A 107,769-nucleotide genomic window follows, 5' to 3' on the forward strand; every position below is an offset into this window, starting at 1 on the left:
GTGACTGTTTGCTGAAGAGGGCGGAAGGAGGCACCACCATCTCTCAGGCTCCCTGTTGTGAAAGGGGAAGCATTAAGGTCACCTGCAATGAGCACCTTTAGTAGTGCATATAAATGTGTCTAACATGTCACGCAGGGTTCATGGCAAAGTCTTCAAAAGGAGACAGGAGCGTCAGTGCTGGGTCTTAAGAGAGTAAAGGGAGCAGGGAGAGGACCAAACAAGGATAAGACTGTCTCAGGAGGCGCCAGAGTATTAGCAGGGACTTTTTCACGACTCCCTCACCTCCCAATCCCTATGCACCCCCCTCCCCCGCATGGGAATCTGCAGCCAACAGAGTTTCCCCTTTTACGGCAGAGGAGAAAAAACAAACTGGTGCAGCAAGTTGTTTGGAAGGAACAGTTGCTTTCTGTTTTTTAATAAAATGTACAAAGTAATAAAGTCTTACATGAGGCGATACAACAGAGCTGTTACAGAGATGACTCTGAGCTTCCCGAGGGGCCTCACAACACAAGACGGAGGCAACCATGTCTGACCAGCATTGAGTGGAAACAGATGAACATTGACACAACACACAGACCCACCTTGCCCCTACCCACGATCCCTCCCCACAACCCACCCTCCCCGCCCCCACACCGATTCCTTCTGAATAACCTGCCTAGCTAGTTCGTTCATGTCACTGTCATCCCAGCTTTCTCCGCCCCCTCCTTACAATGCAGCATCACACAAGCACTCAACACGTATATTACAGACTCTTAACTTAGTGACCTGTCAGATTTGCATGCATGTAAAAATGAAAGAAAAAAATTAAGGCTATGCATAAACAGAAACCAAAGCAATATTTTTAAAGCTAGGTAGCAAATAGCGTTTGTGAAACATAAGGCTTGAGGCTTATTGATTCTTCAGCTCTTAACGGTTTTTAATTGCTTTTCCTTCTTAAATACCAATGTACCATTTTCCCCCTTGAATATTGGTGTTTCCTTCCCTGCTTAGGTGCTTAACTCAGGGAGGTTATATTGGAGCGGCCTCCAGGGGGCGCTACAATGCGCTTGCTGGCTGAACGAACACCTTCGTCGACCTGGGTACCTGAAATTAGGACATGACCACAAACAAAGGGAGGGGAGAAAGGGAAATTAGACAGTTGTGGCTCACAGGCCAACCAGTCAGGAGGTCTGTGGTCTCTGAGAAGGTCCCTACATGCCTCACTGGAAGCAGATTGTTCTTAAGAGACCTACCCTGCTGCTTCTTCACTTCCCTGTTCCTCCTTTCAGTCCAATAGTACCTCAGTGCCCTCAGGCAGCCAGCAGCTGCAAAGACCTCCCTGTGGAGCCTCCCCACTGGAGCTGCGCTGTCAGGAGTGAGGGACTAGGAGGCAGTAGCAGGTCTCTGGCATTTAATCCCCTTTTAAGTCTGCACGGGAAAAGGGGCTCGGGCAAGCTCCAGCCATCCCCCATCTAGAGGCCCCTCTGTGCAGCAAGCCCCACAGACTGGCAGGGTCAGCTCTCCCCAAGTCATCACCACAACTGTTTGTATGAAATCTAACCCCAGTCCCACCCTGTGCCCAGCACTCTGGGACCTGGTATCACTGGGTTCTTCAGTCCATGAGTACGCAGCACTTTGCTGTGCAGAGGCGGCTCCCACTCACCTGACAGGCTGAATCCAGACTGATGGAGATTCCTGACGGGAGGCGTCTGCCGGGTAGGGGATCCCCTGGTGGAGCCTGCAGGGGTTCCGCCTTTAGGCGTGGCTGTCAAATCGAACACGGGCCCATCATACATGCCTCTGGGCACGGCATGCATCTCGGCCATCTGTTGTGAGAGAGAGAGAGGGCAGGGGAAGCAATGACGCTGCTTCTCTTAGTTACTGAGAGCACTGGCACTGGGAAACCGGGATTCCCTGAACAGCACAGGAAGCCCCTCGATCTTCCACAGCCCTCATCTGATTCAAGGCCACCATGCCTACTGCTGAGGTCTGCAGTGCTCTCCCCCACCTCACAGGGCTTGCCGTGCACCAGACCTCCCCAGCACAGATGCCCACATTCCTGCTCCCTCACACTTCCTGTGTGACCTTGGACAAATCCCTTAGCCTCATTTCCCACCTGTAAAAGAGCCCTAGGTCCAGTGCAACAGGCAAATCCTTCACTGTGGATTACTGCCCCCCTTGATGGGGAGAAAGGTGTTTGCCCACTCCCCAGCCTCGTAGCCTTCACTTTCTTCAGTTCCCTCCAAACTGGCCTTCCCACCATGTACAGCAACTTACGAGCTGCTGTGCAAACAGCCCAACATGCTACCTCTGCTGGTTGCATATACCAAACATGCAGGTCTACACCCTTCGATGAGGCACCAGGGCCCAGCTCCTCCCCCATTGATTTCTGGTTTGAAATACACTAACCGGGCAGCACTCAAGGGGCACAGTGACCAAAGCAGGAGAGTCCACTACTGGGGAAGAGGGCGACTCAGGCATGCAGCCTCATTGGCGGTACCATTACAACGATGGGAGTACAGCACGTGCACACACTATGCCCCTAAGGAAGTTGCAGTGTTTTCCCACACCTACGGGACTCATTCTCCTAGCCGGGTCTCCTCAACGCCTTACCTTCCTCCTGGCTTTAATGCGCTTGTAGACATAGTCTGCAAAAGGACTGCAGGGAATGAAGCGCCCAGCTCCCTGTGTCACATGAAGGTTGCCATCCTCCAGCATGATCTTCCCCTGGCATATGACAACCAGCGGAGCCCCACGCAACTCCATTCCTTCAAAGATGTTGTATTCAGCTGCCTGAAGCACACGGGGAAGGGCAACAGGAGCATGAACCCAGGCATTCTGCACCAGAGCCTGGCCAATTGAGATGATGTCCAGACTCTGTCACTAACCAATACTCACACTGTGTACGGCCAGAGACTGGAATAGCCAGGGGTGTGAACAAGGACTGTGGCTAAGGACTAGAGCTCCAAACTGGCATCTTCCCCTGCTATTCAGGTGAGCATAGAGGTCCACCAGTAGAGCCCTGCGGTGAGCCCAGGCCTGGAATACTAACTAGGGGAGTTACAGGTCAGGACAGAGGGGTGTTCGATGCTGTATTCAGGCTCAGAACTAAAAGAGCAAGAGGTGCTGCCACTCAGCATTCAGGAGAAGCATGCCCATCTCCTAGAGCCAGGGGCTGAGTGGTCTAACTCTGCAATCCAGGACCGAGTTACTGTCTTACATCCAAGTCTCCTACCTGGCAGTAACAGAGCAGATAACCTTATCATGCTGGCCAGTTACGCCAACCACCTCCCAACACTCCCCAGGCCAGCAGCTGACTTACCGACTGGTGGCTTTTGGCTGAGACAATCTTCACTGCATCAGGATCCCATATGACCAGGTCACTGTCCGACCCCACTGCTATTCTCCCTTTCCGTGGATACATGTTGAAGATCTTGGCAGCATTGGTGCTCGTCACTGCCACAAACTGGTTTTCGTCCATCTTCCCTGTGGCCTGTTCAGATATAAAATGGGCGGGTCCTCAATCTAATTGCATTCATAGCTCCACAGTTCAGTAGGATCATGGGGAGGGAGAGGATGGTATCCAGGGAAACAGTATGCCCCTTGTGTGAACTGTGAGAACAGAAATTTAACGAGTCCAGACTAAAATGTCCACCTCCCTTTAAAGCTGGTAGGATCGACTAAAGGTCAGCCACTGAAGCTGAAGGGGAAAACCCACTCACTGGAATTTGTTTAGAAAGGAATATCCCTGCATTAAAAATTACCTGGCTTTTGAAAACTGATATAAGGGGAACAAACAAGCTAGGTGAAACCTGGAGTCTAGCATGCCTTGGGTATATTTCCCTTACACAGATAACAGTAATACCCAGCTCTTATACAGAGCTTTTTATCAGACACTCTCAAAGCCCTTTACAAAGGAGGTCAGTAGCATTATCTCCATTTTACAGATGGGGAAACTGAGGTGCAGTGCCTTGCCCAAAGTCAGCCAGCAGTCCACTGACCAAGACAGGACTAGAACCCAGCTCTCCTTGATCCCAGTCCAGTGCTCTATCCATTAGGTCACACTACCTCTCAGCACCACTGCATGGTTCACAGGTCCTGGCTCCTCACCCTCAATAGGGTGCAGTGGGGGCAAAAGACATATCTGGCTTCAAGACTAAGCTTGATAAGTTTATGGAGGAGATGGTATGATGGGATAGCCTAATTTTGGCAATTAATTGATCTTTGACTACTAGCAGTAAATATGCCCAATGGCCTGTGATGGGATGTTAGATGGGGTGGGATCTGAGTTACTACAGAGAATTCTTTCCTGGGTGTCTGGCTGGTAAGTCTTGCCCACATGCTCAGGGTTTAGCGGATCACTATATTTGGGGTCGGGAAGGAATTTTCCTCCAGGGCAGATTGGCAGAGGCCCTGGGAGTTTTCTGCCTTCTTCTGCAGCATGGGGCCCGGGTCACTTGCTGGAGGATTCTCTTGAAGTCTTTAAGCCACGATTTGAGGACTTCAATAGCTCAGACATAGGTTAGGGGTTTGTTACAGGAGTGGGTGGGAGAGATACTGTGGCCTGCGTTGTGCAGGAGGTCAGACTAGACGATCATAATGGTCCCTTCTGATCGTAAAGTCTATGAATGTGCTCCACTCCCCCCACAATTCGCTCTCTCATTCCTGCCTCCTTGGCTTATGTAAACCTGCCATTGAGAAAGATGTCACCATGCTCAGGACCATGCCCCCCTCCTCTGGGGGGGCCTGGATGAGTTACCCTCCCCTGACCCCAATCCATTTCTTACCACTGCCTTGTCCCAGATGACGGACATCCGCTCCTCGATGCCATTGGTCCCTTCTGGGATTGCTGTGAAGTTGTCCTTCCCAATTGCTTTCTGTGCGGTGCTGAATGTGCAGTGAGCACTCCCCGAAAGCTGCAGATCGCCACTGGTCGAGTGGGGACAAAAGGGTTAATGTAAGACGTTTTGTTGGCCTCAGGCACGATGTGCTCCAGTGTAAATGGAGAAGAGGGTTAGGGGTGACCTCTATGCATGGGAAGACCCTGATTTTGTCTGTTTCCTTTCCCCAAGTCCTGTATCTATGGCCTTTCTACTTTGGGGATATCCCTGTATTTTCCTATGTAGCCACAGCCAAAGCCACTCAATGGACCAGCCTTTGGTGCAGTGCAGAGTCTTGTGGCCCGAGCACACCCGCTGCAGAGGGTGGAAGCCACGCTGGGTGGCTTGTAACAGACAGGATGGAAAACTGAGCTCAGACATTGCAATTAACCCAAAATGTGGCCAGGACACTGAGGTTAGTAGCCCAGCCCATGGGGAAAGTGCCATGGGATCTTTAATATCCACAAGTGGCCAGGAGCTTAGTTTTATGGTACATCTGAAAGAGCCAACCCTGAAAGATGCTCACCCCCTTCGTGGATCATCAGCACTATACTGGGGCACAGACCTCACTGGAAGAGTCAAGTCTGACTGCCTGCCGAAAACAGCCTCATCCTAGGCCTTACCCCCTTGTCTCTGGCGTCTCGGGCAGCAGGCACAAAAGCGCCCTCCTCTTGGACATGCCAAGATTATTTCCATTCTTGTAAATGTGCCGTATCGCTGCACATGTGACATCTCCAGCAAAAGTAAGCAAGCCAGGAGGCTTGCTTCAAGCCCATTTCATCTCAGCTGTTCACAGAAGCTTCATTATTATTAGATTCCAGGTCCCTAAGCCTGTTTAAAAAGCACCCCCAAAGAGCTTGCAGGGAATGAGCTGCGTGCTCTAGTCTGGTATATTTGTGTGTAAAGACACCAGAGGGCAGCAGCAAGCACCTCTAGTGACCGAACCAGCAACTGCATATAGTTCTCTGGAAACTTCCTGTCTGCTGGGTATTCAGGGAGTGGAGAGGATGCAGGATAATAATGAAGTCATCCTAGTGGGGTGGGGGACAAGGTGGAAGGAAACAATCCTCAAAGCCATGTCTAATGATTAGGAGGAAAAGTACAGGGATTGCTGGGTTTCCAGATGGACTGGCCGTGAATCTGAAAAGCACAGAGACACAAATACGCTGAGCCTTGTGCCCTTGGTCTGGGCCTAGGAACCTCAGTTCTAATCCACTGATAATCTCTATCTCCCCTTCACAATTTCTGCCATATGTCTGACCTACTGCCCACACAGAAACCCAACCAGACGACAAAACATGCTTCCTAATTGCCACCAGCTTTGTACCAGGAGAAGAAAACAAGCCAAAGAGCCCAGCTGGGATGGGAGTAGAGATTCCTTTCATCTCTGGTTGAAGAATCCTACAGAAGAATATAAGGGGCTGCACACAGAGGAAATCAGTGCAGTTTGGGACAGGCACATGTGGGTCCCAAGGCTCTTCATACAGTTTTCCTTTTGGTCAGAGGCAGGTAAATGCAGTGCTCTTGTGAAGGGAGCGGTTGATAAGTCTATACAATGGGCTCTGCACACTTTTTCACAACCCACTCAGCAAATGCACCTTAAATCTTGATCTGCAGCTATTTCATTTCTGGGACCTCAACACAGCTCTGCCAGTGCACCTCAGTGCTGACCTTGGGCACATGCTGCTAACCCAGTCTTGGAGCTGCCCAGGCATCACGAAGTAGCCACTTCCACTCCTGAACTGCAGCAGCACCCCATTATTTCAGACATGCCCCTCCATACAATGCTAGCAATGGAACTCAATCCTGGCCTGCAGTCTCCTGTTAACCCAGTTTTGTGCCAATACACAACTCTATCTACACACCTCATTCCTGTTCTGCAGCCCTGCTTATCCAGTCCAAGGTTTTTCTTCAGTTAACACAGGAATCAATACCATTGCTTTGAATGGTAAATATCCTCCACTGGCTAACAAGGACCAGCCACCATGTATATAGTTAAATATACGAACACTGGGGTAAAGCCTTTAACTTCCTACATGATGGACAGATCTGGGTAGCAAATGCCCAGTGTCCGTGTACACTGTGTGTTGTAGCAGCAGCAGTCACTCCAAGTTGATAATTTTGGCACCATCCTTCATGTAAAGCGTTCTTTTCAACGGGGCCCATGTGAAAACAAGGGGACTCGGATTGTTATTATTTGCTCAGTATTTTCAACATGGCAGAACAGGAGTTGGAGAATCCAGCAGTTCATTCTGCATCCTACAAAGCCTCTCCCTTTTACTTTTAGAACTGTTAATCCCCTGGATCCAGATACCCCAGAACTTTGGGGCATTTCGAATATCAACCCCAGTTTTGCAACTTACAACTCAACAAATAGTCCAGTGCTTCCACTCTTCCTGCTGTGCCTCGCTGCTGAGTCCACAGCCCCCTCAGTCACTGGCCCATTCAGAGTCAAAGTCCCCCTAAACAACCCCAGACCCACAGCAGTCTCAGGTTCCTGGGATGGAACTTCACTGGCACAGCCCCAGCAATTTCTTCAGTGCAATTCTTGTGGGGAAAAGGGAGAGGTTTTCTCCCACTGCAAATCACCCACCTGGCCAGTAAGGAGTTGATGTAGTCGGGGGTTGTTGGGTCTGGACTCAAAGGTGGAGAGGTCACAAATGCAGCAGCCTTGGCCCAATTCTTGCTCCAATAGTGTGTCCCATCTGTGCCAAGACTGGCTGTGATAGGCTCACCAAACACCACATTCCCTGTAGAGAAGAGAAGAGGATTATGAAATTGGACCTTTAATGGACAGATCACTTGGTTCATCTATTTTGATTTAGGATATTGGCCTGTGTGGATCAGACTGGGAGTGACCCCAAGTGGGAATGTACGGGGGCAGGGAGAGCAAGCAGTATCTACTCTTTGCCTGTGGCACAGGTGCCAGGCATGATCCTGGTCCTGCCACTCAAGGACCTGGGGTCTCAAGTTGCTGGGGTGAAACCCCTGTGGGGTCAGTGACGGGAAAGGAAAGAACTTTGGGGACAGGCGATGCCGGGAACACCCACTGAGACAGCAGAAATCATGCTACTCAGGTTTATTGAGTCCCAACTTCGTCTGCGTATTTTCAGCTCTTTGGTACAGAGGCCGCATTTTCCCTTCATTTGTACTCAACACACTGGCGCCACTCAGCGACCAACAGCATAAGTGTAGGAATCCTGTTAGCTGGCTGCATACCCTTTGTGCCTGTTGCCTTCATATCTAGCCCCAAGAACAACAGCCACACAGCTACCAGAGTGATTGGCACCCTAGAAATACCTGACAGGAGTCAGGAATCCCAGTGGACGGCAGCAGGGTGCTCTATCCAGAACAGATCTTGCAATGCAAGCTTCCAACCTGAGTCAGGTACACACAGTGCAGCTTGACACACCAGGCGAAGGGTCAGACCTCTCAGGGTCTGTTCAGTTTCATCTGCCTCATGTTCTCTCTCCCCCACTCCTCCCTCTCTGCACATTTCAGACAGGTAAATATTTACCAAACACCATCAAAGTTCTGGCCACCTCTGCACTCCACAGATCCAGTTTCGTCACACTGATAACAAGCCGGAGTGGGGGCAGCCAAAGTTTTCTTCTCTTCCCAACCTCTCTAGACCTGTGTAAAGGCCCCAGACAGCTCAGACACATGGAGATCTGCCTGCTAGTGTGAGGGGTTGGCTCAAGCGAGCCAAGCTTTTCAAGTGTGTGTGTGTCTGTGTCTCTCTCTCTACTCCCTGTCAAAGACAGTGCTGAGGAAGGTGAGATGTGGGTGCCAAACTTGGACAGACAAAAGGACAATGGATACAGATATTGTATTTAGCATCTCTAGGGAAGGAGTTTTCCTCCAGGGCAGATTGGAAGAGGCCCTGGAGGTTTTTCGCCTTCCTCTGTAGCATGGGGCACGGGTCACTTGCTGGAGGATTTTCTGCTCCTTGAAGTCTTTAAACCACGATTTGAGGACTTCAATATCTCAGACATAGGTGAGAGGTTTTTCACAGGAGTGGGTGGGTGAAATTCTGTGGCCTGCGTTGTGCAGGAGGTCAGACTAGAAGATCATAATGGTCCCTTCTGACCTTAGTATCTATGAATCTATGAAAACAAGGGAATGGTGAGATTACTAATGCACGTGTGTGTACACCCCTCTGTGGGGTGGGGGAGTCACCTCTATTTGCCAGGAGCATCCAGCCTGCCAGACGGGGCTCCCCACACATCTAAAAGGCCTGATACCTGAATACAGACACCCACTGAAAGCGCCAGCACATCAAAAGGCAGCCAGGGGATATTTTTAGCAACGCAAATCACTTGCACATGGACGATACGCCTCTGCTTGGCAGAGAGAGCATTTTATGGTCGGAGATAAACTCTGGTATTTAAACCAAACCCTCCAGCCCTGATGTGCTAGCAGCTGGCACGCAACCAGAGTCAGCTCCAGCTGGGCCTGGTACAGAGGGGCATGCATCAAACTAGCCCCATATTAGCCAGAAAACCGTGCAAGCCAGAGATTCATCCCATGATGGATTTCAAGTTCTGAGTCAAACTTGGTCTCTCACTCATATGCACACTCTAGAGCAGCAGCTGGCCAGCTAAGTGCACAGAGACCATGGTGAGGGGCCCAGTTCCAGACCACGGGCAGGCTGGATGTAAGTAAGCAGGGATGCAGTCGATTTTTTTCTACCCCAATTGTTTCCTGCTAAACCCAGTTTCACGCAAGGGGCATGAGGACTCCAGGATACCCCCACTTAAAAAGTCATGAAAAACCTCACAGTGGCTGGGTGACACTTGGGGAAGCAGGAGGCATTAATTTAAATTAACTCAAGGGTTGTGTCTCCTTGCTAGCAACAAACATAGGCCCTCTGCAGAAGGTGTTCCAGCTACACACACTCGGGGCAAGGAGGGTGATCTGAGACAGCAGCCACTCACCTTTCTTCCTGGCTTGCGAGATGAGGTCAGCAGCACTCTTGCTCATCACTTTGGTCACATACAGAGGGCAGTTGGTCTGGCTAGCAATGGTGATGGCGCGGAAGACGGCTTCTGCCTCCAGCTGGAACATAGCAGCGACACAAAGGTTGCAAACAACATATAGGGAGGAGTCGTCACCAACCACCCCACGATGTGGTGAATCCCACCATGCTGTGTCATTTCACTGGTCACGGGTGCCCTCTCTCTTAACCTCACCATAAGATCACCCTCTCCCATCAGGTTTCAACAGGAAATTCCAAGGTCTCCATATAATGGGGACAAGTGCCTATGAAGATGACCAATTCTGTCTCTTGTTTCCTTGTGCTCCCTGGCTGGTCACTCTGTATCCACCTTCTGTCTCTTATCTCATACTCAGAATGTAAGATCTTTGGGACAGTGATTGTCTTTTTGTTCTGTGTTTGTACCGCACCTAACACAATGGGGCCCTGGTCCACAACGTGCTCCTACTACCACAGTGCAAATGATAAACAACAAGACGATCAGAATGAGATCATCTGAGGCTGAAGTCTTGTAAAAAAAGCTTGATAGATCTGAGTGCTACAGAATCGATGCCCAGCCCTGAGTCACAAACCCCAGCTTGCGTTTAATCTAGATCCAGATATTTTGCTGCTCTCCATCCAAATTCACCAGCTTCTCAGCCCATCTGAGCTTTTAATAATATTTTCAAGCAGGCTTTTAATAATATTTTGCACTTATTATGGTATTTCTTATCCATACAACTGAAAGAGATTCCTATAGGGAGTATGCATCATTATCCTCATTTTACAAAAGTGGAAACAGAAGCAGAGACAGGTTAGCTGACTTGCTCAAGGTCATAGAGCAAATCAGCAGCAGGATCATGATTCCTGGCTTCCAGTCCAGTTCCCTCTCCACAGGACTGAGTTGCTACCACAGGCTTCATCATGCATTTATTTTAATATTAAAGCTTGGTTGTCTGTGTGGGCAATTCGCAGCTGGTTATTTTGCAGGTAGTTCTGCTCCTGTCTGAGTCTATTTGTGCTGTTACTCTGCTATTGGCTACTTCAGCCTCCAAGATTATCAGCCCTGGACTTTTATATCTTGTTTGCTGTTGTAACGGTGAATTTTCAGTATTTCAGCATGAGGGATATCTTTAAAGAATTACATCATCCCCCTTTCAGCCCGACTTCATTCCAAAAAGCCTTCCAAGATCTTGGTCAACAGTTTGGCTTAAGGCTTCAGTATTAAAAAAAAAAAAATTATGGAAAAGAAAAAGAAACCCCAAACCTTAAAAAGGCAAGGGTACCAATAAGCATATAATACAAATTCCCCTGGGGAACTAGAGGTTGCCTTCTGCAGACAGCACTTCTTGCTGAATCACCCATTTATGCAAACCTGATTTCTCCCACAACTGGAAAACTGAGCAATGCACACAAACCCATTACGCTATTGTCCTTATGGTTACTGGATTCAACAAAAATGTTTCATATGGGTGGTAAAATGGTCCTTGGGGGCATAGAATGAAAAATGTGAGGAAGAAAATATAATACAGTATACAAACTTCTAAGTGTGTGTAAGTCCTTATGCAGAGATGGGTCAACCTCAGCCATTAAAAAATATTCTTACCCACTGGATATTGCAAACCACTGGGATGACATTTTGGAGCAGTTCACTGTGCAGTATCAAATGATCACTGACATGACACCCTTACATTTCAACCCTCTTCCCCTCACTGGTGATTATGGTGAACATTCCACACACACAGCTTGTCGCACTCTAGATTGACCTTTCAAACTGCAATGATACAGGACAAGCAACAACAAGCTCCAAGGAGTCCCCTGGTTAACTATTCCTAGGAGCAATGGTTCCAGAACAGTAGGATGCCTTCACAAACCACAGCCACAAACAATGGGTCTAGAGCACTTTAAGTGTGTATTATGGGTCAGGCGGCAAGGGATATTTGTTCCGAGAACCCTTGTGTCTATTTTTATTTCCAGCCTAACAAATGCTTACTAGCTTGTCATGAGGTTGTACTTCTGCATGTAACATGTTTGCACGTGCTAAATGGAGCTCTAAGAGCAGAGATACCTGAAACCCTGTCACAGAGGAGCTGTGCTTGCAAACAAGTATAACTTGGTCTGTGTATATATTTTCTAGGTACACAATCAGCTTCATCACCTACTCCCTCTTCCCCTCCATCTTGCAAAATGATACTAAGGGTGCTACTTCTGCTCCTATATCATCTGGCTATAAGATCAGATGTGTCCTGAACATCCATTTGCTTATGCTAACCTCAGCCAAATACTCAACCCTTTCCCAGTGGGTCTGGATGCATGAACTATTTCTGAGCATTGGTTCCCATGATGAAGGCAGCAAGGGAAAGACCTTGAGAACTAAACCTTCAAAGCAGCGAGGAGAGGAATATTTAGCTTCATGAGTCCCATTTAGGTCAAGGGGAGCCATGCAGTTAAACCCCGGCACAACAGATACTCATTGGTATTGGGGGCTTTTTAAATGACTTACTTAGTTCTAACTGTATCCCTCATTCTCCAGATTTTTGCAGGGTTCTATAGCGTTAACCACCCCACTCAATTCCTAAAAGCCACAAAGTGGCACATCTGTAATATGGCTGCAAACTTTAAGGACCAGACGGGCTATGCTGAGTGAGTTCAGGCCACACGTGCCATCTGGACTCATGGTGAGGAGACCATGTTGGTGGTTGGTGTGTAATCCCAGCAGACAGCTCTGTGACAGAAAGGATGAGATTGTCTGTGTGGCTCTGTGTCACTGAAACAGCGGAGGCACCTGAGAGACACAGATCACGTGGACATTGGAGAGTATGCAGCCTGGGCTTCCAAACTTTGTGGATTTGGGGGGTGGAAATAGAAAGCATAGGAAGTATACAACAATATGATTTTCAGCTGATAGTGGCAGTTAGGTCACAGGGAATAGAAGAGAACTTCCTCCAAACAACTGGGAGACACGTTAGCGTTTAGAATTCTGTGGCCAATCTTTCCCTCCCATTTAAGGTGTAATTATAGTAATTAAAGCGATGATGTACAATGGCAGCTCATTACTCAACATCTCTGCTCCCTGCAGGGATTCAAATCTCACGTGAAAAGGGAGTTTTCACTCGTTAGAGCTGCACACCTCATACAGCTGTGCTGGGGTTACTTGTAGCCGGGGGATTCATTACTGCGTCATGCAGCCCTCCAATTTCCATTCACTCTATGTTCTGACTGGGGAATCTTTGTGCCTGGCAAGGATGGAGGAGGCAGGAAGACCCCAACTGACTTTCAGGTCCCAGGTTGAATTTGATGAGCCAGCAATTTGTTCTGTGTTTGTATAATGCCGAGCACAATGGGGTCATCGTTCAGGACTAGGGCTCTTAGGCCCTATCACAGGACAAATAGTAAATAATAATTAAATAGAAAAAAAGTATGAGTGTGTATTTGCTGAACCAATGAGATCTGGAGCCAGCTGGAGGGAATATGGAGCCTTCCAGTGCTATTTTTAGTCTTATTTCCAGCCAATCACCCTTCAGGAACAAAACATTCCACAGCCCTTAACCAGCCTTGGACAATGAAAACCACAACATTTGCCTTCTGATAACAAAGAACCAGATCCCCAGATGGTGTACATCAGCCTGGCTCCACTGAAGTCAATGCAACCATGTCAATTTTCACCAGCTGAGGATCTGTTCCAGTATAGTTAACATTGGGCCTTTTTTCTGGGGAGACATTTTAATGTCCCACATCTCAAAGTGAATAAACTATACAATATATAAACCTCGTCGGTATACCATTAATTTAAGCAGATTTATTTTATTTCTGATCGTAAGTCTGAAGTACAAATCTTCTTGTCTACTCCCCTCTCCTCCCTGTGACTGCAGCAGATTTCACTTATATTTTCTCTCGCTTGCTTCCATGTGTTGTAGAAAGTTAAAAACAGTTCTGAGCACACCGCTACCGCAATCTGACATTTATAAAATAATCTAAAATTAGACTGAGCTCAGAATAATGGGCAAATAAAAAGAGTAGACATAATCCAGTTAAATGTCTTGACAGTGATTCACAATTGGGAAATCCCCCATTCCGACCACCAGAGGCTTTGTGTGTCTCATTTTAACACATTCTAGACCTTAAGTAGAGATTAGATGAGGGAGAAGCTGGAGGTACAGTCTGCACTATTTTCCTTTACAATATGAATGCACTTTGAGGTCAATGGATGATGCCCTTTTTTAAAGGTACTCTCATTTTCAGTGCACTGATTCTCTGATCTCAGGCTTCTTTCACCACTGGAATCACCTATCAAATGTGAATGCATCAGAAGTAGCACTAACTGCAGCCTGACGGCACTGATTTTCTATGGCTACTGTATTTCAGGAAGACCCATGGACTCCTGTCTATGCTAGGAAACTGAATCATTATTGAACATGCTTTATCACCAAAGGCCCCTTCCCTGAACGGATGAGGAGTATGGTTGAACTGCCAGTATAGATAAAATAGAACTGTTAGACACCAGTATGCTAAGTATGGCTGAAACTCGCGAGGAAAGAGCCTCAGTGTAACAAGAATGGTGCACTGTTTATCTTTTTTTCTTTTGTCATTTACCTCCTCTGGTCTACTCAGCACATGGCCCTCTGGGCCAGTTATTCCCATCTCCAGCATCTTGGTTTGTTCCTAGAAGAATTAAAAGACATGGGGAAGTTCAGAGACTGAATTTGATCTGCCAGTTATGTCAAAAAACAAATGCCACCTTACTCAGCATTTCGTAAGGATTTCGATTATCAAATAGCACAGCAGATCTCTGTGGATTTGCTGCAAGTGGTTCACAAGACTACCAAGACACACAGAGAATACAATGGAAGATACGTAAATACATAGGTTGAGAGTAAAATAATCTTCCTTTGGAAGTGATAATTCAGAATAAACAGGTCTGAAATAATTGTAGAACAGGTGAAAAACAACAAATACAATTCAGGGGAAGACATGTGTCTAATTTTCTCTGCCTTTGCTATTCCCACAAACATCCAAGCACTACTGAGGAAGAGATCAAGAAAATTAAAAGAAATCCATTTTGGGCCAAATTCTCTTCTCAGTCACACCCATGCAGCTCCATTAACATCAATAGAGTTCACTGGCATCAATGAGAGCAGAATCTGGCCCTATATGAGAATGTTTTAAAATGTGTGATTGCTTCTCCCCCCCCCCACGCAATCAGCAACACATTTTACTGCTATAATGAGGGACCACAACCACATACAGTACAATCAGACAGGTATGTACATGAACTTAATGGTATGCCTGATCCTTGGCATTCAGAAATTGTTCAGCTCAGTGGAAGATAATCCTATCTGACATCCTTATCAGTGTGCTATCATCAGCCCACCAGGGGCTTGCAATCCGTTACATGGGGGACACCGAGCTTGGGAGAAGCTTCCCCATACCCTTTACCTGGCTTCCAATCTGTCAGACACCCTCAAAAATTGACCATGTCATGAATGAGTCTGTTACTGCAATGTGCACATCTGCATTTTGAAATATTATCCTGTAAGTGTCTTTCAGCTTTTAAGCTCTTTGGGGCACGGATTGTCCTAATTTTTGTGTGTCTCAGAGCACTGAGCATGCTGTTGGCACTACAAAAAAAAAATCACATCTAGATGAATAGTGAAGGTGGGCTTCCAGCAGTGACAGTTAATATCTGTACAACACTTGAAGAGGTAAATTGCCATATATATAATTGCCACACATTTTCGCCTCCTACACTTACCTTCTCAGCCACAACACAAAGAGCTGACAAAATAATGACTCAACAATGTTCCTTTCATTTCTCAATCTTCACCAACAACAAGGAACATACTCCACATCCCCGTTTCAGTTTCCACGGCTTGGTGCATCCCCCTTATTCTGCTCTATGTACCCCCTCTCCTCTCTCTTATGTGGATCAAACTCATATGAAACACGGGTGACCTTAGGATAGTAAAGAGAAAACAATTCATGACCCGGAATAGAGGGGTTGGGGAAAGTCCCCTAATCTTCCTCCTAGGAACAGAAGCAGGATCACTGACCAGCATCCTCACTTGTACAGCCTAATCTAATCCCATTCTGGATCAGTCACCAGTTTCTGACATTTTGTATCAATTAGTTTGGAAGGCAGAAGTAATTTTCAAGGCTGCACAGCACCAGTAAACCTTGCACACAGCTCTGGAGCTTTTGGTGGTTAGGGTGGGACTGAAGTAGCAAGAACTCCTAGTCAACACTGATTCTTCGATCGTAGGAAAACAGACATTGACTAACTTTGGGGATCTTTAAATCTGTGAAGATAAATTGATTCTTGCAGTCTGCAGGGTACTTCGGAGCTTAGTTTAGAGACTTTCCTCCTAATCCACCCCCTCCAAAGAAAGGGGAAAGAAAAAACTGAGGATGTGCTACTGAGTAAAATTGAGCAAATTTGTCCCTGGTTCTTCAAAATCACAGAGGTACTATTCTCTGTATCCACGACACAAACTACAAGGCACTGTAATAGTTCAATCCATCCATTTAAAATCAAAACAGTATTTTCCCATTCTATACCCCCTCAAATCCCATGAATCCAGCTCCATAAGCTGATTGCTTCCTTGTATTGGGCAGAAATTCCCCCTTCCCCTATGGCTCTGGTATTTTGCGCACCATATTATAACATAACTGGCCTTGCACATTGTGAGGGTCTTTTCCTTTTGCTGCAGCTTTTCAGCATTGGCTGCTGTTAGAGTGAACATACTGGACTCAATGGACTGTTCTGTTCCATTAGGATAATTTCTGATTCACTGCGTATCCATTTCTCTAACAGTGAACGGAAATGTCTTCTACTGACTCCTGGGTTTAGCAAGGAAGATAAATTAGTCTTGTTTCCACATAAGAGTGACATGCACAGGGTACTGTGTACCTTTATTTCTGCTCTTCAACCCAAGAGAAGTCAATATAAAACACGAGAAGCTCATCCAGTTGGAAAATATTAATCTTTTCCCGATAGGGGTTAGCTTTTCTATTGCTGGCCACAGCATGTCTGGAAAAACCAAACAACCTCCACCCAACACTCTAGCACAAAGGAGTCTATAGAGAGGAAAGCAGCTTCCATATAGGAAGAGCCCAGGTAGAAGCCACTTTCCCAGACATGTTTGGTTCCAATGAAGCAGCCATACAATCTAAAAGTGGCAGACTCTGGGAAACATGACCAGCAAATTCCCTTCTCAGTGCCATTCGGCTTTCTTCCTCAGGAGCAAAAGGTACCAAAGCATTTCTGAGAAACTGTCTCACTTCCTCTAATGAGAGGAGGAGGCAGACTATAGTCCAGGGTACCAAATTACACAGAGCAAATGAATAAATTCTCTGCAGCATTAGCCCCAGTACTGCTGAAAATGAAGCTAGGGACTCTGCATCATCCACCACCAGGGTGACAGGCTGGTACCCACTGATAACAAAACTTCAGAGGTAACACTATTTGGAGAACCTTCATGTTACGATACTACTAAGCTTCCTGGGCCTAAATCTGAAGATACGTTTGGAGGCATGGGAGGAATAACATCAGTTAGTCTCTAAGGTGCCACAAATACTCCTTTTCTTTTATCAGTTTCCAAAGTGCATGAAAATAAAAAGTAAAAAAACCCCACAAAAGTACAAAATTGGCTGGTGCCATGGTGTCTTATCAGGAATCACACTGTAATCAGATAGGAATTGCTGTATCAAACCATTAGTCCATTCCTCCTACAGTGACCAACACATACCGTTTCAAGAGAAGATAAAACCCTCCATAATGCACACTGCCAATTGGGCAATTCTATACAGGGGGAACACCCCCCCCCTTCCCCATAGTATAAGATTTCATTATCCCGCCTATCAGTACCTTAATTTACATAGTTGCAAAAGTTTTTAACAGTCAAATAATTAACCAGTCCTCTTTTTAAACCCAGCTTGGTAAATTCCCCTGACTGCAACTCTACATTGCATAAGGAAGCAATTCCTTTAGCTAGTTTTAAAAAGACTGCCCACTAATTTCAACAAGTATTCCAGCCAATGTTTAACCAAAAAGAATTTTTATTCCGAGCATGAAATGCTGCAAAAAATTTTCATAAAAGGGCATCGACAGGCCAAAATTAAAAACAAAACAAAACCCATTTAAAAATAAACAAACAAAAACTTCATCTATTCTAGAAGTTATTGCTTCAGATTAAGTGAAAGAACAATGCAAAATCTCACTTTTCACTGTTTAATTTCATTCAGTTTGAAGAACAAAAATTGATTAGTTAGTTTGTAGGGCTGGACTGCCAACACTGCAGAGAAATGGCTATTTGTTAAGAAAATTATTACCAGGGGAATTTTCATGGAAACACTCTCATTGTTCTTCAGTTTTATAGTACAATGATGGATGGATTTTTTTGATTTTTTTTTTTAAACAAAGCCTAAATGTTCAGCTGTGTCTGACATGGCAGTCTCCCTTAAGTAATATATATATATTCTAGACAGTAATCTTTTTGGGTCATTTAGTATGTATTTGTACAGTTCCTAGCACAATGGGGCCCTAACTTGGTTGGTCTCTAGGAACCAGATTTACGAAGGCATTTAGGAACCCTAAACACTCAAATAGGTATCCAGTGAGATTGACTTCAATGGGAGTTAGGCACCTAACCTGTTTAGGCACTTATGCAAATCCAACTAGGCATCTCTCTGCATCTTTAGATGCCTAAATACTTCTGAAAATCTGGCGCTAGGTGCCATCACAGTATAAAATATTAAATAATAATAATATATTAAGAACATAACATAAGAATGGCCCTACTGGGTCTGACCAAGGGTCCATCTAGCCCAGTACCCTGTCTTCTGACAGTGGCCAGTGCCAGGGCCCCAGAGGGAATGAACAGAACAGGTCATCATCAAGTGATCCATCCCCTGTCACCCATTCCCAGCTTCTGGCAAACAGAGGCTAGGGACACCATTCCTGCCAGAAGATGTCTGCACAGCTTCAATGCAGTATCTTTCCTCTAATGTACAGCATCAAAATCTTTCTGTCTATACCACACTTTTCAGTGGCAGCATAGGTAGAATAGCATTTACCTGTTCAATGATATCCCCATTTTCGGCATGAACTTGAGCTATTGCACCTAGATCTCCCAGGCAGCTAAATATCTCATACAGCTGAAACAGAGTGAAAGAGGAAACATTATTCTACTCAACCATTTTCACTTGGTCTGTGCTTGACCTTTAAAAAGTTCCCACGCTGTATCTTTCAACCGAAAACTAGACAGGCCTTCAGGTAAGAACAATAGAAGGTTGGAGAGAAAGAATTTGGTGTCAGCACTACACTGACCTCATTCACAGTCAGAACAAGGGTTGGTGTGTGAACATCCCATGTCGCCCCTTTCAGAATGTCTCTCTGCCATCCACTGAAGCACTCAAAGATTTCGCCAAACCTTTGGAACTTGTATCTACCACCTCTGCAGGTCCTCCCAGCCACATCATCACACCTTTAAAATGGAAGTGCAGTCTGCAAAGACTATGCACCCCAGCAAGCTGCTGACAGCAAACTGAAACACTGCATTTTGGGATTGATAGAAATAGACTCCAAGGGCCATGCCTCTGGATTAAAACCAAGTGTGGCTGCAAGCTGCACTGTAAAATTTAGCAACTTGAATCATGATCATCCTTGCCCTGCTCTGATCACTCAGTACACTGCTTTGTTTCCAGCTACTGTTCTAGCAAAATAAAAGGGACCCAACAATGATTGCACACAAACAAAGCAGTAATGTAGCTCTTACCTCTGTGTTTGACATCTGGTACAAATCCTTGTAGGCCATGTAAACCATGAAGGCATTAACTCCTAGGTGGAGAAGCGGGAAAAAGAAGAAAGAGTAATGATTCTATTCCAGCTCTCTCCCCCTTATACATTCACAAGGCATGTGATAATTACACAGACCCAATGGAATGGGAGCCTTTGGCAGTAGCTAGAGGTAAAGCAGACAGTTTTCTGGTTTTCTTCTTGTTTGTTTATTTTCAGGGCATTCTAATTCTCCATCTACGGCTACACCGGATCCCAAGAGATGTTAGAAAACAAGGGGACAGCAGAAGGCAGTTCTCCAAAACTATACCTGCCACTCATTTTAACCCCTTTAGCACGGTCTAAAAAGGTCTAATAAAGATGGTGGAGGGAGTGTGCTCAAAGCCACAGCGAACCACTGGTCTGGAAGCACATGTGCAGAATGTGCATGAGACAGCAGACTGACGGGTGCATGCACAGCTGACTTTCCCACTGACTAGCTTAAGCATAAATGCTGTTATTGTACCTTCATGTTAGGAAATTCTGTGCCTAAGTCATTTAAGGGCAAGATTTTCAAAAGCATGTGAGTGTCTCAGGCCCTTTGTGAGACCTACTCAAAAAATCCAATGACTGATGTGTTGTAATGATGAATGGACTGTAATCTGAGAATCTCATGGTGCTTTATAAATATAAGTGAAATAACTCTCATAACTTCCCTCCCCACACGAAGTATTATCTCCCTATTTTACAGATGTGAAAAACTGAGAAACAGAGCCCTGCGTAAACTCAGAGTGAATTGGTTGCAAAGGCCTGGACAGAACCCAGGAGTCCCGAATCTCAGTTCTTTAATCACACTTTATGCTCTTTCCTATGCCACACACACAATGGCCCAGATCCTCAAAGCTAATTTTCATTGACTTCAATGAGCACTAGGTGCTTAAACAATTTTGCAGATCTGGGTCTATGTGCTAACTGAGTCACCAGAGCTGTGGGTGATGGGAACATTCCCTGGAAAAAGGAGATTAATGTAAAGAGACTTGAGGAATAAAGGGCAAAGACCAGGAAGCCCCCCATCTCTCCACAAACCTTTTTCTTTGATGAGCATCTGTACTTCCTGTTTGACACTGTCGTTCCAGTGGGTGATGTCCACATGCAGGGAGTAGTCACAGCAGGTCTTCCCATCGGCCCACTCTCGCCATTTCTCATACGCTTCTGTCAGGCTAGCCTCTGGCTCAGGGATCACATGGTCAACTGGATGTGGACAAGAGAGGCTAGCAGAACTGAGGGTGTGAAAGAAGGGCTCTTCCTCCCCACGCTATGTGCCTACCATCCCATTGGCTCCTCATGTGCTCAGCAACCCAGTGACTGCTGGCTTCTCGCTGCATCCTTTACTGGGTCCTTCTCTTAATCTGCCTCAGGTCTCTGCTACCTTAGCGCCTTACTGCCCTCCCACATCCCAACCAGATGAAATCAAAACACCCTGATGGGTCCAAACTGCTCTCCCCAGCTCCCACAGAGCACCAGGGGAAATGAAAACAGCAAGCAGCTCTTCAGAACTTCCCCCTCCATCATTTTCTCAGATACATCCAAAGTGCATTTACCACAACGGAAATGCACTGAGCCTTGGCTTAATAGCCTTTGGCACTGCACCAAGGGCTTTTACAGGCTTCTGCTGAGAAATCAGCTGGAAGCAGTAGGACCCTCCTCTATCCCCACCCCTACTTCCACCCCATTAAAACTTAGTCTCCTGCTAAGATGCAGTCCTAATGCACCTTTTATTGCCACTGACGTAATCTGCTGCCGCAGTCCATTTTACACAACAGATACTGCGACGAAGACCATTATTCCATTGGGAAGGAGAGCAGAAAGAAAACCCAAACTTTTCCAAATTTTTCTTAAATCTTAAGAAGCTATCCAAAGCACAGACAGCTGTGACCGCTGCAGTAAAAGCCCAAGTTATAAACCAGAGCACATCTCTAGCATCCTCGAGGGCACAAATCACCAATTCTGATTCCTTTTTCATTAGCGCTGTTTATTTCTTTGGACTGCATGGGATACTGGGGTATCATTCTGTCCCTGTGCTTGAGTTCATCTGGGCATGCTGCCCTATTTGTGAAGAATATTGTGTTTGTAGTTGTTCTGTTAAGTTGCCCAGAGGCCCTGGCTGTGGGCACTGGAGCTGTGCAAACTTCATGATGTGGATTTGGATTTCAGTATGTTTAAATGACCCTCACCTGAGTTCTGGGTTCAAATGAATTTACCTCCCTGATGTAAGTGAACCTCAATCAAAACAGCATGAAAACAGGAGTAAGTGCTCATTTCACCTACTGTTGGACTGAAATGATAACCCTACCTATGTCTGCTCCAAGCTGGGCCAGGGATCACTCAGAAGATTCATGCACCATGGTGATCTTTCAAAATCACTTGGCTCAGTTGCAAGATGGTAACAAAACTTCAAAGCAGGAAGTTTCACCTGGTTTGGGGTTTCACCTGCAGTGGGGCACCTAAATATTAACATGGCTAATATGTGACACTTAAGAGCAATCAGGATGAGGGCCAACAAAAATAATACTCAGCATTTAGAATGTGTATTATGGGCCAAATTTTGCTCTCAGCTACACAAATGCACGCTCACTGGCGCTGCATACCTGTAACACAGCAGAATTTAACCCCACATTCTTCAAAGCATTGTACTTTCATCAATCCTCTAGGAGAGTTTGAGGTGCAATATGTTAGGTGCTGTGGTTTATTGGTAATCTAGGGCAGAAGTGTTTCTGTGGCACTCAAGTGAGCCTCTTCTGAGCAAGGTAGGGTTGATGCACTAATAAGCCTCACATTTCAATATCCAAAGGCATATTCTGTCCATTGATCAAGGAAATTTATCTTCACAACACTCCCCAATCAATAGATTAAAAAAATTACTACTGCTAAACTCTATCAAACAGTCTGATGACCCTGTCTGCTGGTAGCAAACGCTAGAGTTCAGGCTTGGTTCCACTTTCCATTCTAAACCCCTTTTTAATTGAAGATGTCAGCAAGACAGGCCGAGAGGTGGGATTGCATGGCAGGAGTCAATTCAGTCGTGGAGAGAGAGCGAGAGATGTGTTTCTCCCTCTGTTAGATAGCAGGTTACTATCTGGCTGCATGGGCATGGATGCTGACAATTTGTTGATCTTAGCTGCTCAGGTGGCAAGTTTTCTGTTAGGATCTCCTAGTCCACCTAGATCCTGCTATGGTTCTCCTTCTATTCAACCATTCTTTCCTATTTTCCTTAGGTCTCCCCCATATCTATTGATGCTCCCCATTACCCCTCTTTGACACCAGTCCTTTTCCCTCAGTTCCTCCTAGGGTCTCCTCCAGCTGCCCAGCTCCTTTCCCCTATGCCCACATAGCTCCCACACATTTCTCCCCAAATCCCATTCCAACAGCTGCCTTCTCCTAATTCATCCCTCACCCTTCTTGCTGCATAACAATACCCCCTTTCCATTCTCTCTCTCGCCAAAGCTTCTTCTGCCAAAAAAACAAAACCTCCAAACCCCAACCACAACACACACCTCTTCTCAGGAACCAAGAGAGCCAAGACAGTAAACAAGCTAGTCTTTGGCAAGTATAGGATGCTGAATGTGGCAGGCCCTTTTTAAAGCCTCTGTGGAGTTAACATGAAAGGAACTACCCAATGGACTTACTGATCATGGTGGTTCCCCCAGCCAGGGCTGCTTTCGTTCCCTGGAAGAAGTCATCCACAGCAGTCATCCCCTTGTATGGCATCTGCAAGTGAGTGTGGACATCGATTCCTCCAGGGATCACCATCTTCCCATTGGCTTCTATGGTTTTAACTCCGCCAGGGACGATTAGATTGTCTCCAATTTGCCTGATGAGATAGTAATCAGGATGGTGAGCCACACACATATGAAACTTGACTAGAACGTACTCTACCAATAACCTACCAAAGTAGGGAAAACCCCATATCAGTACAAGACAGCAGTGGACTTGAGACAATCTGAACACAGAAGACAGCAAAAACCTAAATCATGTGAACAAGCTCTGCAGAAACCACCACACAAGGAGTTAATTCAACAGGACCACTTTACTGTATGAGTGACCGGGAAGGGCTAGAAGGGGTGAATGGTTTCAAAATCCCTAAATGCCAGCCCTGCCCCCAGTAAATATTTACCTCCCCACCCCACCCCTTAAGGCTCAAGTCTGAGGCTTACTTCTTACAAAGAATGAGAACTCTTAAGAGCAATGATACAGTTGCTGGGCCAGCCCTGGGTTTGCAGGGTTTTGCCATTCCACTCACATCATAAGGTCCCTAAAGTAAACAAAGGCCTCTCTCACAGACACCGCTGGCTGCAGCTTTTGTGAACTCAAGTGTGGTTTTCAAGCCCAAGTGTGTTCACCATGCTTCAGTGTAATTAGGGAAGATGCCTTCCCACTCAGGGACATTCCCTTTAGGCCCTGTCCTTCTTGGAGAGGAAGGACACCTTTGCTAACTGCAGTACTGCATTGTGGGCAAGCCAGCTAAAATCCCAGTTCACTAAAAATCCCCTCTAAGACCCTGTGCACCTAAAACCCTCCACTGTATATGTACCTAGAACCTAAAACGCCCCTTCACTTCTAATCCCTACAATCCTGGAACTCCGTATCCTAGATCCACATAACATTCCCCTCCCTAAATGCACCCGAAGTATAAAATCCTCCTCCCCACGGCCACAAAAGACGGGCTGGCCTCATCAGGGAACTTTCAATCTCTTTGGTGTATCTGGAAAGGAAGTAAAATAGAACTATATCCCTGCATTTCAGCGTCAGCCAGCCTAGAACACCTCTCGCACACCAGTACTGAATATTCGGTAAACACTACTTCTTTCTATGACTCCTTCATGGCACCAAATCAGTGGTTAATAGGCTGCCTTTATCTTCAGGCTTAAAACAGACATAAAAAAATGACTCTTAAAAATTATTTTCCTTCTGCAGGTTTTAAAAATACATTTCCATCAAGGGAAGGCTGAATATTTTCTTTGTACCACAGGGCAAGGAATGCTTTTTTTGAAAGTGTTTAAGTTCCCTTGCTATGAACTATCCCAGGGCCTGCAATCCACCAAACTGGGATTTAGTCCCATTTCATATACTTTACACATTAGAACAATTTCAGCCTTTAAACAGTGGAGTCATTATTGCACTCCATAACACACCCAGAAGCCAGATGAAAAGCTGAGATCCACAGTTTTGCCTGAAATCTCTGAGAATTTTAAAGACGTAGCTTCTCAAAAGCATATATCCACCCTCTTTAGCTCTAACAAATGGGATCTTGTATAATTAGGGAAAGTGTCGTTCATGTGACATATAATCCTGCTGGATACTGGACAAAACAGAAACTAAAAGATAATATCTAACTGCAGTGGGAACAGGAATTATCTCAGCATACAATGGATACTGTGTCATAACCTATCAGTTTAACTGAATTCTATTCACTGGAGTTATTGTGTGAACATGTCATGAGATTACACACACACACACACACACACACACACACATATACACGCTCCACCGAAAAAGGGGAAGGAATTCAGTGTCCCACCGGATGGGCAAGCAAACTACAGACTCCACCCAACCTGGACTGGCATACAATAGCCCACAGACCCACAACTCCTGCAGTCAAGAGGTAAAAAGACTCCTGCCTCTAACGAAGAGTAGATAAGATAATATGGGAATCCTGTACATACTTTATGAGACCATCCTCCATGTAAATGTCAGCATAGAACGACTGGTCATCATTGACGATTCTGCCTCCTTTAATAAGAAGACGATCACTCTGTGGATGGAGAAATAAAGCAGTCATGAGTGTTAGAAAATATATACTTGTTACTGCAAGGAGCCTTCTTACTGCAATACAGCTGTGCTTAGCAAATATATTATCTTCTATACACCATATGCAGTGTGAATTAGTTTAGATAATAAATTCTGACTGTTTAGTGATGTGCTGAGGTGAAGTAATGCCAAAGACTCGAAAATTCAGGTTGTATTAAGCTATTTCTGTATAAAACAGGTTTAACAGTGGCAAATAGCTTAATGCAACCTGAATTTTCGAGTCTTTGGCATTACTTCACCTAACATATAGGACAGGGGTTAGCAACCTTTCAGAAGTGGTGTGCCGAGTCTTCATTTATTCACTTTAATTTAAGGTTTCACGTGCCAGTAATACATTTTAATGTTTTTTAGAAGATCTCTCTCCCTATAAAAAAGTCTATTATATAACTAAACTATTGTTGTATTGTAAAATAAACAAGGTTTTCAAAATGTTTAAGAAGCTTCATTTAAAATTAAATTAAAATGTTGATCTTATGCTGCTGGCCTGCTCAGCCCGCTGCTGGTCTGGGGTTTCGTTGGCTGAGCGGGGCCTGCGGCCGGGACCGGCAGTGGGCTTAGCGGCTCAGCCCGCTGCCGCTCAGGGGTTCCATCCGCCGGCTCCTGCCAGCTGGGATCCCGGCTGCTGGACCCGCTCAGCCCGCTGCCGGTCTGGGGTCCCAGCCCTGCCCATATAGAATGGGTACCTACCTTCTCCCTGGTTCTGGCCCATTCTCGTCCTCTCTCTCTGCACTGAGCTGAGGGTGGGAGTGCACTGAGCACAGGACTCGGGGTGAAGGAGCAGGCTGGGGGTTGGGGTATAGGGTCTGGCCAGGAGCTAGAATGAGGGAGGGGGCTCAGGGTTGGGGCAGGAGTGCTTACCTGGGCAGCTCCCATTTGGTGGGAGGGGTGCAGGTGGGAATATGGGGGTGGGTGGGTACAGGAGCTCCCGTTTGGTGCTCAGGGTGGGGGAGGGAATGTGGGGGTACAAGAGTCAGGATGTGGGGGGGCTGGGGATGTGGGGGTTGCAAGAGTCAGGGCAGAGGGCTGAGGGCCTGTGAGGCGGGTGCAGGTGTCAGGGCATGGGGTGTGGGGGGCCTGTGTATGTGTGGGGGTGCCAGAGTCAGGGCTGGGCTTATGGGGGGCTGAAGGAGTCAAGCAGAGGGCTGGGTGTGTGTGAGAGGGGCTCAGGGCTGGGGCCTAGGGGGTGTGCGGGGCTGCAGGGCTCAGGCCTCCTGCTTCTCTGCCTCCACCTGGAGCAGCAAGCACACTGATCCCACCCTCGCAAGGGCCATCAGCTGATCTGCCAGCAGGGAAGACAGAGAGGAGGAGGGGCAGCAACCCAGCACACTGCGGGAAGAGGCAGGGGAGCCAGCAGGACCAAGCTTCTGCCCCTTGCCCCCTGTTCCCACGGGAGGGGGCTGGGGGCAGAGAAGAGTGGGCCGGGCCGGATTTTTAATGGCACGCTGCTGCTGCCCCAGAAGGCAGCAGCGTGCCATTAAAAATGGGCTCGCGTGCTGTCTTTGGCACACGTGCCATAGGTTGCCGACCCCTGATATAGGACATAACAGATGAGTTACACAAAGCACAGGTGTTTTTTCAATAGTTGAGAAAGAACTCAATGCTTCCTAAACATAGTATGCAAATGATAAATATGCCTATACTGTCCATACCACATACCAATATCTAATGTGAATTCAGCAGTAGTGATGAAGTATTGGCCTGATCTAATGCCCAACAAAAATCAATGGGCGTCTTTCCACTGAATTCACTGGGCTTTAGATCAGGCTCTGTGTCAGTAATTGGCATAAAGTTATAAGAAACACATTCCCATTTCTTTGGATATTTGTATATTATTAGACAAAGATTAGAAAGTTACCAAGATTGTGAAATAAACCCCAAAGCTCAAGGATGAAAGATTTCTCTCTCTAGCATAATCAAGCTCACTTTTTTGTCCTTAAGAGTGATATTTTGCACAAGGGGAAAAAATCACCCTTCCAAAAAGTCATACTTTTCTCTAGTTTTTCTTTTTAATATATAAATAAAATTCAGGACTAGTGAAAAGTACAAGATAAGGTAAAGGTAAAAGCTCTAGATGCAGAAGTTCTGCACTATTTACAGTACCTCTATGGGTAGCTCAAGTCTCCATAACCCATTCAGTCCTGGGTTTCTATTAACCCTTCAAGACTGCCAAGAAGCTCCAGCTGTGCTGGTGGTTTTTGTGATGTGAATATGTGTGTCCAGTGGAAATGGGAGTGGGGTCCACCACACCCATTTTATATTCCATATAAGTAGAGTGACCAGACGTCCCGTTTTTAAAGGGACAGTCCCGTATTTAAGCCCTCCTGCTTTTTCTTTAAAATGGGCAAATTGTTCCGTATTTTCTGTCTCTCCCTCCCTCCCCCCAGATAAGGTTGTGGTTGATCCTTATCTCAAATGTCAGAGGTCACCCAGAGTATTAGCTTTTGAGGTTCATGGTCTTGAGAACTACTTGCCCTTCCTGTACGACCCATTAATATTTTGTTTTTTCAACGGTTTTCCCCTTACTACTGTTGTGGACATGCTTCCCCAGAAGAAAAAAACTAACGCTACCAAGCCAAAAGCGACCCTTGTGTAATGTCAGGTCACATGAGCTTGTGTTGCCAGCACGGATAGTATCCTTTCAGGTGCAGATGGAAGTGGAAATGTAGGCCACCAGCTATACAAGCCCCCCTCCCCAGATTTCTGCCAAGGTTCACACCAGAATGTGGCCAGCAGCAGCCTTTCTGCACTGTGCGGGAGGGAAGGGTGGGGGAAAGGGATGACCTGGCCCTTGTCTTTGCAGAGCTCATCTCTTCTCTCCCGCCCCCATGTGTCTGGAAGCAGCTTATCCCTTCTTGCTCGCACAGTGTCGAAAGGCAGCTAACACCTCCAGGCTGCTACTGGCCATAACCCAGCTGCCTCCGGTTACAGCGCAGGCAGGAAAGGGTTAAGCCCTACGGATGATTGTGCACCAGGGCCCAGGGAATCTGACTGCAGGGGCTTTGTGGAACCTGGCCAAAGAGGTGGCTCAGCATGGTAGGGTGCCTAGGGGACGGAGCAACCCCGCGCTCCCTGGGGGTAAGACCCGAGGGGGGAGGTGAAGAGGGTGCTAAGCCCCTGTCCCGGGGGCTGCTGTGGAGCCTGCAGGTTCAGGGCGGGAACAGGCTGGAAATCACTTCCCCCCACTCTTGCCCCCAGAGCTTAGCTGACAGTTGAGTCTAACCAGCCCAGCTCCAGGGACAATCAACATGGACAACTTCTAACGGTCTTTTCTGGGGATGCCATACAAGATTTAGTCTTCTCAAAAGAAGATACATGGGATCTAAGCAGTCCCCTTCAATCATCAGATTTTTTTTAAAAACTAATCTCCGACCCTGGCAATGTTCTTATCTGCCCCATCACTTTTCAAAACCCATCCCTCCTTTACTGTACTCTCAACCACTCAGTACCAACAGCAGCATCTTCCTCTATTTCCACTGGTAGGAAAGTAGCATTTTAGTATCAGACCCCCCCCAGCCAACACTGACTGAAGGTTCCATCCGCACTCACCAGCCAATGTCATTCTCAACTCTCGCTCACAGCCCTTCCTTCTACAGCAAGTTCAGAGTGTCCCCCCTATATCTCCCCACCCCTATCCTCTTCTTCAGTTAGTGAACTCTGGAAAGATCACCTTGCAACTGGCAACCTAGCGTAAAATGAGAGAAATATCCTCCTGGGGGCCTCTTCTGCATGCAACAGCCAAATCACCTGAGAGCTGCTTGTTTGTACATTCTCAATCACATGCAAACAAGACAAAGAAACAGGGTGGGGAAGGGGTTTTAATGAACAACGCTCGGAACTCTGACTGCACCTTGGCTCTGGGTCCTGGAGAGAAAAATCTTGGAAATTAGTCAAGGTTTTACCTTGCAAAGGCTCTCCATTATTGTATTGCCTAAATCCTTGATTACCAGCAGCTGAAATAGCCTCACCCCTCTCTGCACCCTAAATATGTGGCATTAAAATAGGCCTTGAACTCACATCCCACATGGAAAGTCAAACAGACACAGACTGAAGGTGTACCAGCCCCCCGCACCAAAATGGCCTTGCAGCGAGAGGCCTTGCAGCTTCCCCTGCTCCCTTTCATGATTGACTTAAAGTTCAGACAGCAGAACTAGGCATTTTAAAAGGTTCACCTGCTAGAAAAAGTATTTGGGAACTGGGGTGTGTCCACCGGTTATATATCTAGCTGTACAGGTTAGCCCAAGGGGAGTGTCTAAAGGGGCTAAACAAAAGATGGAAATGCAGCAGTACTGAGAGGGCAAGTGACCGACTATGTTACCTCTCTTCAAAAGCAGCAGGAGGTTAAGGCAGTGGTTACAGCACTGGGATGGAGTCAGGAGACCGGCTGTTACTGACTCTCTCTGCAACCTTGAGAAAGTCACAACCTGACTTGGTGTGTCAGTATCTTTATCTGTATAGTAAGGATATTAAAGCTTCCCTCACCTCTGCAAACACTTAGAGATCTCTGGATACACCAACTAAATATTTAGTAACCGACACTGATTTTGGTGAATAGCGTCAGGAAAGCCCAACATGGAGATTACTACTGTTATTATAAACATACATTAACCAAATGTTTATTTCCCATCTCTGCTGAGTCCCGAGTTCCGTGCTGCTGCTCTGCTTATATTGCATTCTGTACAGTCCTAGCAGTTAGTGACTGAGTGTAGTAACTAGTGGGAAAGCAGAACTTCAACCTGATCTAATGGGTTCAGAATTTATACTAAATGTAGAAAAAATGAATGTCTGTCCCTAGGGGCCGCAAGGCTCTGGCAGACACTGACATGGCAAGGAAATTCCCACCAAAAGCTCTGCCTCCTACACTTCAGTCCCCACCAGCTTGTGCCTAGGGATGCACACAATGCAGTGGAAGAGCACACACCAACACACATCCCTGGTACCTTTAGACAGGGAGTTCGGGAAGCCCCAGATACTGCTCAGAATTGCTTGGCTAGAAGTTCAGAGAATCTGGAATAACTGAAGTTATTAAAGAAATAAAATAGTTGTAAAAATTACCTATTTTAATTGCCAAAAAACCAAGCAAAAATAAACCAATCAACTGGAAAAAAAAAATCTGGTCTCCTTCCTCCTGACCCCTCCAGGACAGTTCTCCCCTACTTGCATACACTAGCAGCTTGTCTACACGAACAAGCTAGGGTTGCCAGTTTTGGTTGGACATATTTCTGGAGATTTCATCACATGACAGTCTTTAATTAAAGAAAATTAATCTTTAATTTCTGGAGATTCCAGGACAATCCTGGAGGGTTGACAACCCTTCAGCAAGCTGGGGTGTGAATCTATCCCGTATTAGCCTGTCGTGGACTAACTGTCCATGGGCACCTTCCTGATGCGTGCTAACAGTTTGTTAAAGCACTCTGATCTAGTCCTCTGAAAACAGGACTAGCTCAAAGTGCTCTAACAAACTGTAAACACATGTCAGCACGGTACACACAGAGGGTTAGACCATGGCAGGCTAGTAGAGGGCAGATTCACACCCTTGCCACAAACTAGTCATTTATGTAGATAAGCCCTATGGTTTCTCTCCCTTCACTACCTGTTATGGCCTGTTCCTTTCTTTTAAATGTTCCAAATCTATTCTAGATTGCAGGAACGTTCTTTCTTTACCTGCTTGCCAAGCACACCCATGTACCTACCCAATCAGCAGTGAGCTGTAGCTCACGAAAGCTTATGCTCTAATAAATTTGTTAGGCTCTAAGGTGCCACAAGTACTCCTTTTCTTTCAGCGAATGCTAGTGACTGTTTATACCCTGTCTGAAGCTGAATTTCCTATGAATTTCTCCTGTCCTTGCTAAATGACAGGACAAAATAAAATACTGATTGATCAGCATGTCTCTTCCAGATGCCACCACTTAATACATACACATCACGGTGCTGCTAAGATTTGTTGCAGCTGAGAGTATCACAGCTGTGGTCCTGAACCTGCAGAGTTTTACTTGGACAAAACTCCCATTAAAGCAGAGAGTGGGAGTTTTGCCTGACTCTGATCCACAGGATCAAATCCCGCCCTAAGTGCTGTGACTTGGATGTGAGCACACACAAAGCCTGAGCCCCAGTGAAGTCAATGGGAGTTTTTTGACTGGCTTGTATGGGTTTTGGACCAGTCCCATGAATGGAGAGTGTGCTGAGTGAGGAGAGCACAAGCCTGTGTATTGAACACACATGCTGACCATTGTTCAGATTTGGTAGGGTTTTCTGAAGGATACCGAACCCCCATTTCAACAGCTGCTGTGGGCAAGAAGCTACTCTGTGCTCAGCACAGTATGCCTGGTAGCTCCTCCCTACTGGAGCTGCATAATGTCACTAATATAGGTTAAAAAAAAACTACAGCATGATATGGACCAGCCTTCTCAGGCCTGCAAACCAAATGCAACTTCCATAGTCATCCTAAGGAAACCTCAGCTGTGGGTGGCAGCCAGCTGAACTGATTACAGGCAAGTGAGGAGGGAAGCAAAACACCAGGGCCCAAGGATAATACATTTTGAATCCAGATCCAAACTTTACCAGCATTTTTTCACTATTTGAAAAAATATTAAGTGGTCCCCCTCCGCTATAGGCAGTTCTCTGATGAACTCTCTTCCCTCTTCTATCCCCCATATCCATGCTCAGTTTTGGTGCTTGAGAGACAGGCGGCTATGGAAGAGCAGAGGATTATAATTAAGGCCCTTCATTTCTGGTTTTTACTGAAAAAAATTCCAGGTTTTACAAAAGCTATTATTTGGTTTTAACCAACTTTCATCCCAATTTTGGACCACTCAAGTACATGAAAATCCTGATTATGTAAAGAAAATCCAATTCATTATATCAGGCAGACGAGTTTATATCAATGATAAATCAGTCTAAGTGTAAATGCGAAGCTGCCTACTAAAGGAAGAGAATGTCATGGAAGATACTGACATGCATACACATGCAGGTGTATATGTATACATACTGTTAAGACTCAGTTCGTGAAATAAAGCACAGCATCAAACTGCTTTTACTTTCCAGACTCTTAAAATTCTCTATTTGTTGCTTTTTCTTCTGTCCTCCAATATTAGAAAAATGGTTAAGTTAATTTTTTGCACAAATTTTCACTTGATTATTTTTGTAACAAGCACCAATACATTTCCAGGAAATTTTAAATAAAATAAAAACCAAAAATAAAGAGCCCCAGTAATAATGCAGGGTAAGAAGATGGAGATTAGGTAAGTACATAGCTGCTTAGAAAGAGCTCAAGGGCATCGAGGAATCACCTGTTCTCTATCATTAGCAAGAGGAGGAAAAATCCTTCAACCAAATCCGAAAGGTGGCCAAGCTACAGTCCCCAGAGACAAGGGATCTGGACTTTGGAATGTGTCAGTGGGAAATTCAAAATTGCAGGCAATTGTTCATCATCTATTTGTGGAGGCAGCCCGTTCCAAAGCTGACCTTATACTTTCAAGCTGGCAGCCAGCGTTGGGGATTGTGGCTTTAGGCACATAACCACCAAATTATGCAACATTCTAATTCAGCCCAGCCAGGGTGTGTTTTGAGGGGCTGTGTGCCTGAGCTGTTCTTCAGTTTACACCATGTTTACAGGCATCTGTACAAGATGCAGGGGGATGGTCCCTTTGAGTTAGCAGGTGAAAGGCCAGACTACTTTGCCTTTCGGTTCTAAGCACTTGGAAAGACTTTGCATTTTACATAAAATAAGCCAAACGCCGATGAATTGCTCAACAGGCACAGGCAGAATCTAGGGCTTTCCCTGCTTCTAATGGTTTGGGCTGAAACAATGATTTCCAGGTCTTCCTAGATATTCAATGGCATTAAATACATTCAGCTCATTTTGTTTTGCTGTGTTCGCTCTCTCATTGCCTGTAGTGCTCAAGCTGTGGTCTGAGACCCAGACTGCGAGGCAGGGACCCTGGAGTTTGAATCCAGGCTCTGACACTGGCTCCCTGTGTGGCCTTGGGCAACCTGCTTAACATCACTATGCCTCGCATCTGCACCCTGAGAAATTACAGACTAGGGCCCAAGGGTAATACATTTTGAATCCAGATCCAAACTTTACCAGCATTCAAAGACTGTTTGGATTAGAGGTTTTGAATCATGCTTATCTCTACTTATTTGCCTGTCTAACCAGAGTGTTGTGACGAGGCATTAGTGTTAAGCTCCATATATACATGTACATGTATCAGTGTACCAGCCCAAGCTGCGGTTACTTTGACTTTACTGGAATACATGCCTAATTTTCACCCTCCTCTTCCTTTTTCCTTGAGCTCATCAGATTTCCTTAGCTGTCTGCTTTATCCACACATTCCTTATAGCTAGTCACCTCGATGCTAGCTATGCTAGACAATATCATTAGGCTGTAGGATGCAGCTACTGCTGTTGCCAAGCCCAGAGAAAAAAAATCATCAAATGCTTCTGATCTTGAGGACTTTTTGGTCATCACCTTTCCTCCCCCACATAGTGAATGCAAACACAGGTTAACAGCACACACTCCATTATAAGCAGAGCAGGCCTGGCAGCACCTCATCATACAGAGCTCATGTACAGCAGGTCTTGCAGACTGAAGCCTCTTTAGAATGGATTCTTTAAAAAAAATAAAAATATATTTGACACCACCTGCCCAATGGCACCTTAAATAAATAAGGCATCAATGTTTTATGGGGACAATGACGGTCTGGTCGGGTGATACGTTGCCTAGTGCACTCATCCTATACTGCTGGGTATCAGAGAGAAAATAAGAGAAAGAAGCGAGTGAGACACAACTGAAAAGAGAGAAACCACAACTGGAGAAGTCTTAGGGCAGACAGAAATGGGACACCCCAACAGAGACAGTCGGATCAGTCACAGACACTAAGGGCCAAGTTCTCAAAAGTGCTCCACCCCCAGCAGCACTCACTGTGACACTAAGAGCCAGATTTCCCAGAGAGCTCAGTGGCCAAGGTGCTGAGCTCTCTTTTGAAAGCGTGTCTCCAACTGCGAGTGTTGAGCTCTTGGGACAATCTGACTGTAAGTGCTGTCTCCTGAAAGGCAAGAGGAACATTGGAACAAGGCCAGAGAAGGGGATAAGTCAATGGGTCTACCAAAGAGGTCAGAGGAGATGTGACTCTGTAATGTATGACAGCATTTACACAGCATTGTAATAAATGCAGGTGACAATTTAGAAGAGTCAGCATCAGACACAGTCCCTGTTCCAGAGAACTTGCAGTTGCTAACCTGCTCTGATAATAAGTCTATTACATGAACTTCATAGTCTTAAGTGTATGGTTGCTCTTCTCTCATCCATACCCTTAAAACCAACAATAAAAAATAAAAATAAATACCTCACATGCTGATTAGGGGCATCATCCTAATGAGTCCCCCTCCAGAGGAGAATTTATCATTTAAAACTAACAGATCTGGTCAGTAACAAGACTCAGTTTTGTGGCAAGTAACTTATCAGAGTTTATCCTGTCCAGCTAAAAGGGACTCTGTCCAGATCCTCTGGGGCCAAAGTTTGATCTATATTTAGAATTTGATGGGGAAATATAAATGTCAATTCCCCTGCTAAGAATCTGAATAAAAGCTTCGTGGCCACCATTTGTGTGTGAAATACAAAAATACCATCCCCACCCTGTTACTCCTGCAGCACCAATTCACTAACAACACACGATTAACTGCTCCAGAGCCCATTGACAATGCTCCCAGTGATTTCAGGAGCAGAGTCACTTGTTCTCTTACTCTGAGCAGGTAGTTTATCACTGCAGCACAAATATGCTACATGAACTGATGTGCTTTTTAGACACATTCATCTCAGCAACATTCAAGACGCTGGGAGGTGGAGGGAAGAATCAGCGTTTTCAGAATTGAAGAAGTATGTCCGTTATGGGAAAGGGAGCAGAGTGTTTACTTCTTAGCTTCAGACAGAAGACAGTAAACAAAAAATAAGAACTAAAAAAACTATCTGACAGCATCATTCTCTTGAGCTATTTGGGCTCCAGTTTTGAACATTTGTTACCGTAAAAAAAAAAAAAAAGGAATCCCTACAAAATACAATAACATTAATGGAAACATTTGGCATTATTTGCCAAGAAAGGCAAAAGAAAGGAAACAAAGGTTAAGTGGAAAAAAGGAATTAGAATTTTAAAACTCAGATTTGCAACCTAAGGGTCAGTCCTGTTAACGTTTGCTACCAAACCTACCAAATGTTCACTAATCAGGACCTGGGCTAACGACACAGGAAAGGACATTATTTTAAAAAATCCCAAACATGTGTCCCAATCCTGAAATCACATCCACACAGGTAGACCTATGCGGAACCCCACTGACTTCAAGAGGACTTCATTGCAAGGACATAAGGATAAACCTGCCAAGAGCAGATTGCAGGACTGGATCTGCGATTTTTATCTTAACCACATCCTTATAAATTTAATCTGACTTGTTTTCTCAGCAGGCCCCTGGGATTCATTCCTTCTAGAAAGGGGAGGGACAGTCAATCAGTGACAGCTGAAGACAAGGCAGCTGAGGTGGAAGAAAAATGATTCTACATGCCTTACTCCACTGACTTGAAAATATAAAGAGAGACAAATGACTGTTACTCAAATAAGGAGACGAAAACACTTAAACCATTAAGGGAGGATTTTATTACAATTACTGGATAAAATGATGACATAATCTGGGGAACTCTACATATTTTTTTATTTAAATGGCCATTTTGTTGCAGCTGTGAAGGGCTGCTCATTGCTAATAACTGCTAATGACCCTAATGTCTTTATTTGTATATTATAGAAATTTGTATATTATATTTGTATAGCTTATTATATTATAAGCTAGAGGATGAATGAAGCCTCAATTAAAAGGATATAGCTTTATCTGGGGTTCATCCTGGGCATTGGTGCCAGACACGCTCCCCATATGAATGAGAAAGAGGAAGATCTGCATTAGCTCCTATCCATTAGTTTCAAGAAAAAAATGACCTCATGTCTATGGGCTCTGGAATCTGTTTAGGAGGTGTCCAGATGTAAGGGGACTTGGGGGGAACGGACTGAAACACTTTTGAGGAAATGGGCCTGAGTAATGGCCGGGCTTCTAAAGCATGTTCACTCAGAGCAGCCTCAGATTACAATAAAGACACTGTTCACCCTGCCAAAGCTCATTTGTGCTTTTCCACACCCACCGAGTCTCCTTGCCAGCCAGCGTCAGGCTGCTACATTAGCCATTGTTGGCCAAGGGACATTTATCTGCAACGTGCAGAGAACTGTGGAGAGAGTATGGTCATAGGGTTACATGGAGGAGACCAAGAGTCTGGATTCCTGGGCTCTCTTTCAGGCTCTGCTAGACTTGCCACGTAACCTGGGACAAAAATGCACTTCTCTGCTCTGTAACCTCAGTTTAGTACCCTGTGAAATGGGGATATGGCTAGATCTGTGGAGAGGTGTTGAGAGACTTGCTATTTGTAAGGCACCATTAGATCCTCAGATGGTACGGGCTCTGCAGGTCATGTTGTCAGCCCTCTCGTCACAGATACAACTCTTAGCTGTTGCACATCTCGCTACCTCATTGCGGGCACAAGTATGTGGCCTAATTTTCAGGAGTTGCTGCACACTCATACATCCCAAAGAAAGTCAGCGACAGAATCTCTGAAAACCAATCCTATAACAAGCTTTGCGCAATCAGTTCCAAGTGCATTTCTTTTGCAGGCACAGACTATGTGCCGAAACCCTAGTTGAATCTAAGCTTGGCTCAAAGTTTCCTCCTAGTGCAACTTTGCCAAAATCCTTGGTGAGACAGCAGACATCTCACTCCTCAACTCCTTTATCCTTTTCCTGCATTCTTGACATTAGCATTTTTGATTGAGGGAATACATTTTTTTTAAATAGTTACATTCTATCATGTCCATACTCAGCTCACATCCCAAAATATTGGGTATGATCGTAATGCTTCACAGCATGATGCTTCACAGCATGACCAGAGGCAGCAATTCCAGAAAGGCACGCAACCTCTAGGCAGGGGCAGCGGCGCTCACCCTGTTTACAAGACACAAAAGCATAGGTAAGCATTCCATGGAAGCAGATGTGTGGCTTTAAATTCTCCTCTCATTAAAGGAACAAATGGTCTTGCACCAGTGGTTTGATGTCCCCCTCTCATAGGCGTAAGTCCCAATTTTGTCCCCTCCTACCTATACAAGAGCCCAGTGGGTGCCATGATTTGGAATTGTAGGGGTGGTAAATATCTATCTACCTCTATCTACCTATTTTCTATGGGTCATGGGTGGTGTAGGTTTCAGAGTAGCAGCCATGTTAGTCTGTATCCGCAAAAAGAAAAGGAGGACTTGTGGCACCTTAGAGACTAACAAATTTATTTGAGCATAAGCTTTCATGAGCTACAGCTCACTTCATCGTAGCAGCTGGGGGTCTGCAGAGAGCTGGCTGGTCACATGGTGGTGGCCCTTCTGCTTGTTTCCACCTGCTAAATCACAGTAAAGAGGCTAAACACAGGTTTTCCACATAAGCAATTGCTGTAGTTGCCATAAAAGGTGTTAACGCAATCATGAGTGGGGGGCGGAGGATGAGTGGTACCTGCAGTTGTGAATGGAACAGGACTGGCCACAAGACAAGCTATCTAGTACAACATGGTCCATAGTATGAAAAAGTTTGAGAACCCCAATCTATGCTATCTGGAGAGGAGGATGGATCTAGCCGTCAAAGCACAAGACTGAGAATCATAACATCTGGATTCTATCCATTGCTCTGCCAAATACTTACTGCATGATTTCAGGCGAGTCACTTCACTTCTCTGGGCCTCAGTTTCTCATTATGCAAAATGGGGATAATCATGCTTATCTACCTCCTAATGGGAAGAGGAGTGAATTATCTTTCTTATATCTAAAGATAAATTTGGGGGAAGGAGGTGACCAGGAGCATCTCTGCTCATAGAAATTGAGGGGCTGAAATGACTTTCTCCTGACCTGGGGTCCAAGAATTATTACTGACGTGAACTATTAGTTCCTCATGGCAGGGATCATGTCATTTATTGATTTCTAAAGTGCCCTCAACTTCTATGGCATTGTATAAGCAGCAGCACTTACAGTCCTGAAGAAGGAAGTAATATTTCTGGATGAGCCAAGAATTATCTGATGAACCTCTCCAGCTGCTCAATGTTTGTCCCCACATCCTATAAAACAGACTCTCTGGGCACAACCAAATCAACTGCCCCAGGTCTCCCTCTGGTCCCCCTTCAGAGTTCATCACACTTTAGCCATCTCTAACCTCTCTACAATCCTTTACTATGCTGTCCTTCCAGCCCATGCTGACATGTACTGTATACACACACACTTCACTAACCATCTACCACTCAAATGCTTGGCTCCTCCATTGCACTGGATTCCTTGCCTATCACCAGTAGCCCTTGGAAATAGATTCACGAGGAAAACTCCGGGCCTCCTAGAAACAGTCGCTAACAATAACAAGATGGTCAATCCAAGAGACAGTTTATGCTGCAATTTTGCTGTTTGACATGGGGGAGGAACCAAAGGGCTGAGGAAGAACACGGAGTCCCACAACTAGATCCCTTTGATTTCCAAATGCTTGTAATTCCGAAGCACTGTATATCCTCTAAATCCCAACACATCCTTCTGGAAAAAACCCACTAAACCAAATTTCCTCCTGCCAATTGCTAGTGGCTCATGAGGGAACAGCTGAAGCCACTGCTCTCTTGAGAGTGAGAGATACAGTGTTATGCCCATTATTCTCTCTCTCAACAGACCACATTTCTCATGCGCAAGGCTTCAAGTGAGCTACCTTGGAGCACTGACCAAGAGCTGCCTTTGCCTTCACAGCCACAGCATTCATGTGATCTTAACTGTGATGCAAGAAGGTACTTTGAGATACTTCATTTCCAAATGGTGTTATACACCTCCAAATTCTATTCTGATAAGATGTATAGCTCCACTGGTGACCACTTACCCATAGATGCTGCTATGCGCCCTGGTGGGGACAAAACAGATGCTGGGATGAGACAAATTTGGACTCTTAAAAAAAAAAAAAAAAAGGAACTTGTAAAGTGATTGAAAGATGATATGCAGGGCCACAGCCCTCAACAGCTAACAGAATGACTGAACAGGCTCATTTCTCCCTGGGAACAGAAGCAGTTGAAAGTGGAACTACCAACCAGAGATACAAAATATGCCTACATTCATTCCTTCATTGCTTCCTCTGGAGCTCAAGGAATTTTCCTTGGTACAAGGGCCATCTGAAATCAAGAACTTCAGAAATAGTGCCTCACTCCCCTCCACCCCAATTAAAGCTGGGGCTGGCTTTCAAGAGCGGGCAAAAAAGCAGAGTCCTGGAGAGCAAAAATACTGCAGTAATTATAGAGCTTTAAAAGTGGCCAAGAGGGTTACTAGGAAAAGAAAGTCAAATGGTGCACTCACAATTGACCATAGCCTTTAAAGCTTCAGTAGTTTGATGTCAGGATTTAGTGGAGGGAAAAATGTAGCACTGTGAGATTTATTAATAATGAGTGAGACCCTGCTCTCAGTAGCAAAAATTCCTATTGAATTCAGGAGGAGCAGGCCCATCATTTGTAAAGTACTTTGAGATCCTCATATAAAAGGTTGCAGAAAAGAGCAAAGGGTTGTTTTAAAATAAAGACAAATTCCCTTTGTGCCACTTTTTTTAATCTCATTCAGTCAGGATTTTGTTTGCATTTGGATGTTGAAGAAAATATTTTAGCTCTCAAATGGAATTCTCCTCTTTCATCTTACAGCCAGAATCACTCCCAGGAGGAAAGCAGAGTTATACACAATTCAGGAGGAAAACAAAACATCAACTAGGTAGCCAGCTGTGGAGCCCAGGATCACCTTCACAGGAAGAACATCCACACAGCCTCTCATTTTCCTGTAGTCCAGAAACAAATGAACCCACAACAGAGATAGAGGCTGTGTCCCAAAAAGGAAGTAGCAGGACAGATCAGAACATGAAAAATCCCATAGAAAGCCCGGCATCTGGAAGTGTTGACAGGACTCCCCTGCAGCAGGCTTCCTGTGGCTTCTGAGAAAACATGTCGGTCCAAGCCTCTTTCTCTTTCCTGAGAAGTGGCATGATGAAGGCACTCTGAGAGTAGGTGTGGTCACCCTGTGCTACTGCACAGCGCTTCAGACAGTGAAAGTGCTGCACCTGATGCAGCAGATAAAGGAGCAGTATAGCGAGTAATTTAGTTGATAATGTTTTACATTTAGATAATACCTTGTAGTCTATGGATGAAGAAAAGCCACTGTGACTGTAAAACACACTCTGTTGTTTAAACCTTGCCCGTCTAATATACAGAACCCTTAACTGCATTGATCTTTAAAACCATTTGAAGACAATAAGAATTGGATTACGTACAAAGACATTTACACACACACACCAAAAGTGTTTTAATACATTAAATAATCTAAATTATTCTGTAACACTCAGGAATCATAGCAGTATAGACTACGAGTATCAAACAGACACCATCTCTATATTAAGTCTCCATATCATTATCTCCTGCAGCCCTAGACAGATTTCATAATAGACGACATTTAAAATTATAGAAAGGCTTAATGTGATGAGAGTCTGTCCCTGTGTTTAGAACTGTACCCTTCAGTGAAACTGCTTTGGAGACTATAACACCTTAGTGAAATTGTTGGGTTTCTCCCAGTGAAATTTACAAGCTTGCTCCTTTGAGAGGCTCAAAGGTACTAAAATGTGCTTGCTCACACACCATAGATGTCATTAAAATTTATATACGGACACAAAAATAGATAAAGAAGATGTTTTAAATCCAAGGATCTCTCAGGTAGGCTAACAAAACAAAAGGCTCTGATCAATAAAATGTTCTGAAACAGTGTAATTTATGAACAAATAAAAAGGTAGTTTAAGAATTAATTATCATTTAAACAAGTATATTTAAAGGCCAGGCATCTGCAAAGACTTTTTTTCATCTGCTTATGCTTCCTTTGTCTGCCTTACAAAGATGGAGTAACCTCCCATTTCCCCAATACACCCCCCATACCACAAAGGTTTAATTAAATTCACTGGAGACAAAGCACAGCTGCACTCCTTGCATGCATTTAAACCAGCAACAATAAACCCCAGCCAAGGCCTACTAGAGACCAAGAGAGTACCCTTACCACAATGCATTTCATTGCATAGACAATAAATCAGGGTAGGATATTTAACCACTGGAAAGGCACTGGCAGGGCACAGCAAGAGGGATGCAGCTACTGGGTCTGATGATTACATTTCATTGCATTTTTCCTCCCACCCTGCCCATCTGACACCTACCCCATCTCCCCCAACACAAAAGATTTGTAGTGCATCTGTTTAGTTGCAAAGGAGGGGGGAAATTGCTGCTTTTATTCTTGATCAGTTTGGCGATGTTCCTTATTTTTAAATCATGACTTTCGCTTCTGCAGATGAATCAGTTCCTATTTTCACCTCATTTGCACCAGCAAAGCACATGACGCACCCATATATGCAGTAATGAAAAGAAACTGCAAAAGAGCAAGATAGAAAATCCTGTCTCTGCTCAAGATAAGGAGTGACATAATCACAAAATAGCGATCAAGTTGTTTCCTCACTTAAAAATCCAGCCCGATCTCTGAAGTGAAAGGTCAATCCCCCCCCCCCCCTTCTGTTCCCCTCGTCCAAAAAGACAGCGGCTGTCCAAAGAGGAAGGAAAACACTGCAAAAGCCTCTTGCTGTTATGCAGTGGGTGGGTGAGGAGGGGGACATACACATGTTCCATTAAACTGAACGTCAGTTAATCCACCGCACACAGATGCACAACCAGGCACAAACACACAATCCCTTTTGCTAATCACAGGGGAGTCGACTGCAACACAGTTTGCAAAGCGACCATCGGTTTATGCCATGCCTGACAACAGCATTCAGTCCAACCAACGGGAGGTGGTGGGCACCGCGCACCACAAATGGGTTTCACTCCAAGGAAAATCGGTTGCCCCCGAAAAGAAACTGCAGGATTTAAAATTCTCTCCCCAACCCTTTGCAAGCTGCAAGATTTACTGCCCCCAGGAAAACCCAACAAATAAAGATCACATTTTACACTGGGTTCTTTCGAGCAATACGGGGACAGGGAGGAAGACAGTGGAGAGCTGATACAAAACGTACAAGAGGAGGAATAAGGGAGGCGTAGGGTGGAGAGGGGTAAGGCACTCACTGTTATCCTGGGGATGTTCTTCTTGCCTTGGTAGGACATGGTGATGATCTGCTGCAGGGACAGAGCCGGCTCCTACCCTCCAACCTGAGCCCCTTTTGCAAGCTGGCGTCTGTCTAGACTGGTGCTTTACCCAAGATCAGGTGGAACAAATGATGCTTCGTGCCCCCCCCTTCCCCTCTCTCCCCCTTTCCTTTCTCCTTCTGTCTTTCCCCCCTCCCTCCTGTTTTACACAATAGTCAATCCTCACACACACCCCTTTCCCCCCGTGCCAGCTGGGACCCTGTGAGAGACGAATGGCTGATCAGGCGGCTCCTCCCTCCCTGAGTCTCTCCCTCTATTGATTTTTTCCCTCTCTCTGCTTGTTTCACTTGCCTCACCCACTTTGCGCGGCTGCTGCGGTGGGGCGCGGCGGCCGCCAGGGGGAGCAGCGAGAGGCATGAGCCCTGAGCTGCAAAGGAGGGCGGGGGCAGTCACACAAAATCCCCAGGGATGTAGCTGCAGAGGGCGCGCAGGCGCCGGAAGAAAGAGAACTAGCTCTCTGATCCCTAACAGCAACGCATGGAGTATTAAAGACAGATCAGAGAGCAGCAGTAGCGGCTGGATTCTCATCTGTTATGCTCACCCCTCCCTTTGCAGGGGAAGATGCATCTTTCCCTCTCACCTAGACCTAGCAAAATCCCTCGTGTTCCCATTAGCAGACGGCTGGCTGCACCCTCTCTGCTGGTCCTTGACTCTCCATGCACAGGATTTGAATCCGTTTGCAATGCTAAAATAAAGTATGTGGGGGGAGGGGGGTCATATGTCCTTGATATTAATGCAGCAGGGATTGTTTTGCTCCAATTTGTTAAGAATTCTGTACATCTATACACTGTGTGGGGATAGCTTTCTTTCTCCCTTCCCAGTACCTCTGTCCCTTGAGCATTTAATCCTGTTGTTTAGGCGCCTTCCCAAATATATATTTATTAACTGAACATTAGGGCATGTCTACACGGAATCTGAAAGCGAGCCTCACAGCCTAGTTCTGTGATCTCACCCTATGGGGCTCGCATGCTAGCTGGCTACAAATAGCTGTGTAGACATTGCAGCTCCGGATCTCCAGCCTGAGCAGCAAATTCTACACATCTATTTTTAGTGCAAGCCCCCTTAGCACAAATCTGTGGAGCAATGCTCACTCCCAGCTGTAGTGTAGACTTCAATAGGCTTTGGAACAGGCCTGAAATTTTTCCCCTCTGCTGACAGTCCCTAGCTCTGTGCTCTGAGGGCTGCCCAAGGCAGGGCATTTCCTGTGGAGGGTTCCACCTGTAGAATTTAGGTTCCACCTGTACAGCTTATCATGCCCTAGCCCAGCGGTTCTCAAACTGGGTCCTGACCCCTTTGAGGTCACCAGGGCTGGTTTAGACTTGCTGGGGCCTGAGGCTGAAGCCCAAGCCCCACTGCCAATGGCTGAAGCCAAAGCTCTAGGGCTTAAGCCCTGGGTGGCAGTACTCAGGTTGCAGGCCCCCTACCTGGGCCTGAAGCCCTTGAGCTTCAGCTTTTGCCCCCCTGCCCAGAGCGGTGGGTCTCGGGCTTTGGCCCCCGACCCACCCAGGGCAGTGGGGCTTGGGTGGGCTCAGGCTTTGGTCCCCCCTTCTGTGGTCATGTAGTAATTTTTGTTTGTCAGAAGGGGGTCATGGTGCAATGAAGTTTGAGAACCCCTGCCCTAGCCAGTCACTGGGATGCTTGTTGTGATTGGTTGGATCAGCACAGGGAAAGGCTGTGGGGCTGTTTGTGTTAGCTACTGTAGACAGTTCCATATTGGCAAGCTCTCTGTGGGATGAACTCTACTGACTGCAATGGCAAAGGCTTCGAGGATCAGACCTTTAAAAACTTTGTTGCTCTTCATTTTTCCCTCACGTGCCCAGCCACCATGGGGATGGTAGGGTTACCACCTTTAAAATGCAAAAAAAAAAAAAAAAAAGGGCACCCACCCCCAGCACAAGACAAGCCCACTGCAACCCCAACCACAAGGCAACTACCCGCTCTCTTCAAAAGCCACTTGTAGTATCTAGAAAGATAACACATAGAGATAAGATTGATAACATCGCAGGTCCTCACTCTCATGTGACTCAAACCCTCTCTCACACACACCCATGGTGTGCTTGAGTATTGGTTTTTCAACAGTTTTGATCTGTTATTGCTTAAAGTGTGGAAGTGGGAACACTGCAGCATCTTTAGCTGGACACAGAAACTTTAACATTAGATATCCCAGTGTCTTCTGATAACAATGCAAATCTTTAGACCTACGTAAAAAATCTGGCATATTAAATTATTTTTCTGGCAAATCCATGAAAAAACCAGCCATGCTCGTCAAATACCAGCCAGGTGGTAACCCTAGGGGATGGGCAAGTAAAAACAAATAAAGATTCTATATGCAGTTTCTAAGAAAACAGAGACAGTGAACAACTTGCCTAACCCTATTTACATGATGAGGCATTACTCAAAAGAGAATTTCTATTTGTGAGAGTTAGGACTAATCATGCACAGAAGTATTCAAGGGGTCAGCGTCCTGCATAAATACAGAGACCACATAAATGCAGCTAATCCTGAGATAGAAGAATGGCAATGGACACACATATTGTAGGGTGTCATAAATATAAAGGGAAGGGTAAACCCCTTTGAAATCCCTCCTGGCCAGGGGAAAGCTCCTCTCACCTGTAAAGGGTTAAGAAGCTAAAGGTAACCTCGCTGGCACCTGACCAAAATGACCAATGAGGAGACAAGATACTTTCAAAAGCTGGGAGGAGGGAGAGAAACAAAGGGTCTGTGTCTGTCTGTAGTCCTCTTGGCCAGGGACAGAACAGGAATGGAGTCTTAGAACTTTTAGTAAGTAATCTAGCTAGGTATGTGTTAGATTATGATTTCTTTAAATGGCTGAGAAAAGAATTGTGCTGAATAGAATAACTATTTCTGTCTGTGTATCTTTTTTGTAACTTAAGGTTTTGCCTAGAGGGGTTCTCTATGTTTTTGAATCTAATTACCCTGTAAGATATCTACCATCCTGATTTTACAGGGGGGATTTCTTTATTTCTATTTACTTCTATTTTTTATTAAAAGTCTTCTTGTAAAACACTGAATGCTTTTTCATTGTTCTCAGATCCAAGGGTTTGGGTCTGTGGTCACCTATGCAAATTGGTGAGGCTTTTTATCCAACATTTCCCAGGAAAGGGGGGGTGCAAGTGTTGGGAGGATTGTTCATTGTTCTTAAGATCCAAGGGTCTGGGTCTGTAGTCACCTAGGCAAATTGGTGAGGCTTTTTACCAAACCTTGTCCAGGAAGTGGGGTGCAAGGGTTTGGGAAGTATTTTGGGGGGAAAGACGCGTCCAAACAGCTCTTCCCCAGTAACCAGTATTAGTTTGGTGGTGGTAGCGGCCAGTCCAAGGATAACGGGTGTAATATTTTGTACCTTGGGGAGTTTTTGACCTAAGCTGCTAAAGATAAGCTTAGGAGGTTTTTCATGCAGGTCCCCACATCTGTACCCTAGAGTTCAGAGTGGGGGAGGAACCTTGACATAGGGTATAAAGAGAATTTCCAACCAAGCACACTAAAGGCAAACCAGGCTTCTCCAAAAGATCTACATACACCATGACCAATGAGTACAAAGAGATCAACCAGCCCTCCAGGGTTTAAACTCAGTGTTCTAAGGAGTTTAGGAATTTCAAAACCCACTGCTAAGAGCATCTCCTCCTAGGTATACTATAAACATACATGCACACAACAGGTATTGTCAACTGTAAACATTCAAAAATCATGAGTCAGACCCCTACAAATCATGAGATTGGCTTAAAAATCCCAAGATTTTAAAAAATAATAAATGTGGGTTCTTTTTACTTAAATTCTGTTTTTAGAGCTTCTTGCTCGAGTCTCAGATACCTGGGTTTTTAACCAGACCGATCAGCCTCCTAGCCCCATTCTCACTGTAATCTGTGTGGGCATCAAGAAGCTAGGGTCTAACCCAAATATTTTAATCATATTTTGTTCTTCTATGGGGCCTTTTGTCTGATGCTCGCAGAATGTTTTACTACACACATTAATTAATGACAAGTCAAAACATCCTTCAATGACTTAGAATAAAGGTCAACAGATGACAAAACTATTACAAGATCTGCAGTCCAAGAAAGTTGCAGTTAATCAGTCAATAAAGAAGTATTCAAAAATGTAAACAATTGCTTAGATGGAAACTGATGATCTGAACGCTGTCGACAGTTAAAACAAAAACAAAAATAGCAGGGGGTACCCTGTGTCTCCTTGCCAAATATTGTGGTTGTACAAGCAAGTTTTCATATTTTCAATATTTTTTCTCTCCCTGTTACTATGTGACACCCACACAAACAACAAGCACAAAGTGCTGTAATATGGTGCACAGAGTAAACAATATGAAAAGAATGAAGAGTTTTTTTCCCTGTCATCTCTTTCAGTTACTGTCATCTTTGCTGGTTTCAGAGTAACAGCAGTGTTAGTCTGTATTCGCAGAAAGAAAAGGAGTACTTGTGGCACCTTAGAGACTAACCAATTTATTTGAGCATAAGCTTTCGTGAGCTACAGCTCACTTCATCGGATGCATACTGTGGAAACTGCAGAAGACATTATATACACAGAGACCATGAAACAATACCTCCTCCCACCCCACTCTCCTGCTGGTAATAGCTTATCTAAAGTGATCACTCTCCTTACAATGTGTATGATAATCAAGGTTGGGCCATTTCCAGCACAAATCCAGGTTTTCTCACCCTCCGCCCCCCCCCCCCCCAACTCACTCTCCTGAGTGAGTGAGTTTGTGTGTGTGTGTGTGTTTTGGGGGGGGTGAGAAAACCTGGATTTGTGCTGGAAATGGCCCACCTTGATTTTCATACACATTGTAAGGAGAGTGGTCACTTTGGATGGGCTATTACCAGCAGGAGAGTGAGTTTGGGGGGGGAGGGGGGGAGGGTGAGAAAACCTGGATTTGTGCTGGAAATGACCCAACTTGATTATCATGCACATTGTAAGGAGAGTGATCACTTTAGATAAGCTATTACCAGCAGGAGAGTGGGGTGGGAGGAGGTATTGTTTCATGGTCTCTGTGTATATAATGTCTTCTGCAGTTTCCACAGTATGCATCCGATGAAGTCAGCTGTAGCTCACGAAAGCTTATGCTCAAATAAATTGGTTAGTCTCTAAGGTGCCACAAGTACTCCTTTTCTTTCTGCGAATACAGACTAACACTGCTGTTACTCTAAAACCTGTCACACACACAAACTCACTCTCCTGCTGGCAATAGCTTATCCAAAGTGACCACTCTCCTTACAATGTGTATGAAAATCAAGGTGGGCCATTTCCAGCACAAATCCAGGTTTTCTCTCCCCCCGCCACACAAACTCACTCTCCTGCTGGCAATAGCTCATCCAAACTGACCACTCTCCTTACAATGTGTCTGATAATCAAGGTGGGCCATTTCCAGCATAAATCCAAGTTTAACCAGAACGTCTGGGGGCGGGGGGGGGGGAGGTAGGAAAAAACAAGGGGAAATAGGCTACCTTGCATAATGACTTAGCCACTCCCAGTCTCTATTTAAGCCTAAATTAATAGTATCCAATTTGCAAATGAATTCCAATTCAGCAGTTTCTCGCTGGAGTCTGGATTTGAAGTTTTTTTGTTGTAAGATAGCGACCTTCAAGTCTGTAACTGCGTGACCAGAGAGATTGAAGTGTTCTCCGACTAGCTTATGAATGTTATAATTCTTGAAATCTGATTTGTGTCCATTTATTCTTTTTGTCATCTTTGCTGTTACTTGTACAATTTAATAAATATTCAGGCAGAAGTGTAATTTTAAGTCAACTGTGTCCCTCTAAAGGGATTTCAATAAATACTACGAGATCTTTATAGTTCAAAATTTCTTTTTAAAAATCTAATTCACATTAGACACTCAGAGGACAACCTTTGCTATTGTTAATAGCATGGCAATGCCCAAAGGGCTAATTCAGTACACAGCAAAAGACAGCCTCTGTCCCAAAGAGTTGAAAATCTAAACAAACCCCAACTCTGACCGAGCATTCTTTATGCTCAGAAGCGAGTCACGACCCATTCCAGTGACTGCAGGTATTAGATAGCTAGGTACACTGAGTAGAGATGGGAATTTTTTGATTAAACTTTTTTTGGTTGGAAAATACCGATTCACTGAAACTGATTTTTTTTTCTTTGCTGAAACATACTGGTTTTAATTAAACTTTCCTTCAGTCCAGCATGCAATTTCTGGGCAGCAGGGACAGGGGAGAGAAACCCCCCACCTCCACCCCAGATTAGCCAATAGCCTGGTGAAGGCTCTCACCTGAGATGCAGGAGACCCAAGAGCAGGGATCTGAACCTGGATCTCCGACATCCTAGGGCAGTGTTTCCCAAACTTGGGACGCCGCTTGTTCAGGGAAAGCCCCTGGCGGGCCGGGCCGGTTAGTTTACCTGCTGCGTCTGCAGGTTCGGCCGATCGCGGCTCCCACTGGCCGCAGTTCGCCAATGTTTCCCTGAACAAGCGGCTGTCCTAGGCGAATGCCCTGGGGGTGTCTATCTCTTTCTCTCGTGTTTTTTCACAAAAAAATATTGTAAAGCTTTCCGTGTCATTTCAGATCAGAATGAAAGCGCATTGCAAAACCTCTAAATGTTTTGTGAAATGGAATTTCTGTTTTCTTGCCAGCCCTATTAGAAGCAAGGTCACAGGTGGTCTTGCCTAATGGTCAGAGCAGGTGTCAGGTCTAGTGGTCAGAGCCAATGTCCAGGTCAGAGAACGGAAGCAGGGGACAGAGCCAGAGTCAGCTGGGATTGAGCCAGAGTCAGGAACAGGAACTGAAGCTGAGGATCAGAGTCTGGTTCAGTTCAAATGCCAGAGCCAAGGATTGAGCCAGAGTCAGACATTTTCAGAGTCAGGATTGGTAGCTGATGGTTCAGAAGCAAAGTGAAAGGGCAGGAACCAGAGAGAGGCCAGGATCAGGCACGAGCAGGAACCAGACAGGAGTTAGGAATGAAGAGCACATCAGGAGCACAACAGGAATCAGGAACTCAGTGGAATCAGGATTGCAGGAAGCAGGCAAGAGCAGGGTCCAATGGGGCCACAGTAGATAGTCTGCACAGTTGCTGAGAGAGCCCAGCCAGCTCACTTCCTGGCTTAACGAGTGGGTGTTACAGGTCTTGGGTGCTCCAAGAGAACTTCCTGTGGGGCCAGAGCTTCCAGGTTTAGTGACTTGAGATGCTGCTTTGCCCACATCTTGGTGGTGACAAGGGAGCATCAGAGATCCAGGACCTCCACAGTCGCGGGCTATAGACCCGCATCCTTGAATCCTTACAAACGCTAAGGCACAGGGAACTTAAGCAGTCATAGAGCAAGTCAGTGGGACAGCCACAAACAGAACCCAGAAGTCAGACCTAACTCTCAGCCAACTGCTCTAAACACAGGAGCATACTCCCCATCATTCCTTTTTTGCTGTATGCATATTCTTTAAAATCATTTCCCCCTCTCCTCCAGGAGATATGCTCCCATTGGCAGAGCCCCCTCAATGCCATGCAGTCCTTGGAAGGAGAGCACAGCAAGGGTAAATGCTGCTTCAAGAAGCATGTGTTCCCGATTGGATCTCTGCTGAGATATTCATGGGGTCACTAGAGGTGGTCCCTGGGGAACCACTGGTGCCCAGCTCCCAGCACCTCCAGGAGCCCCAATATCCATAAAGCTCCCACAGAAGAGCTTCTGCGGGGTCCCTTGGAGAAGAGGGTTGATGCCAAAGAACTATGAGGCCCCTTCTTTTGCAGCCTCCAACAGGAATCCACAGGGTCAGGAATTTCTGTGGAATTGCTTGTGGAAGCAGAGGGGACAAGCCAGCCCTAAATGATTAGCACTTCCCACCAATGTTTTTGATCATTTAGGGCCCATTGAAGTCAGCAGCTAACCTCAGATCTCTCTGCTGCCATTTTGAAATGTAGGGCCTGATCCAGACTAAGTGTGTGAGGGGGGAGTGAGGCTATTGTGTCCCACCTTCATAACACAACTGCCTAATGATCAGGCTGGCTTCCACACCATCTCCATAGTACAGGCCATCTCCCAGAGGCAACATAGAGTATGCACAGGCATCACAACCTTTACAAATCAGACTCCAGAGCAAATGCGAATGGGGAGGAACTTGAGATGCAGCCATTCATGCTCGATGCACGTGAACTCCGACAAAAGAAGGAAGGGGGGACAGGAAGGGGGAGAAATGACCCATGTTTTCCTCGGTGGACAGGCTCTGCACAGTTCTCTCCTGACTGGAAAACACTTGTATTTGCTTTGGCAGTGAAAACAAGGAGAAAGAGCAACCAATGTAATACTTTGAGCAAACTCTCCTCGTATGTCGGACTTACTGTTTTAAAGGAAATATCACCCATTTAAAAGCACTAGGGCTTTACCACTGCTAAACTCCAACTCGGTTAATATATTTTTCAGGCCAGGAGATACATGTAGATTTTGCCTGACTGCCCAATTCATTGCTCTGCAATAACTACTCCTGAAGGCATTCTGCGCCAAAAAAATTAAAATTCTGCCCCAAAAAATTAAAATTATGCGCACACTATTTTAAAATTCTGCAAATTTTATTTATCAAATAAATGTGGAGCCTCCAGCATGGCATTGGGGGACACTGGCCACTAGCTGCACAGAGGTGAGAGATCACTGTGCAGCCTTCCCCCCCCCAGGACACAGACTCAGCGGTGAGGCTGCACCCAAACCTGACACAGTGCAAGGACCAGGCCTGCCCCTCCATGCCAGGTGCATCAGGTGTGGGCAGGCAGGCTCAGCAAGGCAGGATCCAAGTGTGGAGGGGCTTAGTGTGGGTGGATCCAGGTGTGGGTTGAGAGGGTTCTGTGTGGGGCAATCTGGGTGTGGAGACTCAGTGGGGGATTCGGGTGTGGAGGGGATCTGGATGCACAGGGGTTTGTTTGGGGGGGTTGGGTGCAATGGTAATGGGACTCTGCAGGGGGCTCCAGATGAAGGTGGTTGGGGCTCAGCAGGAGGGGGGGCATCTGGGTGTGGGGGGGATAGAGTTCAGCAGGGGGTTCTGGGTGTGGGGGACTCAGTGGGGCATTCAGATGCTGGGGGAGTGGGGCTCAGTGGGTTGGGGACCGAGGTGCAACTGGCTGGGGCTCAGTGGGGTGGGGATCTGGGTGCGACTGGCTCATCAGGGTGGTCCAGGTGCAGAGGGGTGGGGTTCATGAGGCGGGGTTCTGAGTATGGGTGGGTGAGGCTCTGGGGAGGGGAGGGTCTGGGTATGAGGGGGTCTGGATGAACGGGGGTTGGATTCCTCCCCCTGCAGCTGAGGAGTAATGGGTGCAGGAAGCAGGGGCGGGGAGTTTGCAGAACTTCCTGCAGCTGGGGGAGAAATCTGTGCCATGCAGGGGAAGAGGAAGTCCTGTCCTCCCCAGCCCAGACTAGCAGCTGAGCCCAGAGCAGGGTAGGAGCCACCAGCCAGGTCTTCCCCAGTCCTGCCTCCTGTCCCATAGTGATTTACCTCTCTGCCGGCTGCCCTGGGCACCCAAAACATACTGCTGGGGAGGGTTGCATGACCGCTCTTGTGGTTTCCCTTGGCTTCCCCATCAGAAAGTCATTTTTCTGCAGGAAAGCAAAGAAATCTGCGGGCGGGGAGGGGGGAGGGGGATATAAATTCTGTGTATGTGCAGTGGCACAGAATTCCCCCAGGAGTAAATAACAGACTTGATAATTGCTAAAAGCAAGGGCTTATCCACAGCTGATTTGGGGTAACTGTCAGGGAGGACAGAGGGACATGGGCGTGAACAGATCCATCAAGAGAAATTTGGGGCTCTGGTACATCATGTTTGCCGGGGCCCCACCCCTGTCCAATTCACTTTATTTATGCAGATTCTACAGATGTTTTGGGGGAGGCCCCTGATAGTGGGGCCCCAGTACAATTGTCACCCTTTCCCCCCCTCTTGTCAGCTCTGAGTGTGAATATCTTTTCCCTGCACCAGAAACAAATGAGAGTGAAACTGAACGTGACAAATGGAACAAGCTTGTGTGTGAATGAGCTAACGCTGCTTAAAGGCTTAATTCACGTAGGGCTCAATCCTACAAGGTGCCAAGTACCCTTGTCTCCTATTGACTTCCCCGGCAGTTGGGAAATGTTCATCATCTCTCTCAGGATTGGGGCTCTGTCACCTCAGGGGCTCTTGCAGGCAGCGGTAGCTGGAAACCTGCCGGTGCAGCAACTTACACAAGTCCGCATTAGGGCTGCGAAAAGCCATTCTCACTGTTCAGTGATACTGTGAATTTCAGTAGCGTCTGGACGAGAAATTTCACCCCTGCTGGCTTTGGAGAATAATCATCATCTCTCTCTCCAGCCCCTCCCTTTAAAAACAAGTTTGCAACAAGGAGAGTGCAGTAGATCTGAACATATGCCTTGATTTTATTAGTGACTATGTATATTAATGATTCCTGCCTTTCCCTCTCCCCGTCAAGCTCCCTGGCTTCCTTTCCCTCCCTCCTCCCCCCCCCAATTCTTTTTTCTATATGCTGTTTGCCTGGCAAGCCTCAGAGAAGGCAATCCAGTTTAAAGATTAAAACCTAGCTGAGGACATCCATCAAAATTCCCAGGGGAGCAGCTTATGGCGAGACACAGCAGATGCTCAGAGGAAGCAGAATTCCCCCTCCTCTCCCAGAGCAGGTGGCCAGCTCATCAGACTTGACACAGCTTCTAATCACAGCGGGAGGCTGACATTAACCTGCAGTTGTGGGGAGCTGCACTAAACCCCTGTTGGAAAGGGCTTGGCTGTGCAGGTGGAGCATGAGCACAACCCAAGACTGGTACAAGAGAACAACGATCACTAATGCATCCTACTAATTAGTACTAGTCATTATTTCTGTAGTGTCACAGCATTCAAATCCCAGCCTCCCTGCAGCAGGTTGGCCCTGTGGGGTGAATTCCATTGAAGAACACTGAGTTCCTCCTGCAAAGACACCCTTCCTGCAGGAGGGTGTTGAGGAGGGATTGGAGAGGTGGCATGGCATACAGGAGTTTGAATGTGATGCGGAAGTGGCTCCAGAGCCAGCACAGGGATTCAGGGGAGGGCAGGAAGCTGGAGGACGCAGTCAGCACGTCAGGCAAAAAATGGAAAAAACTAAGATCGTATATTGACATTTCCTTTAGTTTGAGGGGACCTGCTGTTCCCTCCCCTTCCTGAGAGTCCTCTAGGATCACTCAGTTCTCACACCCTTAATAGCCACCCCACCCCATGTCAAAGCACCACCAGCATTCAGCTGGAGATGTTGATGCATCTGCCGGCAGCTGTCACTAGAGAGCAGAGTGAGAGAACTCCTATCACCCGCTCCCCCAGAGGTTGAGCATGCTGAGAATGCTGCCAACCCTTGTCCCCCACTGCCATGGGATTTGATCTCAGGACCCCCACACAGTGGTGCTGTTAGACAGCCCAGGCTCACTCTTACTACAGGCTTATTTCTGGAATATTCCTATCAGCAGTGACTGGACCTGAATCAGAAAGGAGCTGAACTCACAGTTCCCACTAATAGTTGTGGGATCACAGGCCCTCAGGATCAGGCCCTACATTTTAGATAGCTGGGCTTGAGCATGCACACTATCCCTATACCTTTAAAATTAGACTACCCAGGATGACTCTTGTCCAATCAAAATATAAAGTTGCTATCATATGATCCCTCAATGAAACCACTGCGCTCGTGAATGAGTAAAGACATCACCACAATTCTCCCTCCCCATGCCCCTTGTTCTATTTTAGTCAATAACTAGCAGTTTCCCCAGGCTCAGTCCCCAGGTCCCACCAGAAACCCCAACTGTCTCTCAGTTCCCCTCTCCTCTGTAGTACTCTTCATAGTAAAGAGGAGACAGGACTCACTTATACCTAGGCTTGGAAGGATTAGATTTTTATCAGTAAATGTTGGTAAACATCAATGATGTCACCAGACTCACAAACTGACTGTCACCATGATAGTCGAAATTTACAAATAGGCAAAGTAAGAAACATGCCCCTTGATAACTTATTAGAGTCTAAGTCCCATGACTTAGACTTATGAATTAGGTTTGTTATGAATGGACTAGCAAATGAATAGTAAAAACAGGCATGATTTTTTGATTTAAGGAGATCTATTTTGTATATTTTGACAGGTGATGTTGACAATTTGTGTTTTAATGTTTTATAAAGCTTTAAGTTTTTGAATTGCAACATCTACTGTCATTAAGAAATTCTCAACCTCCCAATGTTATGCAAATGTGAAAATTTAAATAAATAAAAACAAAAAAAAATTCTTAAATAAACATTGTATCTGCCAATTATCAAAAAATAAAAAAATGAATTCTGCCAAACTGACTTATACTGGACACAACAAGGATTTTCCCCATAATACTAGAAAACAAGGAGCCTTAGCTAAACTGAAAGATAATTTCTTTAAAACAGATCAAAAGAAACACTTAAAAAAAGATACAACACATCGTTAACACATGGAACTCACTGCTCCAGGATAATATACAATCATAGCAAATAGCTTACAAAAGACCCAAAGTAAGGAATAAGAACAGAATCAGAAGTGACACTAAGATACAGATTAAATGATACCAGTGCTTCTTCTTGTATCCCAAAGGATTTCCAAAAAATTGGTCTTGTGCCACCTTGCTGGCCTCTCCACAACATACAATGGCAGCTGAAAAGGATGTTGCAAAACCCTCCTGACAACTTTCTTCTGCTTGCTTTCTACCCCAGAAAAATATATTCCAGTTTCATCCTCCTGGCCCCACTCTACTGTGATCCCACTCCCCTACCAATTCTCCAAACACTAGTGTTACCCCAAGGCAGACAAGACAAGACTTTTCAATAAAAAAAACAAATCCCAGGCAAAATAAAAAATTGCTTCTGGGAAAATAAGTCCCCACCTATCACAAAGCAGGGCACAAGCCCGTATTCTTTTCCTTGCACGTCTCCTTTGAATGCAACAAGTTGTATGTAACAACTTGGGCAGTAAATATGTCCTGAGCCAAAGTTTTCATAATGCCTCATTAATTTTGGGTGCTCGATCCAAGATATTCAAGGACCTGATTTTCAAAGGTGCTGAACATCCGTAGCTACCATCTATTTCAGCTGGAGCTGTAGGTGCTCCAGGCTGCTGTAAATTAGGTCCTTAGGGGGCAGATTTTTGGTCCACGGGTCTCCATCAATGGGATCAGGTACCTAACTGCTATTTGTGCCTTTGCAAATCTCACAGGTTTGCTGTGAAGGTGCTTCGCAGTGGGCACCCCAAATTAGTGAGGCACTTGTGAACATTTGGTTGTAAAGTCTTCTAGCCAAAGGACTGCTTCGATTCACAAAAACACCATTTAAAAACTAGAGTTCCTTGCATGTTAAATCATCAGTAGACCAAAATTCTGCCACACGACTAGGAAATTCAATGCCAAATTCAGTTCATCCATTGCTTCCTTAGTGCTTATGTTCAGAGCCAGGCTTTTCACTAGCTCAGCACTCTGAGGAAGATTATGGTTTACATAGATTTCTCATTCGCATCCACTAAAAATTCTCCATTCTGTTTTGGATCATTTCTGAAGGGTTGTTGCACTGCTCGGACTCCCCATGCCTCACACACGCAGCATGCTAGGAGTCAGGCCCCAAAAACCATAAGACTGGTGTAAAAACCTTTGGGATTCTTCTTTGCCTTCCGGTTTCTGAGCCTTTAGGAAACACTCATGTCCTATTTTCAAGCTTTTCTCTAAAAACCCAAGGACTAGAGAATTACTCTTTAAGCTGAAATTCTCAGGTAATCATGTGACTCCATTAGCTGGGGCTTTATGAAAAGTACCAAAGAGCATGAATGATGGCAACACTGGCCTATATGCTAAGCCCAATCCATTAACATGACCTCCAAACACTTCCCCTGTATTGGCATGTGCTGCTTTTAGTTCTTTCTGGGCCTGTTCATACTCCTTTCACCCCCATCCCATTCCAAGCTTTCCATGTATGTCACTAGCACTGAGTTTGTTTGTCTTGTTTCTAACAAATATCACTCCAAGCACTCTCTGTGTTCTCTGCGTCAACTCAACGCTGCTGATGGCTTCTTTCTGTTTGGTGCAGACTCTGACTACGTGCACCTTGCCAGAGGCTCTCCAATTTGGGATAGCTCTCCGGGGACGTCCCTGAAGTCAGCGCTGATTCTTCACTTGCTTGCCGTTTCATTATATTTTTGGCCAGTAATGCTACCTGTCTTCCTTCTCAAGTTAGAGGAAGCTTTCTATTCCTCTAACTTCTACTGTAGTTTTCTACTGTAGAGTACAACAGCCCCCGGTCCTGATAATCCTGTTTTATCTGAGCCATCAGCACAAGATGTGCGGGGACCAGTGTTTCAATGGATGCTTGCTTCCTCCAACCATTCGGGGGGTGGGAGAGGAGACAGATGCCAGAGGTGGGAGGGATGGCAGTAGTGATAATAAGAGCTGTGGGAAGGTTACATGGGATCAGAAGCTAGGGCAGCAGGAGCTGGGCTGGTGATACAGAGGATCAGGAGTTGAGTGTAGGGGACAAGGATCTTGGGGGGATGGGAAGGAGAAAGATTCCACAGATGCAAGACGTGGGTTGTAGTAGGGGAGCAGGAGCACAGCTGAAAGTGAAGGAGTTGGGTTGATGGATGTAGCAGGGCTGGTACAATGGGACAGCAGAAGGTGGGTGTGGGAGGACCAGGATAGTACATGTCCTAAGGGACTCGTGTGTGTGTGTGTGTGCGTATGTGTGCGCACACGCAAGTGTGCTTGTGGACTCTAGAGATTTACAAACTGGCATTATAGTCGGGGGGCGGGAGAGGGATGTATGTCAGGGATGGTGCTGGAAGGAGGTATTTCAATGATTGATTCTGCCCAGAAAGTGGCACCCCTTAGGTATTTCTTGCACTGAGAAGATTGGTAAGCACAGCTCTGCTAATCCAGAGTATGAAAAAGCCTTTCTCAGCTGGAATGGCAGTTCCTGGTATTGTCAACTTTTGTGATTTCATCAGGGTCTCACCATATTTTTTCTTAAAGCCCCAGCTCTTGGAGTCATGTGACTGCATGAGGACCTCCTCAGCATTCATTTAAGAAAGTAACAAACAAGTACATTTCTAGTGTTCACGATTATGAATAAAAACTGGAAAACATGAACCTTAAAAGTTCAGAAACCAGAAGGCAAATAAAAAGAACCCAATATTTATTATTTTTTAAAATCTCATTATTTTTATTCCAATCTCATGATTTTAGGGCCTGACACATGCTCTTTGAATGCTTGGAATTGGCAGTACTGGGTTCCCAATGTTCCAGGGCATAAGCCGACCACCACATTCCCCCACTATGATATCTTTCAGCACATCCAGGTGCATTCTGGAGCTTTTACACCTCTCTCTGCAGCCTTTAGCCATGGGCAAAATTAGAGGCACAATATCAACCTAGATGGACAGGTTGCAAAATACCTTAATGTTCTGGTAAGGCAAGTGGTGCAATAAGGGGCCTGTCAGACCTCAGCTCACTTCTGACTGGTGTCCTGCCAGCTGCTGTGACTAAACAGACTAAACATGGGACTTCAGTCGGCTAATATGGGTGCTTCTGGATTTCCACTACAATAGCTCAACTCCCTCACAGAGCTAAAGGGTGACGCCAAACTGATAAGGCATCTGTCAATTCCCCCTTAATTACATGCACAATGGAGAATGTAAAGAGAGGCTGAGTTTTCTGCTCAGCGTCATGTCTTTTCCCCCTTCAGCTGAATGGAAACACATGTTATTGGATGCAAATCTATCTGTGTAAAAGAATCATGGCTATTTCCCAACTGAAGGATAGGAAAGTCACTGCTGGACACTGACTCACAGCAGCAAGGCAGCCTGGCCTTAAGAGCCAAGCGCTCCAGTTATATTTTCCAGCCTCTCAGTCCCGTCTCCAGGAAGGGAGCCTGGATGTTTGGTTTTTGTTTCTTCCTCCCATTTCCTCCGTTCATCCACAGCAACTGCTCCTTAGCTGAGGAAGTTTAACAAGCTCCATCTCCCATCTCTTAAGCAGGGGTAACAGCGGAGGAACTCTGTCCAGATTCCACAATAGGTCGTCACCCTTAACAAAGCACACTCAGGAGATGCAGGCTGAGAAGTCAGACGGTCAGTGTGTTTCTGAGGCTGCAGAACGGGAACATGGCACTCTGTTAAGAACTAAGCCTTCCTTGTCAGATAGATTCATGCCTTAGACTTTTCACTTCTGGAAACTTAGCTGCAAAACCTTGGCTAGGCCATAAGTGAAATGAGTTTGCCATGTCTTACACCATTCCTATTGTGTGTTTGTGTGCATCACAAAACCCTTTTGTGCTTTGATACAATTCGTAATGATCAGATATTTCTGCTCAAGCAGAGCCCAGGGTGAAACAGCAGAGGTGTGCATTAGCAGAGCAGTTGGGTTGTCAGGCCTGAGTGGCGATGACAAAGTTCTTTTGTGGGCCCTGGATAAGAATAGGAGCAATGCTGCTGGTCAGGATTGAGATGCATTGGCAGAACTATACGTGGGAAGCTTGCAGTGCACCTCCTTGCAGCATTTCTGGCTCTAACCAGCATTTTTAGCTTGCCACAAAAACACCAAACCCACCCATAAAATTAAAAAAGGAATCAGTCAATGCTACTCGGCATCACCCTTTACAGAGCAGATGAAGCACAGTTTAATTTAAAAAAGAAATCTTTTTGCAGATACAGATTAACTCAGCTGCTACTCTGAAACCAGTTTAATTTCAGATTCTCTCAGCTGATACTATCCATTAATGCATTGACTGCTCAGATATGCAGCCCTTTGCCATGCTGACGGGCACATGATAAGACCCTAAAGGGAAATTTGCCAGTCTCCTTCAATATTTCACACCTGTAAGGTCTCCCTTTAGCCCTGTGATACGTGCACTGGGGTCTCTTGTCACTGGTTGGGGAATCTCTTCTCTTATAAACCAACTGCAATGGAGGGCAGACAGGACAACATTTTAACTTAAGCTTGAATAGAGACTGGGAGTGGTTGAGACATTATAAAAAGTAACCTATTTCCCCTTGTTTATCCACCCCCCCCACCCCCCAGACGTTCTTGTTAAACCCTGGATTTGTGCTGGAAATGGCCCACCTTGATTATCATACACATTGTAAGGAGAGTGATCGCTTTAGATAAGCTATTACCAGCAGGAGAGTGGGGGGGGGGCAGGAGAGAAAAACTTTTGTAGTGTTAAACACCCATTTTTTCATGGTGTGTGTGTATAAAAACATCCTCACTTTTTTTTTCATGGTCTGTGTGTATAAAAACATCCTCACTGTATTTTCCACTTTATGCATCCGATGAAGTGAGCTGTAGCTCACGAAAGCTTATGCTCAAATAAATTGGTTAGTCTCTAAGGTGTCAAAAGTACTCCTTTTCTTTTTGCGAATACAGACTAACACGGCTGTTACTCTGAAACCATTTTATCTTCAGACATTCAAAATACATAGTGACACCCCCCGCCCCCCCAGGCATGATTTGATGGAAACACCAATGGGAAAGCTTTTACAGTGTGGTCATGGTGGGTGAGGTGGGTGCATCTGAGGATAAAGTCCAAAGCTCTTAGGAGTGCAGAAAAAAAGTATTTGAAAAGCAATGGCAACTGCAGAAAGGATGATACTATAAATAGGGAATTCTGTTACCATGATGATGTAAAGGCCAAGAGACGACACACAGAACTGCAAGAACTTGGAGACCTTGGAGAAAAATCACCTTTTGTTTCCTTCAAATGTGACCAGACTTTGAGGAGAGTCACTCGTAGCTTCTGTTTGTTGTGGGATTAAATCCATAGTGTGTGCTGAATACCCTCACTGAAATGGTACAATTGGATTATAGCTACCTATTTTGTATTGTTTTTATGTTTTGTAGTCTCTCTGAAATTAGACGTGGGCAAGACCAATTGGGTCACTAGCCCATTCTCCAGCTAGAGAAGGATTGTTCCCTTCACTGTATTCTCAAGTGCTTTGTCTAGTCTGTCCCAGGCAATCAGGTTTGCTCCTCTTTCTTTAGGAGATGATTCCACAGCTCAACTTCATTTTTAAGATATTAACCCTCATATTCAGGGCTTGATTCTTCAACCACTTATACATTGCAACTCCACTGACTTCAGTGGAGTCATTCCTGATTTATAACAAGGAACAGAAGGAGAAAAACAGGCTCCCAGCTCAGACCACATTTTCATGTACTCTGTTTCACTCTGCTACTCTGTTATATCTTCTTGTATCTGCCACGCCTAAACAAATCTTTTCCATCACGCTGATAATTATTCCTTTTTATGGGTCAATTAGCTTCACTCCACCTAATGAGCTGAATTCATGCCTGTTATCACGCCTCTGAAACGTATGGAGTGACATCAGGGATAAATTTGTCCCATTAAATTCTTTTAATCTTTCCTCAGATCAATATCTCTAACCCTTTAATCACATTTGCTGCTCTTCTTGGAATTCTCTGCAATTTGTCAAGATCTCTCTACTACTGAGGCACTCACAACTGAATGCCATACCAAAAGGAAAACCATATCCCCACTTTGGCTTGAAGCCCAAAATCTCACTGGACTTTTTGCACACCATATCACTGCGGAAGGTTGTAAGCAGTTTGCTCTCCACCATCATCCATAAGATTTCCTTGGCATTAGTGTCTTCTACATACACAACATCTGTATTTTGGATTATTTTCCCCTGTTGTCCTTGCATTTTTCCAAGTTGAATCTCATTTTGCTGTTTCTTGCCCATATTTCTTACCTCTCTATATCCCTCTGTATCATTACCCTCCTTCCTTGGTGTTCATAACACATCCCAGTTTACTGTCATCTGCAAATGTAATTAATGTACTATTTATCTCTCTTCCAGCTCATTAATAACAGTTTAAAACAAAACTGCCTCTAGCACTGATGCCTGCAGTTTTCCACTGGACACCTCCCCTAGCTCATTACTTCGTCATGTTGTTATTCTTTTCAGCCAGTTCTCACTGAGCCACGTATCCAAGCCAATGTCACCGTGCTAGTATTCAAGCCAATATGATCCAACTTTTCCAGTAAGATTTCCTGAGGCACTGCACACACCTCTCCTGACCTCCGCTTGAGGTAAATCAAACCACACTACAATTATGTGAAAGACAATGGACAATGGAAATTTAGGATGGCAGTGGGGTTGGAGCAAAGGGCCAGGAGTTTCTCCCAGGAGCTAGGACACCCCATTCAAGTCTAGGCAATGCTGGGGTCGTTCCCTTTTAATGTTTTGGGTTTGTCCCAGTCAAAGGAAAATGTCATGGCAGCATTGTACAGTGGGTAATGCACGGAACTAGACATCAGGAGATTGGGTTCCATTCTGACTCTGCCACTTACTTCCTGTGATTTTGGGGAATTTGCTTAGCCAGCCATGCCTCGGTTTAGCCTTCTGTAAAATGGGCAATAATGGCACCTTTGTACAGTGTTCTGAGATCTAGAAATTATAGGTGCTAACATGTTTTCTCACTCCATGCCCCTTTTGCGTTCTCCTCTTCCCCTAAATTAAACCCCTTCCAACTCTGTTGTATTTCTGAACAGGGTATGTGAGTAGAAACCCCAGCATCACCAATTTTAGATCTGATATGATTGCACAGGGGGATAGCAACTGCCACAAGAACGCTCTGTGGGTTCCCAAGAGGTTTGGGTATATTCAAGATGATTCCCTTGGTGGTGTGGGACTGAAACCAAACAGTAAAGGGGAAACTCCACTAATGGGAAAAACACAGAAGCCAAACCCCAAGGCCAGTTCTCCAGGAAACCAAACCCCACCCCAGATAATCAACTTGGTGGTGTCTCTGTGTGCAACACTGACCTCTACTGGAGGCAGACTGGAGCTGACTTTACAGTTAATGGAGGGCTTGTTCCCTCCCTTCTGTCTTGCTCTTCCTACTTGCCTCTCAGCTCACCTAAGCTGCATGTGATCCTCCAATCAATGCCCCAATCTGTGAATCCTCAGTGCAAGGCCAGGAACCGCTCAGTTCTGCTTCTACAAGGCTGGGTCTGCCCCTGTGACACATCTAATCTGTGCCGTGCCTGCAGTACATGAATCAGTGCAAAGAGGAGAGTGGAATAGTGTTGATCAGAGGCCCTGCAGTTGTGGGAGCTGCGTTGCCTCAATGCAGGCAGCTGTACAGGAACATGGACATTTTGGGGCAGGGAGCATACTCTTACTGTCCCAGAAAACAGGCCAGAACACCACTCCAGACATTGCCTTGCAGGAAGAGACAGACTGAGTGGAGCTGGCATGGGACAGGTAGGAAGGCAGCCATTATAGGACTGGCTCTGCAAGAGGAGAGAAGTGTTGTTAGTCAGTGGGGCAAGGAAGATCCTGAGCAACTAACTAGGGCTCCTCTGTATCTTGTCACAAGGCCTGGCTCTTGACAGATGCTTGCCTGCCGGCAAGACCAAGTGTGCAGAGGGAACTTAAGCCCTCCCCAAGCCCTGATCAGCACTGCCAGACTGTATCAGCTATCCACAAACAGGGGAGTTCCATCTACTAGCTGCATCAGGAGAGCTGCTCAGAAAGCTCAGTAGGTATCCCCCTCTGGGCCGTAAGTGCTATCCCTGATTCTCCATGCAGTTTGACAATCCTGGTGTCTGTCTGAATGGTATTGCACATGCTGCCCAATCTCACCTGGGCACTTGCAGTAACTTCAACTGCAAGCAGTAAGCCCAGCAAGAGAGAGGCCAGGGATGGGCCTAAGGAACTGCCCCTTGTGCATGGGAAAGGTTCCATCGTGGGATTTGCACTGCAGCTTCCTAACACATCCCATCTTCCTCTAGTAAAACAAAATGACAGCGGGCGCAGACAGCTGGTACTTCAGAACCCATCCAGCTCTCTCCTGCTGACAGCTCTCCTCCCACTTGCCTCTTGCTGTTTCTAATGCTCCCTGGTGTTGTGTGATAGATCATTGGACCCTGGGAGGGTCCGATTAATGGGCTCAGTGAGAAACTGTGAGATGTGTGGGATTTCTCCAATTTCTAATTAAAAGCATCCAGGATTGGGAGTCCCAAATGCAGATGTGGAGGGAGTCAGTCTTAGGAAGGGACTCTTCTGTGCATTCCTCAACCATCTGGGCACAATGAAACTGAAATATTGGAGTGGTTTTGCTTAGAGATTGACTGGTTGCCTCAGTGGATGTTTAGCGAAAACGAAGGCCAACGTTGGATGCATCTGCCTTTCTGAAAGATGATCTCATCCCCATCCCACAGACAAGGAATCTTGAACTGGGTGGTAGCTGGCTCCTGAAACAGCTTTGCAGATTTCTGTAAGGTTTCTTCGCTTTCCCAGGCCATAGGTCAAGAAGCACCATTTGCCCATCCTAAACCATTTGCTTCATGTTTAACCTAATGTACACAAGGGACACATCTAGCAACTGGAAATCCATCCATTGGTAGACCATCCCTTTGCACCCATGCCTTTCCTGCCCTCTGTAAAGTGATCACCTCCCTGGGTGTTGAATTTTTTGGGCACGTTTTGGCTTTCATGGAACTTTTTACTGTTCCACAGAATATTTCCCTTGCTGCCTTCTCCTACTTAATTAAAACCATTGTTTTTCTGGGGAAATGTAATTGAAAGAACATGTATTTCTACCTCTTCTTTGGAAGAAAAAAAGAGCCTTCATACTTGTGCTGTTCTAGAACAACTAGGGGAATACAATAAAATCACAGCAGGACCCAAAATAAAGCCTTATATTCAGACACTGATGTACATATAGCCAAAACGTTGTGATGCTTGAAATCCAGCTCCATAGTTTGCACTTGATTCTAATCTCTAAGTCAACAATTGCAGACACTCTTTCTTTGTAACTGCAGGGCAAGGACATAGTCAGTTGCAGGTTTTTTATAGCTGGGGAAATCAGTACAAACAGCAAGAAATTTGTTTATCAAGGAAGATACAAGTATGGGAGATGGCAGAATGTATAAATGGGTTTGGATTTCAAATACCCACAAAGTTCTGGGGTATTCAGAGTATTCTGGGTTTTAGTTCAAAGCCTATCTTTAACAAGCATTTGCAAATACTTTGACTTTGTTCAGTTATTTTTCAGTAACAAAATGTATGTGCAACATTGTCCTCTACTGGATGCAATCAGAATTGCTCAACTATGTGTCATAACCCTACACTGTTAACAATGACTCACCTCTAGCTCAAGTGGCTAGGGCCTGCAATTTTGGAGCAGGAGAATTTTAGTTTCTCTCTACTGCTGCTGTGAAGTTCTGAATCATGAATCACCAAGTTCCTAGATTACATGGATTTGATCTTTCAGCTCTAAGGACTGCACTTCAAGATACTTTACAGACTGTGTAATGTACACCAATATATTGAGGGCTGATGGGCTCTTTCGGAGATGCAGCTGTCTCTGCAGTGTCAACACAACACAATGGTTTAGATCAGGAACTGAATGATGATTTATCCAGTTCAGACAACAAGTGAGAATTTAGGTGGGAAGAGTGCATTAATCTGAGTTGGACTTTAGCCCAGACATCAGACACCAAGACTAATTCCTAGTGGAAAGAGCACTGGACTAGGACTCAAGAGACCTCAGGACTTTTACTTATATAGGTGCCTATTACCCCCCGTTCCCTGTCCTGATTTTTCACACCTGCTATCTGGTCACTCTAGAGCTAGGTGTCCATTATTCTTCTCATTGAAATGTACCATGAGATCTTGAATAACCACAAATGATTAGGAGTCAGTCCTGGTTTATCATCTCACCCAATACCCAGCATCTTGGCAGCAGCACAGCACACCCTAACACCATACTGGGATATTGATTCAGTACTGACTCAGAGGAAACAGCAGACCTATTTCAGACCTATTGATTCACTGAAGCCACTTCCTGATGTAGCTGGGTTTCTGATAACTTTCATCCAACTACTGATTCAGATTACACCTGCTCCAAGGCCAAGAGAGGAACAATCACAGGTTGGTGTGTAAACTGTTGGCAGAACATAGAGAACTTTCTTCAAGCAGCAGCCACACATATAATGTGTGCGCACATTGGTGCACTTTATAATAACCTACAAAAATGTTGTTACAATTGGACTTGTTGTTTTAAAATAAATGTCACCTCATTTACTATTCCTATTCTTTTAACTCCTCGCTGGAGCTGGTGTTATTGGAAAAGGCCATTTCTTTCTCTGTCCTCAGACTCTCTCTATGGGATTATTCTCCCCAAAGTTGCTATGTGATATGTATAAGATTGAGATGAGAGCTGTTCACAGGACAAAGAAAAGATCTGAGTGGTAGAAAAAGTGAGAATATGTGAGGGACTGTGTACAAGAAACCGTCCAAGCGAGTTATAGTTTAGGTGCCGGGCTCCCACATTGTACTACGTCTCCTACGATGCACAACAACCTCCTCCCACTTGGGTGGGTAGAGGTGGTCACATCATGGGAGTTCCTGGCCCATAAAGCTGAGTCCATAAAGAAGAATGGCGACATGAGGAAGCTGAACTACAACTCTCATGAGGTGTCACAGCAGCATATTGAAATCAAAATATTTCAGTTTTCTGCTGAACTATTTTAGTTTTGGGACATCTCGATTTTTTGATGAGAAAAGAAAATTTGTCTATGCAAAGCAGACACTTTTTGAGAAAAACTTTGTTTAGTTAAAATCCAAGTTTCCACCAATCCATTTTAGATGAAAACTTTCCTATCAGCCCTAGTATTTATACCATGCTCATCATTATGGTATCCAAATGCCCAGTGAGTGATATTTACCAGCCTTCGTATTCATCCTGGACACAGGACTGTTGGAAAGAACTTGCACCCTGGCATGGATAGCTCGGGCACTGACTTCTGATAACTATGCTTCAGGTTTTAGCTCTCTTTAGAATGTGATTGCAGGATTCTCTGAGGCAAACACAGGCTGTATGCAGCAAAATCAGAAAATTAACTTTTGTTTTACAATCAAAATCTATGATTTAACAAGACAGATTTTTCTGTCACACCTGTGTCACATAGGCAACCTTTTCTATGGCCTTCCTGCAGGAGAAAGGGCCTGATTCTGCTCTCATTGTCTTCAGGCTGAGAAGACCCTAACTGGTTTCTCTGAAGTACTACCAATTTCTCAGAATACTGTAGAATAGGTAAAGCTGGGCCAACCCAATCCCCCTCTGTAAAATGAGGAAAATAATACTCCCTACTGTATGGGGTGTTGCCAGGATTTACTTACTTAATTAAATAAATAATTAATGGTATTAAAGTGCTTTGAGACCCCCAATGAAAGGCCCTATATTAGTAGAGATGTGCAAATAACAGATTTTCCAGTTCACTGGCAATTATGAAAAATTGTGGACAATAATTAATTTCAGGTCAAACCAAAAATTAATTTTTTTTGAAATTTTCAATGAATTGAAAAGTCAGAAAAAAATGTGTTTTGGGTCAAATAAAACAATGTTTTGGTTTGGTTTCAATCTCAAAATGAAAAGTCATTTTGAACAGAAAAGTTTCATCTAGAAAATGTTGAAACAAAATATTTAAACTTTTTGCAGAATTTTCTTTGTTTTTTCTACATGAACAAGTCATCCAAACCGACATGAATTCACAAACTGTTTCAGTGTATGCAAATCTGCATTTTTCAGCAGAAAAAAGTTTTGGTTTAAAAATTTTGTCCAGCTCCATGTGTAAGTGCAAAAATGTCATGATTATCATGGTAAACCCACAGGTAAAAATCTGCTGTGGTCTCAGTGAGTCTTCTTGTAAATTATTGACAATGGAAATACAAAAACTTGAAACTGAAGTTATAAAATACTTGTGACAAAAAAAATAGCCTCATTTTCTTTCAAGCTACCTCCTTTCTTCGGGTCTATCTGATAGTTGAGTTTGGGATTTTATCACATATTAAACATGTGTGGTGGCACACAATTGGGTTCTCTAAAAGGAATAATTACAGCAAGACTTTACTTTGTTGGTAGTCTTTGTCAGCCCCTACTAAAGAGTTGTAGCCTTCTCCCTTGCAGCCCCAGTGATCTTCCTGCCTGAGCCTTCAGTGAAGTTGTTGTTATCCTCCATTTATGGACATTACAACCAGTCGCCAAGGAAATCATGACTTCACGGCAGAACCGTGTAACAGGATGGGATGAGAATCCTGGAATAAATATAATTGGGCCAAATGTTTCTTCTCTTCTTCCTCTAACAGCAGGGAGCAGAAATTAGTGGAGCCGCAGTGTTGGGTAAGGAAGAGATACATGAAAGAGGTGACTCTCCTACAAACCCATGAGCTGAGAGGGGAAGCACACTGCCGTACAAATGGAACATCACTTCCAATTGCACCTCTCCATTTCTTCTTCCCTCCTTCCTGCCCTCCCCAATGCAACTCTGCCTCTGCAGAGGCAAAACTGAAAGTCAACAGTGAAGTAGTGTACCATGTGAGAGCTGGATACGATGCACCACTGTTATTTCCTTTGGCTAAAGCAGAGTCCAGTTTACAAGGTAATAATCTCAGCAAGCATCACCAGGACATAATTTCAGAGGACGTTGTCAGAAAAGTCAGGGGTTAGAAAGAGATGCTATTTCACTTTGTTATGGTAAATTAAATGGCTTATTACAATTCCATTAGCTGAAAAGCAGGGCCGAACTTGGAACAATCGATGGAGGCTCTGATCTCAAGGGACATTATTTATAAGGACCAGTGTTGAGCAAGATGTGTGCTCAAATTTATTGTCAATCGAAAACAAAAAGCCAATGGCAGGCTTCGGGTTGTGTGTACACGTGAAAATTCTCAGCCAAGAGGGGAACCATGGACCTGATCTGGGCTCCCCCAAATCACATTAAATTCTATAGATGTTCTACGAGGGCTCTGCATGCTGGACCATGATGGCATGTCCTTGCATCAGGGAGTGTGGTCACTGTATTTATAATACGCCTTAAACACACCTCTCTGGCTTGGATTGCTCATGCAGTAGGACAACAGTGTAACAGCAGCAATTTAATGTGGTAGATTTCTCAGGCCCTGTAGTTCGACTACACTTTATTAAAACGTGATGGGGAAGGAAGAGGAGTTCCTCTTGTTAAACCTTTATCTGGGAGCCAGAACTGTAACAGCCAGGTGATATGCAGTAAGATGTAATTTCATGATGCAGTTCTAATGCAGTTATTTCACTAACGCTTAGCACAGCAACTCTCATGGTGTGTTGTTAAAAAAAGCAGCCATTTGTTGACATTGTGCGTCCAAGAATCTGTTCACAACAACTAAACGTAAGTGAGAGCATTAAAAGCAGTGCACTTGCACAGGGTCTCCATCTTTGCCCCCACCCCCTCTGACCACCAGGAAAAAGAAAAGAAAACAAAATTGACAGGTTGCAATTCTGTTCAGGGGCCCCCAATTTCCATAATGCAGAGGGCCCCAAAATTCTTTATCTGGCCCTGATTAGGAGAAGCAATTTGGCCTAGGGTCTTGTGACCAGGACTATGAACTGGGAACTTCTGTAATCCAGTTCTGTTTGTGATTGCCTATATGGCCTTGGGCAAGTCACTTAATGTCTGTCTGATTTCTTACATGTAAAATCATTATTAGAAAAAAATCAATTTGTACTGAGAAATAACCATTTTAGGTGCTGATCCTGAAATGAGCTCTACACAAGCAACCCCTTGTGGCTCCAAAGACAGGACTGGGGCCATGTTGCGACCTTGTGCCCTTTAATAGTGAGAGATGTAGTTGTAGGTCGCATGCTGGCTCCTAGTCATGTGCTCCACAGGAAACTGTATATAAGGCTTCCTGCCTCCTTAGGCAGAGATGCAGATAGGAGAGACCCAGGCTTAGGGAACAGACTCAACTGTGTGTGCCTGCCAGGTGGAATGCCTGAGAAGAAGAAACCTGCCGTGAGCAGGAGCCAGCTGGAGAGGGTGGGGAAGCCCTGGGACAAGGACCTAGACAAGACCCTGAGGGATAGTGAGGCTCTTTTGAATCTTTGTTTCTATATTAATAAAGAAAAGAATTGAGGAAAGTCTGCAGACAGGCTGCTCCAGCATCTCGACTGCTGCTCAGAGTTTCCCAGAGCAGGGGCAGCTTGAAATTAACAATACACTGGCCAGTTTCACTGTCACTATTCAGAATCTTATGGGCAACTGTGAAACTGACAAGAATAATGTTAATTTTATTCCTGCCTTGATAAAGCTATGAGCAGCAGCTGCAGCAGACACTTGGGAAGAGACAGAGGAACCAAGAAACAAAGGCTAAAGGACTTGGGATAGAGTAGTGGAGATATCTCAGAACATTCTCTCTGCAGGGAAGGAAGAAGAGAGCAAACGCTCCTTTCCAGCAAAAAGGAAGAGGTGGTTCAAATGTATTGGATACCTGCTAGGAAGAGACTGATATGAACAATGGAGTCAATCAGCAGAGACTAAGGCTAGTGCCCCTGAAAGAATGCCCAGCACCTTCCCAACAGCTAGGGCTGTGGGGAGGGCTGGGCTTCTCACCAGGGCTCCTCCTTTCATTTTGCTGGGGAGCCTCTCAACCTAGTCAGCCTTCGGTCACTTTAAGTTCTCTGGTTCTTAAATATATGTTGAATACATCAAGCCTGGCATTCCATGTTCCAACTTGAGCATATGTAAACTTCCCAAATACCAATTGTACTTCTTAATTCTTAAAGATTTATTGTGCAGCAAAATGAATTTTCCCCATTTTCTTTAAAAGCACACTTTACTTTTTCTGCCCATGTTGCAAAGAATCGTTACTGACTGGCCCAGCCCAGAGTATAAAAAGGTAAACACTTCTGACTATTATAATAATTTATTATAAGATTCAACCCCAAGTGTTGTCACTGACCTACAGGAATAATAATAGTCAGTCTCATGATCAAATCACTTTACAAAAGAGGAGCCTGATTATGATAACATTTGCATCAAGTGTAAATTAGCAGTAAGCCCATCGAAGTTAATGAAGGTGAACGGGTGTTCAGTGATCTTACTGCCAATTTACATAGGATCAAAGCCAAGGAAGTGAACATTTTTCAACCTCTGACAAAATCTCTATGTTGCTGAGCCTAGAGGAAATTCTATTTAATACTATATAGGGCAATATTTGAGTTTAGACCTAGTCTGGAAACTTTGGGCCCAATGCCAATCTCATTGACAGCTCTTTTACACCAGTGTTACATCACTAGTTTGAGTGGAATTACTCCTCATTACACCAGTATAAGTGAGAAGAATGAAGCTCTTTTGCTTTAGATAACACTCAGACTTAGATTTGAATTTAATCCCTTTTGAAAAAGCAAGAGATTTCCTTTCATGACCAGCCCTGGTAAAAGTTGGCAGCTTTTCTTCTGATGTGCAACTTTACCATCCTTGGTAACTTAGTGGACCTTTTAAGTCAATAACTCCAAGAAATGCTGACATCCTGTTTCTTAGACAGGGGCTTTGTACTGTACAAACTGACAGCAAAAGGCTTTTCTTTCTCTCCCTCTTTTTCTAAAGAAACACAGGAGAATGCTGTAGATCCTCCTCTTGGTTAACCACAGATTCCATGAAAAAGATTAAAGTTACAGTATGCACTGTCTGCAGTTCCTCTGAGTAAGAGATTTCCATTGCAAATTATTATCCATCATATTGGTGCATAATAATTATACTGTATCCATTTGGTCTCTGCAGTCAAGACCTGGAGAGGAACAAATGTCTGAGGAGTGACAGTATTTATCTACTGCTCTTCTTGGCTCCCAGTCTGAGCATCTTTTTTGAACTCTGAACCCTCCGACTTCCAAGAACTACAAAGGCACCATCAGAAACACAAAACAAAACAGTGTTTAACTTCTGTCAGTCTTCTAAAAGCCAGAAATTTCAGAAAAGAGCAAATACAGAACTGATCTGCTTAGCTTGTGCTAAAAAGTAGACTATGTTTTTTTTTTCAGTATTTATTATTTTTAAAATACTACAGTAATTCCAGCAAAGAACCCAAGTCCTGCAGTAACTCTAGAGTAAGCTGTAAAGGTTTGGGCCAAGTACGAGAGTACGCCTTTCAGTAAAAGTAAAAAGTTTAACACTTTGCAGCAACTCTAGGCAACAGTTCATTAGGGCAGGATAATTGCAGCTATGTAACACACACTCTTTATTTAAGATCACATGAAAGCCCTAAAGTGCCTCTAGGTAGCAATTAGCAAAGGGTCATTCGGGTGTTTATATAAGCGTTTCTGTAACGAGGATGGTGGAGTCCTGCCTCTCTTCCCTGCATCCCCGTGATGCCTGCAGCCCAGCATGTCAGTTTCAGAGGCTCCAGGCAGAGACACGGCTGTGGGACAGGAGGGATGGCTCAGCCCCAGCCGCGGGATGCCTGCAGCACTCCCGGTGCCCAGCTTTTCGGATGCCCGCTGGCTGCTGGCACCTTCACGGCGGAGAGGGGCGGACCCAGCCCAGGGAGCTCACCTCACACTCAGCATTTCACATCGCCCAGGATGGCCCCTCCAGGCTGGCTCTGAGGGGGCCCCACCCCATCCCCTGTGCAGAGTAGCCGGGGGGGGCGCGGACCCCCCCCCTTACCTTGTCCGGCTGGTGGCCGAGGTTCTGCAGCCGCTCCTTGTCCGAGCCGCTCCGGATCTCCACCCCGGGGGCGGCGGCGGGGGGCTCCCGCGGGGGCTCGGGCTCGGGCGCCGCCGGCTGCGGCTGCCGGCTGCCCCGGGCTCCGCGCTGCCCCACGCTCAGGGCCCCGAAGTCCAGCGTCTTGCTCTCGAAGGCGCCCTCCACGCTGCAGAACATGCCGCCGTACTTCTGCCGGGGGACCTGGGCCGTGGTGCCCGGCCGCGCCAGGTACACGGGCAGCTCGTCCTCCTCCCGGCCCCGCCGGCCGCCGCCGCCGCCGCCGCCCGAGGCCATGGCCGGGATCCGGAGCGGGGAGCCGAGCGCCGCGTCCTGAGGCAGGGGCAGCAGCGAGCGCCGCGCGCGGAGCTGGGGGGGGAGGGGGGGTCTGAGGCGCGGGGGGGGGGGCTCTGCTGCTGCGGCGCCTCCGCCCCGGCTGGGAGCGGGACACGCGGGCTCAGCAGGGGGCTGGGCAGGGCGCGGGGATTCGGAGCCGCTCGCGGCGGGCTGGGCACGGGGCCGGACACTCACACGAGAAAGGGGCCGGGCCCCTGGCGCGCTCTGGGCACTAGCACTGGCCGGGGCTCCCGCTCGGCAGGCCGGCCGGGCACTAGTGCTCACAAGTGCTGCCCCTCAGGGCGGAGGGCTGTGCGCTTGCACTCCCCCCACGCTCGCTCTGGCAAAGAGCAGCTCTGTGCACACACTCCCTCGCACGGAGCAAGGGGCTGCACGCTCCCTCGGATCTCCCCGGGCACCCGCCCTCTGTGCACACAGCACACGTATCAAGACGCATGGATGCACGCGGGGAATGGGGCTGGATCCTGCGATTTCACTGAGACTAGAGTTCTCTGGTTCTCCGTGTGAATGCTCGTGCCCCTAGGCTGCACTGGTGACAGCCCCACCTCACTGAGTTTGGGGGCTCGTGGGCAGCTGTGTTCCCTGGCTGTGCTCGTGCACAGCCCCCTTTCTCAGCGTGACTGCTGGGGAGTGCTCGAGGACTGCCCCACCAATGCGAGTGCCCAGCTCTGCAGCCTGTGACACATTGCTAGAGCAGATTTCCCCTTCCTGAGTGTTCACACGGGTGAGTAGAGAGCTGATCCGAACCCGACTACCGGTATGGTTTCTGCTCACCTCCTCCTGCCCGCGGGCCAGGGTCCGCCGGGCGGTGGCTGTGGGCCCAGCTCATGCTGGTCACTGCCACCTTGCTGCACTCTGTGTGTGCAGCAGAGTGAGTGTCCTGATGAGTTGCAGCATCTCCCACTCCAAGCACACTCAGCACTGCCAGGTGGTGGTCACCGCCATGCTGATCCCACTGGTAGGAGGCAGCTTGAGGTGGATTTCAGGCATGGGGAATGGAAGGTCCCACTAGGCCGAGCTCCAAGGAAGTCGGGGGAAGTATTGGGTTTGGGTCTGGTCAGTCATGAAAATGACTCAGCAGTCTCAGGTCAGGTCCAGATCCAGGTTGGGCTTTAAAATTAGGTTCCAGTAGACCTCTGCTGAGGAATATTAGTAGTGCCCAGCCCTACTCTCTAGGAAATGCTAATGTGCAGTCCTCACTCTGGAATGAATACTGGAACTACTCACAGACTATACTCACTGAGCAGAATAATACTTAGCTCTTACACTGAACTTTTCATCCATAGATCTCAAAGCACTTTACAAAGGAGGTCAGTATCCTTATCCTCATTTTACAGATTGAGAAGCTGAGGCACAATGAGGTGAAGCGACTTGCCAAAGATCACCCAGCAAGGCCAATGGCAGATCTTAGTCCCAATCCAGTGTTCTATCCGCTAAAGTGGCAGAATCTAGCCTTGATTGGGGCAATCCACTGTTTTTATACTGAGTGGGCTGTGCATAAGCACTTGTTTGCACACTCAGGAAGTGGTCTTGTGCACTTGTACACACTCACAAGCACTCACCCACACAAGGATCATACCTGTGCACTCATAAGTCACTTCGTCACACTATTGCATAGTCACACACACAGGCGTAGTCATGCACATAAAAACACTTTCACACTCGTCAGCTACATAGAGACTTACAATAGACCTGTATTCACGCTACAATTGCACATAGGCACAAGCTCATAAACACACCTTCAGCCCCATTCATACCATCTCACTCGTGCACGGGCACATACGTGCTTGTTTACATTGCATTTTGATGATCACACTGAGGCTTTTGTTTAAAAGCATAGAACTTAAGGACAGTTGTATGGCCAGGTCTGGGGTTTACATATTTCAGGAGAGTATTTTAACAGAGTAAAGCAATAATCTGCCAAGTCTGTCAGACTCTAGCAATTGTGGTCAAACTTGTTTTTTTTCATTCTTTTTCTGATCAGTGATCACTCTATCAGGTATGTTAATGTCTATACACAGTACCAGGGCTTTACATCAGATCAGCTGACTTCAGACATACTGAGAATACACCTATATGTGTTGCCAGTTATCATTTCTCCAATTTTTCACCACAAAACCCAGTAGTTTTATCTCTCTAAATTCAGTGCTTGACTGAGCCCCAGGTCTCAAGGACCAGGATGTAGGGTCCTTAGTAGCAAAACATCCACCTCGAGGGGGAGTGCTGTGATGCAAAGCACCTGCAAACCCCACTTGGTTGTAGGACCCAAGTCTGATGACACAGCCCTAAAAGTGGAGGAATGTTGATTCAACACGTCCCCTGTGCATCCTTCCCTGTGCTATCCACCTTCCTCCAGGATAACACCTTCCCCTGGACAGACAGGGCTTGTCCTCCCTTGAGGATGAACACATCTTAAGGTGAAAAGAAAAGGAGTACTTGTGGCACCTTAGAGACTAACCAATTTATTTGAGCATGAGCTTTCGTGAGCTACAGCTCACTTCATCAGATGTGCAGCAGTACCCATTAATGGAAGTGCAATTTATAACACCGCCCTCTGGCTTGTGTGCCAGCAGGGGTGACAGGAGCCCACTGAATGCAGAGCCATTTCCTTATGGAGATGTCTGCAGCTCCAACAAATGCTGCTTAGGAGAATGGGGGCGGGGAGAATGGGGAAATGTTTTTAGTTCCTGGTGTTGAACAGGCTACTGGAAAACTCGGCAAAGCCATAGTGTCCGTGTGATCAGTAATGCAAGAGCCGAGGGTGAAATCGCTAGGGACAATCCAAAATACTACAGGATCAAAGAGATGCTAAAAACAAATATGAAGCCAAAGGGTTTTGGTGAGCTTAGGTGAGCTATGCTCTCCGGTTCACATTTCTCACTCAGTAGTATGCACTATTGGCACAATTCTACCCTCAGTTACACTAGTGCAGCCCTGCAGAAGGTTGAATTTGGTCTTATTTGTTTCCTGATCATAGCTACCTTTGAAATCAAGCTACATCTAGCTTTGTAACTCTGTGGAAGGTTATCCATGTCTCTTTCATCTGTGCAGCTTGGTTAAACATATACATGCTCTTTTGATGGCAGGAACAGCTCCCTGGGAAAAGCATTCTGTGGTGCTTTTGCACATATTGTGCTATCCATCACATTATAGATAAGGTGACAGCAACAGTGCCTAAAAGTCTGCAAGTGACTGAGAATGAAGGATTGGTTCTGGGAAGCAGCATGAAGAACTTCAGGTTTTTGCTTTATAGCTAATATCCATAACAAGCACATGACCTTGGAAGGCACTGTGGTCCACATAAGGGGTTCTCAACCTTTTTCTGAGGCCCCCCAACATGCTATAAAAACTCCATGGCCCATCTGTGCCACAACAGCTGGTTTTCTGCATATAAAAGCCAGGGCCAGCGTTAGGGGTTAGCAAGCAGGGCAATTGCCTGGGGACCCATGCCAGAAGGGCCCCTATGTAGCTACATTGCTTAGGTTTCAGCTTCAGCCCTGGGTGGTGAGGCTCAGGGCCCTGGGCTTCAGCCCCATGCAGTGGGGCTTCTGCCCTGGGCTCCAGCGAGTGTAATCCTGGCCCTGCTTCAGGACCCTAATGGGCCCTGACCCCTGGTTGAGAACTACTGGTCCACAGGACTAGGAACCAGGAGAGCTGGATTTTATTTCTGTCTCTGCTACTGATTTTCTGTGTGCCCTTGGGTGCATCATTTCACCTGTCTCTGTTTCCTCATCTGTAATAATGGGGCTACAATACTTACTTACTTACTACAATACTTACAGTGTTGTGAGACTTAACCCACTAACATTTACAATGTGCTTTGAGATACTCATCTGCAAGGCACTATGAAGGCCACTAAACCGTTGTTATTACTATGATACTTAAAGTGTTGTTATTACTATTTTACTCCTGTTCCTCAAAAAAGTTTTCAGTAATGTCATAGCCCATCTGTGGCTACCATGCAGCCAATGCACTTTGAGGTCTTACTAACCCTTAAATAATATGTGCTTATGATCAGTCTGACAGAGGGACCTCTGAGTCCCAGTGTGCAGAGACTTCTGAGTCCCAGTGTGCATCTCATCGCAATAGTTCAGACCAGTATAATTGGAAATACTGATCGTCCCAGGCATGGTCATGAGAAGATGGGAGACAGGGCCTTTTCTGTTGAAGGGCTGTGACTTTGGGGTGCTCTTCCCAGCACACAGGCCAAGCATGAGAGACTAAAGAGGATTTAGGTTCCGTTTCAGATTTATTTGCTTTGGGATTGTTTTATATTCTGTCAGCTGAGATCTGACCTGGCCTTTCACAGGAATCAGGGATGGATGTAGGAACCCTTTACTCTTGCATATGCGATGCTGTATTGGCTTGGCTAGCACAGAAGGGGCTGAAGAGCAGCTCTGCTGCAGCCTAATAGTTGGGATCAAGGATGTGGGCACAGAACGTTCCCCCGTGAGAGATGGGGTGGTTGGAGGTGATTACAGAGTCGTGCTGTTCTTTTCACCTCCTGATTGCTCAGGGTTGGGGAGCTCTTCAGCCCCAATAAGCTCATCTACTCCGTGCTCCATTCTGGATCTGCTTACTGGTAAGAGTAAGCCATCTCAGCCAGCCAGCTGGGGAGACCAGCCTCCACCTCTGTGGAATTGGAGCAGCTTTGAGCATATGCAGAGCATCTTTGGCATCAGCCCCCAAAGGCCAGGAGTGGGGTGGGGGGGTCGGATGGCAGGGGGGTAATGGCAGTGGATACTACCCCCTGCCATCCGACCCCCCCACCCCACCCCTGGCCCCACTCCACCGCGCATACTCTGGCTCCCTGGCAGTGGGCTGGACGCATTGCCATGCAGTCATCATATAGCAGCGTCTGGGGAGGGGAACCTTTCTCAGGATAGAAACTGATCCACAGCCACACACCTCCAGGCAGTTCTGCTGTTGACAGTAAAGTCAAGATTTGCCTCTAAATTTGGGCTGGGTGTGTAGCATCACCTAGCCCTAGAATGTAAGTTCTTCAGAGCAAGAGAGCCATGTTGTTATGAGTCTTAACAGAACCAGACACATTTTCAGTATTGTATATACATTAATTAAAAACTATCTAGTCCAGATTCTAATGTTCTTACATATGTTGAGTAGTTCCTTACTCCATGAATGGGCTCATTGAAGTCACTGGGACATCCATGGAATAAGGTGCTATTCAGTCAGAGAAAGGGCATCAAAACATCTCTTGTATATTGCTCAATACCGTGTGGGGGACAATTCTTGGTTTTGTTTCTATACCTTATTTAGTATTAGTTCAAGTTGCCATTCACTTTTAAGATGTATTTTTGTAACATTGATAATAGGTGCCCTGAGGCTTTTAATTAGAAGATGCCATGGAAATTAAAGTTTATTATGATTAATATTTAGTATTATATGTACATCAGGGTACTTTTTATTGAGCCCAGCAGAGAGTGCTGTCTAAAGTGCTGTATATGTATATAAAGTATAGCGGTTAAAGGCTTTTAATTACACAATTGTAAAATTACCATATTAATTAATTAAATGGATTTAATTTTATTTAAATAATGTATTGCATGCTTACTGCCAGAAACAGATAGTTAAAATCATGGGCCAGGCACAGTGGCCAGGCTACAAAGCCCTATCACCAACGCTATCTCCCCTGTGTCATCTGCACAGGATAGTTGGAAACAAGGGAAGTGGAATGATCATGGATATAAATGACCAGTCCCAACATGTTTTGACAACAGTCATGGGGGGATACTTACCAGTTTCTATGGGGAGAGAATTCCTCTGAAAAAGCCTTGTTTCCAACTTGAAGCCAAATGAATCTTGACATGGCAAGGAAGGACTACTCAGGTGATCTCAGTTGTCTTTGAGTTCATAAGGTCGCACAGTCTAGGCACCTTAGTCCTAGAGTATAGTTTCTTAGTCCAATAAATGAACAATTCCTTGGTCCTAGAACAATAGTGCCTTTGTCCTAGTGGACAGGAGTCTAGGTCTCAGCATGCTAGTTGGGCCATTTTGGTCATCCATTGAAACAAATAAATGCAGGGAACAACATTATTTTATGGGAAATGATCCCCTGTATTGACATGCATATATCTGATTTTATAATTGATAATAAGTAGCCCTTTTAACTGGGTAAGAATAATATTTTCATTAAGCCAGACACTCAAAGAAGGAAACTAGTCACCAGTTGTGTTACAGGGCTAACGCGATAATTATGAATGAGGGATGAGGTGCAGCCTTCTTAGAAATGCCCTTTAGGTAAATCCCTTTCAGATGCAGGATTAGTTAATGAGATAGGACATAATCACCCTGCCTGGTGTGAATATTTTCTAATTTTGCATACTGGGCCCCTTTGTTTGTTTCCTTTGTTGTTCTTGTCCTCTGCTGTCAGAGCAGCAGTTAGTACCGAGTTAGGGAAATCTCTGAGTCATAATGATTACTAACCAATATGCTGAAAAGGTCACTGTGATCCACAAAACACAGTGCAACTCATGTGTATTTTTCATTTGCACTAACCTGTTTGTAGAGTGCAATCTTTTAAATAACTATTTGAAGGGGGGATACAGCTGCTTAGTGAATCATACAAACTGAGAAGTTAACTAAGAACTAAGAAGTTTTATTAGGTCATCTAGTCCATCTGCCTGCCAAGACAGATTCGTTCCCTGACCCTGCTGTATATTTTCTAGTGTTTTGTCTAATCCATTTTTCAATGTTTCACGCTGTTGGATGATTAGCTGATTCATTAAACTATGCACTATCAATCAACAAACTTTTTTTTTTTTGGTAGCCCTTTTTCCCAAATGCTCTATTGAAATGAAATCATCTATAATAAAAGTGGAATGGCACTTTAACAAAAGACATTTTCAAATCATTAGCTTCCTCTTTCCATTACCATGGTCTCTTGTCTATTGGAAATTGCTAAATGCACCTGGAGGTTAGGATCTGATTTTCTTTTCCATTGTCTCATTAACAAAATGAAATACATGTCAGCCCTTGTTCTTGTTTTAAGGTACAAGCACATTTCTGTACTGAGAAACAAAAGCACTTCATTAAACTATAGTGCTGAGCACTATAGCCAGATTTTATAAAGGGAAGGGTCATTTTATGACCTATGAGAACATCAGTAGTTCTTTAATGAGATGATTTTCTCTGTTATACCGTGATCAAGTCACCCCTTACATTTCTCTTTAATAAGCTAAATAGATTGTGCTCCTGGAGTTTCTCACTACAAAACATGTTTTTCGGTCCTATACTCATTCTCACAGTTCTGTTTTGAACTCTCTCCAGTTTATCAACATCCTTCTTGAAGTGTGGATACCAGAACTGGACACAATATTCCAGTGGCAATTGCACCAACAAGTATAGCGGTAATATAAGTTTCCTACTTCTACTTGATACACTCCTATTAAGCCCTTTTAGCCACAGCATCACTGTGCCATGCTGGCACTGAAATAATTAACTAGATCTGGAGAGCTCAATTAGGGCACCTTGTTGCACCTGGAGGGTGGGCCAAGTCCAATTAAAGATGAGTCACAGCTGGTGGGGTCACAGCTGCTGGAGGGAGGGGACAAAGATGAGTCACAGTTGCTGTCTTCTTCATTATTTACTACTTCTCCAATCTGTGTCACTTACAAACTTCATCAGTAATGATTTTATGTTGTAGTTTTTTTTAAATAATTGATAAAGGTCATTGATAAAAATATTAAATAACGTAGGACCAAGAACCTAACCTTGTGGGTTCCCATTAAAAATACAGGTTTCAGAGTAACAGCCATGTTAGTCTGTCTTTGCAAAAAGAAAAGGAGTACTTGTGGCACCTTAGAGACTAACCAATTTATTTGAGCATGAGCTTTCGTGAGCTACAGCGCTGTGGCTCACGAAAGCTCATGCTCAAATAAATTGGTTAGTCTCTAAGGTGCCACAAGTACTCCTTTTCTTTTTGCGAATACAGACTAACACGGCTGTTACTCTGAAACCTGTCATTATGCAAGGCACTGCATTTAGCCATATGGAGTGGAAATCTATCAACTGCATCCGATGAAGTGAGCTGTAGCTCATGAAAGCTCATGCTCAAATAAATTAAAAATACACTTACTTGATGATAATTCCCTGTTTACAGCTACCTTTAGAGACCTATTAATTAGCCAGTTTTTAATCCATTTTAGTATGTGTCATGTTGATTTTGTATCATTCTAGTTTCTTAATCAAATGTGGGTATCAAGTCAAATATCTTATGAAGTCTTAGGTATATTACATTAACATTATTATCTTTAGCCACCAAACTTGTAATCTTATTTAAAAAAAAAGTTAGTTTGACAAAATGAAGTTTCCCCCCATGTCGATTGGCATCAATTATATTACCCTCCTTAATTCATTATTAATCGAGTCCTGTATCAACTACGTATCTTGTGGCTCAGAGTGCTATATTTCTGCTTCTAACAAGAAGAGTGGTTTTTGATAAAATGTCTACTAAATTGCTCCCTTCCACAGCATCATTGCTTCAGCCAGTTGCAGACTTTGTCCCCTGCTTCTCCCCACAACAAACTCTTCCTTGGGCTGTGTATACCATGGGGGAAGGAATGTGGGTACAAGCAGTGGCTCACCATGCTGAGCATAAGGTGCATATCACGATTACATACCACAAACTACGTAATTGTATGTGTATGACACTTCGCAGGTGCACATCTCCCAAAGACACCATTTAAGCATCTATAAGGTTACATTTATTTTCATGGTAATTTTTTAATTGTTCTGGGGAGGAGAAGGAAATGAGGCAGCTGGGCCATGAAGTAACTCTCCCACAAGAAAGTGGCATGGTTTTCTAAGAGGAACTTGAAGCACCTTGGTTCCAGTTCTGGAAATGCATGAAAATATGCATTGAAGAAGCTACTAGACTATGGGAAAGGCTGCTTCTCCAGCTGTGCTGTAGAGGCATGTGTGAGGAGGAAATACTTCCCCACTGTAATGATTCCCATGATGATTTGACATCTAAAAAGACGCTGCACTGGTCATGTTCACTGCAGGCTCCAAAATCTGTATTGAATTCAGTGGGAGAAGGAGCAGGCCCGTTATTGTTTAGTTGTATTGTTGTAGACGTGCCAAATATGGCTAGATATATAGTGCACACATAGAATGGAAAAATGGTCCCTGCCCCAAGGAGCTTTCATCTGGTTCCTGTGTTTATATCAGGAATGTCTCATTTCTTTTTACCATCCCTGCTATGCAGGGCCGGCTCCTGGCACCAGCGTTCCAAGCAGGTGCTTGGGGTGGCAGTTTGAAAGGGGTGGCAGTTCCTCCGGCCATGGTGGCAATTCGGCGGCAGCTTCTCTGTGCCACCCACTGCGGTGGCAAATCGGCGGCAGCTTCTCCCCTTTGCGGCCGCAGTGGCAAATTGGTGGCAGGTTCTTCCTTTTGCCGTCCACGGCGGCAGTTTTTTTCACTGCTTGGGGTGGCCAAAACTGTAGAGCCGGCCCTGCTGCTATGTCTGATACTCTCAGAGCTGGTCAAAGTGGGGCTCAGAACATGTTCCACCATTAGAGGTCTCTTCCCTTCAGTGCTAGGGAAGCGCTGCCAGAAGCAGCTTGCTAGTGTAGAGTTAAGTCTGCTTATCTTTGTTGTTTCATTCAACACCTGGGCAAAGCACTGTAGAGGAATCCACCAGCTGGTAACTATTGTACTGAATCATATTAGCATCTGTTCTGACTCAATCATCCTCTAGATTATTTTCTGCATGAATGTTCTTTGATGTTAATAATGCTACAGTATTTGAAAGCAATGACCCAAACTCTGTTGCCCAACGATGTTACTACAGGGCTTTGGTTCATTACTGTAGAACAGTGTGCTGGGTATGCTTTTTTTTTTTTTCTCAAATAAGGTAATGTCTTGCTCAGTTATTAAGGTTCAATCCTGCAAGACTTTGATGTTAAAGGGAGTTCTTGCATGAGTATGAATTATTCCTGTGAAAGTATTACCCATGAGGTTACGAGTCTGCAGGATCTGGCCCTTGATTTGTAAATTAGGTTAGTTAATGCTATGAATTTCAGCAGCAGACCCTGCTAGTGTTGTTGTGTTCATTATATTGTTATTACAGAAAGGTCTGAGATGCCCTGAACCAGAGTTTGGGGAAGTTTGAATTCAGACTTCCAGTTCAGGCTTGTTATACTGGTTGGAACTGTACATCAAGCCAAACTCCCTCAAAGTCCAGGGCACTTGATACAGGTTTCATAATTGTCATTCCTTTTACTGGTTTCAGAGTAGCAGCCGTGTTAGTCTGTATTCGCAAAAAGAAAAAGAGTACTTGTGGCACCTTAGAGACGAACCAATTTATTTGAGCATAAGCTTTCATGAGCTACAGCTCACTTCATCGGATGCATTTACTATTACTACTTCTAATACTGAACACTTATGCTGAGGCAAAAATGTCCTCAGGCTATACAAAACAGAAATTAGTAGACCTTCCCTGCCCCAAAGATCTTATACTCTAAGAGCCTCTTTTACCTGCAGCTGAAGTCAATGACAGTTTTGCCTTTGACTTCAGTGGCTACAATGGACAACACGCAATAACTTTGGCTTACTAATAGTAGCTGCTGTGTGACTAAGTCCTGACTTTTTCTCACAGCTGTCATATGAGTCTTTTTTACAGAGATCCCGTGCTTTTCATATCCATGGCTTTAGCTATTTCTAAGTTGCTTCATGCTGGCTTGCAATATTTGGATCCACCCTAGCATTTCCTAGCTCCCTGTTATCACAGAATATCGGCTGAGCTTGTCCTTTACATCAAAATGAGAAAAATAAAGGTTCTGGCAGGTAGCAAGTCATGCCTATGACATGTAACTCTTTATTTTTGAGTTTTAAGTGTCTTTCTGCAGTTACTCCCTTCTTTAGAGGGTTTAGGACAGTGGTAGGCAACCTGCGGCCCGGGGGGTGCACGTGGCCCATCAGGGTTAGCTGACTGCGGGCCGCAAGATGTTTTGCGGACGTTGCCTGTCTGCAGGCATGGCCCCCTGCAGCTCCCAGTGGCTGCGGTTCACCGTTCCCGGCCAATGGTAGCCGCAGGTTGCCCACCACTGAGTTAGAAAGTTACATGAATACACTTTACAGGCACCATAACTGTTTTTTCACAATGATCATTTGACTCAAAGAATCTTGTATTATTTAAGGGAAATAGGCTGTTGACATTAGTTGAGATTTGACCCCTCCCTCACCCAGTCCCCCAAGCCTGAGCTCCTGAAAGTCAAGTCCTGAGTGAGGATGTTTTCCTTGATGCCAAATCAATTTAAAATGGTTTTACCCTGGTTTTCCTGTAGGCCTGGAGACAGCAGACCTTTGTAATTGTGCATGGAAGGAACATAATGATGACATAACCTTGTTAGCATGGTTGTTATACATCTGGCTTCATAGATCATTTGCTGCAGCAGTTTATTTGAAAATGCAATAAAAAGAAATTGGGGTAGGTAGGAGGAAGAACCATCTCCTCTTCCATAACTAGTATGGGACTATTTATAAAAATGCTATGAATAACTGCACCCTACCTGTCAGTGTCACTATTAACCGTAATAAAAAAGAGAGTTATTTCATCCAATTCTAATTTGGAACCTTCTTTGCAGTGATGCATCCCTCACCATATTATTTTGTGCAACTGGGTATCAGGTTCTAGGAAACTGCTTAAATAAACAGAACTGTTCTGCTGATTCACTCTAGCAGCCAGACAGAAGGCCCTTCAGCACTGGGTTTTGTGTGTCTTAGAAGTCAGAACTAGGGAGAGAGACAGGAGTCCTCTAGGGAGCAACTCTAAAAAAAACCCCAAACAAACAAACCAACAAGCAGCTAGGAAGTCTGTTTGCTGTTATTTAAGTTAAAAGTAAAGCAAATCCCTGGAAAGGGGTAAATTTTGACCCTATCCAGGCTAAGTGTGAGTCCATCTGTCCTGTGTTAGGAGCAGGGTGGGAATGCCACTTACTTAAAGGCCTCTTGCCAGATCCTTAACAAGTGTAAATCAGCATCACTTCACTGCCTTCAATGGGGCTACTCTTTGTAGCTAAGGGTATGTCTACACTACGAAATTAGGTCTATTTTATAGAAGTCGATTTTTAGAAATCGATTTTTATACAGTTGATTGTGTATGTCCTCACTAAGCGCATTAAGTCGGCGGAGTGTGTTCTCAATACTGTAGGTAGCATCGACTTATGGAGAGGTGCACTGTGGGTAGCTATCACACAGTTCCCGCAGTCTCCACTGCCATTTGGAATTCTGGGCAAAAACATTGTCGAGGGTGGTTTTGGGTACATGTCATCAGTCACCGCTCCCTCCCTCCATGAAAGCAACGGCAGACAATTGTTTCACGCCTTTTTTCCTGTGTTACCTGTGTGGATGCCATACCATGGCAAGCATGGAGCCTGCTCAGCTCACCACTGCTGTTGTGAGCATTTTAAACACCTCGCACATTATCCTAGAGTATGTGCAAAATCGGGCTAAGAGCACAAGAACAATTGTGATGAGGACATGGACACAGACATTCCTGAAAGCATGGGCTGTGGCAATTGGGACATCATGGCGGCAGTGGGGCTGGTTGATACAGTGGAACTCCAATTCTGGGCCCGGCAAACAAGCACAAACTAGTAGGACCTCATAGTGTTACAGGTATGGGATGATTCACAGTGGCTGTGAAACTTTTGCATGTGTAAGGCCACTTTCCATGAACTTTGTGAGTTGCTTTCCCCCGCCCTGAAGTGCAGGAATACCAAGATGAGAGCTGCCCTGGCAGTTGAGAAGCGAGTGGCGATAGCCCTGTGGAAGCTTGCAATGCCTGACTGCTACCGGTCAGTCGGGAATCAATTTGGAGTGGGCAAGTCTACTGTGGGGACTGCTGTGATCCAAGTAGCCAATGCAATCACTGATGTTCTGCTATCAAGGGTACTGACTCTGGGAAATGTGCAGGTCATAGTGGATGGCTTTGCTGCAATGGGGTTCCCTATCTGTGGTGGGGCGATATACAGAACACATATCCCTATCTTGGCACTGGACCACCTTGCCAACCAGTATGTAAACCGCAAGGGATACTTCTCAATGGTGCTGCAAGCACTGTTGGATCACAAGGGATGTTTCACCGACATCAACGTGGGATGGCTGGGAAAGGTGCATGACACTCGCATCTTTAGGAACTGTTCGAGCAGTTGCAAGAAGGGACTTACTTCCCAGACCAGAAAATTACCATACGGGATGTTGAAATGCCAATAGTTATCTGTGGGGACCCAGCCTACTTCTTGGTCCCATGGCTCATGAAGCCGTACACAGGCAGCCTGGACAGTAGTAAGGAGCAGTTCAACTATAGGCTGAGCAAGTGCAGAATGGTGGTAGAATGTGCCTTTGGACTTTTAAAAGCTCGCTGGTGCTGTTTGCTGACTAGGTTAGACCTCAGTGCAACCAATATTCCCATGGTTATTGTTGCTTGCTGTGTGCTCAACAATATCTGTGAGAGTAAGGGGGAGACGTTTATGGCGGGATGGGAGGTTGAGGCAAATCGCCTGGTGGCTGATTTTGAGCAGCCAGACACCAGGGCGATTAGAAGAGCACAGCTAGGCATGCTGCGCATCAGAGAGGCTTTGAAAACCAGTTTCATGGCTGGCCAGGCTACGGTGTGACAGTTGTGTGTGTTTCTCCTTGCTGCAAACCCGCCCCCTTTGTCGATTTTAATTCCCTGTAAGCCAACCACCCTTCCCCCTTCGACCACAGCTGGCAAAGGAAAGAAAGTAACTATTGTTTTGAAACCATGCACTCTTTCTTTATTAATTAAAAAAAAAGTGAGATAACTGACAAGGTAGCCTGGGTGGGGTGGGGTGTGGGAGGAGGGAAGGACAAGGCCACATTGCTTATTGTAGCCACACTACAAATCAAAACTGTTTGAATGACAGCCTTCTGTTGCTTGGGCCATCCTCTGGAGTGGAGTGGCTGTGTGCCCGGATCCTCCTCCCCCGCCCGCCACGTTCTTGGGCATCTGGCTGAGGAGGATATGGAACTTGGGAGGAGGGCAGGCGGTTATACAATGGATGCAGCGGGGTTCTGTGCTCTTGTTGGCTTTCCTGCAGCTCCAACAGATGCTTCATCATGTCCGTTTGCTCCCCCATTAGTCTCAGCATTGCCTCCTGCCTCTGCTCTTCACGTTCACTTAATGCTTTCCTGGCCTCTGCCACTGAATGCCTCCATGCATTAAGCTGTGTCCTATCAGTGCGGGAGGACTGCATGAGCTCAGAAATCATGTCATCACGAGTGCGTTTTTTTTCGCCTTCTAATCTGTGATAACCTCAGGGACGGAGATGATAGGGGGAGCATAGAAACATTTGCACCTGGGGGGAGATAAAAAGGGAGATTAAAATTTAAGATGATACATTTTTGAGAACAAAAGGGAGACTCTTTCACAGTGAATCAAGCAATTCACAGCAGACAGCACATGTGCTTTAGGTACAAGGTTGCATTTTTCCTTTTATATTGAGTGCCTGCCGGTATGGTGACACATCACAAATGGTAGGCAACAGAATTTGGTTTCCAGGCAGCCATGGTAAGCCTTTTGGTACATGTGGTTGGCTTCTTATGCCTTCATAACATGTGGGAATGGTTTCAAACTGCAGTGCCATCCTTTCCCATAGCAAGCAATGCCGGTTGAGTTTCACATTTAAAAGAAGGGGCTGCGGTTTTCAGGTGGATGTGCAGCACACACCTCCCCCCACCCCGCCGCGTGGCTATTCTCTGGGATGATCCCTTTTAGCCAAGCACAAACAGCCAAGCATGAATGGGGTCCTTTTACTGTTCCCTTACAAAAATTCCCCTATTTCAACCAGGTGACCATGAATGATATCACTCTCCTGAGGCTAACACAGAAAGATAAAGACCGAATGTTGCTTGACTGCAACCAAAATCCAGGACCATTTGCTGCCATGCTTTGTGCTGCAATGATTCCAGACTACTTGCTACTGGCTTGGCGTGGTAAAGTGTCCTACCATGGAGGATGAAATAAGGCAGCCCTCCCCAGGTACCTTCTGCAAAGGCTTTCAGAGTACCTCCAGGAGAGTGTCATGGAGATGTCCCTGGAGGATTCCTGCTCCATCCCAGACACGTTAACAGAATTTTCCAGTAGCTATCCTGGCCGCGAACGCATCCCAATTCTTCAGGGCAAATCAAACATTAAACACTGTTGCTGTTAAACCCTGTATTGTAGTTACAAATGTGCACTCACCAGAGCTGCCTTCTCTGGCTTCAGGGTCGGGGATCCCGCCTTGAGAGGATATTGGCTCCAGGTTGAAGAAAAGGTCCTGGCTGCCAGGGAGAGCGGATTCACCGCTTGCCTGCTGCGTATTCTCCTCCTCCTCCTCCTCCTCTTCCTCATCCACAAAATCCTCCTCCCTGTTGTGTGAGACTCCCCCCTTGCAGGTGTCCATGGACAGTGGTGGAGTAGTGGTAGGGTCCCTCCGTAGAATGCCATGCAGCTGATCATAGAAGTGGCATGTATAGGGCTCTGAACCAGAGCGACCATTTGCCTCCTTTGTCTTTTTGTAGGCTTGCTTGAGCTCCTTGACTTTTATGCGGCACTGCTGTGTGTCCCTGTTGTAGCCTCTCGCCACCATGCCCTGTGCGATTTTGGCATATATATTAGCATTTCTTCTTTTTGATCGGCCTGCACAGATTCTTCTCCCCATACAGCAATCGGATCCAGTGTCTCCCTTTCTGTCCATGCTGGAGCTCATTTGCGATTCTGGGGGGACTACATGGTCACCTGTGCTGCTGAGCTCGCCACGTTGACCAAACAGGAAATGAAATTCAAAGTTTCCCAGGGCTTTTCCTGTGTACCTGGCTAGTGCATCGGAGTTCAAAGTGCTGTCCAGAGTGGTCACATTGGAGCGCTCTGGGATAGCTCCCGGAGGCCAATACCATCAAATTGTGTCTGCACTACCCCAAATTTGATCCAGCAAGGTTGATTTCCGCGCTACTCCCCTCGCCGGGGAGGAGTACAGAAGTTTGACTCCAAGAGGAGATTCTACCATCTTTGCTATATGCATACCAGTTTTCTTCCAATAATAACTCTTCAACTCAAATACTAAAGGATGTGGGGGGCTTCATTTCCAGTGTGTGCTGACCTTTGGCTTAACTTCATTATTAGGTTTACTTGCATCCAATGAAGTGAGCTGTAGCTCACGAAAGCTCATGCTCAAATAAATTGGTTAGTCTCTAAGGTGCCACAAGTACTCCTTTTCTTTTTGCGAATACAGACTAACACGGCTGTTACTCTGAAACTTGCTTAAGAAATGTCATGCTCACAAAAGGCAATGGACTAATAACCCCAGAAACTGTAACCTTCTCTTTATCCATGAAAAAGCAGCGGTGTAAGTTTTCTCCAGCATGCTCCAGACTTCACTTCTGACTTGAAGGAATCTCTTTTTGAGATGACAAGAGAAGTTCATTCTCCATAGTCGATACAACCTTCTGCCCTCTGGATGAGATTGCCAACTAAAGGCGGTCAAAGTGTCTCATCTAACCTTTTTTAAGCAAAAAGTGGCTTTTTTTAATTAAATGGAAATTTGTGGGGGGAAAAATCAACTTTGGAATTTTTCGTCAAACTGAAATTTCAACTTCCAATACCTGCAAATGTTCCCGTTTTCAAAACTGAAAAAAACAAAAACGGTTTTGGTGTTTTCATCAAATTCCTCAAAAATTTTAATGGAAAATCAAATGGGCCTTTGGAACAACTCTTTTGCTAGCTGTCACTCTTGTATCTGTCAGTTTCTTCAAATTATGGCCAGAGTCATTTGATAGTACAGCAGATGCCATTCAGGCTATTTTATAGCATTAGGACACATAATTGAAACAAATTCACTAGGATTAACACAGTTGTTAGGGGTGTAAACAGTGTCTGATTGCTAGGTGGGAAAGAAAATTAAGGACCTCTAGGCTACAGGATGGTTGCCTCAATCTGAGTCAGTATTTATTACTTTCTTAACAGAGTTCAATAATTGAGTCAATATATTATGTACGTTATTGTAGTCAGATAACACATGCATTGGTATATGCCAATTTTATGTCATTTTAAAGTTTTGCTTGAAAATACTTTAAAAGAGTCCATATGGTATTACAAAGACTTGTCTTGGGGCTAGAACACTAGATTTGAGACAAAAGTAGAGGCATCTGCCTGGCTTTCCAGATTCCAGTTCAGAGGCCCCAATCCTGCAGTGGGATTATTCCCATGAGTTAGAACAATTTGCATAATTGAGGATTGCTGGATTGAGCTATCTCATGACTGTGATGAATTTGATTCAACATCTGTGTAGAAAATGTACCTCAAATCTATTGCATGTGTATAGCACATGAGTTTAAAATACATATGATTCATTCAAATCAAAACCATTGGAATGCTCAAAGGCATGTCTCAGTGAGGAGTATTTCCATGCCAAATTTCAGTTTTCTACTGCCAGCCATTCAACAGTTCAAAAAAAAAATCACAATTTTTTACATTGGAGGAAGCTTTTTGGAGTTATTCCAGATTTACGCTGGAGAATCGTAAGAACTCCCATTCAACTGTGTCAAATGCTTTATTCAGCATCTAGTGTCAAAACCACAGGGGAATGTGCGTTGTTAGCATGTTGGCTTATGTAGCAAAATGTTGCTGGGCTAGCCACATCAAACATTTTTTCTCTTCAATTCTATTTTATCACATTGTACTCTTTGAGTATTTAATACTGACACATTTGCATAGATTATACAGACTTGATGGGCAGTAAGTTAGATCTGTGACAGGTTGGTCCAAGAAAACTCTATTGGTGTTTCAGAAATGGAGCAATGACTCTTCTTCTTTCCAATGGGAAATTCTGTCATTTTAACATTTGTTCCCAAACTGGATGAAATGTTGAAATTTTCTGTGGAATGGAAATTTTGAAGAATTTTCTATTTGAAGAAATTTGAAGAAATGTTGAAATGTTCTCTGCTCCTTGAGGTCTTCAAACTACAATTTGAGGACTTCAATAGCACAGATATAGGTGTGAGGTCTTTTTTAGGAGTGGTGGGTGAAATTCTGTGGCCTGCATTGTGCAGGAGGTCAGACTAGATGATCATAATGGTCCCTTCTGGCCTAAATATCTATGAATCTATGAATCTATGAAACGTTTAATAGATATAGATTTGAGGCCAAAATGGACATTGTGAGCATCTAGTCTGACCTCCTGTATAATACAGGCCATAAAACTTCTTCAAAATAATTCCTAGAGCATGTTTTTGAAAAACATCCAGTCTCTGGTGCATTGCCTTGTGGAACTTGTATTGTGGCCCCCATTCTCTCTTATAAGCCAGGCTTCCTGGTTAGACTAAATCTCCCATAATGCACTGAGAGTCATGTAACTCCTCAGAGCTCAGTCAGATGGAAATCAGCACATTACTTTGAGCTGTTGGCCTCCAGGGAGCCCAGCCCATAAGAGATAATATGGACCTCAACTACAACTCCTATAAGGTAATGTGTGCAAGGAAATGCAGTTTAATGGTTTTTTGGAGCTCATGCAAAACAAAACTCTCTGGGTCAGTTAAAAACAAATGAAATAACCTGTTTCAGATCAAACCTACCAAAAATGAAATATTTAATTTCAATTTTCCCAATAGAAAATAAAAAAAATTCAGCAAAATCAAAATTTTGGAAAATTTTAATCTGTGGAAACTGCATTTTATGTCAGAAAATCTTTGCAACAGGAAATTCTGGACTAACTCTAAGTGCTAAATAGTAATTTATAAAGCTAAGGGGTCATAATGTAGTGGAATTAGTCACTTGAAACTCAAATTGAAGAAACTTTTGTAAAGCTTAATCAGAAGGCTGATTTTTCCTATAAAAAAAGCCCAAGTTATTTGACATTCTGTATAGCCTAAGATAAAGGACTCAAGACTCTGCCCATGTAGTTAACTAAATTCTACTTTAAGAAAGCAAGAAATCAAAAAGCAGATTATATTACAACACAGTGCACTTTTATGCTTCATACATTGCCCTGCCAGGCCTCCAAAATTCATTTTAGGGAGCATTTCACATTTCATTCATTTACAGCATTCATTGTAGGTACAGAAATAACAAGTTCCACTTCTGTAAAAGTTCCTTACTGTATTACTCAAATGAGACTTAAAAGTTGTTTATTTTTTAAATTTCTCATGCAGGCTGCAATGGCTTTCAGATTTCAGCTCTATATGTTTTAAAGGATTATTAGCTGGAAGATCTTAGCTGTTACTTCAGGTAGGCTTTTAATATTTAGTCTGTGTCCAGGTGTAGTCCCAGGTACAAGGTGAGGCAAGTGGCTGAAGATGTCAGACTGGATCCTCTGTGTCTTAAATTTGGCTAGACTAAACTTTCCTCCCCCAGCTAGTCTCAGGAACTAAGTGTACAGCTTTCCCCCTCTGGATTTAGTCCTGGACTCAGTAAGAACTATTGGACACCCTCAGATGCTCAGATAAATTTGCCAAGGTGCCACAAGTACTCCTGTTCTTTTTGCGGATACAGACTAACACGGCTGCTACTCTGAAACTAGAGACAAGGAGGGTGAGGTAATATTTTTTATTGGACCAGCTTCTGTTGGTGAAAGAGACAAGCTTTTGAGCTACAGAAGAAGAGCTTCTGTTTCAGTCCTCTCAGAACTAGCTCTTTGCTCTTTTCCACTTCCCCATGAAACACTGAGTTATTCAATACTGATAAGGTCTTATTTCCTGTGGGAAAGGTGCAAATGGCCTTGTTTTAATCTAGGAACATTCCATCCACTATACGCCTTAAATTTTGCAGGATAAACTCATGCTCCTTGTTCTCTGCTAAAACCAGTTTATACTAAACCTAGGGTCACACCGATTTCATTCAACCCAGCTAAAATTATTTTAAATTATCATTTTGCTAGTTTTGATACTTTTTTCATTAGTGTTATTCACCACCTATAATAATTACATTTTATGTCACACTAACTAGAAGGTCCAGATGACTCAAGATTAGTAATGGATTACAGAACCTTTCACCCTGGATTTTTGGTTTGAATTTATCCCAAGTCTGTAGCAATCAAAAGTGTGACTGACTTTATATTAAGGTTTCACTAGCAAATAGTTTATCAAGGATAAAAAATTATTAATAGGTATTATAAACATGCTACAGATACAAGCAGCACATGTTATAGGTACCTATATGCACATCAATATAGGGTGCTTTACATGGTTATAGGCAACCTGTTGACTTCTATAATCTATAGCAATTATCCATTTTTAACACATCAGCTAATTATGTATTAACCCTTTATAAATTGTTTATAAATGGAGCCTTAATGTCAAGTTTGATCCAGAAGGCATTACCAATTGCTGGTCTACGTAGAATCAATGGGCAATCTACATAATAAAATCCCAAATGGCACCCTTTTGCAGTCTCAACAGAGTGGCCAAGGGATGAACTCATGGACCCTTTCACCAATGCAGGGCAGCATGTTGATGGTTGCAATGCCACTCCCTTTGGTATACATTTTTGGCCCAGCCTTGCATTCCTCAGGCACTGAAAACTACCACTAAATTCAACAGGTATATTGGGTGTGTAAGGAATGTAGGATCAGGCTGTAAATCCTGCATTAAATTCACTTCCAAATAGTTTAGAGGAAAACCATTTTCTATAAAATAGAAGGATACATGTCACAATGGGGTTAGACTCTGTGTCTGCAAGGAACAAGATTCCTTATTAATTAGCCAGTAATTCAAATGAGAAATTACTGGAATGGGAAATAAATAAAGGGATGTTATCTGATAACATCCAAAGCCAGACTACACTTACTTAACAACACAGTACCCATTGTGCCAACAGAGATTAATCCACTGTCCGTCTGCATTGCAGTGGTATAAATTTCAAGGTGGAATAAGAACAGTCTGCCTGCCCTGGAGTCTTCAAGCCTGGCTCAGTGTTCACGACATGTGAAGTCACTGAGAACAGCTGAGAAAAGCCAATCCATTTGAGAGGAGCAACAGTCCACACTACTGTTCCCCGGTGCTGAGCATTTGTTATGATTAACTTTAATTGAAAACATAAATGAATGGCTAGCGGTTGGCATAGCACATGCAGCAAGCAGGCTTGTCATAGTAACAACTCTCTTCAGAACAATCAGCAGATTAGAGCCAGTTCTTTACTGAATAGAGTGACTCAGAAGACTTCTTGAATGTCAATACAATATCACTTCCTTTCAGTTAATGTCCTATGCCTTAAAAGGAGTTCATGTTATCAGGGAAACTCTTGTAGCAGGAGGAAGCAATGTTCCTCACAATCTGGGTTTGATATAGGACGAAGCCATAACAGACTGTATAGTGCATTCCATAGAAAACATGCTGGTGAATTTCAATCACTTATAAAGAGTGGGGTATGGGAGTGCTGTTTAATGGTTAAAGCACAGGACTGGAGTCAGGATTTCTCAGGTGAAATCCTGACTCTTTTGAGTCTATGGAAAAACTCCCATATTTTAGTGGGGCCAGGAATTCATCACTGGGCTGCATTTTTAGCTCTGCTGCTGACCCACTGTTTGAATTTGTACAATTCTTTCAATCACTCTGTGCCTCAGTTTCCAAATCTCTAAAATGGGATTAATTATAATGACCTTCCTTGCAAGAGAGGTTTAAGCAATAAATAATTATTTGTAGAGATGAGTTATTATTAACTTGAACTATTAATTTATTACTAACTTATGAAAATTATTAACTTTTTTGAAGGGAAGGTTCCTCCAGGATTCTCTCTTTCTTTCTTCCATTCTTTCTCTTAGGCTTCATATTATAATCAAACCCCTTTCCTGCTCAGGAGGGTCAGTGACAGCTGTTTCAAAAGCCAACATAAAGGATGGCTCAAGTATGAATCACTCCCTCCTAAACGGGCCAGCTACACGCTGGCCCAGCCAGTGAGCGTCCAATCCCAAGACTGGAATTTATCCATATGACACATATTATGCTGTCTCTGGACAACCAATCTTGCCCCATCATGTACTATGTTGTGACATATTGATTTGCCATACTGCTGTCTAAGCTTGTGTCTCAACTCTGGGATAACTCAGCTGAGGAGCTCAGTCAACCCCTCTGGAACACTACATAGCAATGTTAAGGCCATGATTTCCAATGACAACTGCTCACAAGTATTGTGCAGTGTATCAGGAATGAACAAAATACCCAGCTCTCTATTTTAATTTGCTTTTTTAAATTAAATGATAACAGCAAGCTGCAGTATTCCCTATGGCAGGCCACTTATGGCAATTGCCTGTTACGTCTCTAGTCACCAGTTCTCAGGCCATAAGGCTCTCTCTGTCTTAGTGGAACAAACTACAGGGCAGGGGGAAAGAAGATTGATAGGAAATGAGAAATATGGGCCCTGTCACATCACGTTAGCTGATGCACCAATAATATGTGTGCATTCCTTGAGGCAGCAACTGTAAGGGGGTAAAACAATGCCTGCATCACTCTGACTATGTATATGAGGGTCAACATATTCTTTATGGGTTATTTGCTTTTACTAATGACTTAAGGTTAGGTCCTGAGCGGTGTCCAAGCTATGCTTGGTATTACTAGGAATGGAAGACAGTGGAGCAAAGGTGGCTTTAAGGATCGTCATGGCTCCTGATCCTGGAGCTGGACCTCTCCCTGGTGAAGATAGAGCAGCATTCAGACTGCTCTTACTAGTTGCCCACTATTTCAAGGGGTGTCCTAGCTGCAAAGAATTGCCTTGGCATAGGAATGCCCCGCTACACCACTTTTCCTTTGGGAATGGTCCCTGCAACAAGGACATGGCAGGAATTGGCATAGGGGCATATGCAAAAGTCTCTTTGATTTTGGGGGTAGTTGGTTTTTAAAAGAAACCTAAGATTTTCTTAGGATTTGTGGAGTTTACTTCCACCTATCTGGTGGTGGTAGGTGGAATGTGAGGAATATTTTGCCAACAAGCATTATTACCAAAATAAAACCCTATGTGACGTGCAATATGAGGCCCTTAGGACTGGGATGTAGAGGATTCAATACAACCAGAGGTAATAAAAGCAAAGCCTGTCCCAGCTTTAAAACTTGCTACTGGATCCAAACTGGCAAGAATTAAGGTACTTCAGTCTCTTTCCAAACCCTGCAAGGGAATCATATACTTAGCACTCTGGTTTTGTCTTCTAGCCATATGAAAGCAAAAAGAAAAGCAAACACAAGAGATGTTTATACTTGCTTGGCCAGAGAATGAACCTAAATACTGGCTGAAATTGCTGTTTGCTGAGATAAAACTGCAGGACAGAGTCATCACACATGAAAAGAAAACCTTTTGGTGTTGTTATTTTAAAGGAAAGCAGAGTCTTTGGGAGATTTATGTATTAAGGAAAGCAGAAGAAAAAGAGAAAAAAACAGAAGTGATCCTCCTTTTAGAACCTTAAGTCTCAGAAATGTTAATCTCTGATCAGTGGGAAGTGCTATAGAATTTTTCCATAGTGTTTTGTTTCATGTAGCTAGCTGGCTGAGGGAACTTAGTAATAACATACAGATGCTTTCACCTTTAAATCACTGGTTCAAATCTAACCAGCTCCGTAATGATCACAAGACCCTATAAAAATATTTTGCACTCATTTACTGAGCATCTCTCATCTGAAGATCTGAAGTCTTTTGCATATGTTGTTTGTTAAGCTTCATGAGACCCATGTGTGGCAGGTAAGTCTTATTATTGCCTTTTTTATGGATGTGGAAACGTGGACACACTGGCCCAGTTCCTCAAAGGTATTTAGGTACCTAATTCTCATTGTTGTAGATGGGAATTAGTTGCCTACATAGCTCTGAGGAAGTGGGTCAGTGTGGCTAAAACTATGTCTACACTGCAATTAAAAACTTGCGGTTGGCCCATGCCAGCTGACTGGGGCTTGCAAGGCTCGGGCTAAGGGGCTGTTTAATTGCTTTGTAGACGTTCAGGCTCAGGCTGGAGGTCGGGCTCTAGGACCCTGCGAGGTGGGAAGGTCCCAGAGCTCTGTTTGCAGCTGGTCTATGTGGCAATTAAACAGTCCCTGAGCCCAAGTCTTGCAAGCCTGAGTCAGTCTGGGCCAGTTGCGGGTGTTTAATGGCAGTGTAGATATACTCTAAGTGATTTGTCCAAGGTCACATGATGAGTCACTGGCAGAGCTGAGAAAAGGACCCAGGAGCCCTCACATGCTGCCTCCAACTTTGGTCACTGAGGGCATAGCTCCACCTAAAACGCTACATAGCACAGTCAAAGTGCTGCAGCTGCACCTCTGTAGGGCTTCAGTGTAGACTCACTCAACAGCGATGGGAGGGGCTCTCCTGTCATTGTAGTTTATCCACCTCCCCAAGAGGTGGTAGCGAGGTGAATGCATAGGCGCTGATTCCGTGGGTACTCCGGGGCTGGAGCACCCATGGGAAAAAATTAGTGGGCACTCTGCACCCACCGGCAGCCAAGCTTCCCCTTCCACACCTCCTTTCTCCCCCCCAAATGTGCTGCATCCCCGCTTCTCCCCCTCTCTCCCAGCGCTTCCTGCCCTCCCCCCCCCGCTGTATAACAGCTGTTTGGTGGCACTTAGGATTTTTCTGGAGGGCGGGGGAGGAGTGGGGACGTGGTGCGCTCAGGGGAGCAGGCGGAGAAGGGGCAGGGACAGGGACTTGGGGGAAGGGGGTGGAATGGGGGTGAGGCTGGGGTGGGAAAAGCAGGGTGGGGACTTTGGGAAAGGGGTGGAATGGAGGTGGGGCTAGGGCAGGGCAGGGGTGGGGCTAGGGTGGGGTGGGGGTCGAGCACCCACTGGGCAGAGGGGAAGTCGGCGCCTATGGGTGAATGGAAGAATTCTTCCGTCAACCTAGCACTGTCTACACTGGGGGTTAGGTCAACATAGCTATGTCTCTGAGCAGTGTGGATTTTTCATACCCTGAGAGACGTTGCTATGCCAACGTGAGTTTTCAGTGTCGACAAACCCTAAACAACATCTGTTGATGCTGATGGCTGGTAGGTGGAATGTGTGGAATGAGCTCATAGGTCTTAGTCCAGTTCTTAGGGGGCAAGTGTTCATATCAGAGAGCCCACCATTGCATTTGGCACCTTTCTTGTCAATCTGACCAAAATGGCCAATTATTTAATGAACCCTGGAGGCAGGGCTGGTGCAAAGATATTTTGCGCCCTAAGCGAAACTTCCTAGGTGGCCGCCGAATTCACCTAGTGTTACATCAGCCCTGCCTGCCTTAGACTTGCTCTAAGGCGGGGCGGGCAAACGTTTTGGCCAGAGGGCCGCATCGGGTTTCGGAACTTGTATGGAGGGCCCGTTAGGGAATGCTGTGCCTCCCCAAACAGCGGGGCGGTGGCCTGGCCCTCCGCCACTTATCCCCCCCTTCTTCTTGCCCCCTGATGGGCCCCTCCCCAGGACCCCGCCCCATCCACACACCCCCGCTCACTGTCCCCTGACCGCCCCTGGAATCCCCACCCCTGACTACCCCCTGCTGCCCCATCCAACCCCTCCTCTCATTCCTGACTGCCCCCCCGGGACTCCTGCCCCCATTCAACCCTCCCTTCTCCCTGTCCCCTGACTGCTCCCAGAACCCCTGCTCCTGACTGCCCCCCACTGCCCCATCCAACCCCCCCTTCCTGACTGCCCCCCCAAAACCCCTACCCCCATTCAACCCCCTGTTCCCTGCCCTCTAACCATCCTGACCCCTATCCACACCCCCACTCCCTGACAACCACCACAAACTCCCCTGCCCTCTATTCAACGGCCCCTGCTCCCCTGCCCCCTTACCTCGCTGCCTGGAGCACCAGTGGCTGGTGGCACTACAGCCGTGCCGCCTGGCCGGAGCCAGCCATGCCACCGCGCCGCACAGAGCACCGGGTCAGGCCGGGCTCTGCAATGCGCTGCTCCAGGAACTCGCAGCCCCGCCACCCAGAGCATGGTGCCGGCGGCGCAGTGAGCTGAAGCTGCGAGGGAGGGGGAACAGCAGGGGAGGGGCTGGGGGCTAACCTCCCGGGCCAGGAGCTCAGGGGCCGGCAGGAAGGTCCCGCGGACCATAGTTTGCCCACCTCTGCTCTAAGGGATGGTCCCTTCACATCAAGTCAGAGGTACAACGCTGTAGGAGTGCAGTGCTCAGGTAGCTGTCACTGCCTCTGCCCATGTTATACTTGCTTCTTGATTAAATACAAGACCTCGTTCTCAAATCCTGGCCCTTTGACACTTTTCACCCCAAACTAAATTCACTTAAAACCGCACTTTGAAATTTTAAAAAGCCTTTGATTAAGAGAAAGGAAAATACTGGGAAATGTAAGTGGACTTTGACACTTTAACCAAATCATATCCTGTTTTTGTTTTTTGAAAACTCACAAATGTACTTGGTGCTCCAGGGAAACCATACAAAAGACTGGTCTCTGCCCTGGGGAGTTTACAGTCTCAGGTCCCAATCCTGCAATGGGATGTGTGCCGGGGTAGGAGTCCAGCTGTGCAGATTACATCACAGGATAAGGGCCTCCCTCCTGTAGAAGCTAATGACAGTGATTCCCAGAATGAAATGACAGTCTCCTTTTGAGGCACCAGGACAACAATTTGTCTTGGTTAGTAGGTGTGATCTCTACCTGAGAGAGGTGACAGTTCTGTAGTCTGACAAAAAACAATGGCTCTAATTTCGTTAGCAGGACACAAAGAACCAAAGAAGAAGTGTTGGATTTATTCTGATTGGATAGTGGCGGTTTTTAGCCCACTGCCACCATTTCCTAATGGCTTCTTAATGAAGTCCCTCAACAACCAGCCGCCTGTTTCTCTTGTGGCAGGACCAAGTTGGAAGAGGATGCTGCTATCTCTGAAGGAGCTGACTTTTAAAATTCATGCTGAGTTGTAAGACTTACCAGCCAATGTTTTACTTCCATTTTGCAGCTTAATGATTTACTGTCAAAAGAATACATAATCAGAATGCAGCCTGGGTAGGAGAGTGACAGTCTTGTAGTTCGCTGACCTGAGGAGGGGGAATTCTGATCTTATTTACCTACTGGAATGAAGTAAGAGTTTGGGGAAGATTCTGATTTCACTGGGGTAAATCAGGAATAACCCCTTGAAATCCCCATTCATTGAGCTCATTCCTTTCCAAGGAGTCACTCCAGATTTATACCAGTGAAAGTGAGATCAGAATCTGTCCCACTGGAATTACACCAGCGTAAAATTGGTGTACATGAACTCACAATCAGCCCCTCTATGTTTTATGGGAAGCTATGGTAACATTCACTGGCATCTGATTATAGCAGCGGATGAAAGCTGTTTGACTTCATCAGTCAAGCACAGGAAGGAGGCTCTGAGATGCAGTGAGAAAGCACACAGGGAAGAAGTGAATGAGCTCAAGGTTCCTGGGCATCTAGGGTCCTCCCTTTGTGTTGTACCACTCGATGCTGGGCACAAAAGCTTGAAAGATTTTACGCAGTGTAAAAAGCAAAGAAATAAAGCAGAAAAACAAGAGTTCACCCAGCCGATCCATTCAGAGCAAGCAGCAGCTCTGTGTTAAGTTTGTCCTTGTTTTACTTGTGTTAGTGTTCTTATTTATTCTGTACTCACTTTCCATTGGCGTCTTCTTTTGAAATGGTTACCAAAGGAGTGCTAAGGACATAGATCAGTGGGTCATCCCTTCAGAGACGTTCAAATCAGGACAAACATAGACAATTCCCCTTACTTTACCTGCAAGACAGGTAGTGGAAAGAAGTGAACTCACGTCCATCCAACTTATGGAGTCTGCTTTTCAGGGAACACTGGAAATAGGTGTCTCTGATGCCAAAAAAACCCCCTAGTGGGAGCATGTCTTTCCCAGTCTCTTCTTTGTAAGTTCCTTCTGAAAGGATTTTGTTCCCCCAATTCCTTCTTCTACCTCCCACACAAAACTCAGGCCTCTCTCACATTGTCAAATTCTAGTCTCAGTGGCAGTGGAGTGAACCTGGACTAACTCCACAGAATTCAGTGGAGCCACTGCAGATTTCCTCCAGGGTAACTGAGTCCAGTATCAACAGTGTGTGTTGGGAGCAGGTGGAGTAGAACAGGCTCTGCCAGCTTTATGCCACCAGGGGATTCCCACATGCCAGGGAAACCCTCAACTGTTTCTTTAGGAAAGCTTTCCAGCTGCTTTGTGCCACTCACAGTGGCTAAGGATTTGGCCCAATGTGTATGAAAATAAGGTCTGAACAACACATTAGAAAAGAAGCAGGACAAATGCATAGGATCATACACCTAAGATCTGTTGTTTTGGGGGCCAGCAAGGAGCAATATACTATTATATTCAGCCAGGTGGCCCTCTTTTTGCTTTTCACCAGTCTCTGTTCAGTTAAACTGTCACTCAGTTGCTTTGCCTGTGATTGCAATATCCACTCCAGCATTTTATCTCAAATCATCCTCTGATGATAGCAGGTTTCCGTGAAGAGACAGGGAACTTATGTCACCTGGAGCCTGGCACCACATGCGCTTTCCTATCCCCCTATGGGTGGTGATGTTGATTGTGTTTAGTGGGCCTGATGCTCCGCAGCTTCCCATTCCATCATTTACTCCAGTGCCAAGTGGGTGTAAAATGCTCTTCAGATCAGAATATTTGGATTTTACTCCCACATGGCGCAAGTGTAAATCACTGCACATGTGGGAGGCTGAAGCGAATCAGTATGCATTTCAGGACTGGTAATTCAGCTTACAGTAAGGTAAAGTTAATCATAGGGCAGGCTCTGGTCCTCCAGAATCTCCATGTCCCCTTGCCACATAACAAATAAAGCTCTTGCTGCCTGTGTGTGCTCTCCCGTGAAACTACATGCCTCTCTCTGTACCCTCCTTCCTCTTCAACTGAAGGGCCTCCTCATAGATTCCTGCCTGTCGTTGTCATCACAGCTGCTTTTATCCCAGCACCAAATAGCTCATCTGTATACTATCATCTGCAGGCTGCAATGAAGGGAACTAACCTAATTCACCATGCCACAAACCTGGCCCCATTTAGTAGTGGATTGCGCGGGTCACCACAAAATACCATTATGCTGAGCACCATTTCTCTACGTTCTGTAAATGTTCTTGTGTGTGGGATCCAATATAAAGAGACAAGCCCTTGCTTTGAAGGTTAGAGCCATATCCAAATTGGAGGGGTTCTGAGCTGGGATTTTGATTTGGGCTCATTACAGAGTGTGTGCAAGTTGCAAATTTCAAATGTGTAACTGGATCTGGACTTTGAAAATATACGGTAGGGCGAGGGGTGTTGTGGATCTAGAATTCTGGTTCATGTAGTAAAGTGGTTATCAAGGGGTTAACCTGTTTAGTTAACAGTGAATCCCTCGCATGCACACACACGCTCTTCTGATGCAATAAAGCAGCAAGTTCTCAGCCTGCAGTAGACATATGTTTGTTGCACTGAGCAATCCCTTCACAAAATTGGTGAGGAAAACATAAGAATGTCAATTTATGGGAAAATTTAAAGTTTAATGAAGAAAATGAGGATTGGCAGCTATATATTGAAAGACTGGGCCACTACGTTCTTGCAAAGGAGATTATGGATAAGGACAAATAACAATTTTCCTCTGTGTCTGTGGCAGTAATATCCATGCCTTCTTAAGGAGTTTGTTACTGTCTCAGGGCAGGTCTACACTACCACTTATGTCCATATAACTTACGTCGTTCGGGGTGTGAAAAAGCCACCCCCCGAACGACGCAAGTTACAGCGACCTAAGCCCTGTCCACACCAGCACTATGTCAGTGGGTGACGCTCTCCTGCTAACGTAGCTTCTGCCTTTTGCAGAATTGGAGTAATTATGCTGATGGGAGAGCTCTCTCCTGTCAGCATAGAGAGTCTTCACCAGATGCACTATAGTGGCACAGCTGCATCAGTGCGGCTATGCCGATGTAGCACTTCTAGTGTAGACTAGCCCTCAGAAACCAGGACATAAAAGTTCAGAAGACCTGAAAATGATCTTAACAGAGCATTATGCGCCAAAGCCAAGGATTACTGTAGCATGTTTCCAACTTGTATAGTAGGATGAGGACACAAGGTGAAACTGTAGCTATGTATGTGGCAGTACTAAAAAGATTAACTTAATATTGCTAATTGGGAAATGTCCGAGAGGATATGTGTGAAGTTATATGATTTTATGAAAATATGCTAATGAATGTGAATATAATGTAACTGAAATATGCTTCATGCAAAAGGTCTCTTGTAAGGTATCATTACAAAGCTTATAATCTACTGAGTGTGGTCATCCTATTTGTATAAATGTATCACTCTTGTATCTGAAACTAGAAATATGAAATATAACTCTGAAGGCCTATTGTAATTATGCAAAGTGTGGGCCATTAATGGTGGTTTGGAATCTTGATGGCTCCCATCAGCCAGGACAATTGACTGTGGATGACTCTGTTTGCAGGCAGGCCCTCCTGTGAGTCAGGCTGGGAGGAATGAATGCTTGGAGTCTCACAGGAAATGTGACCATGTCATGTGGTACTGAAATCCATCTTAAACCTGGTGCTTTTCCATTTGGGGCGGGGAGGGGAGGGGAGGACCCAGAGAGACAAAGGATTCCCGCCTTGTGCCAAAGCCATATAAGGGGGTGAAACAGAACAAAGGGGGCAGCCATCATGAGGAATCTCCTAGATACCACCTGAGCTGGAACAAGGGCTGTACCAGGAGTAAGGATTGTGCCCAGACTAGGAAGGTGTCCAGTCTGTGAAAGAAACTTATTGTAACATCTCTAAGGGTGAGATTTTATCTGTATTCCGTTTGATTAGACATAGACTTGCATGTTTTATTTTATTTTGCTTGGCAATTCACTTTGTTCTGTCTATTATTACTTGGAATCAGTTAAATCCTACTTTCTGTATTTAATAAAATCACTTTTTACTTATTAATTAACCCAGAGTATGTATTAATACTTGGGGGGGGAGGGGGGACAAATGGCTGTGCATATCTCTCTATCAGTGTTATAGAGGGCAAACAATTTATGAGTTTACCCTGTATAAGCTTTATACAGGGTAAAATGGATTTATTTAGGATTTGGACCCCATTGGGAGTTGGGCATCTGAGTGTCAAAGACAGGAACACTTCTGTAAGCTGCTTTCAGTTAAGCCTACAGCTGTTAGGGGACGTGGTTCAGATCTGGGTCTGGGTTTGCAGCAGGCTAGCAGGTCTGGCTCAAACCAGGCAGGACACTGAAGTCCTAAGTTGACTGGGCAGGAAAGCAGGAGCAGAAGTAGTCTTGGCACATCAGGTGGCAGCTCCCAAGGGGGTTTCTGTGATCCAACCCGTCACAATATGCTGCAGGACAGATTCATTTGTTGTATTAACAGAGAGAGAATTCAAAGATGAATGGTGGCTGAAGGGAACTTAAGCTTGCCCAAAGCAGTAAAACTGACAACAGCAATGAAAGCTGCAGTGAAAAACTTACAACATTTGCACTTAGGTTGCAGGGACAATCAAACATTCAGCTCCATCCCAGAATCAAAGTCAGCATATCATACTGGAAATCAGCCTGCACCCTAGATGTGATGAAGTCAGACATATTTTTCTTTGCAATATGATATTCAATAAGTCATTCAGTTCTTCAAAAAGAATCAGAATCATAATTTTGAATGATCAAGAATCTGATTCTGCAACCCTGTCTGCTGAACCAAGATCACATGAAGCTAAAGTCACTGTTTCATCTACATTTGATTTGGTATTGCTTAAACCTCTTGGTGGTAACTAGGAATAGGTACATACCAGTCCTGAAGCCCTAATGTCCTTACTCCCATAAAACTCCCATTGATTTCAGTTTCATATTTGTTTGGCCAAGAGCTGAGTAAAAAGCTTCAGGAATGGGCCCTATATACAGAAACCCTCCGAAATAATTCACAACTGATTACTTTTTGAGTTTGGTCTTTGTATCTAGTTGTAAAAAGAAAAGGAGGACTTGTGGCACCTTAGAGACTAACAAATATATTTGAGCATAGGCTTTCGTGAGCTACAGCTCACTTCATCGGATGCATTTTTTCTTTGGACTTTTTACCATTTCTCATGTGTATGGCCATATATATATATAGGTGCCAGTGTGTCCGTTTCCATCCCCTTGAGTGTGTGTGCTTTTACAGGTCCCAGAACTAGAGAATCAATCATTCAACCATTCAAATCCTTCATCCCATGGTAGGGCAACTCCTTAGAAGTCAGGTGGGGATACCACAGTGAATTTAGGATGTTTCGACGATTCTATATTCAGAATGTAGGAGAATGTGAAACAGAGACTTTTCTTTCTTGCCAAGCCAGAATATCTGAATTCTTTTTCACAACCCATGTCTGTAAAACAACTGCAACTGTGCTGGCCTGTTAACATTAGGCTTAGAGAGGAATTTTAGGAGAGCTAGTTATTTTTAGGTTCTCCCCTGTCATATACAAAGGAATCCAAACTATTTAACTATTGTAGGTTGTTGTTGTTTTTAATATAAATATTTGGCACATATTGCCATTGCTAGGAGCTTAAACAACATGTTCCGAAGATTTATCATCTCCTTCGTTAAATCTGTATTCCCCATAGTTATAAAGAAAGCAAAGACCGATGCTTTCCAGTTATGTCTAAAAACAACAGTGCTGTCTGAAAGAGTGTTTTGACCCTGAATGATGGGACTTCAGAGAAGAGCTTTGTGAACTTTAGTCCTGGAAGTCATAACATCTCAGGGACATATGAACTCCAACTCAGATAACTAATCACTGCTCTCCTGTGGCCCATTTTAAAAGCATGGAATATTATACAGTACCAAAACCACATTAAATGATCATGTACATTTTCTGTATTTCTCCTCATTGGTGACTGCAGTTTATTTATATCTATATCTAGAAACATATACAGTGATAATAATGTACACTTCAGTAGTGACTTCCATCTAAGGATCTCAAAGCACTTTGCAAAGATGGGTCAGCATTATTATCCTCAGGACAAAATGGAAGTACCGAGGGCTGGATTAGTTCTCCAGGACCTGAGCAGGAGGTAGTCCTGTAAGGGTGGAGGTTGTGGCAGTAGGTGGGGTGGGGAGTATGGTTCAAAAAACTGCTGGAAAGGGGGATCTGGTTGTGGCACCCTGAGGTTCTGCTGATTCAGAGAATTATAAGAGACTAAGGCCCTGATCTTGCAAACATTTATGCATATGTTTAAGCACATAAGCAATCCCACTGACATCCATAGGAGTATGCCTATGTTTTACGTTAAGCATGTACATGTGTGCTTGCAGGATTGAGGCCTAAGAGCTGTATGTAACCAATGTTACCTCTGGCCAAATGTTCACACTGGGGTGTCTGAAGTGAGGCATTTAAATCCCTGTTTAGGCACCTAAAAATGGCATAAAATGGCCTGATTTGCCTTCAGGCCCCTTGGTTTCAATGGGAGTTATGTGTGTGTGTTTCAGTACTCGAAAAGCCACCCCCTTTTATTTAGGTGCCTGGACAGGGATTTAGGTGTCTACCTTTAGGCAGCCCCATTGGAAAATTTTGGCCATTGGCAGTTATATTTTTGCAAAGTCAGTGAAGGGTTTATGGTGGAGGGGCACTCTTCTTTCAGTTCTTTTGCTTCATTCTTCATAACTGATTCTGAGGCTACATTCTGCTCACATGGAATCTTGCAAAGCAGATCAGTACTTATATCTTTTTATGTGCATTTTGTATAATGCTAATATTACTGAACTTCTGTGGTGGTCTAAGGGTATGTCTACACTACGAAATTAGGTCGAATTTACAGAAGTCGGTTTTGTAGAAAGCGTTTTTATACAGTTGATTGTGTGTGTCCCCACACAAATGCTCTAAGTGCATTTAGTCAGCATTTAGTCGGCAGAGTGTGTCCACAGTACCGAGGCAACCGTCAACTTCCAGAGCGTTGCACTGTGAGTAGCTATCCCACAGTTCCCGCAGTCTACGCCGCCCATTTGAATTCTAGGTAGAAATCCCAATGCCTGATGGGGCAAAAACATTGTCGTGGGTGGTTCTGGGTACATATCGTCAGGCACCCCCTTCTCTCCCTCCCTCCGTGAAAGCAATGGAAGACAATCGTTTCACGCCTTTTTTCCTGGGTTACCCGTGCAGACGCTATACCACAGCAAGCATGGAGCCTGCACAGCTCATCATCACCGTATGTCTCCTGGGTGCTGGCAGATGCAGTACTGCATTGCTATACAGCAGCAGCTCATTGCCTTTTGGCAGGAGACAGTGCAGCATGACTAGTAGCCATCGTCGCCGTACTCCAGGGTGCTCTTTTAGCCGACCTTGGTGAGGTCGGTCAGGGGCACCTGGGCAAACATGGGAGTGACTCAGCCAGGTCATTTCCCTTTTAAGTTTCGTCTCATGGCGATTCAGTCCTGCCGGCAGTCCTACTGCACCGTCTTCTGCTGAGCACCCAGGAGATGATGATGGCCAGCAATCATACTGCACCGTCTGCTACCAGCAAGATGTATAAAGGTAGATGAAGTGGATCAAAACAAGAAATAGACCAGATTTGTTTTGTATTCATTTTCTCCTCCCTTCCTCCCTCCCTCCGTGAAATCAACAGCCTGTTGAACCCAGGGTTTTGAGTTCTATCCTTGAGGGGGCCATTCTGTTTCTCCTTGATGCAAAGCCACCCCCTTTGTTGATTTTAATTCCCTGTAAGCCAACCCTGTAAGCCACGTTGTCAGTCACCCCTCCCTCCGTCAGAGCAATGGCAGACAATTGTTTCGCGCCTTTTTTCAGCGCAGATGCCATAGCACTGGGAACATGGAGCCTGCTCAGATCACCGTGGCAATTATGAGCACTATAAACACCGCACGTGTTATCCAGCAGGATATGCAGAACCATAACCTGTAAGAAAAGCGAAACCATGCGAGGAGGAGGCAACTGCAGCGTGATGAGAGTGATCAGGACATGGACATAGACTTCTCACAAAGTACGGGCCCTGCAATGTGCACATCATGGTGCCAATTTGGCACATTCATGGTGTGAAACGCCAATTCTGGGCCTGGGAAACAAGCACAGAGTGGTGGGACCACATAGTGTTGCAGGTCTGGGACAATTCCCAGTGGCTGCGAAACTTTTGCATGCGTAAGGGCACTTTCATGGAACTTTGTGACTTGCTTTCCCCTGTCCTGAAGCACAAGAATACCAAGATGAGAGCAGCCCTCACAGTTGAGAAGCGAGTGGTGATAGCCCTGTGG

The 107,769-nt window shown here is 45.1% G+C and overlaps 1 protein-coding gene across 2 annotated transcripts; it reads right to left on the minus strand.

Annotated features, from left to right (window-relative positions):
* Window positions 1-382: 382 nt before the first annotated feature.
* Window positions 383-72,574, minus strand: DPYSL3 (dihydropyrimidinase like 3). 2 transcript variants are annotated; one of them, XM_073355756.1, is made up of 14 exons: window positions 72,227-72,574; window positions 25,330-25,418; window positions 23,293-23,477; window positions 20,693-20,857; window positions 19,608-19,669; window positions 18,907-18,987; window positions 14,428-14,496; window positions 9,797-9,917; window positions 7,453-7,609; window positions 4,767-4,908; window positions 3,302-3,472; window positions 2,593-2,772; window positions 1,643-1,805; window positions 383-1,083 (listed from the first exon to the last, which is right to left on the minus strand). In XM_073355756.1, the coding sequence occupies exons 1-14, from the start codon at window positions 72,557-72,559 to the stop codon at window positions 995-997; spliced, it is 2,007 nt and encodes a 668-aa protein (XP_073211857.1). In that variant the 5' UTR covers window positions 72,560-72,574; the 3' UTR covers window positions 383-994. The 2 variants fall into 2 exon arrangements, with proteins under 2 accessions (XP_073211857.1, XP_073211858.1); XM_073355757.1 differs by lacking the exon at window positions 72,227-72,574 and adding an exon at window positions 42,680-42,854.
* Window positions 72,575-107,769: the final 35,195 nt, after the last annotated feature.

This window comes from Lepidochelys kempii, chromosome 8 (assembly GCF_965140265.1).
Source record: "Lepidochelys kempii isolate rLepKem1 chromosome 8, rLepKem1.hap2, whole genome shotgun sequence".
In the NCBI taxonomy this organism is placed as follows: domain Eukaryota; kingdom Metazoa; phylum Chordata; order Testudines; family Cheloniidae; genus Lepidochelys; species Lepidochelys kempii.

Excerpts from the sequence above, each read along its gene's own strand:
- DPYSL3 (XM_073355756.1), bottom strand. The coding sequence starts at position 72,559 with ATGGCCTCGGGCGGCGGCGGCGGCGGCGGCCGGCGGGGCCGGGAGGAG. Across the intron at positions 19,670-20,692 it reads GATGCTCATCAAAGAAAAAG|GAGTTAATGCCTTCATGGTT; the intron begins GTTTGTGGAGAG and ends TTCTCCACCTAG. Across the intron at positions 4,909-7,452 it reads ATCAACTCCTTACTGGCCAG|TGGCGATCTGCAGCTTTCGG; the intron begins GTGGGTGATTTG and ends CCACTCGACCAG.